Source organism: Eschrichtius robustus, chromosome 13 (genome assembly GCF_028021215.1).
Source record: "Eschrichtius robustus isolate mEscRob2 chromosome 13, mEscRob2.pri, whole genome shotgun sequence".
Lineage (NCBI taxonomy): Eukaryota > Metazoa > Chordata > Mammalia > Artiodactyla > Eschrichtiidae > Eschrichtius > Eschrichtius robustus.
The window spans coordinates 40,589,046-40,733,224 of record NC_090836.1 but is presented as its reverse complement, the minus strand read 5'-3'; the positions used below and the strand labels follow the sequence as shown (position 1 = coordinate 40,733,224).

Sequence of the window (144,179 nt, the reverse complement as noted above, 5' to 3'; positions counted from 1 at the left end):
TAAAGAACTAAAACAACAAAGTAAAAGGAAAAAAAAGCATAAGGAATACAGGATAAAGATAAAAGTAAAAATTAATGAACAAGGGAGTCAAGATAGCAGACTAGGAGGACACAGAATTCGCATCTCCACACAACTAAGGCACCTACCAGGCACCGGTGGGGGACCATAGACACCTAAGGAGACAGGAGGAACACCCAGCGACCAGTTGTTCCAATTATATTTTTATTTTTCCTATTATATTTTTTCTTTTTCTAATTTTATTTTGTTTTTTATTCTTTGATATTGTACTCCTTTTTTCTTTCTTCTTCTTCTTATTTTTTTTTTGCCATGCCACGCAGCTCGTGGGATCTTGGTTCCCAGGCCGGAGGTCGGGCCCGAGCTCCTGTGGCGGGAGCTCCGAGTCCAAACTGCTGGACTGACAGAGAAACTCAGACCCCAGGGAGTATTAATTGGAGTAAGGCCTCCTGGACGTCCTCATCTCACCACAAAGACCAGGCTCTAACCAACTGCATGCAAATTCCAGTGCTGGACACCTCAGGCCAAACAACCAGTAAGACAGGAATTCAGCCTCACCATCACAAAAAAACCCAAAAAACAAAAAACATGAAATGACAAAAAAAATATGTTACAGACGAAGGAGCAAGGTAAAAACCTACAAGATGAAATAAATGAAGATGAAATAGGCAACCTACCTGAAAAAGAATTCAGAGTAATAATAGTAAAGATGATCCAAAATCTTGGAAACAGAATGGAGAAAATACAAGAAACATTTAACAAGGATCCAGAAGAACTAAAGACCAAACAAACAGTGAGGAACAACACAATAACTGAAATTAAAAATACTCTAGAAGGAATCAATAGCAGAATAACTGAGGCAGAAGAATGGATAAGTGAGCTAGAAGATAAAATGGTGGAAATAACCGCCAGGGAGCAGAATAAAGAAAAAAGAATGAAAAGAATTGAGGACAGTCTCAGAGACCTGAGATCTGTCCCCTAAGGGACAACATTAAACACACCAACATTCAAAATATAGGGGTCCCAGAAGAAGAAGAGAAAAAGAAAGGGTCTGAGAAAATATTTGAAGAGATTATACTCAAAAACTTCCCTAACATGGGAAAGGAAATAGTCAATCAAATCCCGGAAGAGCAGAGAGTCCCATACAGGATAAACCCAAAGAGAAACACGCTGAGACACATATTAATCAAACTATCAAAAATTAAATACAAAGAAAAATATTAAAAGCAGCAAGGGAAAAAATACAAATAACATACAAGGGAACACCCATAAGGTTAACAGCTGACCTTTCAGCAGAAAATCTGCATGCCAGAAGGGAGTGGCAAGACATATTTAAACTGATGAAAGGGAAAAACCTACAGTGAAGATTATTCTACCCAGCAAGAATCTCATTCAGATTCGATGGAGAAATTAAAACCTTTACAGACAAGCAAAAGTTAAGAGAATTCAGCACCACAAAACCAGCTTTACAACAAATATTAAAGGAACTTTTCTAGGCAGGAAACACAAGAGAAGGAAAAGACCTACAAAAACAAACCTAAAACAATTAAGAAAATGGTAATAGGAACATGCATATCGATAATTGCCTTAAATGTAAACGGATTAACTGCTCCAACCAAAAGACATAAACTGGCTGAATGAATACAAAAACAAGACCCACATATATGCTGTCTACAAGAGACCCACTTCAAACCCAGGGACACATACAGACTGAAGGTGAGGGGATGGAAAAAGATATTCCATGCAAATGGAAATCAAAAGAAAGCTGGAGTAGGAATTCTCAAATCACACAAAATAGACTTTAAAACAAAGATTGTTACAAGAGACAAAGAAGGACATTACATAATGATCAAGGGATCAATCCAAGAAGAAGATATAACAATTGTAAATATTTATGCACCCAACATAGGAGCACCTCAGTACATAAGGCAAATGCTAATGGTCATAAAAGGGGAAATTGACAGTAACACAAACATAGGAGGGGACTTTAACACCCCACTTTCACCAATGGACAGGTCATCCAAAATGAAAATAACTAAGGAAACAGAAGCTTTAAGTGACACGTTAAACAAGATGGACTTAATTGATATTTATAGGCCATTCCATCCAAAAACAACAGAATACACTTTCTTCTCAAGTGCTCATGGAACGTTCTCCAGGATAGACCATATCTTGGGTCACAAATCAAGCCTTGGTAAATTTAAGGAAATTGAAATTGTATCAAGTACCTTTTCCTACCACAATGCTATGAGACTAGATATCAATTACAGGAAAAAGTCTGTAAAAAATACAAACAAATGGAGGCTAAACAATATGCTACTAAATAACCAAGAAATCACTGAAGAAATAAAAGAGGAAATCAAAAAATACCTAGAAACAAATGATGATGAAAACATGATGACCCAAACCTATAGGATGCAGCAAAAGCCGGTCTAAGAGGGAAGTTTATAGCAATACAATCCTACCTTAAGAAACAAGAAACATCTCAAATAAACAACCTAACCTTACACCTAAAGCAATTAGAGAAAGAAGAACAAAAAAACCCCAAAGTTAGCAGAAGGAAAGAAATCATAAAGATCAGATCAGAAATAAATGAAAAAGAAATGAAGGAAACAATAGCAAAGATCAGTAAAACTAAAAGCTGGATCTTTGAGAAGATAAGCAAAACTTAGAAACCATTAGCCAGACTCATCAAGAAAAAAAGGGAGAAGACTCAAATCAACAGAATTAGCAATGAAAAAGGAGAAGTAACAACTGACACTGCAGAAATACAAAGGATCATGAGAGATTACTACAAGCAACTATATGCCAATAAAGTGGACAACCCAGAAGAAATGGACAAATTCTTTGAAAAGCACAACCTTCCAAGACTGAACCAGGAAGAAATAGAAAATATGAACAGAACAATCACAAGCACTGAAATAGAAACTGTGATTTAAAATCTTCCAACAAACAGAAGCCCAGGACCAGATGGCTTCACAGGTGAATTCGATCAAACATTTAGAGAAGAGCTAACACCTATCCTTCTCAAACTATTCTAAAATATAGCAGAGGGAAGAACACTCCCAAACTCATTCTACGAGGCCACCATCACCCTAATACCAAAACCAAAGATTCACAAACAAAGAAAACTACAGGCCAATATCTGTGATGAACATAGATGCAAAAATCCTCAACAAAATACTAGCAAAAAGAATCCAACAGCACATTAAAAGGATCATAGACCATGATCAACTGGGGTTTATCCCAGGAATGCAAAGATTCTTCAATATATGCAAATCAATCAACGTGATACACCATATTAACAAATTGAAGGATAAAAACCATATGATCATCTCAATAGATGCAGAGAAAGCTTTCGACAAAATTCAACACCCATTTATGATAAAAGCCCTGCAGAAAGTAGGCATAGAGGGAACTTTCCTCAACATAATAAAGGCCATATATGACAAACCCACAGCCAACATCGTTCTCAATGGTGAAAAACTGAAACCATTTCCACTAAGATCAGGAACAAGACAAGGTTGCCCACTCTCACCACTATTATTCAACATAGTTTTGGAAGTTTTAGCCACAGCAATCAGAGAAGAAAAGAAATAAAAGGAATCCAAATCAGAAAAGAAGAAGTAAAAGTGTCACTGTTTGCAGATGACATGATGCTATACATAGAGAATCCTAAAGATGCTACCAGAAAACTACTAGAGCTAATCAATGAATTTGGTAGAGTAGCAGGATACAAAATTAATGCACAGAAATCTCTTGCATTCCTATACACTAATGATGAAAAATCTGAAAGAGAAATTAAGGAAACACACTCATTTACTAGTGCAACAAAAAGTATAAAATACCTAGGAATAAACCTACCTAAGGAGACAAAAGACCTGTATGCAGAAAACTATAAGACACTGATGAAAGAAATCAAAGATGATACAAACAGATGGAGAGATATACCATGTTCTTGGATTGGAAGAATCAATATTGTGAAAATGACTATACTACCCAAAGCAATCTACAGGTTCTATGCAATCCCGATCAAACTACCAATGGCATTTTCCACAGAACTATAATGAAAATTTTCACAATTTGTATGGAAACACAAAAGACCCCGAATAGCCAAAGCAATCTTGAGAAAGAAAAACGGAGCTGGAGGAATCAGGCTCCCTGACTTCAGACTATACTACAAGCTACAGTAATCAAGACAGTATGGTACTGGCACAAAATCAGAAATATAGTTCAATGGAACAGGATAGAAAACCCAGGGATAAACCCACGCACATATGGTCACGTTATCTTTGATAAAGGAGGCAAGCGTATACAGTGGAGAAAAAACACCATCTTCAATAAGTGGTGCTGGGAAAACTGGACAGCTACATGTAAAAGAATGAGATTAGAACACTTCCTAACACCATACACAAAAATAAACTCAAAATGGATTAAAGACTTAAATGTAAGGCCAGACACTCTAAAACTCTTAGAGAAAAACATAGGCAGAGCACTCTATGACATAAATCACAACAAGATCCTTTTTGAACCACCTTCTAGAGAAATGGAAATGAAAACAAAAATAAACAAATGGGACTTAATGAAACTTAACAGCTTTGTCACAGCAAAGGAAACCATAAACAAGATGAAAAGACAACCCTCAGAATAGGAGAAAATATTTGCAAATTAAGCAACTGACAAAGGATTAATGTCCAAAACATCCAAGCAGCTCATGCAGCTCAATATCAAAAAAAAAATTAACCCAATCCAAAATGGGCAGAAGACCTAAATACACATTTCTCCAAAGAAGATAATACAGATTGCCAACAAACACATGAAAAGATGCTCAACATCACTAATCATTAGAGAAATGAAAGTCAAAACTACAATGAGGTATCACCTCACACTGGTCAGAATGTCCATCATTAAAAAATCTACAAACAGTAAATGCTGGAGAGGGTGTGGAGAAAAGGGCACCCTCTTGCAGTGTTGGTGGGAATGTAAATTGATACAGCCACTATGGAGAGCAGTATGGAGGTCCCTTAAGAACTAAAAATAGAACTACCATACAACCCAGCAATCCCACTACTGGGCATATACCCTGAGAAAACCATAATTCAAAAAGAGTCATGTACCACAATGTTCATTGCAGCTCTAATTACAATAGCCAGGACATGGAAGCAACTTAAGTGTCCATTGACAGATGCATGGATAAAGAAGATGTGCCCCACATGAAAAATGGAATATTACTCAGCCATAAAAAGAAATGAAATCATGTTATTTGTAGTGAGGTGGGTGGATCTAGAGTCTGTCATACAAAGTGAAGTAAGTCAGAAAGAGAAAAACAAGTACCATATGCTAACACACATATATGGAATCTAAAAAAAAAAAAAGGTTCTGCTGAACCTAGGGCCAGGAAAGGAATAAAGACACTGATGCAGATAATGGACTTGAGGACACAGGGAGGGGGAAGGGTTACCTGCGACGAAGTGAGAGAGTAGTATTGACATATATATATTTAAAATAGAAAGCTAGTGGGAAGCAGCTGCATAGCACAGGGAGATCAGTTCAATGCGTTGTGACCACCTAGAGGGGTGGGAAAAGGAGGGTGGGAGGGAGACGCAAGAGGGAGGGGATATGGGGATATATGTATGCATATAGCTGATTCACTTTGTTATACGGCAGAAGCTAACACAACATTGTAAAGCAATTATACTCCAATAAAGATCTTAAAAAATAATTAATGAAGGAAGGAGAGATTGATCATGATGGCAGAGTAAGAGAGAATTCTAAAGGCAGCAAGAGAAAAACAACGTGTCATACACAAGAGAATCCCCATAAGGCTATCAGCTGATTTCTCTGCAAAAACTTTACAGGCCAGAAGGGAGTGGCATGATATATTCAAAGTGCTAAAAGGGGAAAACCTGGAACCTAGGATACTCTACCCAGCAAGATTATCATTTAGAATCAAAGGAGAGGTAAATAACTTTTCAGACGAGGAAAACTAAAAGAGTTCACCAATACTAAACCTACCCTCCAAAAAATGTTAAAAGATCTTCACTAGGTGGAAAAGAAGCAAAAATCTATAGGAAGGGGAAAATCACACTAGGAAAGGCAAATATATAGGAAGGACTGAGAATCAACTACTCAAATAAGCCAGTACAAGAATAAAAGACAAAAAAAATTGTAAAAGCAGCTATAACTACAATAAACAGTTAAGAGGTAAAGATAAAGATGTAAAATATGACATCAAAAACACAAAATGAGGACAAGGGGAGTAAAAATTGTAGATCATTTAGAGAGTGTTTGAACTTAAATGACTGCCAGTTTAAAACAAATAGATATAGTTATAGGTCAACATATATGAAGCCCATGGTAACCATAAATAAAAAACCTTTAAGAGATACACAAAAAGTAAAAAGAAAGGAACACAAGCATACTACTAAAGAAAATCATCAAACCACAAGGGAAGACACAAAAAGGAAGAGAAATGAACAGAGAAGAACTACAAAAACAACTGGAAAACACATAGTGAAAAGGCAATAGGTACAAAACTGACAATAATTACTTTAAATGTCAATGGACTAAATCCTCCAATCAAAGGACATAGAGTGGCTGATTGGATAACAACAACAACAACCATCTATATGCTGCCTATGAGAGATTCACTTCAGAACCAAAGACACACACAGATGGAAAGTGAGGAAAGTGAGGGTATGGAAAAAGATATCTCGCACAAATGGAAATGACAAGAAAGTGGTGATAGCAATACCCATATTAGACAAAACAGCCTTTAAAATAAAGGCTATAACAAAAGACAAAGAAGACTATTATACAATAATAAAGGGATCAAAGAAGAGGATATTACACTCATTAACATATACACACTCATACAGGAGCACCTAAATATATATAAAAAAATAGTAACAGACATAAAAGGAGAAACTGACAGTAATACAATAATAGTAGGAGACTTTAACCCCCCACTGGCATCAATGGACAGATCATCCAGACATAAAATCAGTAAGGCAACAGAGGTCCTAAATAACACAATAAACTGGTGGAATTATTTGATAATTCAGGACACTACATCCAAAAATAAGTAGAATACACATTCTTTTCAAGTGCACATGGAACATTCTCCAGGACAGATCACATACTAGTTCACAAAACAAGCCACAACAAATTTCTAAGAGGATAGAAATTATATCAAGCATCTTTTCCAACCACAATGGTATTAAACTAGAAATCAACTACAGAAAGAAAAATGGGAAAAGAACAAAAACGTGGAGACTAAACAACATGCTACTAAAAAACCAATGGGTCAATGACAAAATCAATAAGGAAATCAGAAAATACCTTGTGACAAATGAAAATAAAAACATAACTTTCCAAAATCTATGGGATGCACCGAGAGCATTTCTTAGATGGAGGTTCATAGCAATACAGACCTTCCTCAAGAAACAAGAAAAATCTGAAATAAACAACCTAACCTACCACCTGAAAGAATTAGAAAAATAAGAACAAATAAAGCCCAAAGTCAGAAGAAGGAAGGAAATAATAAGGATCAGGGAGGAAATAAATAAAATAGAGATTAAAATATAGAAAATATCAATGAAACCAAGAGCTGGATTTTTGAAAAGATAAACAAAATTGAGAAGCCTTTAGCTAGGCTCACCAAGAAGAAAAGAGAGATGACCCAAATAAACAAAATAAGAAATGAAAGGGGAAATTACAACCACTACCACAGAGACACAAAAAATTGTAAGAGAGTACCATGAACAGTTATATGCCAACAAATGGGATAATCTAGAAGAAATGGACAAATTTCTAGAAACATATAGGCTGCCAAGACCGAGTCATGAAGAAACAGGTAATTTGAACAGACCAATCACTAGAAGTGAAATTGAATCTTTAATTTAAAAAGCTCCCAGCAAACAAAAGCCCCAGACAGAATGGCTTCACAGGGAAATTCTACCAAACATATAAATAAGAACTTATACCTATCCTTCCCAAACTATTCCCAAAAATTGAAGAAGAGAGAACACTCCCAAATTCATTCTATTGGGCCATTACCCTGATACCAAAACCAGACAAAGACACTACCAAAAAAGAAAATTAGAGGCCAATATCTTTGATGAATATAGATGCAAAAATCCTCAACAAATTATTGATATTAGCAAACATAATCCAATGAAACATAAAAAGGATTCTACACCATGATCAAGTTGTGATACACCACATTAATAAAAGGAAAGACAAAAACCACATGATCATCTCAATAGATGCAGAAAAAGCTTTTGACAAAATTCAATATCCATTCATGATAAAAACTCTCAATGAAGTGAGTATAGAGGGAACATATGTCAACATAATAATGGCCATTTATGACAAACCCACAGCCAACATCATACTCAATGGTGAAAATCTGAAAGCCTTCTCACTAAATTCAGGAACAACACAAGGATGCCCACTCTCGATACCTTTATTTAACATAGTATTGGAAGCCCTAGCCACAACAATCAGATAAGAAAAAGAAATTAAAGGTATCCAAATTGGAATGGAAGAAGTACAACTATCCCTACTTGGGGATGACATGACACTCTGTATAGAGAATCCTAAAGTCTCCATGCAAAAACTATTAGAATTAATAAATGAATTCAGCAAGGTTGCAGGATACAGGATTAACATACAAAAATCGTGTTTCTTTACACTAATAATGAAATATCAGAAAGAGAAAGTAAAAAAAATAAATGCCATTTAAAACTGAAAAAAAAAAAATACCTAGGAATAAACTTCACCAAGGAAGTGAAATACTTACACACTGAAAACTATAAAACATTGATGAAGGAAACTGAAGATGATACAAAGAAACCGAAAGGTATCCTATGCTCTTGGATTGGGAGAATTAATATTATTAAAATGGCCATACTACCCAAAGTAGGATATAGATTTAATACAATTCCTATCAAAATACTCATGACATTTTTCACAGAACTAAATGAATAATCCAAAAATTCATATGGAATCATAAAAGACCCCAAATTGCCAAAACAATCCTGAGAAAAAAGAACAAAGCTGGTGGTATCATCCGAGTAGGCTTCAGACTATACTACAAAGCTATAGTAATAAAAACAGCATGTTATATCCTTATTAAAGTCTCCAGAAAGTGCAGCTCTGAAAAAAAAATAATAAAAATAAATAAAAACAGCATGGTATTGGCAGAAAAACAGACACATAGATCATTGGGACAGAAGAGAGGGCCCAGAAATAAACCCACACACTTACAGTCAATTAATCTATGATAAGGGAGACAAGACTATACAATGGAGAAAAGACAGTCTCTTCAACAGGTCATGCTGGGAAAACTGAACAGCCACATGTAGAACAATGAAAGTAGAACATTCCATTACAACATATACAAAAATAATCTTAAAACTTAAGGTCTAAATATAAGACATGAAACCATAAAAACCCTAGGAGAGAACATAGGCAAAATGCTAACATAAATCATAGCAATATTTTCTTGGATCATTCTTCTAAGGCAAAAGAAATGAAAGCAAATATAAGAAATAAAAGCAAAACTAAAAAAGTGGGACCTAATTAAACTTAAAAGCTTTTGCACAGCAAAGGAAACCATCAACAAAATGAAAAGACAACCTATGGAATGGGAGAAAATATTTGCAAATGATGTGACCGACAAAGGGTTAATATCCAAAATATACAAAGAGTTCATACACCCCAATATCAAGACAACAACAGCAACAATCCAATCAAAGAATGGGCAGTAGGCCTTCTTTTCCAAAGAAGATATACAGATGGCTAACAGGCACATGAAAAGATGCTCAACATCACAAATTATTAGAGAAATGCAAATCAAAACCACAATGAGGTATCACTTCACACCTGTCAGAAAGCCTATCCTCAAAAAGTCTACAAGTAACAACAGTTGGAGGGGATGTGGAGAAAATGGAACCCTCATATAATGTTGATAGGAATGTAAATTGGTGCATCCACTATAGAAAACAGTATGGAATTTCCTCAGAAACTAAAAATAGGACTACCATATGATCCAGCAATTCCATTCCAGGGTATATATCCAGAAAAAATGAAAACACTAATTTGAAAGTATACATGCACCCCAATGTTTATAGTAACATTATTTACAATAGCCAAGACATGGAAGCAACCAAAGTGCCCATCAACAGATGATTGGGGGAATTCCTTGGTGGTCCAGTGGTTAAGACTTTGTGCTTTCACTGCCCTGGGACTGGGTTCAACCTCTGGTTGGAGAGCTAAGATCCCACAAGCCACACAGCATGGCCAAAAAACAACGACAAAAACAGATGATTGGATTAAGTGGGGGGTGTGTGTGTGTGTATACATATACACACGTAGCGTGTATATATATACACACACACATAGATTCCACATATGTGATCTCACACAGTATTTTTCTTTCTCTGTCTGACTTATTTCACTAAGCATAATATTCTCTAGGTTCATCCATATTGCTGCCAATGGTAGAATTTCATTCTTCTTTATGACTCAGTAGTATTCCATTCCATATCTAATACCACATCTTCTTTATCCATTTGTCTGTTGATGGATACTTGAGTGACTTCCATACATTGGCTATTGTAAATAGTACTGCTATGAACATTGGGGTGTGTGTATATTTTTGAATTAGTATTTTCATTTTTTCCAGATATGTACCCAGAATTGGAATTGCTGGATCATATGGTAATTTTATTTTTAGTTTTTTGAGAAACCTTCACACCGTTTTCAAGAGTGGCTGCACCAGTTTACATTCCCACCAACAGTGTATCAGAGTTCCCTTTTCTCTACATCCTCACCAACATTTGTTATTTGTAGACTTTTAAAAATTGAAGTATAGTTGATTTACAATATTGTGTTAGTTTCAGGTATACAGCATAGTGATTCAGTATTTTTGCAGATTATATTCTATTATAGGTTATTACAGGATAATGGGTATAATTCCCTATGCTATAAAATATATCCTTGTTGCTTATCTATTTTATATATAGTAGTTTGTCCCTGTAAATCCCATACCCCAAATTTGTCTCTCCTCCTTCCCTTTCCCCTTTGATAACCACGTTTGTTTTCTATTTCTGTGAATCTGTTTCTGTTTTCCATATACACTCATTTGTATTATATTTTATATTCCACAGATAAGTGATTCATATAGTATTTATCTTTGACCTATTTCACTAAACATGATATTCTCTAGGTCCATCCATGTTGCTGCAAATGGCGGAATTTCATTTGGCTTTGTCGCTAATATTCCATTATATATACGTGTGTGTGTGTGTGTGTGTGTGTATGTGTGTGCAATTGCTAAGCCCATCTGAACAAGGCAAGGGAGGAAATTAGAACCTCCCCTCTGCCAGCAGAGGCATGCAAAATTAGTCTTATTGACATGGCCCACTCTGTCCTATGCTGTGCTGCTTATAAGTACTAGGTCTTGTTTGGATTCTCATTCTAACAAACCAACTATTAAAAAAAGAGTATACAAGACAAGAAGGAAATTTCAAACATGACTAGATAATTGATTCCACTTAGGAACTACTCTGAATAAACATTTTTCCAAAGAAAACATACTAACCTCTTCATTTCGTTGCATCCCACATTGGACTGGATCTTCCTAAATCCCTAGGGTTGGGTGTGATGGTGACACGCTCTAGGTAGGTTCTACCTCTGGGGATGGGGATTCTATGTCTGGCATAAGGGGACAAGAAACACAGAAATATCATGACCTTCCAAATATCATGTTCTTCCAAACAGCAGAATTGGGTGGGGAAAAAAAGATTCTGCCTGGGAAATCTGAAACTCACCCAGAAATTCCAGGGCCGTTTGCCAGTGGAGAAGTCTCCCTGAGGATCCTAGGACTGCTCTGATCTGCTTAAACTCCTGAGACCTGGTCAGACGAAGACAGACTTCAAAAATGGATTCTTTATCTGTTACAGTAAGTTTCCTATCAGTAGCCAGTGAGAAGCAACCTCTACCTCCCTGATGTTGAGAGCCTGTTGGATGTCCTGCTACATCAGTGTGCATGTGTGTGATGAGAGAGAGAGAGAGACAGCATGGAGAGTACCGTACTGTCAGAGGGAGTAGAGACTCAGAAGCTCACATTCTATAAATGAGCAGCTGGTTTACAGCAGAACTCACAGCACCTTCACTCTGGGCCTGATATCAGCACAGCCAATGTCCTCACCTGCGTATGCCAAAGCCAATGGAGAAGGTCAGTGAATGTATTCGCTTCTGAAAACTGACTCTGCTTCTGTTGGTATTCATCAGAGATGAACACTAAATGTCTCCCTCAGAAACCACCTGTGTTCAGATCACACCAGGGCTCAGCACACAGTGGCCATAGATGAGATGTCACAGATCTTGACTCAGTTAACCCCTTGCTCTGTTTCTCCCTCTCTAGATGCCTAGCTATGTCTGCTTTCCCAACTCTCTCCGGTTAGTTGCTTCTTCCTCTGTATCTCCCCTCCATGTTTCCATCAGCTCTCTGAGTCTGCCCACCTCTCCTTCCGGCTCTGGCTGAGGGGCAGATGGCTTGGATGAGAGGGCTGGTCTGGTTTTGAGGTGACTTATCTACAAGGCAGAAAGAGCCCAGAGACCCCAGTTCTTCTGAGTCACCTGGTTGAAGTGAGAGGGTTCCAAACTCCTAGATTAAGGGTTCGGTTCTATACCATCCAAGGACATGTACCATTATGCTTATGTGGCCCTCTCCATCTGTTTCCTATTTGGCTTTTCATCTTTCTGAGAGTTTTTTCTCTCTTTTTCTCCCTTTCTGTCTGCTTTCACCATGTCCTTCATCTCCTTCTCTCTCGATCCCCATCTTTAGTAATTTTTCCATTCTCTTTCAGCATGAGTAGCGGAAAGGGCACTGTCCCAGGACCAGAAATTTTCTTTTGGTATTCATATTTTATAGATAAATGGCCTTGATCCACAGGGGTTTTGAGTACTAAAAGGCCACAATTAGAGTCTTGCCTCTATCTCTCTCTAGCTACTTGACAAGTCAGGTCACTTACTCTCCTGAGGTTCCATTTCCCCACTTTAAAGTCCTGTTAGTGACACCTTTTTAGAGCATGAAGTTCCTCCCAGGTTGTTGTGAGGCATATGTGAGAGAATCCAAACCATGGAGAGTCACAGAAGTGGAAGGGATTGTTGCAATTATGCTTTCACAATCTTTTCTTGTCTTATTTCTAATTTTCACTTTATTCCCCAATTTGACTTCATCTTCTGTTTTCTGTCCATCCACCTTTTTTTCTTTTATCTGCCTCACAATGTATTTCTCTTCCTCCTTTCCCATTTGTGGTTTTCTCTCAGTTCATTTGCCTGCATGAATAGTTTTCTTGTTTATCTGTGCATTTTTCTTTCCTGCTCCTTTGAGAAAAGATGGCTGAGGGCTCTCAAAGAGGTTTGTGAATATATTACAAAATAAGGCAAATAATATGAAAATTTGGCTTTTCCCATTTTTTCTAAGATATACAACATAAATAAATTTAAAAGGAGGTAGGGCAAGGAGTCAAGATAGGACAGGAGTTTAATCTGATATACAAGAGAATTTCCTCATCCAGAACAGTGATTTTTTTAAAACCATAGTTTCTACCCAGGAATTTTCCATGGCAGTGGAATATTGGTTCAAGACCTTGAAAGATCTCTTCCAGCATATGAAGTGCAAAGAAGAAAAGAAGGGAGAACAAAAGTGAAGAAGGTAATCTATGTGTACTAAGCAATTACTGTTTGTCAGTCACATTGAGTATAGTATTTTCCTTATCAATTAATCTTTACACCAGTCGACAAAATGCTATTAGTAAGTTTATCTAATTCCAAACCCTAAGCTTTTTCTGTACATCTGCCATATATGTGTGTATTTCACATGTGGATGTTAGATTTCAAAAATGTAGCTATGTCACCCCTAAATACTATGTATGTCATTGACCAGATAACTCTCTAGTTCTTTCCAAGACTTTCAGATGTAACTGTCTAATCTCCCTATCTTTGTATTTCTGGTTCTTTTTACAATCAGTACAATTTTTCAAGACAGCATAAATGACACTGTAGTTACATTAACTGTGGCCCTAAAAATGCTGAAAAGAGCCAATCTACTGCTCAGTTTTGACCTCATCAATCACAAAGTACCTCTGTATAATTTCCAGCAACCTCATCTTGTGCAAATAGCCAAACCCTTAATATTCAGGGACTAATCATTCTAAAAGTGGATTAACTGGTCACCTTTTCATCTTGTTTTCCCTCTACCTTTTAGAGTGTTGGAAGGAGGGGTTTTTTTCATGGGTGGACTTTTTTCCAAATTATTTAAACCCCATTCCAGGGGTGGCTATTGTCAGGAGGTTTTATTTGATTTTTGCTTTATAGCTTAGATTGTGTCTCTGTAGAGGAAACTATGAACAACTATCAAGTGGAAAGGATAAGTGGATTTGAGATCCATCTAGAATTAAGAAAGTAGATTGAGAGAAAGATCTAAAATCACATCTCACTCATGGATGCCAGAAGTTTCCTTGTGAATGCAGCCTGTGCTTCCATCTTGTCCATAGTAGTAAAGATCTGTCATACCAAGCAAGGGCCCTCACAATGTCAATCAGACCAACATGAGATATGAAGCATAGTTCAGGGTCCCTCAATTGCAGAAATGTGGAGACTGCAGTGGATCTAACTATAAATCTAGAAGAGACAGAGTAAGGGGGATAAGCCACATTTACCTTGAAAAATGTCTAGATAACATAATAGAAAAGATTATAATTTAGCAAATTCGTAATATTTGTATGCTACATGGTAAAGAAAAGATTGAACATAAATCTTATTTTTTGCTGAGGCTATGACAACATAAATTGCTCTATAATAGTTGTAGGTTAGACCTAGCCAGGTATTTGATAGCAATATTCCTTTTAATTCTCATAAAAATCCCAGAAGCTATTTAGATATTAATTCCACCATAGCCTAAAGGGAGTAAACTAAGTGTCCTAATACCAATCCTCCTGTAAGCTTAATGATTAATTTTCACAATGACAGATTCACCTAAAATTCACATTTAATAAATTCATAACAGCTTGTATGTAGTTAAATGATCTCAGCTCTTTAAGAGTTTTCTATTTTTGCATCTGCTTAGGGGTCTGTATTTCTCTTAATTTTAACATCCAAGGAAATCATCGCAGAATATGATTGTCTGAAGTTCATATGTCTAGGAATTATTAAATTTGATAGATTTTGGTTAATAATACCGTGAGTTTAACCCTTCTAAATCCTTTTTGGTCCTTTGAGATGTGTATTTTTAGACACTTCAAGATTCTTTTAGCAAAGCCATTCCCACTTTATTTTCTTAGTTCCAATAGAATGGAAGCATCATGAGGACAATAATCTTGATCACTTGCTATTTCCCGAGTGTCTAAAACGGGGCCTGGCTCACAATAAGTTCTTAATAAATATTTGTTGAGTGAATGAATAAGTTAGATATTTATTAAGTTGTTTATTCCTTTTTAATATATCTAATATATTTTAATTACATACACATGTAACTATTTATTAACAAACTAGTTATACACAATATTTATTCAGTTTAAGAAGGGTATTTTAAACACTAAGAGTAAGAAGATGCAATGGGTAAATGAGAAGTGTGTTTATCTTTGGTGCACTTTATAAGTCATAGCGAAATAATATTATTATGCATAATATCACTTTATACCTTAAAAATGTGTATAAAGCAATATATAAAAGTACAAGGAACCACTTTTAACATTTTGGTGAACTTCCTTCGATCTTTTGTCAATGCAAAGGAAATTTCTTTTTAATTAATGCAGTCATGAGTATACCAAATATGTTGATTTATATTTTGCTTTTTGTTTCACTTAAAATTATAAGTATTTCAACATCATTACACAGAGTTGTAATGTAATTACAAAACATAATTTTAATGACTGCATATTTCATTACTTTAATTTTCTATGGTATAGTTAACCATTTCTCTATTATAGCTTGTTATTTTTTGCTGTTATAAATAATGCTATGATTTGCAATTTTGTGTATAAAGCTCTGGTAATTAATTTTTTGGAGTAAATTTTTTAAATAGTTGATCCTGTTCACATTTAGAAAACTTATTTAGCACTATGTGCCAGGCACTAGACCAAAAACTTCACATGTATTGATCCATTTAATCCTCATAATGATCCAATAGTGTAGGTACTGTCATTATAATTCTTATCTTAGAGATGAGGAAGCTGAGCCATGTTAATTTAAGTCACCTAAGTTTACGCAGTTGGTAAGTGTTGAAGCCAGAATTTTAATCCAGATAATTGGACTCTGGGGTCTGTATTATTAAAAAGACCTTACATTAAAAGGAATGAACATTTTTAAAGCTTTTGGTACATCTTGCCAAACTGCTTTCCAGCCAAGAATGGAATACCATTTAACCAGCACTGATGTTATAATTTTAAAATTTCTTTAATTTAATGGATCAGAAATGGTACCTAATTGTTTTAAAACTGTTGTTTGTTATTAATGAGTTTGAACACTTTTCGATGGTTTTCCACTTTTATGAATTATTAGTCCTTCTCTTTTTATCTCTTAAGATCTTGGTGTTTTGATAAGCTCTTTAAAAATAAATTTAATATATTATTGCCTGTTATATTTGCTTTTTTTGTTTTTGTTGTTCTACCAAAGTGTTCTGTTTGATTCTTCATGATTTTTTGTGTGACTTAGGAAAAGCCTGAATTCCTATAGGAGTCAGATACTGCAATTGAGTGACAATTAGGAGTCTTGGGACTGGGAAGGACTAGAGGCTTGTCCAAACAGGGAGACCATCACTGAACTCCACTAGTTGTTGATGAGAATAGGCACAGTGCAGCAAGATCTTCTGATTGTTTTTCCCTGAGAAGTTAGCATCTAGAGTTTTATGTGCGATGTCCTTCAGAGGGAAGCTGTGGCTTAATAAAACACATCTGTGTGAGCCAGAAGACTGATGGTTTATCACCTTTGGCACAGAAGTTCCCCTTCATTCAAAATTCAGTTCTATTTTCTTCCAGTTTTCTGTGAGCTTTTGAAATATATTCAAAATTTTATACAACTATAATTAAGTTGTGGTGTGAAGCTTAAAACAAACTAAAGAAAAGATTAATTTACATTTCTCAGTTCTGTTCCCTTGCCCTCAAGTTTCTCTCTTTTGTTATTCGAAAGCAGAAGGATCAATGAAGTAATGAAGAAATATTAAACATTATTATGGTGGTTTCTCTAATTTAAAGGAACAGTTGTCCCTTTTTCTCTATATGATGGACTTATATTGAATGTTCTCATTTCCTGATTAATAGAATATGTTTTTGTTTGTTTAAAATTAAGGCAGGAGGATACATAGATCAATTGGAATTTAAAACTCCTTGATATGCTCAAAAGAAAGCTAAATAGAAAGGGAGAAGTACACAAAGTAATGCAAATTTTTCAGATTAAAACAATCTATCTAATTATGTACTAAATATTGCAAATTTGATAAATATGAATTTCAGAGAGATTTCAGTTAGTGGGTTACATAGTTAGAAAGTGATCAACAAAAATCATGCTGTTTAAATATTCATTTATTTGTTCAAAAACCATTAATCGAGAGCTTACTTTGTGCTGGAGAACCAGTAGATATTTTTGTTCCACTATTATGAGTCTATAGTTATTTTTCTCTCACTATTTTGGCCCTGGGATTGATTTTATGTTAGTGAATAAAAGCATTTAAGTCAGAATTATACCAGCACCAATTAATTATTGACATGAATTACTCTTAATAATTCCATTAACCCAAATTAATTCCTTGATCAGTTTTCTAGTATGGTACTTAAAATATTTCCAATTTTGTCATGTGAATAAAAATACTGAAATTATTTTGATCCAGACTAATTCATTTATGTTTAACTTATCAACACAGTTCTATCAGTCTTTTGTCCAAATCAATTTTACCATAATAACTTCTGCTACTATGAGATTTGTTTTGTGGGCATTATTTTTATCCAGTCCCATTTTCCCAAGTCAAAATTTATAGATCTAAATCTTACCACATACAGTTTTACCCATTTTCAGTTTTATTTTATATTGATTATTTCTCTCAGTTATATTTGGTATTTATTTCTTAGCTAATCCATGATAAAATTGTTAAATATCTCAGTATCGGTCTATTGCCAGAATTGTCTGTTATAAAGCTAATTTAATTCTTCTGATTATTTTGGGACCCTTGTATAAACTGTTCACAACAATTGTGGCTGAAAGAGCAACTAATGGGATCAAAAAAGCTTACTTCTAAAAAAATTAAGTGATTTTTCACTAAAAGAAAGGTGGGGAGGAGATGATAGGTTTGGGGAAGGCTTCGCTGCGGAGGCAGTGTATGATTTGCATCACAAAAGATGAGAAAGAATTCACCAGATGCCAATAGGGGTGAAGGGCATTACATAGAAAACGACCAGTATGTGTAAAAGCGTGGAGTCAAGGAGTGGAGTGTGTGCATGGTAGGCACCAAATAAAAACTGAATGAATAAATAAATGGGTTTGTGTATGGTAAATAGTAAATGGAGTGTAGGGTGCATAAAACGGGTAGAGGAGGTTGAAATGAGAGAACGAAATGCTAATTGGGTATGAAGATGAGTGACGGAGAAGTGAAAGAGATCACTCCGTGTCCCACTTAAATTAGTGGCTGTATCTTTTTTTTAACATCTTTATTGGAGTATAATTGCTTTACAATGGTGTGTTAGTTTCTGCTTTATAACAAAGTGAATCAGCTATACATATACATATATCCCCATATCTCCTCCCTCTTGCGTCTCCCTCCCACCCTCAGTGGCTGAATCTTGATGCTATTAAATACAGAAGCAAACACAGAAGGAAGCACAGGCTCCAGTCCACTCTGCTTTTGCACCATTTTGACCCGAAATGAGACCTGATGCACTGGAATCTGTCTTTTTTTGCAAAGACCACAGAAAAGATCTCTCATTACTCCTTGGTCAGTCACTTTGATGCTTTCAAATTCCTCATTAAAATCAGTAAAATATTCCTTTAGTCTAACCTAATACTCTTGTTGTACTTACCTCCATTTCCTATTGCTCTGTCTTGCAAGAGTTGGAGAAGAGCTGGTCACCATATTTGCATAGGGGTATCTCCCAGAATGTTCCTTCTTAACCTCTTAAATCTTTCTTTTCAGTGTTCTTCTGATTCAACGCCCTCCATAATATATTCTTTTTCAAGGATGATCTGATCAGCCGGTTGGCCATCTTTTTCAAGGATGATCTGATCAGCCGGTTGGCCAAGGGTATTATATACATTGTATTTTTTTAATGCAAAGTTTATGCACTTCTTTAGTTCTTATACTTTCCTCCATGGCTCCAATCATGTCTTCTTTAGTTGTTTCTTTCCTTATTTCTGGAAACTTTAAAGGTAATGAGGAAATAAGGATAGCAAGGCATGGTAAAAGGGCCTGTGAATGTTTAGCCTAAGGAAAAAAGGCTAAAATGGTTAATCACTATACCCAAATCTCAAAGGGAATTCCCCCCTCATAATATTAGGGACTAATTTCAAAGAATGAAGCCTATAACTATAATGAAATATGGATTATAGCATATGTGTGTGTGCATAGTGTGCGTGTATTCCTGACTGAAATGGGACATTAATCAATTGTATAACGTACAGGAGGTAGTGACATCTCTGCCCTAGGCACCTTGGTATAGTGGAAAAGGTAGTCTAAGAACTTAAAAGGCCTGGTCTGAATCTCATTACTTTCATTTACTAGCTGTATGACCTTGGGCAAGTTACTTTAGCTCTCTGAGCTTCAGTTTTCCTCATCTGTACAATAGAGATAGTATCTACTTCATAGGTTTTTGTAAGAGTTAAATGAGATAATATAGGTGAATATGATTTGTAAGCTGTAAATTGCTGTAAATGAGTAAAGAAATTTTATCTGAGTAGACATTCATCTGGAATGATTTGAGAAATTTCATGTAAAGGATATAAGCTAACGGGGTACCATCTCTTCCAGAGAGGACCCCAACGTCAGATGTCCTCCCTGGGCCAGCTCATCCACAGCCTCCATGAGACTATCTTTCTTACCTGTTGAAGTGACTTGATGACAAACAGACCATTTCCAGCTATAGCAACAGAATGAGGTAAGACATGACTTCCATTTCCAGCTATAGCAACAGAATGAGGTAAGATTTTCGCATTTTATGTTTGTACCATAATATATATAACCAGTGGCCAATTGAGGGATAGTTAAGTTATTTCTAGAGCAAAGATGAACAGTGGGGTCATAAGTGTTTTCTGTAACATTATTCTATTCCCTCCTAAGTAGAAAATCTGGCCTCCCTATAGGTTGTGGCAGAAACATAAAGAGAGAGGAAGAAATTCACCCTAATCCTAAAATACCTTCTGCAAATAATTCTGCCCATTCCTTTTCATTCCGGTGGTATGCCGGACCCATTTGGTACCAGCTCTGAAGAGCCAAGTGTTAAATTTTGAGGAATTTCAAGAACTGGTTGTTAAACACAGACATTATAAACAAATTTTAATTAACTACTAAATATATTACAAAACAAAGGTAATACTCAAAATTCATCACTTCCTAAGTTTTTCACTACATCTTACTATTATCTATGCTCTCAAGGTTATATATTTACATCTATTGGATCTATATGGTTGGAAAACCATACAATAGTGACCTAATGTGCATCCCTTCCTAACTCCACGTTTAGTGGTATCACATTTCTAGTGAAATAGGTCATAGTGGGAGTATTTATACCATGGAGATTGGCAGATGCTACAAATCAGGTGACCCTATTGGAGCCATCTGTTAAACACGTACCAACTTACTACTCCTTTAATTCATTTGTCAAATGCTTTGGCTAGTAATTGTAGGGCATCCAAAAGCCTGAAGCTGTGGGGATAGTTGACAGTGCAGCTTGTGGAATCAGACTCCTCAGATTTGAATTCAAGCTTCACTACTTACTCCCTGTGTGACATTGGGCAAATTACTGACCTCTTCTGTGTATTTGTAAAATAAGGATAAAAGAAAGACTACCTTCTCCATGTATGGTTTTGAAGCTTTAAAAACTTACTACCTATAACACATCAGAACAAACAAGACGTAACACATAGTACATATCAATTATTTTACTTTAGATAAATTTTAAAATTATGACATGGAATCCTCTTTAAAGTACTATTTTATAATACTAAGAAATTTTAAAAATCAGGTGTCACTACTGAATTTTATCAAATGCCTTAATATCTCATTGATCAGAATTTTCTCACCTTTGACATATTACTATGGTAGTTACAGTACTAAAATTCTTAATATAAGCAGATCCTTAAATCACTGGAATGGATTTCACTTGGTCATGGTGCAGTATTCTTTGAATGCACTGATTAATTCCATTTACTAATAGTTAACTTTGCCTATTTCATCATTATTAATAAATTATCTTAGTTACAATTTTCTTTTGTGTACTTTTTTCAGGTTTTGGTATCAATGGTTTGATGACTTTGTAAAAGTAACCAGGGACCCATTATTTTTTCTGTCCTTATAAACAGTTTCAGTAGCCTTCACATATATCTGATTGCTGCAAGATTAGAAACAACTCACTTAGGGAGCTATCAGGGCCTGGAGCTATTTGGGGCATAGCTCTTTGTCAACTTTCTCTATTTTATCAATAGTAGTTCTCAAACTTGGCTACAACATTGGAATCACCTGGGAAGCTTTTAAAAACACTGAGGCCTGAGTCCCTCTCAGTACATTCTGTTTTAATTATGTCTGGTATGCAGCCTGGGCATGGGGACATTTTCTTCAAGTGACTATAATGTGAAGCCAAAGTTCAGAACTGCTGCGTTTCATTCAGGATGTTAATTTAATTTGGTTTCTGTATTTTCTTTAATGAATTTTAGTGATTGACATTTACCTAGAAAGTTATCTTTTCTTCCAGGCTTTCAAACAGATTGTCATAGTGTTTAGCAAAGTATTGTTGCATAATTATTTTTATTTCCTTTGTGGCTGTTATTATTTCAACTTTTCTGTTTATAATTTGTATATTTATGCTTTCTTCCTCCCATCTCATTTTTGTTGTTGTTATTACATAAATAATAGTTTGTCTATTTTATTGGTTTTTTTCAAAGGACCAATTCCTGAATTTTATTTATTAACTCTTTTTTTCTGTTTTGGTATTCAATAATTTCTCCTTTGATCTTTCCATATATTCCCTTTCTGGTCTTCCTTATGTTAATTTTGTTTATCTGCTTCTAATCTCTTGAGCTATTTCATTTCGTTTCATTTTATTTCATTTCATTTATCTCTATTTCTTTTTCTTAATACAAGTATTTCGGGCTATTAACTTTTCCTATAACAAATATCTGTGTATATATTTATTAATATATGCTACCTTTTATTATCATTTTTTAGATTGTCTGTAATTACTGTTTTGATTTCCTGTTTGATCTAAGAGTTGTTTTCAGAGGACTTTTTCTTTTCCAATTTTCAAGTAGGTGGGGTGTTTTTCATAATCATGTCTAGTTTTATTGCCACAAAATCCCTTCTGAATTAGTTAGACAATCCTTCTAAAACATCTGCTTGATCTTAATTGAACATGTGTAACACCAGGCACTTAAAAAGGAAAAGCAACTGGTATAAGTTTAATAAACAGAAAAACAAGTGGCACGAAAAAAATTCAGTGGTGAAATTTAAATATTCACATGGCCAGATCTTCCTACCTAACATATCTGGTACATTTGGGTTAATTTAAAAAAGTCACTCCCTCTCAGGGAAGGATTAGAAGAAAGGCACCACTTCCTCTGAATTCATACAGCCCCTCACCAGGGTGCACAGCATGGTAAGTTGAGCAAAGGCTGGACTTCAGCATCCACTCTTCCCTTCAGGAGCCTTTGTACAGTGCACAATGGTACAACACTCCTGGCAGCCCTGCTGATCAAAAGAATGTTATCTACAATTTATCAAAGCAATACATTCTAAATTTAAATATTCAGGACTTCCCTGGTGGCACAGTGGTTAAGAATCTGCCTGCCAATGCAGGGGACACGGGTTCAATCCCTGGTCCGGCAAGATCCCACTTGCTGCAGAGCAACTAAGCCTGTGTGCCACAGCTGCTGAGCCTGCACGCTAGAGCCGTGAGCCACAGATACTGAGCCCCCGCGCTACAAGTACTGAAGCCCGCATGTCCTAGAGCTTGCGCGCCACAACTACTTAGCCTGTGTGCTGCAACTACTGAAGCCCGCGTGCCTAGAGCCCGTGCTCCGCAACAAGATAAGCCACCGCAATGAGAAGCCCATGAAGGGCAGTGAAGAGTAGCCCCCACTCACCACAGCTAGAGAAAAGCCCATGCGCAGCAACGAAGACCCAACGCAGCCAAAAAAATAATTCTTTTTAATTTAAATATTCAGTAAGAGTTTACTTCTTTTCTTGAAGTAAAAAAATAATAAACAAACAACATTCCTTTTTTTTCCCACTTGGATTTGACAGGGTTTTTTTCATCTTCATTGAGGTATAATTGAAAAAAGTGTATGATATTTAAAGTGTGCAATGTGATGATAAACAATATTCCTAAGGAAATCCTCATACACAAGCTGATACCTGTGCTCTTTTTCTCTCATCAAGGGGAGAAAATAAATAGAATTTTAAAAAATCGCCTCTATATGGAAATTTAAGGATTTCAGTACCTAGTTTTAGTGTAGTGAATATGGTCTGAACTGTTTTGGATCTTTGGAATTCGTTTAAGATTTTTTTATACTCTAATATACCAATAATATGTTGCAAGTGTTCCATGACCCTTCAAAAAGGTATATTCCCTGTATGGAGGCAATGAAGTTTGAAATATATCTACTTATAAATGTGTGCTTTTTGGTTAATATTATCCATATTTTATATGGATTATCTATACTCTTACCCCCTGATCTAATGTCTTAAGATATAGTATAATCTCCATGAGGTCAGTGAGGAAGTTCTCATGCATGATTGAATATCCTTGGCACCTAGCTCAATGTCTGAATACAGTAGGCTTTCATTTATTAAATGAATAAAACATTTTTGACTGTAAAGTGGAGCGGAGTGCAATTGTTCCCAGTTCCCCCATTCAAATGAAGAATGAATTCTTATCCTTTTTTAGTTTCTCCCTATTCAACTTGTATTGCATCCCCCAACCTGGAATCAACTGTAAATACTGCATTTCTTCTTGAAAATATACTTTTCCCCCTCACTTAAGTTGCTATGGAAGGTTCTACTCAGGCTTTGTGTTGGTCTTAAAAGATTTTGATATATAAACATAGAAAAAAAGAAACTACTGAAAAGACATGAACTAAAATATAGATGTGGTTTCCCTCTGGTTGATTCTTTTTATTTATTTATTTTGCTTTTGCTTTTTGGTATTTTCCAGATGTTCTACAATGAGCAAGCATTAGTTTTATAGTTAAAAGAACAAAAAAAATTGTAATTAGAAATAACAGTCGTTTTCTTCTCTAATATTTCTACTCTTTGGCTTGAGTCCTACTCATTGAGGTTACACAGAAAAAGTAAATTCTCTCTTCTACATGAAAAACCTATCTACATTTAAAGGGACCTCTCAGAGTTTCCCTAAGTCTTCCCTTTAAAGTTTCCTTTAAAAGTTTGTCACGTGGTTCCTAGATCATTCACCATCTTTTTTGTCTCTGAACATAATCCCTTTGGTGGATAATCATTTAAAATAGAGGTCAGAACAGGATACAGTATTTCAGGTACAGCCTGATTCTCACAAAGAACAATAGAGTCTCCCTTGTTTCATATATGGTTCCATTATTGCTGCCTACAATAGTATTAGATTTTCAGTGCCCACGACACTGCTGACTCGCATAGAGTTTACTGAAATTCCCATCTTTTTCATGCATTTTCCCTTAATCTATTTTTATACAAGTGGGTAAAACCTATACACAACGATCTTATCTGTGCTTTATCTGTCCTCTTTTCTCAAGCAGGCCCCAGATGGTAGACACAAGGAATGAGAGCATAGTGACAGAGTTTATCCTCGTGGGCTTTGAGCAGAGCTCCCCTTCCACTCGGGCATTGCTCTTTGCCCTCTTCCTAGCCCTCTACAGCCTTGCCATGGCCATGAATGGCCTCATCATCTTCATCACCTGGACAGACCCCAGGCTCAACAGCCCTATGTACTTCTTCCTTGGCCACCTGTCCTTCCTGGATGTCTGCTTCATCACCACCACCATCCCACAGATGCTGATCCACCTGATGGTGAAGAACCATATTGTCTCCTTTGTCTCTTGCGTGACCCAGATGTACTTGGTCTTCTGTGTGGGTGTGGCTCAGTGCATCCTCTTGGCTTTCATGGCCTATGACCGTTATGTTGCTATCTGCCACCCACTTAGCTATGCCCAGATCATGAGCCAGCAGGTCTGTGTGAGGCTGGTGAGTACTGCCTGGTTCTTCGGGCTGATCAACGGCATCTTTCTTGAGTATATGTCATTCCGGAATCCCTTCTGCAGAGACAACCACATAGAAAACTTCTTCTGTGAGGCCCCCATAGTGATCACCCTCTCTTGTGGAGACCCCCAGTTTAGTCTGAGAGTCATCTTTGCCGATGCCATCGTGGTGCTGCTCAGCCCCATGGTGCTCATTGTCATCTCTTATGCCCGCATCCTGGCCTCCATCCTGGGCAGATCCTCCTCCTCTGGTTGGAGGAAGACCTGCTCTACTTGTGCCTCCCATCTGACTGTGGTCATTTTTCTCTACACCTCAGCCATGTTCTCTTACATGAACCCCCGCAGCACACACGGTCCTGACAAAGACAAGCCTTTCTCTCTCCTCTACACCATCATCGCCCCCATGTGCAACCCCATCATCTACAGTTTTCGAAATAAAGAAATGAAAGGGGCCGTGGTGAGGGCCCTTGGGAGGAGCAGCCTTTTCCAGGCAGAGTCTGTCTAGTGGGAAGACTCCTGGCGGGGCAGCTACTTCCCCTGACTTCCCCTCCCTCAGCTCACACAGGTAGGAGATTCACTAACTGACAGTCTCCAGGAAAGCATACTCATGGCTTCCTTTCTACTAGTATCAGAAGATACTGGAAGATCCTGTTGATGTCTAATAATGCTCATCTATCTGATTTCACTTCCACTGTAGATTGATACTTTCAAACTTCTCTTAGTTATACATTTTCATGATTGGAGGGGCAAGTGTAATGAAATGGAGAAGTGTATTCCAAAATTTGGGGAAAGGTAGTATGGTCCTCTAGAGAAAGTCAGTGAAGAGGATGACCAGTCCATTCTTCCCAGAGCAGTTCTTTCCAGGGCAAAGTCAATTGGTAGGAGACTTAGGATTGGGAAAGGAGCAGACTGATAGCCATGAGGGAAACAAAGGGATGTGTGGAAGATGGGAAAAAGGCAATGAGTGGGAGAAATATGCCATAAGGTGTGTGACACCATCCCTGTATGGTGGCCTCAAAATTCCCCATGAAATTTGTACCCCCATATAAGAACTGATTAATAGGATTACTTCTCAGAGGTAGCAAGAGGAGGAGCTGTATGCCAAATACATGTGGATTATTGATGGGGAGTAGGAAGGGCAGAAGCAAGAACAAAGTCTGAGGAGAGCACCCACTTCCCCAGGTTGTAAACTGGGGGTGGGAGCTATAGGTCAAAATCTCCTAGGGTCAGGGAAGGTTTGAGTGACATCTGCATTGTACAAGAATATAAAAAGTGCACTTTGACCTATTTGCACATTTATTTGCTTCTACTTGTAAATTTTGTCACCAGCCTGGGTGCAGTTTGTACAGTTTAAATGTATCCTTTTTTTTTTCATGAAGATTCCTTCCTATCTCTTGCTTTACCTATAATATACTATATTTCCTGAGACTCTACTCCCACCTCTACCTTCTTTCTTCTGCACCACTATTCCATTACCAAATGTCTAGAGCAGGGGTTCTAAGTGGGGATGATTTTCCCCCCAGGGGTATTTAGCAATATCTGAAGACATTTTTTGCTTGTCACTACTGGAGAAAGTATGCTGCTGGCATCTAGTAGGTAGAGGCCAAAGATGCTGCTGAACATTCTACAATACACAGGACAGCCCCTAAAATAAAGAATTGTGTGGCCCAAGATGTCAATAACGCCAAGGTTGAGTATTCCCGATCTAGAGATGAGGTATTAAAAGGGCAGAATCATAAAGACGAGAGTTATTGATCTGGGGAGTGAAGAGAGAGGAGGAAACCAAGGAGAATTTAGAACACAGAATTCTATCTGCAAAGTCATTTACTGCTGGACTGTGGGCAGGATTTCTGCTGGCACTGCCATGGCAATAGGCTATGTAAGTACTTGTAATAAAACCTTCCCTAAAACCTCTGTGTTTGTCTCTATTTGAGCTTACCCCTATCCATCCCCCCAAGTTTTTTCAAGTTATAGGAATTTCCTATTCAATCATGCCCTTCTGTCTATCGCTAGTGTGGACTCCTACTTAAATTCTGCCCTTTTCCTCTGTTACTTCCAACCAAACTTCATCCACCCAACATCCATCCTTTCCTTGTTCCCACCAATCTCACATTCTTGCCTAGCTCAGTCTTACCCTTCATCACCTCTGCTTGTTTGCAGTGGGGCTCTTACAAATGCCATTTAGTGCAACCTGTGGAAGCCATGTAACCTCTTATGGAAATACTCCCTAGAATTTCGACACTTTTCTCATCCCCTTTACCAATCTCCTTCTTTTATCAATGCTTATATTTCCCCACCCGTATGCTCCACCCATCCTGAAGGGTCTGCTCTACCTTTCATGTATGCTGGATTTTTTTTTTTTGCCCCTCTAGAACTAAATATACACCTTCTCCCCCTGGTCTGGGTCCTGGTAGAAAAACCTTTGTTGACTGCCTCATTACCTTCATTACCTTCTAGGCTCTGGTTGGGTTCAACTAATAAGAGTGTCTTAGTAGGATAGAGGAAGGCAGGAAGAGAGTGAGTGAGTGTGTTTACTTTCCTGTCTCCTTCCCTGATGTTCCAGAGCCCCTGTCAAGTGGCCTTGTTTTACAGCTCCCTTCCCTGTCCCCGGAAGGTAATACCTGCTCCCCCTCTTGAGAGCCCAGGATGTTTTACCACCCTTCTTTGACTCCCCTTAATCTTGTCCACATCCCCTCATTGGCCCTACTTAAGTATGCCAACTATTTCCTTCCACCACACCAACTGGCTCAGTAATAGGTACCAGGCATCTAGTATAAAAACAAATGGAAATTTTCTCAAAATAGACCATATGTTGGTCTATTTTGGTCTAAAGCAAATCTTAAAACATTTCAAAGATATGGAATCACACAGACCAAGATCACACAGACCACAGACCAAGATCTCTGATCATGTTACCGAAATGCAAGTCCGTGTGCCCGATGCACAGTGAGGCCAAACAATACCAAAACGCCAGAGTTTGGAACAGAGAAAGGTTTATTGCAGGGCCATGAAGGAGATGGGTGGCTCATGCCTTAAAACCCCCAAACTCCCTGAAAGCTTTCAGCAAAGCCCTTTTATAGGAAAGGTGAGGGAGGGGCGTTGTTAGTTGTTGCAAATGTCTTGGTGTCAGATCCTTTGTTCTTGAGGTCAGTCAAAGTCAGGTAATGATGTTCCTGTAAATCTCCACCAAACAAATGTTACTCTCTGTTCTGACAAGAAAGGGGGAGGTCCCAAGGCACAACTTTCACCCTTTGAGGTCCAGGCCTGGCTAAGAGAAGGGGGTCCTTGCGGGGGTGGGCGCGGGGGCGTTACCCTGCCCCAGAGCATTCGTCCAGCACCCAATCTGGGTCCTCCTGCCAGTGCCCAGGCCTGGCTGAAGAGGCAGATCTCAGTTGGTGGCTCCCTCAGGGCCAGGTCATACATCGCTGAGGGAGCCAGGAACCCAGGACCCAACTAGCCCTCACACTCCTCAGGCCACCTGAACGATGTGGCCATTAGGTTGCAGAGGCAGGGATGGGGGAAAGGTTCACTGCCTTCTCAGGGCCTGGGCCCGGCCAGTGGGTGGTCCTGGCAAGGGCTCTGGGGCCCTGCAGGACACACCCTCAGCCTGTTCCCTGGGCCCCCCAGCTCACCCGCCAGCCCAAGGCTGGGTGAGCTGAAGGGCCCCGGGGAGAAGACGGGGATCTGCCTCTTACCTCACTCTCCACCTGACGACAACCACCCCACCAACCGTTGGCTCAGTGCCCCTCTAATGGTCGCTCCTTGACAGTCGCTCGCTTGGGGGAGGGGCCCACTGCAGCGCCTACCAATGGTTAGACCAACGCTGCTCTAACCGTCCCACCCGGTAACCATTGCCTGGTAATGGGGTGAGGGGTAATGGTGCACAGCAATGGCCGAGTGCTAAGTGCTGTGCACTGCAGTGCTCTATTACAGTCATAATGCGGTTCACTTAGAAATCAGTATCAAAAAGATAACTGGAAAGAAACACATATGTTTGGAAATTAAGAAACATAATTCTATTTTACCTGCAAAGCAAAGAATGAATTATAAGTCTAGTCTAACCTGGAAAGAGTATAGGGCTTGGAACTTGTCACTTCCACCCTCATCAGTGAAAAAGAAAAAAAAAAAAAATGAACAAACTGAAAATCAACAACACTTCTTAGATCCATCAGAAAATTGAAGTCACAGGGCAAACCACCACCCCAAAAACTGGAAGACGGGTGAACACAGAGAATCACAGCTTCCTTAGGAACAGAAGCTGCAGCTAGAGCCTGGTCAGAACACTTAAAGGAAAATTGAGTAGGTACCGAAGACTGAGCATGGACTAGCTTCATAGAAAAAAACTCCTGGAGGCTCACCCTTAGGGAAGTCTTCATAGTTCCGTGAGTTTTATCTCCAGCATCCCCACCAGATTCTCATGATAAAGATCAGAAAAAAAAATCCTCTTATACTTCAGCAGTGGGAAAAGAAAATAACCATTCTGAAATAAGCCCAGAGAGCTCTGTTCTCCTTAACAGACTATCTTCATGGAAATCTATCATATGAGAACCTAACCAACCTGGGGAAGGATCCAAGAAAAAGAAAATCTGAGAAGCAATTGTGAAAGTCACAGCCCAAGGACACAGGCTCACTAGAAGACTGAGACCTAATCATAGGACCATAGAATCCCCCCACACCTTACCACCACCTCAGTAGGGCTGGAGGATTTCAAGGATTACAGCTGAAAGACCTGTGACCCTCAGTCCCTATTTAGGAAGGCGTCTCTAAGGAAATGAAAAGACAACAGGGGAGACAAAAACAAGGACAGCAGAGGAAATATTAGCCGCTGACACCACAGCTACAGCAAACATTAAACACCACCTAACACCTAACAAGATCAACATAAACCCCTCACTAAAGGCCTATTTACCTCAGTTCCTTTTACCTGATACCTTGTGTCTGGTTTTTAACAAAAGAGCCAATTATGATAAAAAATAGAAAATTTCACAAACCCCAAAATAGTGATGGATCTACATACAATTTTGTAGGATGTAGCTAGAGCAGCACTTTCTTTTATTAGAAAAAAAAGTTAAAATGTAATAAACTACCAATTTAATCACAGATTAATAGATTACACAGGAAAGCAGGAGAAAATGCATATGATTTGTTCAACCAATCCAAAGCTTGATTAAATTAATAGAGTTAGAAGGGATTGATAATTTGTGACTGACCAAAAATAAACAAACTTAAACTATACTAAGAATGAAAGGAGCACATGATTACAGATGTTGCAGACTGAATTATAAAATTGTCCTCTGCTTCTAATACAGATGGACTAGGTAATTTGGAACAACTATCTCACTAAGAACAATCAAAAGCTGGACACTTATTTAAAAAGATCTTCTTGAAGGCATTAAAGCACTAAAAATTCTGTGAAGACTTTCTGGGCCAAGATACAGGAACATTCAATGTGTGTTTACAGAACTGGTAAAGTGGGAGATATGTCATAAAGAAGATGAAAGAAAGAATGTTACAGCAATAACAATAATTTGAAGAGAAAATAGCCAAGAATTTTCCAAAGTCAAAAAAAAAAAATAAAAAACGACATCAGTCCACAGATCACAGAGGTCCTAAGTACCCCCAAAATATATTATTTATAAAAAGAAAAACACACCTGGTCACACCATTAAAACTTCTGAAAATGAAAGACAAAGAAAAAAGAACAATAGCCACCTAAATAAAAAGAGAGGTTCTTTTCAAAGGAATCACAATTAGACTGAAAGCTCTCTTCTCAACAATGAAAGTCAAGGTATAAAGTTTATCTCATATAAAACTACATCATAGCAGACTAGAGATAGTTGGAAGTCAAAACAAATGCTCCAGATGGTGGGGCAGAGAGCAAACATTCATGCTGTGAACCACCTATGGGGCCATGTGTCAAGGAACCGTGGGCAGCCTCTAGGAGCTGAGAGCAGTACCTGGCTTATGGCTAGTAAGTAGACAGGTACCTCAGTAGTACAACTTCAAAGAAATGGATTTTTCTAATAACCAGTGAGCATGGAAGAGGACCCTGAACCACAGATGAGAATCATAGCCTGGTTGACACCTTGATTTCAGCCTGGTGAGGTCCTGAGCAGAAGACCCAGCTAATCATACCCAGGCTCCTGACCCAAGGAAATTGTAAGGATAATAAGTTTGTTTTACTTTAAGCCACTGAACTTGTGGTAGTTTGTTACACAGCAATAGAAAACTAATACAAGTCTTTAAAATTCTAAGAGAATACTATGGAAAAATTTATGACATTAAATCTGCTAGCTTAGATGAATGGAAAATCACTAGAAAAATATTATTTTCCAAAACTGACAGAGGAAAAAATAGAAAACTTGAACACACCTATAGGCACGAATTTAAATCAGTAGTTAAAATTTTTTCTCTATAAAGAGCCAGACATATGCTTTTAAGGCAAATACTGCCAACAACAACAAAAAATTCTAATTTTAGATGGAGGTATTCCTTGTTTTATTGTGCTTCACAGATACTGCGATTTTTAATTAATTTTTATTGGAGTATAGTTGCTTTACAGTGTTGTGTTAGTTTCAGCTGTACAGCAAAGTGAAACAGTTATACATACACATATATCCACTCTTTTTTTCTTTTTAAAGAAGGCTGTTTTTAATGTAGGAATAAAACAAGCTTATAAGAAAGAAAATATAGCCATCACATTTTATAAGATCCACTTTAAATATTTATCTAATCATACCAGTGTAGCACAAAAAAATTTTTTTAATTAATTAATTTTATTTATTTTTGGCTAGGTTGGGTCTTCGTTGCTGCGTGCGGGCTTTCTCTAGTTGTGGTGAGCAGGGGCTACTCTTCGTTGCAGTGCACAGGCTTCTCATTGCAGTGGCTTTCTCTTGCAGATCACAGGCTCTAGGGTGCCTGGTATCCACTCTTTTTTAGATTCCCTTCCCATCTAGGTCACCACAGAGCACTGAGTAGAGTTTCCTGTACTATACAGTAGGTTCTCATTAGCTATCTATTTTATGTATAGTAGTGTATATATATCAATCCCAATCTCCCAATTGATATTGCGATTTTTATAAATTGAAAGTTTGTGGTAACTCTGCATTGAGCAAGTCTATCTGCACATTTTTTCCAATAGCATTTGCTTACTTTGTGTCTCTGTGTCACATTATGGTAATCCTTGCAATATTTAGTTAGTATTATATTTGTTATGGTGATCTGTGATCAGTGATCTTTGATGTTACTACCATGACTCTCTGAAGACTCGATGATGGTTAGCGTTTTTTAGCAATAAAGTTTATTTAATTGAATATGTACATTGTATTTTAGACATAATGTTATTGCACGCTTAATAGACTACAGAATAGTGTAAACATAACTTTTATATGCACTGGGAAACAAAACATTTGTGTGACTTGCTTTATTGCAATATTCGCTTTATTGTGGTAGTCTGGAATGGAACACGCAATATTATGGAGGTATGCCTGTATACTAGAAAAGATGGAAAGACCTCAAAAAAAAAAAATGAAAATAGAGCTACCAAATGACTCAGCAATTCCACTCTGGGATATATGTCCGAAAGACAAAGAAAACACTAATTCAAAACGATAGATGCATCTCAATGTTTATAGCATCATTATTTACAATAACCAAGATATGAAAGCAACCTAAGTGTCCATCAACAGATGAATGAATAAAGAAGATATGGTATATTTAAAAACAGTAGAATACTACTCAGGCATAAAAAAAATGAAATTTTGCTATTTGCAACAACATGGATGGACTTGAAGGGTATTATGCTAAGCGAAATAAGTTAGGCAGAGAAAAATATATATAGTCTGTGATATCACTTACACGTGGAATCTAAAAAATAAACTAGTGAATATAACAAAAAAAAAGAGGGAAGACCTCAACTTTTTAAATAACTTTGAAACCAAAACTTGACAAAGACAAAATAATCTAATCTCACTCATGAACAGAGTTGCAAAATTCCTAAACAGAATTGTCTCCTACAATGTGTTAAAAAGATAATACCTTATATCATGAACAAAATTGAGTCTGTCCCAGTACATTCAAAGTTTATTTAACATAAGAAAATGAATTAATATAAATCACTACATTAACAGACAAATGAAGAAAGACCACATGATAATCTTAGTAGATGCAGGAAAGGCATCGATTTTACTGAAAATTCACACCTGTTTATAATATTAAAAAAAAAAAAACTCAGCCAACCAGGAATAGATACGTACTTCCTTAAGCTATTAAAGTGATCATATACCAAATCTCTGCAAGCATCATCCTTAATAGTTAAACATTAAAATTACTTTCAGATTATAAACAAACCTAGGGTAACCATTATCCCTACTTTTATTCAAGATTGTATTGACAATCCTAGACAGTACAATAAAGCAAGGGAAGTAGATAAATGGTATAAGAACTAGCAATGAAAAACAAAAACTGTATTTAGGGATGGCGTGATTGTCTTCATAGAAAAACTAAAAGAAGGCAGAGATAATTTATTTAAATTATTAGAATTTAACAAGTTTACTAGATACAAAATCAATATGCAAAGATCAAATTGCATTTCTATATTCCAGCAAACAAAATAGAAAAATAAATTTTAAGACCATTTTAAATAATATCCAAAATGTAAAGTACATGGGAATAACCATAATGAAATAGGGCAATCCTTCATGGAAAGATGCATGTAAATTTATGGACTGTCACTAGGGAAAATCTAAATAAATGGAAATATATAGAGACTTAACACATAACATCGATAGATACACTCTTTGTCCTAATGACTCTTGAAGTTATACCACTTTTGGACTGCTCATTTTTGGTATAATTATTTTTTCACCCACATTTGAATTGCACATCATGTTTGAGTTGGAATTGTGTCAATAAATACTATGGACCAGTTGTGATAAGGAAGTGAGGAGACCAATGAGCTTCCTTCTTAGCATGCCAATGAATGATGTAGAAATAGGTGCTTTAAAAGAGCTTAACAAGTTCACTTTTTTTCAGACGTTTCTGAGTGGATATCTGAAGGATCATCAAAAATCTTTACTGCAGAGGTCAGTTTCCTGAAGCTTAACTTTTGTGCGTTATGCTTAAAAATTGCACTTTCCTCCAAACTCATTTATGTTACAAAAATACCCCAATTGTATTAGATTTCTCCAAGACCCACACTTGGAGATGGTGCTTGAGATATATGTTATAGGGTGAAGCTGGGGGTGAAACCATCCTACACAATTAGAATGAGTCAGGGTACAAGCAGCATAAACTTCAACTTTATAGGAATCCAAGTGTTCCAAAAGTAGTAAGAGGAGCTGCAGAGCAGGGGTCCCCAACACCCGGGCCACAGACCGGTACTGGTCCGTGGCCTGTTAGGAACCAGGCCGCACAGCAGGAGGCGAGCGGCGGGCGAGCGAGCAAAGCTCCATCTGTATTTACAGCAGCTCTACATCACTTGCATTACTCCCTGAGCGCCACCTCCTGTCAACATTATGGTGAGTTGTATAACTATTTCATTATATATTACAATGTAATAATAATAGAAATAAAGTGCACAATAAATGTAATGCGCTTGAGTCATCCCAAAACCATCCCCCACCCCAGTCCATGGAAAAATTGTCTTCCACAAAACCGGTCCCTGGTGCCAAAAATGTTGGAGACCGGTGCTGCAGAGGATTGAAGGAGTGAGAGAAGTTCTTGGAGTTATGCATAATCTAATTCAGTATCAGGCAGGATTTGGGGAGAACAGTGGGTGAATTAAGGGGAAGAAGGTTATTTGAGATTTGAAGAATAGAATTGTGATAATGAAAAGGTAGAGGATGGAGGTTAGGAGGGGAGCATGTTATCAAATATGTGTGCTCCACCAGGGAGCACTTTTGACTGTCTATCACCCTATCGGCAGCATTTAATAAGGTGACTGCTTCATTTGTGTGTTCAGCCAATATTTATTGTTGTGTTGAACATAGTATAATGATATGAAAAAATATTGAATTGGGGGCACAAGGAATGATATCTAAGTCATAAGAAACCCTAACTAGAAAATTAATTCAAAATAAAATTGCAAAATAGGTGGTCAAGAGTTAAAGGGCTCCAAGATTTGAAGCTAAGGACACAGGATAATGACACTTGCCAGGGCCCCTTAAATATCAGCTCGTCTTATAACTGGAACAGAACTTTCCTGGGAAACCCTGAGACCATTCTAGACCTTCCAGGCCACTTACCATGGACATAGTCTCATACCCTTGTGAGACCAGGGGTCCAGTTAAAATGGTAAGACTTCAAGATGAGATAGTTGGCCTTATTACGCTTGGCTCCCAACAGTAACCAGGTAGAAACTCATGCCTGCCTGAGTGTGTGTGTGTGTGCGCAAGGAGCCCATACTTCCTACCCTATAAATGAGCAGCTGGTTTGCAGCAGAACTCACTGCACCCTCACTCTATGCCTATTGATCCCTCCTCTGGGCCTGAGATCAGCACAGCCAATGTCATCAGCAGGGTGTGCCGAAGTCAATGCAGAAGGTCAGTAAATGTGTTCACTTCTCCAGTGAAAGCTGACCCTGACTCTGTTGGCATCCATCAGAGATAAACATCCCTGGGTTCCTCAGTGACCACCTGTGTTTAGATCACACCAGGACTCTGCACACAGTGGCCATGGAGGAGATGTCACAGATCTTGACTCCATTAACCTCCACCTTGCTCCTTTCTCCCTCTCTAGACACCTAACTGTCTCTGCTTTTCCAACTCTCTCCAGCTAGTCTGTTCTCTAGATCTCCCCTTCAAGTTTCCATCAGGCTCTCAGAGACTGCCCACCGGCCCTCCCAGCTCTGGCTGAGGGGCAGATGGCTTGGGTGTGTCTGACTGGGCCCTTCTGGTTAACAGTTCCCTTTTCTCCACACCCTCTCCAGCATTTATTGTTTGTAGATTTTTTGTTGATGACCATTCTGACTGGTGTGAGATGATATCTCATTGTAGTTTTGATTTGCATTTCTCTAATGATTAATGATTTTGAGCTTTCTTTCATGCTCATGACAGTGACAAAGGCCTGTCACCCATTGCTGCAGAGAAGGAGACAATCCTATCTCTAGGAGTACTTTTTTTCATTTCTTTCTTTTTCAACCTTCCTCTTCATGTTTGTGCATGTTGGCATTTTCTAGTTATCTAACATTTTTCTTTCTTATTCCCTGGAGAAAAGGAAGCTTAGAAGTGACTCTAGGATGATTCTCTTTCAGAGGTTGTGATACAGAGCTGAGGTCCATATTTTTTGCAGTGTTTTGAGGAGCAAGATTAAGAGAAAGTGGGACTTTAATATCAGGGGGAAAACCTGTGTTAAATGGAAAGACCCTCCTGACAGGGAGAAGCAGAAACCATTAAGACGGATTATAAACTGTGAATGAGATCTTCTCCTCTCTCCAGGTTTCTGCAGGGCCAGTTTGGCTTCCAGCTGGGACACTGGCCAAGTCTTTACAGTATTTCTTTCACAAGTGAAGTGAAACCACAGGGAGAGGGAGAGAAAACAGAAATCACAACTAATGTTTATTTATTGTCCAATCTGTACCAGCACTAATTATATCTTATTTTAATTAATCCTCATTTTATAGTAGAAAAAACTTGAGAATCAGCTAGCAAACTCCACATTATAGTAAGTGACAACGTCAAGGCTGAATTTCAGGTACGCCTGCCTCCAAAGTCCCTGTACTTTACCCCGTGCTTCACTGCCTCCTTATAAAGTGATGAGATCAGGTTTTTGTGTGTGTGTGTGTGTGTGTGTGTGTGTGTGTGTGTGTGTGTACCACATCTTGTCCATCCATTTATCTATTGATGGGCACTTAGGCTGCTTCCATATATTGGCTATTGTAGATAATACTGCAATGAACATAGGGGTTCATATATCTTTTCTAATTAGTGTTTTTATTTTCTTTGCATAAATACCCAGGAGTGGAATTGCTGGGTTGTATGGTAGTTCCATTTTCAGTTTTTTGAAGAACCTCCATACTGTTTTCCATAGTGGCTGTTCCAATTTACATTCCCACCAACAGTGTGTGAGGGTTCCCTTTTCTCCACATCTTCACCAGCATTTGTTATTTGTTCTCTTTTTGATAATTGCCATTCTGACAGGTATAAGGGTGATATCTCATTGTGGATTTGATTTTCTTTTCCCTGATGATTAGTGATGTTGAGGATCTTTTCATGTGCCTGTTGGCCAGCTGTATGTCTTCTTTGGAAAAATGTCTGTTCAGATTTTCTGCCCATTTTTTAATTGTCCCCAGATTTTTTTTTAACATCTGTATTGGAGTATAATTGCTTCACAATGGTGTGTTAGTCTCTGCTTTATAACAAAGTGAATCAGTTATACATATACATATGTCCCCATATCTCTTCCCTCTTGCATCTCCCTCCCTCCCACCCTCCCTATCCCACCCCTCTAGGTGGTCACAAAGCACCGAGCTGATCTCCCTGTGCTATGCGGCTGCTTCCCATTAGCTATCTATTTTACCTTTGGTAGTGTATATATGTCCATGCCACTCTCTCACTTTGTTCCAGCTTACCCTTCCCCCTCCCTGTATCCTCAAGTCCATTCTCTAGTAGGTCTGTGTCTTTATTCCCATCTTGCCCCTAGGTTCTTCAGAACTTTTTTTTTTTTTATTCCATATATGTGTGTCAGCATACGGTATTTGTTTTTCTCTTTCTGACTTACTTCACTCTGTATGACAGTCTCTAGGTCCATCCACCTCACTACAAATAACTCAGTTTCGTTTCTTTTTAGGGCTGAGTAGTATTCCATTGTATATATGTGCCACATCTTCTTTATCCATTCATCTGTCGATGGACCCTTAGGTTGCTTCCATGTCCTGGCTATTGTAATTAGAGCTGCAATGAACATTTTGGTACATGACTCTTTTTGAATTATGGTTTTCTCAGGGTATATGCCCAGTAGTGGGATTGCTGGATCATATGGTAGCTCTATTTTTAGCTTGTTAAGGAACCTCCATACTGTTCTCCATAGTGGTGGTATCAATTTACATTCCCACCAACAGTGCAAGAGGGTTCCCTTTTCTCCACACCCTCTCCAGCATTTATTGTTTGTAGATTTTTTGTTGATGGCAATTCTGACTGGTGTGAGATGATATCTCATTGTAGTTTTGATTTGCATTTCTCTAATGATTAATGATGTTGAGCATTCTTTCATGTGTTTCTTGGCAATCCGTATATCTTCTTAGGAGAAATGTCTATTTAGGACTTTTACCAATTTTTGGATTGGGTTGTTTGTTTTTTTGATATTGAGCTGCATGAACTGCTTGTAAATTTTGGAGATTAATCCTTTGTCCGTTGATTCGTTTGCAAATATTTTCTCCCATCTGAGGGTGGTCTTTTCGTCTTGTTTATGGTTTCCTTTGCTGTGCAAAAGCTTTTAAGTTTCATTAGGTCCCATTTGTATATTTTTGTTTTTAGTTCCATTTCTCTAGGAGGTGGTTCAAAAAGGATCTTGCTGTGATTTATGTCATAGAGTGTTCTGCCTATGTTTTCCTCTAAGAGTTTGAGAGTGTCTGACCTTACATTTAGGTCTTTAATCCATTTTGAGTTTATTTTTGTATATGGTGTTAGGGAGTGTTCTAATTTCATTCTTTTACATGTAGCTGTCCAGTTTTCCCAGCACCACTTATTGGAGATGCTGTCTTTTCTCCACTGTATATTCTTGCCTCCTTTATCAAAGATAAGGTGACCATACGTGCGTGGGTTTATCTCTGGGCTTTCTATCCTGTTCCATTGATCTATATTTCTGTTTTTGTGCCAGTACCATACTGTCTTGATTACTGTAGCTTTGTAGTATAGTCTGAAGGTAAGGAGCCTGATTCCTCCAGCTCTGTTTTTCGTTCTCAAGATTGCTTTGGCTATTTGGGGTCTTTTGTGTTTCCATACAAATTGTGAAATTTTTTGTTCTAGTTCTGTAAGAAATGCCAGTGGTAGTTTGATAGGGATTGCATTGAATCTGTAGATTGCTTTGGGTAGTATAGTCATTTTCACAATGTTGATTCTTCCAATCCAAGAACATGGTATATCTCTCCACCTATTTGTATCATCTTTAATTTCTTTCATCAGTGTCCTATAATTTTCTGCGTACAGGTCTTTTGTCTCCTTAGGTAGGTTTATTCCTAGATATTTTATTCTTTTTGTTGCAGTGGTAAATGGGAGTGTTTTCTTAATTTCACTTTCAGATTTTTCATCATTAGTGTATAGGAATGCAAGAGATTTCTGTGCATTAATTTTGTATCCTGCTATTTTACCAAATTCATTGATTAGCTCTAGTAGTTTTCTGGTAGCATCTTTAGGATTCTCTATGTATAGTATCATGTCATCTGCAAACAGTGACAGCTTTACTTCTTTTTTTCTGATTTGGATTCCTTTTATTTCTTTTTCTTCTCTGATTGCTGTGGCTAAAACTTCCAAAACTATGTTGATTAATAGTGGTGAGAGTGGGCAACCTTGTCTTGTTCCTGATCTTAGTGGAAATGGTTTCAGTGTTTCACCATTGAGGATGATGTTGGCTGTGGGTTTGTCATATATGGCCTTTATTATGTTGAGGAAAGTTCCCTCTATGCCTACTTTCTGCAGGGCTTTTATCATAAATGGGTGTTGAATTTTGTCGAAAGCTTTCTCTGCATCTACTGAGATGATCATATGGTTTTTCTCCTTCAATCTGTTAATATGGTGTATCACGTTGATTGATTTGCATATATTGAAGAATCCTTGCATTCCTGGAATAAACCCCACTTGATCATGGTGTATGATCCTTTTAATGTGCTGTTGGATTCTTTTTGCTAGTATTTTGTTGAGGATTTTTGCATCTATGTTCATCAGTGATATTGGCCTGTAGTTTTCTTTCTTTGTGACATTTTTGTCTGGTTTTGGTATAAGGGTGATGGTGACCTCGTAGAATGAGTTTGGGAGTGTTCCCCCCTCTGCTATATTTTGGAAGAGTTTGAGAAGGATAGGTGTTACCTCTTCTCTAAATGTTTGACAGAATTTGCCTGTGAAGCCATCTGGTCCTGGGCTTTTGTTTGTTAGAAGATTTTTAATCACAGTTTCTATTTCAGTGCTTGTGATTGGTCTGTTCATATTTTCTATTTCTTCCTGGTTCAGTCTCGGAAGGTTGTGCATTTCTAAGAATTTGTCCGTTTCTTCCAGGTTGTCCATTTTATTGGCATATAGTTGCTTGTAGTAATCTCTCATGATCCTTTGTATTTCTGCAGTGTCCGTTGTTGCTTCTCCTTTTTCATTGCTAATTCTATTGGTCTGAGTCCTCTCCCTTTTTTTCTTGATGAGTCTGGCTAATGGTTTATCAATTTCATTTATCTTCTCAAAGAACCAGCTTTTAGTTTTATTGATCTTTGCTATTGTTTCCTTCATTTCTTTTTCATTTATTTCTGATCTGATCTGTATGATTTCCTTCCTTCTGCTAACTTTGGGATTTTTTTGTTCTTCTTTCTCTAATTGCTTTAGGTGTAAGGTTAGGTTGTTTATTTGAGATGTTTCTTGTTTCTTGAGGTAGGATTGTATTGCTATAAACTTCCCTCTTAGAACTACTTTTGCTGCATCCCATAGGTTTTGGGTCATTGTGTTTTCATTGTCATTTGTTTCTAGGTGTTTTTTGATTTCCTCTTTGATTTCTTCATTGATCTCTTGGTTATTTAGTAGTGTATTGTTTAGCCTCCATGTGTTTGTATTTTTTACAGATTTTTTCCTGTAATTGATATCTAGTCTCATAGCATTGTGGTCGGAAAAGATACTTGATACGATTTCAATTTTCTTAAATTTACCAAGGCTTGATTTGTGACCCAAGATATGCTGTATCCTGGAGAATGTTCCATGAGCACTTGAGAAGAATGTGTATTCTGTTGTTTTTGGATGGAATGTCCTATAAATATCAATTAAGTCTATCTTGTTTAATGTATTATTTAAAGCTTGTGTTTCCTTATTTATTTTCATTTTGGATGATCTGTCGATTGGTGAAAGTGGGGTGTTAAAGTCCCCTACTATGGTTGTGTTACTGTCGATTTCCCCTTTTATGGCTGTTAGTATTTGCCTTGTGTATTGAGGTGCTCCTATGTTGGGGGCATAAATATTTACAATTGTTATATCTTCTTCTTGGATTGATCCCTTGATCATTATGTAATGTCCTTCTTTGTCTCTTGTAACAATCTTTGTTTTAAAGTCTATTTTGTCTGATATAAGAATTGCTACTCCAGCTTTCTTTTGATTTCAATTTGCATGGAATATCTTTTTCCATCCCCTCACTTTCAGTCTGTATGTGTCCCTAGGTCTGAAGTGGGTCTCTTGTAGACAGCATATATATGGGTCTTGTTTTTTTTTTTTGTTTGTTTTTTTTAACATCTTTATTGAAGTATAATTGCTTTACAATGGTGTGTTAGTTTCTGCTTTAAAACAAAGTGAATCAGTTATACATGTATATATGTTCCCATATCTCTTCCCTCTTGCATCTCCCTCCCTCCCACCCTCCCTATCCCACCCCTCTAGGTGGTCACAAAGCACCGAGCTGATCTCCCTGTGCTATGTGGCTGCTTCCCACTAGCTATCTATTTTACATTTGGTAGTGTATATATGTCCATGACACTCTCTCACCCTGTCACATCTTACCCCTCCCCCTCCCCATATCCTCAAATCCATTCTTTAGTAGGTCTGTGTCTTTATTCCCATCTTGCCACTAGGTTCTTCATGACCTTTTTTTTTTTTTCCTTAGATTCCATATATATGTGTTAGCATACTGTATTTGTTTTTCTCTTTCTGACTTACTTCACTCTGTATGACAGACTCTAACTCCATCCACCTCATTACAAATACCTCCATTTCATTTCTTTTTATGGCTGAGTAATATTCCATTGTACATATGTGCCACATCTTCTTTATCCATTCATCCGATGATGGACACTTTGGTTGCTTCCATGTCCTGGCTATTGTAAATAGAGCTGCAATGAACATTTTGGTACATGACGCTTTTTGAAGGGGTCTTGTTTTTGTATCCATTCAACCAGTCTATATCTTTTTGTTGAAGCATTTAATCCATTTACATTTAAGGTAATTATCAATATGTACATTCCTATTACCATTTCCTTAATTGTTTTGGGTTTGTTATTGTAGGTCTTTTCCTTCTCTTGTGTTTCCTGCCTAGAGAAATTCCTTTAGCGTTTGTTGTAAAGCTGGTTTGGTGGTGCTGAATTCTCTTAGCTTTTGCTTGTCTGTAAAGATTTTTTTTTTTTGAGAGGTAGAAATGGAACTTTTATTTATTTATTTATTTTTTAAACATCTTTATTGGAGTATAATTACTTTACAATGGTGTGTTAGTTTCTGCTTTATAACAAAGTGAATCAGTTATACGTATACATATGTTCCCATATCTCTTCCCTCTTGTGTCTCCCTCCCTCCCATCCTCCCTATCCCACCCCTCAAAGTGCTCACAAAGCACCGAGCTGATCTCCCTGTGCTATGTGGCTGCTTCCCACTAGCTATCTATTTTATGTTTGGTAGTGTATATATGTCCATGCCACTCTCTCACGTTGTCCAGCTTACCCTTCCCCCTCCCCATATCCTCAAGTCCATTCTCTAGTAGGTCTGTGTCTTTATTCCCGTCTTGCCCCTGGGTTCTTCATGACTTTTTTTTCTTTCTTAGATTCCATATATATGTGTTGGCATACGGTATTTGTTTTTCTCTTTCTGACTTACTTCACTCTGTATGACAGTCTCTAGGTCCATTCCCTTGTGTGTTATTTGTTGTTTTTCCCTTGCTGCTTTTAATATTTTTTCTTTGTATTTAATTTTTGATAGTTTGAATAATATGTGTCTTGGAGTGTTTCTCCTTGGATTTATCTTCTATGGCACTCTCTGTGCTTCCTGGACTTGATTAACTATTTCCTTTCCCATATTAGGGAAGTTTTCGACTATAATCTCTTCAAATTTTTTCTCAGTCCCTTTCTTTTTCTCTTCTTCTTCTGGGACCCCTATAATTCGAATGTTGGTGGGTTTAATGTTGTCCCAGAGTTCTCTGAGACTGTCCTCAATTCTTTTCATTCTTTTTTCTTTATTCTGCTCTGCAGTAGTTATTTCCACTATTTTACATTCCAGGTCACTTATCCGTTCTTCTGCCTCAGTTATTCTGCTATTGATCCCTTCTAGAGAATTTTTTATTTCATTTATTGTGTTGCTCATCACTGTTTGTTTGCTCTTTAGTTCTTCTAGGTCCTTGTTAAACGTTTCTTGTATTTTCTCCATTCTATTTCCTAGGTTTTGGATCATCTTTACTATCATTATTCTGAATTCTTTTTCAGGTAGACTGCCTATTTCCTCTTCATTTGTTAGGTCTGGTGGGTTTTTGCCTTGCTCCCTCATCTGCTGTGTGTTTCTCTGTCTTATTTTGTTTAACTTACTGTTTTGGAGGTCTCCTTTTCGCAGGCTGCATGTTGGTAGTTCCTGTTGTTTTTGGTGTCTGTCCCCAGTGGCTAAGGTTGGTTCAATGGGCTGTGTATGCTTCCTAGTGGAGGGGACTAGTTCCTGTGTTCTGGTGGATGAGGCTGGATCTTGTCTTTCTGGTGTGCAGGTCCACGTGTGGTGGTGTGTTTTGGGGTGTCTGTGGCCTTATTATGATTTTAGGCAGCCTCTCTGCTAATGGATGGGGTTGTGTTTCCTTTCTTGCCAGTTGTTTGGCATAGGGTGTCCAGCACTGTAACTTGCTTGTCGTTGAGTGGAGCTGGGTCTTGGTGTTGAGATGGAGATCTCTGGGAGATTTTTGTTGTTTGATATTACATGGAGCTGGGAGGTCTCTTGTGGACCAGTGTCCTGAACTTGGCTCTCCCACCTCAGAGACACAACCCTGATGTCTGGCTGGAACACCAAGAGCCTGTCATCCACACGGCTCAGAATAAAAGGGAGAAAAAAAAGAAAGAAAGAAAGAAGAAGATAAAATAAAATAAAGTAAAATAAAATAAAATAAAGTTTTTAAAATAAAAACTAATTATTAAAAAAAATTGTTTTAAGTAATAAAAAAAAAAGAAAGAAGAGAGCAACCAAACCAAAAAACAAATCCACCAATAATAAGTGCTAAAAACTATACTAAAAAAAAAAAAGGACAGACAGAACCCCAGGACAAATGGTAAAAACAAAGCTATACAGACAAAATCACACACAGAAGCATACACATACACACTCACAAAAAGAGAAAAAGGGGGAAATATATGTATATCGTTGTTGCCAAAGTCCACCTCCTCAATTTGGGATGATTCGTTGTCTATTCAGGTATTCCACAGATGCAGGGTACATCAAGTTGATTGTGGAGATTTAATCCGCTGCTCCTGAGGCTGCTGGGAGAGATTTCCCTTTCTCTTCTTTGTTCGCACAGCTCCTGAGGTTCAGCTTTGGATTTGGCCCCACCTCTGCATGTAGGTCACCTGAGGGTGTCTGTTCTTCGCTCAGACAGGATGCGGTTAAAGGAGAAGCTGATTCGGGGGCTCTGGCTCACTCAGGCTGGGGGGCGGGAGGGGTACAGAGTGCGGGGCGAGCCTGTGGCGGCAGAGGCCAGTGTGACGTTGCACCAGCCTGAGGCGTGCCGTGCGTTCTCCTGGGGAAGTTGTCCCTGGATCACGGGACCCTGGCAGTGGTGGCTGCACAGGCTCCCAGGAGGGGCGGTGTGGGTAGTGACCTGTGCTCGCACACAGGCTTCTTGGTAGCTGCAGCAGCAACCTTAGCGTCTCATGCCCGTCTCTGGGGTCCGCACTGATAGCCGCGGCTTGCGCCCATCTCTGGAGCTCCTTTAAGCAGTGCTCTTAATCCCCTCTCCTCACGCATCAGGAAACAAAGAGGCAAGAAAAAGTCTCTTGCCTCTTAGGCAGGTCCAGACTTTTTCCCAGACTCCCTCCCGGCTAGCTGTGGCGCACTAGTCCCCTTCAGGCTGTGTTCACGCAGCCAACCCCAGTCCTCTCCCTGGGATCCCACCGAAGACCGAGCCTCAGCTCCCAGCCCCCGCCCGCCGTGGCGGGTGAGCAGACAAGCCTCTCAGGCTGGTGAGTGCAGGTCGGCACCCATCGTCTGTGCAGGAATCTCTCTCCTTTGCCCTCCGCACCCCTGTTGCTGTGCTCTTCTCCGTGGCTCCGAAGCTCCCCCCTTTGCCACCCGCAGTCTAGCGAAAGGGCTTCATAGTGTGTGGAAACCTTTCCTCCTTCACAGCTCCCTCCCACTGGTGCAGGTCCCATCCCTATTCTTTTGTCTCTTTTTTTTCTTTTTTCTTTTGCCCTCCCAGGTACGTGGGGAGTTTCTTGCCTTTTGGAAGGTCTGAGGTCTTCTGCCAGTGGTCAGTAGGTGTTCTGTAGGAGTTGTTCCACATGTAGATGTATTTCTGATGTATTTGTGGGGAGGAAGGTGATCTCCTTGCCTTACTCTTCCGCCATCTTGAAGCTCCCCCAAAATCATGTTTTTTAATCTCTAAATATATCTGTTCACCTCTCAAAATCATTTATTTCTTAGTCTAAGAATCTTTCTGAGTTTCAGCTTTTTTCTCTTCTATTGTGTTGGTACACATCTCACTCTCTCCCTCTCCGTTTCCTTCTCCCTCTCTCTCATTATCCCTCACTTTTTCTCTCTCTTTATTCCCTTCTTGAAGCTAATTAGAGTCATTGCAAATTTTTTTTCACACACTTTAAGTACCAAAATAGCTGAGATTAACCAATGACATGGAATAGCTGAAGTTATCCAATCCACTGATGTTCAATAATTCTCCTTGATTACTAAGTTCTCCTCCTTGATTTATTTGGTTGTGCTGGGTCTTAGTTGCAGCAAGCAGGCTCCTTAGTTTCAGCTTGAGGGCTCCTTAATTGCGGCTTGCCAGCTCCTTAGTTGCAGCACGTGGGCTCCTTAGTTGCGGCAGGTGGGCTCCTTAGTTGTGGCTCATGGGCTCCTTAGTTGTGGCACATGAACCCCTAGTTGTGGCATGCACGTGGGATCCAGCTCCCTGACCAGGAATCGAACCCGGGCCCCCTGCATTGGGAGCATGGAGTCTTAACCACTGCACCACCAGGGAAGTCCCTCCTCCCAGATTTCTTATTAATACATCTTTGGACTTATACACAGGCTCTGAATATTCAGAGGAACATCATTATGGATACTTCTGTGTATCATTTCCTGTCTCTTTTCCTTGGTTATCTAGTTGTTTTACTCTTTGTTTAAGTCTCCATATTGAAGGTGACTGTGAGAAGGGAGAGGAGCAACAGATCTAGTCTGGTTTCATTACAGCTTCTACTGGAATAGTGAATTCACTTTAGGGGTCAGCTGGAGAATGAACAGGGATGATGGAAGGAGATCAAGTTTCAAGAGATGGAAGGAGGTACAATATGGAGTTAAAACCTCAGGTATAAAATGAAATTGAGGTTATTTTCAGTATTTCCATTATTTATGGTATCTCCCATTAGTGCAGATCTACATGAATGGTCTTCTGGGAGAATTTGTGACCTACATGGACCTTTGGACATCACAGGGATCTGGTCATCACAGGCATCTGAAATGCCCAGCTGTGGTGCATTTATAACACTTAGTCCTGGCCAGGCCATCATCAGGGCGTTCAGGTACTTCAGAGATCCTGTTTCAGAAAGAAATAGAGAAACTGAAGTGGATCCAGTAGCAAGGAGGAGGATGAAGCAAAAAGAAGGCAGAAGACTGAGAGAGACGAGAGAATTTAGAAGATTTCTACAATTTAACTCAATTGGATTAATCTCTGTTGCAAGCCGATTATTAGCAAGACACTATGAGGAGCAAAAAGAGTATTGTCCATCTTGCTTAAGAAAAGGGAAATGGGAATAAAGTTAATATAGAAAAGAGAGGAAACAGGTAGGCCTATAGAAATACTTCTAAGTAAATTCGTAAGACATTGGGATAGCTTGCTAAGTTGTAACAGAGTTACCAGCAGAGGCCTCCAGGGACTCACACTAACAATTAGTTGTCCTTCCTTAAAAGTCATTTACATCTGTCCTCAAAATATCTTTCCATCCATGGATCCATATGATTTTGTCTACACAACTTTGTTAAGTAATACGTGGCAAAATTTTATTTCCTATTATCTCCCAATATGATTCCTAAATTCCTCAAAGTTCATGTAGATGTGTTAGTGAAAATCATTGAGTTCCAAAGTTACATGTCACATTTTAAAACCTTTAAAAATGCCATAATTCCAGGGCATTCTGAATAATATGTGAAATCAGCAGGGAAAACAATTATTCTTTTCCGACCATTTAAGGATTTGGTAAGAGCCTGGCCTGTCTTTATAATGATGGGGTTAGTGCAATAGGATGCAGGGTCAGAGAGGCCTGGAGAACAAGGGATCTGGTCTCACAAGGTCTTTCTAATTTCTCTCTTTTTTGCTCCTAGTGAAAGGACCCACTGTAGTTTCCTCTCTTTCTGACATTCCTGCTGTGCGACAACTATTTGGTTCTCTTCCTGTGCACTTACCAAAATCTTCCAAACAGCCCTGCAATTGTGCATTCTCTCTGATCTCTGGTTGTGGACGACTGGGATCTCACTAACAAGGATCTCTGTAGATCCTGGTTGCCCTTCTATTTTAACAGGGCTAATTCAGGGCTCATCCCTCATTGATTTCTGGGGCTTATCATCATGTCTGCATTTTTAAATGATGAATGGCCCTATATTACATTTTTAAATCTGATTTCTAAATTCTCTTAGTTTTCCTATTTAGTAAAAAGTTATGTTCTCTCACTCTTAGTTAACAAAGAGAAATTGATTAGCCACTTTAGGGTGAACTATACATTCTCTGAGCTGGAATCAGATGGGTGGATGCCTTTGCCTTCTTCCTGCAGGTTGCCTGTTGATCTACTCCTATTTGATTAGGAGAATTTTCAGAGTTGGAAGAGGGAATACAAGCCTTATAAGTACTAAGAGCAGGCTTTTAGTTCCCAGCCTTGAGAAGCAAGGGCAATCTTCACTCAATCCTCAAATAAGCCCCAATTAGTTTACACTTTTTATTGTATGTATTTGATTTCAAAATTATTGCATATTGGCCATTATGGAATTTGGTACCTATAATCTATTCACACATTGTCAAATTGGGAGCAGGAATTTCTATCTTCTCTAATAAAGATTGAAGAGAAACTGCTTTATATCCACTAACAATTCAATTTACTAAAAGAACATCTTTTTATGGCTACTTTCTGCCTCTTAAAGTCTTTTCAAAATTTAGATGTAATTTCAGTTTTATACCTAATTTGAAACATTTTGGGCTTAACTCAGGTTCTCACTTGGAGTGATCATTTTTTCTTTTACAAAGATGCCTTTTTCCAGGAACAGCCTTTTTTAATCTGTCAGTCATTAGCAAATATTTTTTTTGCATCTGATATTTTTTCTTCTTGTGCACATTTTTTCCTGAGTATTTTATTATTTCATTATTTTTCAGATCTCCCAATATTTTATTGAAGCCCTATTAGAGCTCTTAACCATATCATATTATATTTAATTTGTAAAACATCCCTGCCCTCAACTGTACTGCATGCTCTGCCAGAACTTAACAGTATTTGAGAAACGCATTTTTAATATGCAGATTCAGTTTTTAAAAGGCTTTAGGAATTTGAGGATTACAGACATTTAAAAACATGAATGTCCTAATTAATATTTTTCACTTAATCAGTGACCTACAAAAGGGAACAGTAGATTAAAATTTGTTGAGCACTTTTCCTATTGTAGATATTGTTCTGTGTGGTTTACATGTATATTTTTATATAAATATATCTTTTGATTGAGTGAATAATTTCCTCCTAATCTTCACAACAACTACACAGACAAATATAGTTTTCTTCATTTTACAGATGACAAAACAGGTTTGTAGGAGTTGATTTTTAAGGTTTTGTCATGGACAACATTAAATAATGTAGAAAATTGGAGCTCAGATGGTCATTTACTCCACTATTCCTTCAACATACATATTCAATATATTGAACAACTACTATGTCTTAGGCAGTGTGCCAGGAGATAGGGATGTAAAATCTCTACAGTTAAGGAGCTCAGGAACAAGTGCAAGTTCAAATAGACTGACATGGGAAGAGTTACTGAAGATTTCACTATGGTTGCAAGACTTGAGATTGGTCTTGTAGAAGCAAGAGTTTGTGAAATGGAGAAAATATATAAAGACTGAATTCCAGAAAGAAGACTAGCTGGGACTTGGAGGCTTAGGAAACTACAGTGTATTTGGGAAACAAAAGTTGTAGCTGGGGTATAGGGTGTCTGTGGGAGAGTAGGGGAAGATAAAGAGTATTTATCAGCACTTAATAGCAATATAATACAGAGGTTAGAAAGAGGGGAGTGGGAAGTGACTTCATGGTTTTTGATTTAGGTTACTAAGGGTTCAATTAATACCGTTAACTAAGGAGGAGATTAATACAAAGAGACATCCATGCTCCTAGGTGCACTGATAACTGTGCAGACTGCTATCTGTCCTTAGTCTTTTACTAGACCAAATCTAAACCAGACTTGACACACTGAAACTTTTATAGAAATATTCTCAAAAACCTACAGAGCAGGAAATTACACCCCTTAGCTAGTCATATTATTGTTTAAAAGCACTTTTGGGACAGGAAGTTCCTCTAGCTACCATATCTGCATGCCCTAACCTTGAAAGAAATGGGAAACCACTGGCCACCATAGAGGGATTCCCCAGGATGAACTTCTTTAAGTGCCTTGAAGCTCCATTTTAGTGCTTTTTTCCTTCCATCACCTCCTCCCGCTTCTACTCCCAATTAAAAATATTAATATTCTCTCTGGGTAAGATCTGGTTACTCATATGGCCAGAGGCACTGCCTCCGTGGTGATTTAGAATGTCATTTTCTGAACTTATGTCATAAATATGCTATTTAATTACTCATCTTATTGCGCTCTCCTCACCACCCCAACTCAGTTCTCTATGCTCGTAGGTCATTTTAGTCTCCTTTTAATTGTGTAAGCAAGATTGCAGTATAGGTCTGGAGAATAGCAACAAGGAGGCTTCTCAGCTACTTTAGGCATTGTAGGCCTTAGGCTACCGAGTGGCCCAGGAAAAAAAGCTTACCAAGTGGTCCCCCTCAAACATGACAGCTAGGGTACCTCAACACATGGTTGGGAGCCAAAGTCCCAGCCAGTAACAAACTGTTTGCCTGCACTTCTTTAAGACATCTTAGAGGTAGCTATAGTCTCAAGAGGTTATTGACAGTGGAATTGGGTGCTCAGCCATCTCTCAATCACTCTGCACAGGAGACACTTTTTTTTTTTTTAATTATTTGCTTTATTTATTTATTTTAAAATCTTATTTATTTATTTATTTATTTATGGCTGTGTTGGGTCTTCATTTCTGTGCGAGGGCTTTCTGTAGTTGCGGCAAGTGGGGGCCACTCTTCATCGAGGTGCGCGGGCCTCTCACTATCGCGGCCTCTCTTGTTGCGGAGCACAGGCTCCAGACGCGCAGGCTCAGCAAATGCGGCTCACGGGCCTAGTCGCTCCGCGGCATGTGGGATCTTCCCAGACCAGGGCTCGAACCCGTGTCCCCTGCATTGGCAGGCAGATTCTCAACCACTGCGCCACCAGGGAAGCCCCAGGAGACACTTTTGAGGAAACAAACAGTTCTGTGAGATGAAAGAGTGCTTTCATGTTCAGTCTAAAGAAGAGAAGTCTATGGGACTTCAGTGACTTTAAATCTCTAAATCACAAGTTTTTTCACCCTTTGTGAGTTCCAGCTGCCTTTTAGAAGTTGATTAAGCAGTGGAGTTTCCAAGAAAATAGTTCTTACACACACAACATTTCCTATAACCTTTCAGAGATGCATGAATGGACATTCTGAAACATATCTATTGATTCCCTTGGGTCCATGAACCCAAGTATGAATATATCTACCATAAGGTTTTTCACCCAGAAAAATGATGCTTTTCTGCTTTAAGGTCATGAAATGAGTTTTTTTTTTTAAGTGAATGGTGTTTGTTTTTTTAACTTATTTGTTTCATTTATTTTATTTTTGGCTGCACTGGGTCTTTTTTGCTGTGCACGGGCTTTTCTCTAGCTGTGGCAAGTGGGGGCTACTCCTCATTGCGGTGTGCGGGCTTCTCATTGCGGTGGCCTCTCGTTGTGGAGCACGGGCTCTAGGTGCACAGGCTTCAGTAGTTGTGGCACACGGGCTCAGTAGTTGTGGCTTGTGGGCTCCAGAGCGCAGGCTCAGTAGTTGTGGTGCATGGGCTTAGTTGCTCCGTGGCATGTGGGATCTCCCCGGACCAGGGCTCAATCCTGTGTCCCCTGTATTGGCAGGCAGATTCTTAACCACTGCACCACCAGGGAAGCCCATGAAATGAGTATTTAATCCAAAAAGTAAAGAATTAGAGTATACAGAAAAGGAACCAGATTTCAAGCTGGTAAGATTTGAAATTACTAGAAGCCCGTTTTATTTAAAGCAGACCTGTAAGAGGATATTCAAGCCTCACAGAGGCTGAAACTTTCTAAGAGAAGAACTTACATGATTTTAAACGAGTCTGGTGAGTTCCCTTACAACATGAGTGAACTAACCTCATCCCTAAAACAAACGTACTCTACAGAATAAATAAGCAATACGATGCTAAGTATATTTTCTTTCCTGTGGTCATAGCATGCTAGGAAGGCAACAGAAACATAGTGGCTAACTGTTGAATTATTCAAAAGTGTCCTGGCCCCTTTGGTAAATATGACAGGAGTCAGAGTCTTACTTTATAATGAGACGTTTTCCCACCAGTCTAGTCTACAGTAGCACACTTTGTTCATTGTGCTCCTGTGGTCATGGAATGTAGACTTCTCTCAACTCACCAGCACTGTTCTTTGAGAATTCAGTATATGTGTATCAGCAGAATTCTTCCCTCTCAGGATCTGCCAGACATCATTGTGACTCACAGTTTCTTTTTTTATACCCAAAGCTCTATCATATTTCTTTGTTTACAAATTTATTTCCATGTATGTGATAATATTACTAATAATTGGGACTTTGATGGGTCCAGTAAATAACACTACTCCTCCCTTCACTTCTTAATCAACTGAGAAATAAGGTAGAGTCTGCAAATGGAGGGTAAAATATCAACTTTATTAATACCAATGCAGAAATTTGAGCAATTGGACTTCCTAATGCCAAAACACAGAGTTAAACAGACTTATTTCCCTGTAGCTGGCAGCTATAGGAACATTGCCTCCCCAAACAGCAGTAGGGCCTGCCCTTAAGAATGCCACTCACTCCCAAGGGGAAGGCCGGAGGAAAGAGACAGACACATGTGGTCGGTTTTCCTTCTAAAATCAGGTAACTGCCCCATCTCCCAGGAGATGGTGTGAATGAAGGAGAAGGGAAGGGTCAGGAGTATGGTGCTACTATAGTTCCTTTCACGTGGAAGGAAATATCAGGAATATAGAAGAAGTTATTCCCCACCCTACGCACCTCTAACCATATCTAACATTATATTCTCTTGCCCCGTTAAGTCTTTGGTTAACCAGGGGTGTGGTGTATCAAGACAGTCCTACTTCCACCTTCATGTGGCTGCTCCTCCAATACAAATCATTGCTCTGTTGAAAGGCTCTTGGAGCTTTTCAGCAGTTCTATTTTGCTTGCAGACAGTTCTAAAATGGATCAGAACAGTAAGTTAATTAAATCAAATCTGAAGTCAGTCTAGAACACAGCTGAAAATTCATTCCCTATTCTTTTCTGCTTACCAAAATGTGTTCAGCTACACCGTCCAACATAACAGAGGTTCTTCAATGAGATTAAATCACATCATTAAATTACAATAATAAATTTGAGGTTCAAATGTGATGATGGGTGTAAACTATTTTATAAACTATTGTTAATTTAAATGAGAGTACAGACCCTCCAGTCTTTAAATAAGAAACCCAAGGAGTCATGAGTGGTTATTTATTTTATCTCTATGCACTTGGCAAAAGAAAATCCCATGATCCTCTTCTGGTTTAACAAAGAAATCTCACAAGTATATGTACCTTTTAGACATCAGAGAGATATCAATCTAAATATTACTATAGCCATAATTAAGACCACCGATAAAAATTACATTTTAGATGTTCGAGGTTGGCTTACAGCACATAACAACAATATCTGATGTCCAGTCTTAGAAGATTCTTTGTCAGAAATAATATTTGCAAGTACTTGTTTTATGTTACAGAATAATATGAGCTTATTTGAAGCTAAAGGAGAATGAATGTCTTCTTATTTTCCTGCTGGTATTTCTTCAAATAACAGTTATGAGGGAATGTGATTTCAAATAAAGGTGCTAGAATTCAGTTAGTTATCACAGACAAAATTAAAAATCCTAAGAAAGTAAAAACATACACTATAAAAAAGTGAGGACAAAATAAGTTTATTAACAAATGGAATGTGTGAAATGTAAAGTTTCGCACATATTCTATAAAATGCAGTACACACATAACTTAGTAATATTTAAATAAACATTCATCACCTATGGTATAGATGACAAAGAACTAACAAGGTCATCAGACAAAACTTCTCTCCCAGAGTGACCCACCAGTTCAGACCATCCTCCGTGGAAAAATTCTTCAAACACCATGAGAGTTTCTCTGTTATTTGCCACAGTGATTCAGTGACAAACATCATTACCAGCCAAGCAACAGAATGAGGTAATATGTGATTTTCAGGATATTGTACCATTTAATTACACAAATGTTTGATTGGTTAACCCCTGATGGTAGTTAACAAGGCACTTGATGCCAAGTATCACCGAATATTCTTTCTGGCACAATGAACCACAAATAAGCATTTATACTGCTGTATAATACACTACTTTCCTAGTGATTCCATAGGTTGAACTTCAGCTTCTTCTTGGTCAAGTCCCAGCTGTCTGAAGTGTAGCTCATTTACCTCTGTTGCCCATACTCTGACCTCAGCTTCAACATATCCACTGGGCCCAGGATTCAAAGCCACATCTTGGATTAAACAGTTCTCTCTGTCCCTCCCTTTTCTCGTTCTGGGCCCCCAAGAGGAGAACTTCCAGGGTATCATTCCAAAGTAGAGATGATGGGAATGGCCTACTGCCCAAACAGTAGACGTGCCTAGACGTATCAGGAAACACCTAGAGGGAATGCAGAGCTGAAAAGAGTGACAGTAATGGCATAGGTATCTCCTAAAATTAAGAAAGGCAACATGAGAGATTTAAAGACATGGAGAACAGAAGGGAGTTCAGCCAAAGGTAGCTCAATGACAGATACCCACCACCAGAGATGAGAAAGGGAGAGGGAGAAGAAAAGAGTGAGAAATGCAAGTTAGTGGGGAAACCGGGGGAAAAACAACAGAGGGGGGAAATTGAGAGTGTGTAGAAAAGGGAGTGGAAGAGAAAATGAAGAAGAGTGGTTGGCAGAACTGAAAGTTAAGAAGGAATATACTGTCTATAAGCGTCTGAAAGTGGAAGGGATCTATCAAATATATACTAACTCCAAAATAAGACGAAAAGTAGGAGGGATTTAATATGAGCGTAATGACTTCCTAAAAGTTAAACAATGAGAAAAGAGCATGAGAATTCTGAATGCTTGTTCTTTGATTATAGAAAAAGAAAAAGATTTACTCCTATTAGTAAAGGGACAGATTGAAGTTGTCTGAAGGTCTATCCAGAAAGATTGAATTTGTGCCCTGCTCATAACTTCCCTTTTCTCACAGGGATGGTTGGATCCTTTTCACGCAATGATGCATAGATGTAGAGCCCTAAATTTCAACCCCAGCAGGAAAACTATCTCCTGTTAGGAAGCCTGCAAGTGCTCACAACCAGGCCCCATCTCCAGTATGCACAGCGTGGGTGGTTAATGCAGCAGCAGCAACCAATGGGAGAGTGAGTCTGGAAAGAGGTAGGATGACTGGGAAGAGTTAAGCGTGACGGTTTCCAGAGATATGAAAATCATTCTCACGTAAGGGACAATCCTGAGGGTTAGCATGTTTTTATTTTCTCTAAAAATTCAACCCACTCATTGTTTTAAATAGGTACAGTAAGACTGAGCATTTTTTTCTTCTAGAAAAATACACATTCAAATATCTTTCAAGTACATCCTCAATATGATCTTCTATAAACTAATAGCTACCATGCCCTCCCCTCAAACACTCCATTCCTCTGTTTGGCATGGGTTCTGAAAAACTATCTTGTTTATTCACTTCTGAATACATTTTGATTAAAGGCTAATCCTTCAACATAGAGGATCCTGGAGTGGATACTTTATTTGACTTGAGGCCTGATTAAACTGGAATAAAGTATAACCACCACTTCCTTAATTTTTGATACTGTGATTCCATGGATGCAGCCTATAGTGACCCTGGCATTTTCACTGCCCCATAACGTTGCCAATTAAATAATGTTTACTTAATACAAAACATTTACCACCACTCATCCTTATATTATATTATATTATATTATATTATATTATATTATATTATATTATATTATATCCATCTATGTTAGCTGGGTTTCTGTCCCCAAGTGAGTACCTTGCATTACCCTACAGCTGTCTCTCTTGTGCTTTTCCTGTCCTTCCTCCTCAAACAGGTCCAAGCCATAGGACCTAAGGAATGGCAGCATGGTGACAGAGTTTCTCCTCGTGGGCTTTGAGCAGAGCTCCCCTTCCACTCGGGCATTGCTCTTTGCCCTCTTCCTAGCCCTCTACAGCCTTGCCATGGCCATGAATGGCCTCATCATCTTCATCACCTGGACAGACCCCAGGCTCAACAGCCCTATGTACTTCTTCCTTGGCCACCTGTCCTTCCTGGATGTCTGCTTCATCACCACCACCATCCCACAGATGCTGATCCACCTGATGGTGAAGAACCATATTGTCTCCTTTGTCTCTTGCGTGACCCAGATGTACTTGGTCTTCTGTGTGGGTGTGGCTCAGTGCATCCTCTTGGCTTTCATGGCCTATGACCGTTATGTTGCTATCTGCCACCCACTTAGCTATGCCCAGATCATGAGCCAGCAGGTCTGTGTGAGGCTGGTGAGTACTGCCTGGTTCTTCGGGCTGATCAACGGCATCTTTCTTGAGTATATGTCATTCCGGAATCCCTTCTGCAGAGACAACCACATAGAAAACTTCTTCTGTGAGGCCCCCGTAGTGATCACCCTCTCTTGTGGAGACCCCCAGTTTAGTCTGAGGGTCATCTTTGCCGATGCCATCGTGGTGCTGCTCAGCCCCATGGTGCTCATTGTCATCTCTTATGCCCACATCCTGGCCTCCATCCTGGGCAGAGCCTCCTCCTCTGGTCTGGGGAAGACCTTCTCTACTTGTGCCTCCCATCTGACTGTGGTCATTTTTCTCTACACCTCAGCCATATTCTCTTACGTGAACCCCTGCAGCATACACGTTCCTGACAAAGACAAGCCTTTCTCTCTCCTCTACACCCTCATCGCCCCCATGTGCAACCCCATCATCTACAGTTTTCAAAATAAAGAAATGAAAGGGGCCATGGTGAGGGCCCTTGGGAGGAGCAGCCTTTCCCAGGCAGAGTCTGTCTAGTGGGAAGACTCCTGGAGGGGAAGCTCCCTCCTCCAGCCCTGACAGTTGGGTAACTCTCCAGTGCTGAAAGGCTCCAGGAAAGAGCATTCATAGCTTCCTTTGTACTAGCATCAGACCTGGAAGATCCTATTGATGTATAATGCTCATCTGTCTGATGTAACTTTAAGCACTGTTTTCTCTTGGAAACACAGAATTTGAGACTTTCCTGAGTGATTTTCTTCTAAGTTACCACAACAGGATCTATAAACACATAAGTGCACTTCTATTTCATTTTCTTTCTGTAGCACTTTTATATGTTCTTCCCAGCCTGAGTTCTGCATATATGTTTAGGAGTAAACTTTTTTCTCTTTCAACTTATCATTTTAATCTGTTTTTCTTTGTCACACTCCACTCTCACTTCCTGAATCTGCCCTCATCCACCCTGCTCCTATATGAGAAACAGTAGAGGAAGAAGTAAGAAAAAGGGAATTAGGGAGCAGTGTTGACATTAAGAAAAGTCAGTTAGAGAAAAGAAGAAAAAGAAAAACTAAGGATCAGCAGCCTGAGCTTCATCTTGTTTGCCTCCACTAGGCCACGAGGGAGAATTTGTGGTGGCATTAAATAATCAACACTGCATTCAATGTATGTTTATGCTTGTGTGTGTTGGGGAAGGGCAAGGGGGAGAGGCCAGGTGTCAAACCCCTTCTTCCTAAGTCCTCTAGTTTCTTAAGTACATGACTATTTGATATTTCCCTTCATATCCAACTAATAAGTACCTCTACCAAGCTTCTCAGACTACCAGTTTCCTTCCCTGTTACCCATACTCCTAGTTAACTCCCCTCTCCCTACTGCCTGTTTTTCTCAACCATCTTTCATTTCATTCCAATTCAGTCCTATTCCACCTTACCTCCTCATCATAAATGGGTCCACTTAATTCCCTGTACTTTAAGGAACATCTCTCCACACTACCTCCACCACTGCAGAAGGCTTTCTATTTGCAACGCTTCCACTCTGGCTTAGCTTCTCTTCTCAACAAAACCCAGTGTCCCTTGATAGGGCATTATATTCCCAGCTGTTCTCTTTTTTTGAAAATTACATCTTTCTCATGCTCCTTTTCATAATAGATAGGAAAGGAAAGGGCATAGGCCTGTGCTTTGTTTTCTGGTGCTACTTCCATAAGATGAACACACCTCACTTGGGATGCCCTCAAATAGATGTACTACCCTTTCCACATCCTGCACATCACATACTAACTACCCTGCAGTGAATTGAAGCAGTAGCTTCACTCCACAAAGCTCTACTCTTTTCAGTCCAAATTGGTGAATCTCTAGATAATAGGGGACATGTGAGAAGCACTTCTCAGACAGCAAGGAGTAAGAAATGAGACACCACTGTAATCAAGAAGAAACAATAAGCACAGAACCTAAACATTTACATTATCAAAGAAAGACTACACGAAGGCAAAGTTAAGCAGGCAAGAAAGACTTTATTTAAGGCTACTGCAAGAGGTAGGAGACTGAATTCAACTCTGCTGAAACAAGTGGCTGGAGAGTTTTGTTTTTTTTTTTTAAACATCTTTATTGAAGTATAATTGCCTTACAATGGTGTGTTAGCTTCTGCTTTATAACAAAGTGAATCAGTTATACATATACAATATGTTCCCATATCTCTTCCCTCTTGCATCTCCCTCCCTCCCACCCTCCCCATCCCACCCCCTAGGTGGTCACAAAGCACCGAGCTGATCTCCCTGTGCTATGCGGCTGCTTCCCACTAGCTATCTATTTTACATTTGGTAGTGTATATATGTCCATGACACTCTCTTACCCTGTCACATCTCACCCCACCCCCTCCCCATATCCTCAAGTCCATTCTCTAGTAGGTCTGTGTCTTTATTCCCGTCTTGCCACTAGGTTCTTCATGGCCTTTTTTTTTTTTTCCCTAGATTCCATATATATGTGTTAGCATACTGTATTTGTTTTTCTCTTTCTGACTTACTTCACTCTGTATGACAGACTCTAACTCCATCCACCTCATTACAAATACCTCCATTTCATTTCTTTTTATGGCTGAGTAATATTCCATTGCATATATGTGCCACATCTTCTTTATCCATTCATCTGTCGATGGACATTTAGGTTGCTTCCATGTCCTGGCTATTGTAAATAGAGCTGCAATGAACATTTTGGTACATGACTCTTTTTGAACTATGGCTGGAGAGTTTTTAAGAGCTGCAGTAGGGAGATCTTCGGCCTCCTGTGGGTGGTAATTGTTCTTACCCAAAGGAAAAGTAAGTTTACATGCTGTAGTTTACAATTTGGAGCAAGGCACCCACTAAAGTTGGGCTCCGACCCTCCCACAAAGACTAGGAAACAGGGGTGCTATCTTCCTTGAGGATTACACTTCAAAGGGATGGCTCTTGAGAAAGACATTCCCTGGGTCTTAAAACTGGCAAGAGGCTTTTAGGGAGATTTCTATACATTTCAAAGGGGCAGAGAAAGAATTTGTAATTGCAAGTTTCTAAAGTAAATGCGCTGAGAAAAAAGAGATCAGGAGACAATAGTCAACAAGAAACTTGCCCTAAGTGTAGTCAAGGGAAAGGGAAATGTTAAGGCTTTCCTGGTCACCATGGAGAACAAAGAAGTGCTTATTCTTGCCTCAGGATTTCAGCTCCTTCTCCAAGTTTGAAAATTCCTGTCTCAAGCAGCCTTTAAGAGTAAAAAGAAAAAGTGAAGGAAAGAAAAAAAGAAGAAAGGAAAAAAGCGAAGAGAGGAAAGTGTGCTTTTTACAAAGTTTTCTGAGAAATAATGTAACATTTTCCCAGCACTGTTTATGCTGATGCTATAAACAAAACACAGTTCCAGCTTTTAAGCTCTAACAGGGCAGATAAGAACAAATAATGGTAATACAATGGGCAAACTTAATAACAAGCCTATACAAAGTACACTGGGATGACAGATAATAACAGAGTACAATGTACAAAGTACATTGGGATGACAGATAATAACAGCGTTCACAACTATTAAGCACTTAGGTTCTAACAACGTTACATCTAAACCTCACAAAACCCTTGAAGTAATACTACTGCCTCCATTTTGAGAAGCAAAACTGAGGCTCAAGGAGGTTAAGTAATCTGCTCAAAATCACAGCGCATTTCAAATGGCATAGCCGCAATACTAACTGGGCACCACTTCCTGAGCCTGCACTCCTTAAGAGGTAATAGAATAACTATCCTGAAGAATGGGCAGGCTTTATACTGAGGTGATATTAGATCTAAGCCTTAAAGAATAAGTAGTGAATTAAAAGGTAGAAAATGGGGCAGGGTGCGGCGTTGGCAGGGACTAGTGATTCCAGGCAAGAGGAACTGCGTGATTCGTCATAAAAATGTTGCGTTCAACGTGGATGGAGACGGGCAAGTTTGGCCAGGAATGCTGGAAAACCAGGCTGAGTGACCTAGAACTGTCTTCTCAAGGCCACGCACTTTCTGGTTCAAGGTCCGGCTCCCAGGAGCCACGGGCGCCAGACGGGAACCGACGCATGGTGGGGCTGTAGCGCTAAAGATACACCGCCCTGGCCGTGTATCCCTGGCAGCCTCTGCCTTGGTCCCTGGGGGCACAAGAAGAGCCCACAGGGACAGCGAAAACTCCTGTAAATGCATTAACTAGAAGCCATCCTGAAATGCGCGTCATCTCACGATGTAAAGTCACTGGTCACCAGACCGCGCGACCAGGCTGTAGGGTTACCACAGCCCGGCCGAAGGGCCGAAAATGTGGGAAGAAAACCCAGAAATTCTACCGAGAGTCCCGACTCAGCCCGACCTCAGCTGTGGTCCGGCCCTGCGCTCCTCCCATCTAAATCCGGCGCCACGTTAACCAGCCCGGTTTGGCGCCGCACCACTAAACAACCCAAGAGGCCTCGGGGCCCTGACCTGATTGCAGCTGGCACAGGAGGTGGGCGTGGTCCGCCCCAAGAACCTGAGGCCAATCAGCCTTCCCCAGCCTCTCGGATCGCCTCTATGGCAACCAATGAGCGCCTTCTCCTTGGCTACCCTTCCCGGGCAGGAGAGCCCTAACCAGACCAGTCTGGGAGACACCAGCTATTCTGGGAGACTCTGCAGACGTCCGCCCCAGCTGGTGATGCGGGCCTCGGGCTTGGGATGTCCTCCCAGCCGAGTGCAGTTGTTGAAATGCCGCGCCCCTTCGGCGGACGGTGGGGTGGGATGGGATGGGGGCGGAGCAGGGCTGGGGGCAGGACTGAGCGAAGATCTTTGCCCATCACGTGCAGTCACCCTAGCTCCCAGCCTTGTCCGCGGATCTGTATTCTAGTTCTTTCCAGGTGATAACCCCCCTTTCAGCGAGTTGCGTAATATTGGGCTCCTCTTCCCTCTTTAGGCAAAGGCAGTGTCCTCTGAGCTTCCTTGCCTCCCTTTCCAGTTACCGACTCCAGGAAGCCTTCCTTGATCCCTCGCTCCTTCTGGGTTCACTGGACTTTCTTTAACCCTTCATCACCTGTGCGTTTTCCTAACACTGTACTGTTACTTTTCTGTCTTCCCCACTAGTCTGTGGTTCGAGTCCTTAGCACGTTGCCTGACTATAGGTGGTGCTATAGCGCTGTTTCCTCAATGAAATCTTAAGCAGAATCCTGTTGTATTAACCAAATAAAAGCAAAGCTGTTCTGATAGGAGTGGAGAGGGAGTGTCCAGAGTCCTGGACCTCCAAGGAAGCCCCTGAGGCCCCATAATTAGTGACTTCAGCTGAAGTAATCAGTTTAATATATATAGCTTACCGAGGACATGAAAATTAAACATATCTAGAGCCTCTAGGAACACCCTTAAAAATCTCATTTTGGGGTTTCAAATCTGATTACACGTGTTTATTTTTATTTTCCAGTCTAACGACCTAGATAGCTGTTTCTTTCTTCTGTTTAATTCCTTACCCTCTTCACCCAGCTCTGGGCTTTGAGGCTAACCTGTATGGACCACATCAACAGATTCCCTTACTTCCCTGGCTTTCTATTAGGTTCAGCCAGTGAGTAGCATAGGCAGAATATCAGAGGGAAGTAGGAGTGTGAGGTTGGGTATTTAATCCTCTGTTTCCCTACGAGGGTTGTGGACTCACTTGAGTCCCCTTGCTAAGATCTCACTCCTGCCATGTGACCCCCTCTACCTATCTCTCTGTTTCTAAGTTTGAACCACCATCTCCCATTACCTCTTCAGGCTCAGCCCCTCTAATACTAGATTCTGGGAACTGCCCACTGCCCTTGTGATTTCCCTACACCATGCCCACATCTTTGCAAATAAATCTTTATTAAACTTCCTTAAATTATTGTGATTTGAATGTGCCATCTGTTTCCTGGGTATGCCCTTATACAAGACCATTCTCTTTTACTGAGGTAATGGAAACAGTTATCTCACATGCAAACATTTGAAGGCTACATGATGTATTAGAAAGAGCATGCGCTTTGAAGTTGGAGAAACCTGAGTCTCCTGTCATTCAATCATTCATTCATTTGGCAGATACTGCAGAGTCCTGTCAGTTGTGGTAGAGATTTTAGAGAGTATCTGCTATGCACACAGCCCATTCCCTAAGAACCCTCTTCTCCTCCCATAAGGGTGAACCTGGCAATCAAGTTAGTAAGTGCCATGGGACACCACCCTCCACCATCAGCACAATCAGTGCAGCAAAGCTAGATGGATTAAGTCCTCTTTCACAGGAGTTTGGAATTGGTATGCAGTGGGTATAATCAGTTCAGGGCTGGAACAGGCAGACACCCAACCTATGGAGCAATTGTCTTCTGCCATGTACCTGAAGAAACAAAGAAAGTTAGCAGGGAGAATAGGTTGAAGTCAGAGGAGAGGGAAGCAGAGATGAAACACCATGTCTCTAAAGAAAGAGCCCAAGATAATGACTGCCCTGGTTTTAGTCAGCCTTGGAGGCCCACCTGCATTCTTGCTCTTGGGTTTTGTGAGATAACCTTGCATGCTTATAATAAGCTCCTTTTTTTTCCCCCCTCAAAACTAATACAGATGGGTTCCTGTTTCTTGCAACCAAAAAAGTCTTAGCTGAGGCAGTATCTACCGCAATGTGATTATAAGGACTAAATGAGATAAAGTATTTCAAACATCTAAATCAGTGCCTCCAAATATGTTACTTTCTCCCTTCCAGCTGTAAATGGCACCCATGTGCTCTGAGCATCAGACTTCTCTGTTCTTTGTACTTCTTATTTGGAGTGACAAGCCCATTTCGCTGTCAGTATTTTTGCAAGATTTTCTTCATTCCTGCTTTTCCTCTTCCAGTTGCCATTCTGTTCATGGTCCAAGTGCTGATATATTTGTGTTTGTGTTTTGCTATGTTTTGTTTTGAAGTTTTTGTTCCTCAATGGATGGAATCAATCATAATCCTCAGTTCACGAGACACCATCATTGGTCCCTGCAAGGAAAGGCTCTCTTGTTTTATGTCTTTATTTATTGCTTTATTCTATCTTTATACCCTGTATCTTCACTCCCTCCACCCCCCAAAATAGGCAGTTTTCTAGCGTGTATATTTCTGTTTAAATGTGTCTTCAGAAAATAGTTATCATTTTGTAGGCATTTATTTTTAAATGTACTCCAAAGCTACTGTTACATGTCTCATTCTGTGTCTTACTTTTTTCACTGAGCACTGCTTTTCATCTCCATCCACATTGCCAGATGCTAACATTTAATCTGTTGCTTCACTTTGTTGCCTGCTGTTCCATGGTGTGCACGCTTCACTCACAGTGTTGCATCTGTCCACTCCTCCACTGATGAACACCCACATTGCCCCCAACTCCATACCACTACAAGTAACCCTGCAAAGAACATCCTCCTAGTAGTCCCTTGCTGGACTTGTAAAGAATTTGTTTTATATTTCGTAGGGGAGGAATTCGTGGGCTATAGGGTATGAATCTATTTAATGTATCCAAGTTTTGCCAGATTGCTTTCCAGAAGTGGTGAAACTAGTCTTGCAGCAGTGCAAGTTTCTACATTTCCACATTCCTGACAACATTAGTAATTGTCTAGATTTCTAATTTTTTCTGTTTTTATAGATATAAACTGATCTCATTGTTGGTTTAATTTGCATTTGATTAATAATGGTTCTGATCAAATTTCCATATCCATATTAGTTTTTTCTATTCTGTACATTGCCTATTGATATTATTTGTACCCTTTTTTTCTATTGGGTTGCTGTCTTTTTCCTGCTCATTTGCAGAAGTTCCATGTATATTTTAGAATGATATTACATCCTTGTCAGTTTTAGACAAATATTTTCTTCATTCTGCCATCTGCCTATTAACTTCCATGGTGCTGTTTATAGAACATAAATCTTTAACTGTTTTGTAATCGAATTCCTCAGTTTTTGCCATATGGTTTACGCTTTTGAAAGTGTTGAAATGTGTGGACTACTCTCTTAGTTATGCCTACTCTCAGCCTGGCATCTCTAAATCTGAGTTCACTGGAGTGGTCCCTGTAGTCATTGCATCTACTCCTCTTCATTGGACTCCAAAGTATTTGCACTGACTGAGTTTCATTCTTAAGAGAATCACATCTTCCTTGAGCCTGTTCCTCCATAGAATCTCAGGCTATGAAACTCATATCTTTTATCTATTTGAAGTCAATTTTCCCATAATCCTGGACACACATCTCACTTTATCTCCTTGGCTGTCAGGGAGAACCAAATCGCCATAGTTACTGTCTTTCAAGATTTTCCTCACTCCCATTCCACTAGTCAATTCCATCTTTGTTGGTCAAAATTAGACCCAGAGTTGCAATCTCTACTCTGCCAACCTCTTCCTTATGAAGGTTGAGACTACACTAAATCAACATTCTCCTCACTTCTGGAACTTGGCTTTGTGCCATTTCATGATTTGTCCTGGGATCTGTAATAGAGTTTATCTGTTTTGGCAGACTCTAGCACATTTTTACAATGATATTACTTATTTTCCTCTCCTTTATCCTCACCTAAATAATTCCTTTCTTGTTTCCACTCTCAAGGTTATAAAATCCCATAAAAGACTCTATCTTCGTGATGTAAAGTACTACTCTGACTTTCCTCCTATCATTTTCTTTTGTTTTTATTCCTCCCCCTTACTTCCTTGTGTCTCTTTTCTTGTTTCCTTCTTTCCCTCCTTGCCCTTTTTCTTCCTCCTTTCCTTTCTGAATTTTACAAATACTGAGGGCCAGGGCAGGCTTTCTGTAGATCAGAGCTAAGAAGCTGCTTCTATCCCAGAAGCAAATTCCCCACAAACAGGTGGTGTGTGTCACATGACTGGCAATTCCTTTCCAGTTGCACATCAGAACCCAGTTCTGTTTCTTTGGAACAACGTACTCCACCTTTTTTCACTGCCATGGTCCAGGCATGAGTCCCATCCTACCAAGTTTCTTTATATATGTGACATTTTATTTTCCTCATTGTGTAAAAACTCAAGTTCTATTTTATATTACCTGTACTTTGTGCACTGGTGTAGAGGCCATAACTACTTTTTTTTTTCCCCAACCCTTTTCTACTTACTTTTTCCAGAGAATTATGGGATGCCACTTCGGCTACTGCTTTTCTTCCAGTGTCATATCTGATATCCTCTGTGGTATAAAATTTTGTGAGCACTTTTTTTCACTGTTGTCCTCTCCATTTTTATCTTGTCATCCCACCCTCCAACTGACTCCCAACACCACACACACACACACACACACACACACCATTCCCATTTTCAAATTGAAGTTCTCTTAATTCAGTTAACATTGCTCACAGAAAACATTCCCTTCAATCTTCTGAGAAGCACTGTGTTCCAGTTCAAGAACATATCATTCCCCCATCATTAGACTGTGAGCAACATAAGGTCAGGTACCATGACTTCTTGGAGTCTGCCCCAGAGCCTACCACCTTCCATGAGACATGGTAAGCAGCAGTTGGTACATACTTCCTGGTAGATTGAGTCAGTCATGGGTCTCTTCTTGGATGTCTTTTTCCATCATCCTTATAAGAATTATTCACCTACTCTAAAAGGAATTTTCAATTTCCCTTTTTATTCCCAAAGCAGAATCCAAGCCGCCATAAGCTTCCCTTAGCATATTGTAATTACTTATAACAGAGTAAGATGCAGAACCATTTAATGAGAAAAAAACAAAAAACCCCTGATTTTTATTTCAAATGAACAGGATTCTAGTCCTAATGCTGTCATTGACTATGCAAGCTTGCACATGTCATTCCATCTATTACTTTATTTATAAGCAATGACATAATGTTTATTCACTGTAAACCCTCTTAAAAGGAGACCGTACATTTTTTTTTAAGTACTTGAGGTAGAAATAAGGTAAATTTCCCTGACCCAGGGGTCTAAATGTGAGATGAACTATTTGATAAGGAAAAGAATTTGCTTGAATTTGCTTTCTTCAATATTCTGAAGAAATATTAGTCCTGGTCGTTGTCTGAACGTCTTTCTTGACCTCTCACTGGCAAGATCAAAAAAAGTCCCCGTTTTAAAACTTTCAGCATAGGTGGTGTGGTCTGGAAGAAATTCCCAGAGATAATAGTCACCCTCTCTTTCAAGAAATGCTGCTTCACTAACACTCAAAATGGCCCAGAGAATATAAATGCATGAAAAGTACAGGCATCAACAACTCTGAGTCAAAAAGTGACTCAGAAGTGTCAGACTCAGTATGAAGAAATTATAATAATACTATAATGACTTTCAGTTATGTTTGTGTGCATTGTAGTGATATAAAAAAGTTCATTTTCTAAATAATTCTAAATAAGCTCTTTAAATAAGAATGAAATTTTAAAATATGTGATAAGAAAGCATGGTGATAGTTGAATTGGCAGTATTTTTTCTTTCTTAATGGTACCTAAAATAATGACGTGCCACACAATTGATAGTGCCTTAAAGTCAATAAAATAAGATAAATATTTCAGAGACTATAAAAATGAGAAAGCAGTTCCAGCTCAAGATATTCATAATCTGGAAGGGGGAATACAAGCATAAAGAATAGTAGAAGTGAGGGAAAATACACTAATTGTCCCCCAAAGAGTTACAAACAAAAAGATTTGGATATTTAAGGGAGGAAGAGATCACATTAGGAAAGGTTCCATGGAGGAAGTAGCCTTTGAGAAGGGCCTCGAAAAACTGATAGGATTCCAACTGGCAGAGATGGAACAGAGTAAGAATAATAGAGAGCAAGAAATCAGCTGCAGGAAAATGGGCATTTCTAGAGAATGGTGAATAGCATATTTTGATTCAAGGGTTTGTTAACCTTTTCTGGCTTTAAGAATTTTATGAAAACTATGAACCCAATTCCTAGAAATAAAAGCACAAATTTCATAATCAAAAGGTTTTTTGCATACTGTTTCTGGGGATTTCCCATTTACGGGTAGCATAAGAGAGAGGAGGGGAAAGCAGCCTTGCAGGACACCCCATGAGAAGCTGGTGCAGGTGACCAAGGCAACAGAAGTCCCTTTTCTGAAGGAGAAATTTGGATCTGACTGCATTTGGGAAGAATGGCTAAGAGAAGTTGTAGCAAGGGCCAGGGGGACACATCCAGTCCACTCATCCAGAGATTAAAAGAGCTGAGATACACTTGAGAATCATTTCTAGCTGATTGGATGATATAGGCTTCCAACTGATGGTATGATGGCTAAAAAATGTACCTGGGAAATGAAATGTATGGGTTTAAAAGTATGCCAGGGCCTTACTGGGGGGAGCTTGACTACCGCCACTGTATTTTATGCTTAATTCGAGAAGTAATGGGACATGATGCAGATTTCTGAGGAGAATGAATGTTCACAGCTGTGGTTTAGGAAAATCAATCTTCAGGATTATAGGTGTGTGAGAGGCCAGGGGAGACCATTTAGGAGTTCATTGCAGTTAGTTTTTATATCCTTCAAATACATTCTATTTATTCGGTTCCCCTTCTGTCCTGGCCACCCACTATTTGGCAGAGCCAGGCCTTTAGTAAGCATTTGGTGGTGCTTGCTGAATTGAAAACCACAAATTTACTTTGTGAAGGTCCCCTTGCAACTTTGTAATGGTCCCCTCACCAGGTGGCACCATTACAGCATTACTTACAGAGCAGACTTCCTTCTATATGCACAGTGCTTCCAAGCAGAAAGGCTGTGTTTCTTTGAGGGAATTCACCTTCTGGGGACAATCTAGAGGTGTGGGGTTGGGGAGGGGGGTGGAGGGAATGGTAGCTGGGATTAAAGATTCAAGAATATTCTTTTTTGTATTGTACATCAACTATCCCTCAACTTTTAAAAATATTCCTTTTGTACTTCTGTATATCATTTCTTATTGTAGCTGAGATTCTTGGCTGAATTTCTATTCCTAGGCATATAAATGGAGAAAGATGCTTAGGAAAACCTGCCTTTTCAAAGATGCAAGCAGTTTTCCATCTTGCAAGGAGTATTAGACTCAAGTATATCTGGGGAAGAACTGTCCCTTAGTTTTGGGAATACTTCTAGGTGAGCCATTTCATTATACATATCAAGCAAAGACCATACTCTGGTGATACTGAAGCCACATAAAACTGCATATTTAGGTTGTAGGCCAGTTTGCATCTCTTAGAGAAATAACTATTTCTCTAGAACAGATTTTAGTTGTACCACACTAAAGTTGTAGCTTATTTCTATGAAGTTGTATGTTTTCATTTTGAGATTTAGAGCTAACCCTGAGAGATTTCCCAATGAGAGATAGGAGTGCCAGAAACAGAAAGAGTTGTGATGACTTACATGCAGCATTGCGCTGGGCTCAGACATAAAGTGCAGCACAAAGCTATGGGGGGAGGGGGTGGGAACCATCACCTCACTGCCACACATCAGCAGTGCTCTGACAAACTCCCAAGTACTGGAAGACTTGGATATAATGGTAGACAAGATCCTTAATGCATTCTAATGGGTATCAATATAATTTGAATTTGTTGAATAAGTGGTGAGTAATCAGGTTTATGCAAAGATTTCAATTCAGTGTAGGAAATACTCTGGAGGCCCCAGGATGCAAGGGTGTATCAGTTCAGGCAGGGTCATTTCTTCTTTGTTACTTTTTGAATTTAAAAGTCTCATTATCTTTTAGCTCAGTGATTCTTACCTTTTTACTTAATTCTTACCTTTTAGAATTAAGTTAAAACAATAGATCTTCTCTCTAGAGAATATACATACACGATTTTGCATTCAATTTCAAGGGGCTATGGCCCCCTGAAATTCATAGTGACCCCATCCATGAGTCCCAGGTTAGAAATCTCACCTGAAACTCACTCATCAGAAGCATTACAAAGGAGAAATGCCAGAGGAGAGTGGGGAATCTGGAGAAAGGAGGAGGTGGGAGAGAAACCTGTGCTGTATCCCTCTGAAATGCTGATGCAGGTCACTAAAGAAAGCTGAAAAATTGCTTTATCTGGGGAGATTTTTATCTATCTGGACTTGGAAGGAATAGCTAGAGAAATTCCAAGGGCCCTGGGCTAAAGGACTGATGACCATTTAGGATGGTAGGCATAGGAAGAGGAACTGAATTGGCATCAAGGGTTAAAAACCTCAACCAGACATTTCTACAGGTGCTAAAGAGCTAAGCTGCCTTGAGATTCATGTCACTCTCTGCGGAATCTGAGCTACAGGGAACAGGAAAGAGGCACAAGAATGGAGCTGCGTCAGGGAATATCTGGGGACATCAGCTTCTTCCTCTCAAGAAGCGAGTCCAGAAGACCATCTTCTCTGTGCCATTATTGAATTATCACCCACTAGACTCTGAGAAGGGTCACTAACCAAAACCTGATCTGCAATTACTTGTTCCAACTGAGAAGATGAAAAGTGAGTAAAACTAACATTTCTTCCTGTTCAGGACTCTTAGACTCTTGATTGGGGAAGTAAGGGATTTCCTTCTCTGAAGAAGAAATAATAGAGCAATTAGCGGAGTGGTTCCCATCTAGGGTTCTTTAAGTCAGAAGATCTGGATTAAGTCCTGGTTCTGCCAAGTACTAGCTGTATGACCTTGACCAAGTCTTGGAGACTGTTTTTGGAACTGTTAAGTGAAAATAATAATAGTGCCTGCTTCATAAGGTTGTTGGGAGATAAAATTGGGCACAGTGTCTGGCACACAGTAAGTGCTCAATAAATGATAGCTATCATTGTTGTTATTGGTGCAGAATGCTGGAACTGTAACAGGAAACTATCTTCCAGCCCTCAGGGACACTTCCCCACTAATATACTTTCGCTGCCCTCTCTAGGGCCCTGGCACATATTCCCCAACCACTGCACAACTCAAAGCTTCCTCTGGTCATCCTATGTGTACAGAGCTGGCTTTAAGTCCTTTTTGACCCATAACTACATGACATTTATGAAGAAAGTCCATGTCAGCTTGGGAATCTCATCATCCCCTTGACTATCTTGAATGAGAAGAGTTTTAGGTAGGGAAGGATTATACTAAACAGGAGCTTCTAGAACCTTCCCTAAGTAATTGTATTTTCCCAGAGGAGCCAGTCACCACCATCACCCCCTATCCCAAGAGGACTATAAGAAAAAACTAACATTTGCACAAGACTTCCCAAGGATCTTAGATATTTTTCTCCTCAACAATTTTTGTCCCCATTTTACACAGGCAGAAACTAAGCCTCAAGCAAGGAAGCAAGTCTCAAACACTCATTTACTGTTGGAACTGAGATTCAATGCCAGTGCTCTTTCCATCTCTCTGCAACAACCAGCAGCAAGAACACACACAAATACATAACACACATACATACATACGCAGATATGCAGGTGCAAGTGCACACACACACACACAGAACCCCAGCTCATTCTTCTCCCAAATTTTGTTTGGAGCAGCCTGGAAAATCTCCAGTGCCCAAGGGAGCAGGCTAGAGCTGATGTCAATCTAAGCTCCCGGGGGAGCACCTTACCGGAGCACCTTACCGGCATTCTCCACAAGAGGCCTGAGGCAGTTTTTGTGGTTTCCTTTGTGATATGTCACTCTACTGCCAGAGATTCCGGGCAATCCCTCCTGAACAATACCCCTTCCCTAACCCTCCCATGGAACAAGTGTCATGCCTACCATTCCAGGACTCAGATTTGGAAATCATCTCCCAGGAGCCAGGTGCTTCACTGAAAAGAAGTCTCCTGCACATCTGGAGTTCTAGCTACTAAAAACCCTTGTTAGTTTGGGAGTCTCAACACGTACCCTCTCCAGCTTGAGGTGAAGGTCCAGGTCGGAAATGACAGCAGGTAGAGTTGGCAACACATGTCCCAATCAGGGCAGGGACAGTCAACTCCTTGGAACCAGAGGCAAGAAGAGAGGAGGAAAGGCATGGTCCCTGTAGTTGCCGCTAAGCCTGTGTCCATGCAGTGGGTCCAGAAGCCCCACCCTGACATCGCCCTAGTACCAGTCAGCAAGGAGGGGAGATGACGCCTCTTTATTAAGGTTAACACCAAGGAAAGCACTGAGCAGGGATACACGGAGGAGGAGAAAGGGCACATAAAGTCACCACTTGAGGAAGGAACCTCAGGGCAGCCACATGCTCCGTGCCCTGGTTGTCGGGGTGAAAGAGGAGAGGAGAGGGGAAAGCGCCGTGAGAGCCTGGGCCTCACAGAAGGGTCTGAAGCTCCCTGAACCTAACACCAGAGCCACAAGCCCTGCCCCTCAGGGCTCACACACTACTACACAGGTAGGCACACATAACGCACACAAGACATTATGGAGGCAGCACCAAGAGGCAGCGGGCAGGGAAGTGTTGACAGGAAAAGAAAACTGAAGTTAAGCAGGTATAGCCAGGAGAGAGACAGTTTTTGGCTGCGGCCCCCAAGAGTCCCTCAGTGTCCCCTAAGTCTGGGCTGTTGCTGAGCATCCCCAAGTCTCTGCCTGTGAACTGGGCTCTTTGTTCTCTAAGCCTCAGTGAGTGGATAAAACAATCCCAGATGAAGTCAGTGACAAGGCAGGATCCACTCTGCATGCAAAATCCTAGAGGCTGAGCTATTATGTCTTCATGCACATTGATAGCCAGCTCCTCCCAGCCCAGAGGCCCTTGGAACCCCATTCACCCAGATTCCTAGGGCTGCAGTTCCCTCCTGAAGCTTCTTTTACCAATCAGCAGCCGCAGAGATCTGTGAGGGGGAGAGGCTTCTGCAGAACGCTGAATAACTTGGATTTCATCAGAAGGGTAAATTTTCTGTTAGCCAGAACAGAATACCCCCAACTCCTTAATTTCTAGGTAAATTGTTAGAGATTATTTGCCAGAGTCCTAGATAAGTCCTTTTTCAGAATAGAAAAAGCAGAATTTTATTTACACAATTCAGGGGTTCTCCTGTTGGCTGGAGAGGGGGAAAGGGCAGGGTAGGGGATTGGATGGGGGTCCAGAGATGGGCGCTTCCTCTCCCGCAACCTCACCTTTCCGCAGTTTGCTACGTCTCGCTTGGTTAGGCAGAAAGAATTCTTGATGCTCCCAAAGTCCTTCACCCTATAAATGCTTCCTCGAGGGAGTCTCTTCCGCCTGACCCGCAAGAATAGCGGTCGGAGTGAAGCATGCTGCACCGCGCGGTTCAGTCCTCTCGCGTCATGCGCTCGGAAACCCAAAGCCAGCCCGGGAAAGTAGTGCCCCCTCAGAGTCCCCTCACAGAGAGGCCTCTCCCTCCAGCTGCAGCAGGGTAATGTCGGGCAGATCGAGGGGCTCCACAAGTGGCCCGTCCCCCACAAGGAGGCCAGCACAGGGGCTCTCGGGGCGCTCACAGTGACTAGTGGGTGTGGCGGAGCTGGGCATCTTCTCTTCTGAATCGTCGTCCTCCTCGTCCTCAGGATCGCGACCCAGCAAACCGCTGTCCCCGATCCCAAGCGAAGGGGTCTCCGGCTCTTGGGGGGCGCCCGGGAAGCTCCCCTTGCCGCCGACCACGCCCAGGCCACCCTGGCGGGGCGCGGTGGTCATAATCCGGCACATGGAGACGATGGCCCGCTGGTTGGCGCACACGTCGTCCGAGAGCACCTGGATGTGCGAGGCCTGCTCGTCCAGGGCCCCACGCATGGCCCTCACGTCCTCAAACAGGGCCTGCAGCTGGGCCTTGAGGTGCTCCATCAGCTCCTTCATGCCGCCGTTGTACTCCCCGGAGATCACGTTCCCCACGGCCGGCACCGTGGACACCTCCAGAGGTGCCGGCATGTCGCCGCCGTCCTTCGTCATGATCTCCAGCAGACCGTCCTCCATTGAATGGCAGAAGCGGGCGGTGGCGGCTCCGGGTCCGGTCCAGCCCGGCCTCGAGGTGGGGGGAAGGTACGGGGAGGGGGAGAGGTGCCCGGAGGAGCTGGGAGGAGCGGCGGTAAGAGGAGGCTCCCGAGAGGGGCGGGGAGCCGACGTGAGGAGGTGAGTCTCGGGCGGAGGGTGCGGGCAGGATCGGGAGGCCGGGAAGAGCCTGCGGGACGAGGATCGCGCTACAGTCCCAGGGCCGGCGTCTCTCCGGCTCGCCACGGGGCGAAAGCGCCCTGCCCTACCTAGCCTCCTGAATTGCACCCGTGTCAGCTCCGCCCTCTGGGCGCCAAGAGCGGCAAGTGCCTGCGGGTTCCCTGGGTCACAGAAGCGCTCGCACAGGCGCTCAGGTCGAGGCAGAGGCCAGTAGCGGGTCGAGCTCGGGACTCCCCTCGGCCATTAACGGGCAGCGCCAGCGAGTGTGGTTGGAAGTGAAACGGGCGGGTCTCCCAGCCGAGCCGCGGATGCTCCTCTGTTTCCAAGGCGACGCACGGCCCTTAAATGACGTGTGTCTCCATGGCAACCAGGAAGTGGAGAAGAAAAGGGAGGATGGTTGGGAAGCTGCAGTGGGGCTCTGGAGTCTGAGCTAGCGGGCGGAGCGGGAGGGGAGGGGACGCTGCAGTGGCCTCAGCTGAAAGAGCGTGTGGCTGCAATGTTTAATAGGGAAGCATGAGAGAGCAGTTTGCTGCATAAATCCCCAGGTCGGGGAGACATCGTCCCTCCCCTAGCCTGGGTGGTAGACACTGAGCGCGACTGCCTTGGAAGGAATTTCACCCGCCCGAAATCCTTTCTCTGAGGATGACGTTAGAGCCGGTCCTGCTTCTCTGTCCTCCAGCAGGGAAGCAGAGCGGGTAGCGAGGCCGACCCTATTACCCAGACTAGAGCTGGGGCGCGGTGGCGCCCTGGAGCCGGCCCCGCCCGGCCTTAGAGGTGCAGAGGCGCGGGAGGGCACTACGGAGGTTTCCGCCACTCCCTTCTGCTTCTGCAGTAAATCAGCCCTCGTTGTAGGTAAGGTAGTACAGGAGCCGAGAAAAGATGGGATTCCCTCCCATATGAGACCCAGCACGGTGAGGCAAAGCGCTTCAGTTTTGAGAAAGAAAGCTCCGTAAGAACAGAGATTTTTGTCTCCTCCGTGTCCTCCAGCACGGAATCCCCAGCACCTAAAATAGAACCTGGCGCGTAGTAAGTAAATGCTCAGTACGTTTGTTGAATGAATAATTTAACAAGAACCACTGGGTCCCATTCCCTCATCCATTACTCTCCAGCTCACAGGTAGTGGATTTTAGGAGACCTGAATTCAGTTTTGTTTCTTCCATTTATTAGTTCAGAGACCCTGAATAAATCATTATCCTGATCTGTTAGGGGATTGGACTGGGTAATATTGGGTAATATTATTTCTAACTCTGAATAACACTGCATCAGCTCACAGTTGAAAGGGCGAACTGTCGACAATGTGTGGAAGGGATGGGGAGGAGGGATTATGTAAGGGTAATTCCCCCTCAGCAGGCCCACCACCCAGGTACAGACATACACTGAGTGTCTCAACCTTTGTGACAATGCCTTTCCCTTTTTGAGGAGCGGAGTCAGGAGGACTCCTGGGAAAGGGAAAGGAGGAGGAGGAAGAAAAATTGAATTTAATACATTTACAGATGACTTCAGATTGCAAAGCAAACAATACCTGGGCAGCAGCATATTAACTAATAATGACCTTAGTAAATTGGAGAAGCCAAGTGTTCAGAAACCAAAATGAAGTTCACAAGAAGAAGTAAATCTGGGGAAGAGAAAAGCTGTATCATTTCAAGATGGGGAAGAGCTAGGTATGGGTGTTTCGTATACTAGTGGTTCAGTGATAGCAAATGTGTTACCTTGAGGTTTCCCTGCTTGCATACTGGGGAGTGGGGCTGGCCCAGAGAAAATTTCTGGCACTAAAAAATTCTTTGGCTTATTCCTTGTCTTACTGCTATTAAAATAGAAACAAGTGGGGAAATATCCTAAACAGCAAAATGTTTAATCAAAGGCAGTGTTGATACAATAAAGTATTATGCAGCCATTAGAAATTTGATTTCCCAAAACAAATATATGGAGAAATTTTAAAAACCTATTGTATTTTCTATGATTCAATCCTATTTGCTTGCTCATTCCATCCTTCCTCCTTTCCACAGACTTGTGACTCTCACCTCAGTTATCACTCCCACCTCCACCATGTGTCCCACAGGTTATTCCTAAGGCTCAGGAGAAGACAGAAATGCTTTTCCTTGGTTTCCCTAAGCACAGCCAAAGTGCGCTGGTATTCACGAAAAGACTTTACCAAAAAGGAGCTGTAGGAAAACTAGAAACAGACAAGACACACCAAAAACAGCGGAGCTTACACAGTATAAGTTTATAGCAAGCATATTCTCAGGGCTTATGGATTCAACCCTGCTGTTCTTCTTTCCCTGGAGACTTTTGCTATAGTCAGAAAAGACTGGCATGATTTTCAGATTTTTTGCCTGGGTCTGTTACTTCACATCTCTTGACCAGCACTTCACATGGATGATTTCACCTTGCCAGCTCCCTCACTCCTCAGATAGGCCCCTGCCTTCTACCTACAAGAACTGACCCTGTTCCCAACACAGGGCCTCCCATCTTAGCCTTACCCTTACATTAAACATAGCCCCCATACAGTAGCAGCTGGGTTATGCCATCATACAAGGCCCTTTGCCACTGTTGTTGTGGATACCATGTATGTCAAGGCTTTCAGCATAAGATTATATCATGCTCCCCAGAGACGCTGGCATGAGGTCTGCTGAGAGTACAGGGGGTCTGAGCCTAGAGGGAGGGGAAATTATTGGAGAAGCACGAAAGAATATGGGAAACAGTGCAGAGATCAAGGGGTGTGGCTGATCCAGTCAAGTTCCAAGTCAGACATTGGAGAGCCAAGGGTAGGTGGGATCTGGGGTGCGGACTAGTGCCAAGACTTGAAAATACAAGGAGACAATTGGCGCCTCAGATTCAGAACCAGATAATTTTAGGAATTCTGTGTGAAATTGAGACAAGGGGAAATAGGAGAGGTCTAGTCTCAGAAAAGTAAGGGGGACAGATGCAGAGAGTGGAGCAGAGCCTCAGTCAGCTGTTTGGGTTACAGTGCTGGGCCCTCTGGAAGCCAGGGCCCTGGGGTTTGTTAATTGGGTCCGTCCCCAAGCTGAATGGGTAGGTACTCTGGCCATATCACTAGAGTATTCGGACACAGCAAGAAAAAATAAGCCCTATGCACTCCTCTTCTGCTTCCTGCCTTTTTCTTTTCCTCTGGGAATCACCTTAGCTGTTCTATTCCTTCATCCCAATCTCATCAGCTCATGGGGGGAAGAGACTCCGTGCTGCATAGATAAAGGTCTCTATCAGGTACACCTAGTTCCAAACCTCAAATTGTCACTAAAATTGTGATTCTTAGTAGTCTCTGCCATTTTCCTCTGTCTCGTGTCTAGTTTATCTCCAGTGTCTATTTTATACAGCTGGTGTACTTTTTGCACTATAAATCCAGCAATTGTAATAAAGATGCTCGCTTGACTCAGATCTAGAATGATGGTCAAAATCAAGGAACAGCTGACTGCTGCACCATAGGTCCGCAATCCCAGACAGTACTCCCCAAATGTAAATTTTATGAAGCTGAGCTGCCTTGTGGCCCATCTCAGCATGATATCACATTCAAAAGAAACACATCTAAGAACAAAAAAGAATTAAAAAGCCATTGAGATTTTTATTATGTCTCTGGAAAAACTCTAAAGGGGTTTACATTCTTAGCACAGAGCAAAACATCTTAAACTTCTCTTCCCTCCTTCTCTATTCATCTCGCTCATGTGACCATAGCTGTTGCTGCCCTTCTCTCTCCTCTCTCCCCCAACACCCCCAAACTTTCTCTCAAGCCTGGCCCTTGCTTCTTCACTCCCCCACCCCCTTTACTTCTTGAGTGTATTCTTTTTCTCTTCTACAAGAAGAAACTCCTTGTCCTTGTTTCAGCTCCTTTGATTCTGTTCCTCAGTTCCCTGATCTGCACAGGTACCAGGAGCCCCAGCTGGCAGTGACAGGGGTCTCCTTCCAAGAGGGTAAGAAAGACTGAGAGGCTGAGAATACTCACATTATTGTGGATTTTGTCTGTCACATAGACTAAATTTTCTCATCATGAGAGGGTGGGTGGCCTGATGTTACAGCCAACCTGCTTTGCTCATCTCCTCCACACTTGTACAGAGAAATGGGCATGGCCATTTGCAAAGATCCGAAATCCATATAAGCCTCTGACTGGAGAGGGGGTCCAACTGTTCACACACTCAGGAGTCTCTACTGTCACAGATATGGTCATGAGGTGAGACACACACACACACACACACACACACACACACACACACACACACACACACACACACACACACACACACCCCTCACTTAAGCCCAGAGCTGGGCTTTCAGTTGCTTGCTTTGTGCCTTCAACCTAATTTTAGGAATCCTAAAGGCCACCCCTCCCCATTTCTTTTTCACTCATATTAACTTTACTCAGAGCAAGAATACCAGGGGACCTTCCGACTTTTCATGCAGTCTGCACTTCCACTGAAAATAGCCTGTCATTTCAATTAAACCTGCTTTGCTTGTTTTCACACTACTTCCCCTTTCTTCATTGCCCACTGCAACAGTTTTTCTTGTATCAACACTTGCAAAGTGTTTTTCCCCTTTCAGTGCATGTTTAGTCATTTATCCTGTGCCACTCTGGACATGACTAGTTCTTGTCCAAGTGTCGCTGGGCAGTTGGCCATAGACACAGACATTCCAAGCTCTGGAGCCACCCATGACCTCTGGTGCAGGGCCTGGTGCACCCTCCTCATGCATCCTCTCCATATATTTTTCTGCCCCCAGAAAGTTGCCAATAGCTCAGGGCCTGCTTTGTCCCCAAGTCAGGATCCCCATCAGGCATGGATAATGCTGCACCACCTGAGAAGACCCACAATTTCTGGTGCCATGGGGCAATTTTGCTTGGCAAATTGCCTCTCCCAGAGTATCAGTCAAATTTGGAGGAAATTATGTCCAAGTATCTGGGCAGGGTATGGACTGTGGTATGCCTGCCTCAGACTTCTCTTCCGTTTAAAAGAATTTTTAGAAATTTAGTTCCTTAATACTGACTTATGCAAATTTCTAGGCCCCTTCTCACCTGTCATATCTTAAGGAAGTCTGTGGACAATATATAAAAAATTTTTCAGGTCTCACTCTTACTAATGCCTCCACTTATGCTCTCTCCAGACTTCTCAAAGGCCCTAAAAATACTATCAAAAGTGGTTCCTACCACTTCCCTTTTGCTATGAGGTGGTATTCCAAGGGCCAACAAGGCACTGTCAGCTGCCCTAGTAGAGCAACCACTGTGAGGGTGCACTATGGTTCTATTCAACACACACAACTACACTAGTATTCATGATTATGTCGTGAACAGGGTCCCCCAAAAGTAATCCACATCTTCAAAGGACTGCAAAGGTGCTGCATCTTAGGCAGAAGTGAGGAGGAGGGCCCTTTCTCCAACTTTTTCACCAAGACCCTGAAGCCCCTGTTTTAAGAAGTCTTACATGAAAGCAGCTCCATCTTCTGTGGTCAACTACACATTCACAGTTTATAGACACAATGCCTGCTTTATTTGTTTTAAGGCACTAGGATCCCCTTCACTCTGGAATACTCTAGTCCCTCTACTTTGCTTTATACATCTCCACAGCCATTACCATCTGTGATACTGTATTTTTACTTGTTTGTTTATTCATTTATGTATTTATTTATTGTCTTTCACCTCCAACTAGGTGTAAGATCCATTATGGCAGAGGTTTGGTTTTGTTCACTGCAATATCTCCAGCGCTAGAATAGTGCCTGGCACCTGGGAGATGCTCAATAAATATATGTTGAATAGATGAATGAATGAAGCCTGAATCCATACCTAGAAAAAGAAACATCTCCCTTAGGGACACATAGCCTGCAGAGCTCCAACTCTGCCTTATCTTAGGGAGCAGGTTATCTTTGGTTTTAGCCATCTACTTTGATGATCTATGGCTTATGTTCACACAGTTAAATGGCCCATTTACTGGCTTTCCTTGTACGAAGGAATACTTAACTGTAAGACACATGGAAGTCCCCACCTCTTGCAAGATAAAGAAGTGCTTGTAGCTTTGAAATAAGAATTATCACCTAGCCACCCACTGGAACCCCCAGCAGCACATTCCACCATCAAAGTGTCAAAGAATGGGGCCAAGTTTTAGTCAAACTTCAAGGTCAGAGGACTGCATGCTCTCCCCTCCCCTCAAATGTTTGAGAATGGGATGATGCCAAGCCTATATCCCCATCCTGTATGTCACAGAGAAGAACTCCTGATTTATACTCTTATTCTACTAGAGACAGGCTCAGAAAAAGTACCCTGCTACTGGTTATAAGATTGGTAGCTAACTGAGAAGGGGTATTATGAAGAGAAAGGTTACTGTGCTGTAAAGCTAGGGTTTCTCTTCCCTTTGAGTTCCTGAGCTGATAGGCTAGTAATTTAGTGTAATGTTAGCCCAGGGTACTTTATACTATAATAAAATTGGGGCCTTTTTGTCCTCTGCTTATGCCTTCCCTACTTCTGTTCTATGACCAAACCAAAACAAACAAACAAAAACTCTCCACATTGATCAAATATATAACAAAGGAGATATAAAGATCAGTTTTTCCAGGATAGTAAAATCAAATTAAAAACCAAACATCAAACCTGGATGAGAAAAACAGTATTCCAGGAATTGAGGTTAGTTTTAAACAACCTTAGTAGGACAATTTCAATAAGAACTTGCTGAATTGGGCGATTGGGATTGACATGTATGCACTGATATGTATAAAATTGATGAAAAAAAAAAAGAACTTGCTATTCTCAGCAGTGTTATCTGGGTCTCCAAGAAGCAGAGGGCAATTTCACTGGTAATTGCCCGGATAAAATGCATTAAACTGGGACTCAGTTCCCCTCAGAGGGTGATCCTGAGTCACATACCCAATCTCCTATTCATCCTAGCTCATCCATCACCATATCACACATCCTTCCAGTTTTCATGTATTATTAAAAATCAGTTCCCTCTTACCAAGGACATTAGTGGCTTTTGCTGCTCAGCAGAACAATGAGTACCGTCCAAGACACTTGCAGGTGTGAAAGACAATAAACTGCTCACAATTTTACATTACTAGAACATGAAATCACTGGTGTTTCAATTGTAATGAGATCTCTGGGACGTAAGCCCTCTCTGCTTCATACTTGTGGATTTTTATTGGTGTTTCAGGGATATTCTTTTCATAAAAAAGAGTGATTGAGGAGACAAGTTCAATGCAGATGGAGATGGAGCATGGAGATGATACCAGGGCTATAATTTGAGTCTAAAGTCTAAGGGAAGAAAGGAAATAATCAACAGAGGTAAGAGAGAAGGAAAAGCTAGAAGGAGATTCTCCATAGATTTTAAACTCTGAAACAAACCAGCACAGAGGGTAGAGGACAGCATCATACCCTGATTCCACTATGAGGACAAGAGGCAGGATGAAGCATTTAAGTAAGATTTCTTAAAGGACTTCTTGAGAGTGCTGGATCCGTGAGAGGAAGGAGCTTGCCTTTCCTTTCCAGGAGGACTTGAAAACTGGGAGAGTCTTACTTGTCTGAGTTTAGCTTGGAAAGAAGTAGATTTATTTACCCTTGAGACTAGCTCTGTGATATTTTGGCACCCCACTGCCCGCATTTGAAGCACAGACCCAAAGCTGAAAGAGTCCTGAAGCAATTGTGTATTTTTCAAAATAGGAAGATTTACAGTAATCTCTGATCCCATAGACCATTCTCTAATCCATTCCCTTCTCCCTTTTCTATAGGCAATGCCATCCTTCAGGCCCTGGTTATCTCATGCCTGGAGGATTGGGACAGTTCCACTTTCAGCCTTTCCTCTGCCCCTCCCCTCTCTCCTCCCTGTAAATCCCTCTCCTCACAGCATTTAGAAGAATCTACTTAAAATTCACATTTAAGCCTTCTCACAAACCAGCTTAAAATATTCCAAAGGCTTCCCATAGCTTCCAGCTTCATTTTTTCCCACCTCTTTCTGCCTCACTGTTTGCCTTCTAGATGCACATACACCCAGCACACTTTCATGCCTCCCCACCTTTAGTCATGCTGTTCTCTAAGTTTTCTCACCTTTTTCTCCCTTTTCTTTTTTAAAAATATATTTATTTATAAAAGTTTCAATAACTACATACCAAAATAAATATGAATAATGCTTCTTTTCTTTTTTTTTAATTTTTAAATTTTATTGTATTGATTTTTTTATACAGCAGGTTCTTATTAGTCACCAATTTTATACACATCAGTGTATACATGTCAATCCCAATCGCCCAGTTCATCACACCACCACCCCCACCCCCCCGCAGCTTTCCCCCCTTGGTGTCCATACGTTTGTTCTCTGCATCTGTGTCTCAATTTCTGCCCTGCAAACCGGTTCATCTGTACCATTTTTCTAGGTTTCACATATATGTGTTAATATACAATATTTGTTTTTCTCTTTCTGACTTACTTCACTCTGTATGACAGTCTCTAGATCCATCCACGTCTCAACTAATGACCCAATTTCATTCCTTTTTATGGCTGAGTAATATTCCATTGCATATATGTACCACATCTTCTTTATCCATTCGTCTGTTGACGGGCATTTAGGTTGCTTCCATGACCTGGCTATTGTAAATAGTGCTGCAATGAACATTGGGGTGCATGTGTCTTTTTGAATTATGGTTTTCTGTGGGTATATACCCAGTAGTGGGATTACTGGATCATATGGTAATTCTATTTTTAGTTTTTTAAGGAACCTCGATACTGTCCTCCATAGTGGCTGTATCAGTTTACATTCCCACCAACAGTGCAAGAGGGTTCCCTTTTCTCCACACCCTCTCCAGCATTTGTTGTTTGTAGATTTTCTGATGATGCCCATTCTAACTTGTGTGAGGTGATACCTCATTGTAGTTTTGACTTGCATGTCTCTAATAATTAGTGATGTTGAGCAGCTTTTCATGTGCTTCTTGGCCATCTGTATGTCTTCTTTGGAGAAATGTCTATTTAGGTCTTCTGCCCATTATTTGATTGGGTTGTTTGTTCTTTTAATATTGAGCTGCATGAGCTGTTTATATATTTTGGAGATTAATCCTTTGTCCGTTGATTCATTTGCAAATATTTTCTCCCATTCTGAGGGTTGTCTTTTCATCTTGTTTATGGTTTCCTTTGCTGTGCAAAAGCTTTTAAGTTTCATTAGGTCCCATTTGTTTATTTTTGCTTTTATTTCCATTACTCTAGGAGGTGGATCAAAAAAGATCTTGCTGTGATTTATGTCATAGAGTGTTCTTCCTATGTTTTCCTCTAAGAGTTTTATAGTGCCTGGTCTTACATTTAGGTCTCTAATCCATTTTGAGTTTATTTTTCTGTATGGTGTTAGGGAGTGTTCTAATTTCATTCTTTTACATGTAGCTGTCCAATTTTCCCAGCATCACTTATTGAAGAGACTGTCTTTTCTCCATTGTATATCCTTGCCTCCTTTGTCATAGATTAGTTGACCATAGGTGCGTGGGTTTATCTCTGGGCTTTCTATCTTGTTCCATTGATCTATGTTTCTGTTTTTGTGCCAGTACCATATTGTCTTGATTACTGTAGCTTTGTAGTATAGTCTGACGTCAGGGAGTCTGATTCCTCCAGCTCCGTTATTTTCCATCAAGACTGCTTTGGCTATTCGGGGTCTTTTGTGTCTCCATACAAATTTTAAGATTTTTTTGTTCTAGTTGTCTGAAAAATGCCATTGGTAATTTGATAGGGATTGCATGGAATCTGTAGATTGCTTTGAGTAGTATAGTCATTTTCACAATATTAATTCTTCCAATCCAAGAACATGGTGTATCTCTCCATCTGTTGCTATCATCTTTAATTTCTTTCATCAATGTCTTATAGTTTTCTGCATACAGGTCTTTTGTCTCCCTAGGTAGGTTTATTCCTAGGTATTTTATTCTTTTTGTTGCAATGGTAAATGGGAGTGTTTCCGTAATTTCTCTGTCACATTTTTCATCATTAGTGTATAGGAATGCAAGAGACTTCTGTGCATTAATTTTGTATCCTGCAACTTTACCAAATTCATTGATTAGCTCTAGTAGTTTTCTGGTAGCATCTTTAGGATTCTCTATGTATAGTATCATGTCATCTGCAAACAGTGACAGTTTTACTTCTTTTCCAATTTGTATTCCTTTTATTTCTTTTTCTTCTCTGATTGCCGTGGCTAGGACTTCCAAAACTATGTTGAATAATAGTGGTGAGAGTGGACATCCTTGTCTTGTTCCTGATCTTAGAGGAAATGCTTTCAGTTTTTCACCATTGAGAATGATGTTTGCTGTGGGTTTGTTGTATATGGCCTTTATTATGTTGAGGTAGGTTCCCTCTATGCCCACTTTCTGGAGAGTTTTTATCAGAAATGGGTGTTGAATTTTGTCAAAAGCTTTTTCTGCATCTATTGAGATGATCATATGGTTTTTATTCTTCAATTTGTTAATATGGTGTATCACATTGATTGATTTGCGTATATTGAAGAATCCTTGCATCCCTGGGATAAATCCCACTTGATCATGGTGTATGATCCTTTCAATGTGTTGTTGAATTCTGTTTGCTTGTATTTTGTTGAGGATTTTTGCATCTCTGTTCATCAGTGATATTGGCCTGTAGTTTTCTTTCTTCGTGACATTTTTGTCTGGTTTTGGTATCAGGGTGATGGTGGCCTCATAGAATGAGTTTGGGAGTGTTCCTTCCTCTGCAATTTTTTGGAAGAGTTTGAGAAGGATGGGTGTTAGCTCTTCTCTAAATGTTTGATAGAATTCACCTGTGAAGCCATCTGGTCCTGGACTTTTGTTTGTTGGAAGATTTTTAATCACAGTTTCAATTTCATTACTTGTGATTGGTCTGTTCATATTTTCTATTTCTTCCTGATTCAGTCTTGGAAGGTTATACCTTTCTAAGAATTTGTCCATTTCTTCCAGGTTGTCCATTTAATGGCATAGAGTTGCTTGTAGTAGTCTCTTAGGATGCTTTGTATTTCTGCGGTGTCTGTTGTAACTTCTCCTTTTTCATTTCTGATTTTATTGATTTGAGTCCTCTCCCTCTTTTTCTTCATGAGTCTGGCTAATGGTTTATCAATTTTGTTTATCTTCTCAAAGAACCAGCTTTTAGTTTTATTGATCTTTGCTATTGTTTTCTTTGTTTCTATTTCATTTATTTCTGCTCTGATCTTTATGATTTCTTTCCTTCTGCTGGCTTTGGGTTTTGTTTGTTCTTCTTTCTCTAGTTGCTTTAGGTGTAAGGTTAGATTGTTTATTTGAGATTTTTCTTGTTTCTTGAGGTAGGCTTGTATAGCTATAAACTTCCCTCTTAGAACTGCTTCTGTTGCATCCCATAGGTTTTGGATCGTCGTGTTTTCATTGTCATTTGTCTCTAGGTACTTTTTGATTTCCTCTTTGATTTCTTCAGTGATCTCTTGGTTATTTAGTAATGTATTGTTTAGCCTCCATGTGTTTGTGTTTTTTACGTTTTTTTCCCTGTAATTCATTTCTAATCTCATAGCGTTGTGGTCAGAAAAGATGCTTGATATGATTTCAATTTCCTTAAATTTACTGAGGCTTGATTTGTGACCCAAGATGTGATCTATCCTGGAGAATGTTCCATGCGCACTTGAGAAGAAAGTGTAATCTGCTGTTTTTGGATGGAATGTCCTATAAATATCAATTAAATCTATCTGGTCTATTGTGTCTTTTAAAGCTTCTGTTTCCTTATTTATTTTCATTTTGGATGATCTGTCCATTGGTGTAAGTGAGGTGTTAGAGTCCCCCACTATTATTGTGTTACTGTCAATTTCCTCTTTTATAGCTGTTTGCAGTTGCCTTATGTATTGAGGTGCTCCTATGTTGGGTGCATATATATTTATAATTGTTATACCTTCTTCTTGGATTGATCCCTTGATCATTATGTAGTGTCCTTCCTTGTCTCTTGTAACATTCTTTATTTTAAAGTCTATTTTATCTGATATGAGTATTGCCACTCCAGCTTTCATTTGGTTTCCATTTGCATAGAATATCTTTTTCCATCCCCTCACTTTCAGTCTCTGTGTGTCCCTAGGTCTGCAGTGGGTCTCTTGTAGACAGCATATATATGGGTCTTGTTTTTGTATCCATTCAGCAAGCCTGTGTCTTTTGGTTGGAGCATTTAATCCATTCACGTTTAAGGTAATAATCAATATGTAGGTTCCTACGACCATTTTCTTAATCGTTTTGGGGTTTTTTTTTTTTTGTAGGTCCTTTTCTTCTCTTGTGTTTCCCACTTAGAGAAGTTCCTTTAGCATTTGTTGTAAAGGTGGTTTGGTGGTGCTGAATTCTCTTAGCTTTTGCTTGTCTGTAAAGCTTTTGATTTCTCCATCGAATCTGAATGAGGTCCTTGCCGGGTAGAGTAATCTTGGTTGTAGGTTCTTCCCTTTCATCACTTTAAGTATATCATGCCACTCCCTTCTGGCTTGTAGAGTTTCTGCTGAGAAATCAGCTGTTAACCTTATGGGAGTTCCCTTGTATGTTGCTATTTGTCGTTTTTCCTTTGCTGCTTTCAATTATTTTTCTTTGTCTTTAATTTTTACCAATTTGATTACTGTGTGTCTCAGCGTGTTTCTCCTTGGGTTTATCCTGTATGGGACTTGCTGCACTTCCTGGACTTGGGTGGCTATTTCCTTTCCCATGTTAGGGAAGTTTTCGACTATAATCTCTTCAAATATTTTCTCTGGTCCTTTCTCTCTCTCTTCTCCTTCTGGGACCCCTATAATGTGAATGTTGTTGCGTTTAATGTTGTCCCAGAGGTCTCTTAGGCTGTCTTCATTTCTTTTCATTCTTTTTTCTTTATTCTGTTCCGCAGCAGTGAATTCCACCATTCTGTCTTCCAGGTCACTTATCTGTTCTTCTGCCTCAGTTATTCTGCTATTGATTCTTTCTAGTGTAGTTTTCATTTCAGTTATTGTATTGTTCATCTCTGTTTGTTTGTTCTTTATTTCTTCTTGGTCTTTGTTAAACATTTCTTGCATCTTCTCGATCTTTGCCTCCATTCTTTTTCCGAGGTCCTGGATCATCTTCACTATCATTATTCTGAATTCTTTTTCTGGAAGATTGCCTATCTCCACTTCATTTAGTTTTTTTTCTGGGCTTTTATCTTGTTCCTTCATCTGGTACATAGCCCTCTGCCTTTTCATTTTGTCTATCTTTCTGTGAATGTGGTTTTTATTCCACGGGCTGCAGGATTGTAGTTCTTCTTGCTTCTGCTGTCTGCCCTCTCTCCCTTTCCTTTTCTTGGACCTTTGTTAACTGTGAAATAGAGGACAAATACATAAAAGTAAATAAACATACATGTACAATTTAATGAATAATCACTCTACCCAGATCAAGAAACAGAGTACTGCAATCATCTTTCCTCCCCTCCCCAATGTCCCTCACTGCTATGCTGGAGTCAAAACTCCCTCCCTCCTGTGGGTAACCACTGCCTTGATTGCCATGATGATAATTGTCTTGTTTTTCTTTATATTTTATCATATATTTATACAGTGCTGAAAATGTAGTGTTATTTTGCCTGTTTTTGAACATTATATGGATAGAATCACAATGAATTCGTTCATTTGAACTTTATATGAATGGAACCATACAATTTATCATTTTGTGTCTTGCTTCTTTTTCACAACATTATATTTGTAAAAGTCATCAGTGTTTTGAGGATACCTGTGTGTTGTTTATATTTATTTTTCTACTGTATTCCATTGCATGAATATACTGCAACGTATTTGCCTGTATTCTACTGCTGTATTCTACTGTTGATGGACCTTTCAGTTGTTTTAAAATTTAGGATATTACTATTGTTACTAATGCTCTAGTACATATCTTTTGTTGCACATAACGAGTTTTTCTAAAGTTTATACATACAGATGGACTTGCTGAATCATAAGGTATGAGCTTGAGCTCTATTAGAAAAGATCAACTTATTTTCAAAAGTGGTTGTAATGATTTACACTCCACCAGCAGGGTAAAAGTTCTCATGACTCCACATTCTCTCCAACATTTGGTATAGTCAGACTTTTAATTATAAATTTCTCTCTGATATAGTAATCCCAAGTGTCTAGACTGTGCCTGGCTTATAGTATGCATGCATTAAATATTTGTTGAATAAACTAATATTTCTTAATTTCCAAACGTGGGAGTTTTCTAATTATCTTTTTGTTATTAAAACTTAAATCCATTGTAGTTGAAGAACACTTCCTGTTCAATATCAACCTTTGGAAATTTGTTGAAATTTTTCTAATAGACAAGGTGTTTGCAATTGTTATGTATATGCATCATGGAAAAATATGTGTTTTGCTTTTGTTGGATGCAAGGTTTAGAGACACCCATTAGCACAAAATTTAAAACAAATTTATAAATTGTTTATTAAAAATTTTTATATCCTAAGTGATTTTTTTCTATACGTATTACAAATTACTAAGAAGAGGTTTTTATAATCTTCCACTATGTTTGTGAATTTATTCTTCTGATAAATTTTTTGTAGTTCTGATAATTTTTGCTTTATATATTCTAGTGCTATGTTATAATTTAAATTTTTGAATTGACATATTTTCCTGGTGAATTGAATGGTTTTCATTATTGGGCAGTGTTTTTGTTCACTGATAATGCTTTTTGCCTTAAAGTCAATTTTGACTGATGTTAATATAGCTACACCAGCTTTCTTTTGAATGGGGTGCATATCTCCTTTTCCATTTCTCTACTTTCAACTTCCTAAGTTTTAAGTGTATTTCTGACAGATAGCATATAGTCACATTTTGTTTTGTTTTGCTTTTTTTCCATTTTGGCAGCCTTTTATCTAGTGCATTTAATGCAGTTATATTTAATATTAATAATTTGGATTTAAACCAGATTTGTGGACTTATCTATTTCTCATTTCTATTAGGTTTTGCCTCCTATATTTTGGAGGATCTTTTATTATATATGTTACAATTTAGGATTGTTATGTCCTTTTGCTGAATTGACCACTTTATCATTATGAAATGGCCTTTCTTTATTCCTAGTAATATCCATTGCTGTAATATTTACTTAGTCTGATATTCATGGAGCCATTTCAGCTTTCTTAAGTGTTTGCATGGTATATATTTTCTATTTTTTTCTTTTGTCATATCTGTGCCTTTACATTTCAAGTAGGTTTCCTATAGACAGAATGTACTTGAGTCTTACTTTTTATGTAACCTGACCATCTCTACCCTTTAATTGGGATGTCATTTATACTTATTATAATTATTAATAAGACTGGATTTCCATCTATCATCTTGCTATTTTGTTTGTATATGTCTCATCTGTTCTTTGTTTCTTTTTTCTTATTTCCATTCCAATGTTTAGACTAAGTGAATTTTAAAATGATTTTTTTACCTTGGCTTTTGGCATTTTAGTTCTTCCTCCTCTTTTCTCTTTGTTTTGTTTTGTTTTTATTGCTTTAGAGCCGTTCTTTCCAACAGAATTTTCTGTGAAGATGGAGTTCTATGTCTGCATTGTCCGGTATGGTAACCACTAGCCACATATGACTATTTAAGACTTGAAATATAGCTAGTATGACTAAGGAACTGAATTTTTAATTTTTTTCTAATTTAAATTTTAATAGCCACATATGGTGAGTGGCTACTGTATTGGACAGTGCAGTTCAAGAGTTTACAATATACACCCTTATCTTGTCACAGTGCAAGAAACTTACAAAGACATACTTTCATTTCCTCCCTTATGTCCTTTGTGGTTTTGTTATCACACTTATTACTTCTACATAAGCTAAAATCCCAAATGCACTTTAATTATTTTTACTTTAATCATTTATCTTTTTAAGAGATAAAATTTGAGAAAAATATTTTACCAAGTATTTATCATTTTTTGTACTCTCTATTCCTTTGTGTTGATCCAAATTTTTCATGTTGTTTTTTTCTGCCTGAAGAACTTCCTTTAACATTTCATCTTTTGTTTGTTTAAAATGGTCTTTAGTTGAGGTCTATCCCAATGAGGCTTTTTCTGTAAACCTACATCATTGGAAACGCCTCACGGAGTAACTGTGGTTTCCTTTACTCATAGAACTACCTGTTAGATCAGTGGGGAAGAACTACAAGACAGAGCTGCCAACTAAACTATGAAAAACCTAACAGTCAAACTTTTTTTTAATCTTCAGTATTTGCATATCCCAACGATCTCTATGTACTGTTCTAGGGTGTGATGGTTTAGGAGTGAATACGATTTGAACCTAATACATTTTTAGAGGGTGTCAAATTCAGAAACAGGCAGATCCATCTCCTGACCCTAAACATGGTCCTAAAGTAAATTGCTTGAGGAAATTGGATCCCAAAGATTACAAGTGGGGAATTTTGAAGTATGTCCATATTCCACTGGAGATCAAAGAAGCCCAACTAAAAGAATTGTGGGCTGACTCACATGACAAATTCTTTTTGAAAAGGCTATTTTATCTTGAAGATTATGAGTTTGGAGGAACTAAGGTGATTGGCAGTGGAAAGAATCAGAACATGTGAAATTCCTTAAAAATTTATTGACAAATAATTTTGCCTATGTTACACAAAATAGAATAAAAAACCCTTTACACTTTGTACAGGAAAAAAAATGGTCTTTATTTCATCTTTATGTGTGACAGGTATTTTTGCTGCGTAAAAAATTCTAGGTCAACCTTGTCTTCTGCCTTGCTTAGCCGTTATAAGAAATCAGCTGTCATTATTTTCTTTGTTTTTCTGTAGTGGGGGATGGCAAACTTTCCTGTAAAGGTTCAGGTAGTCTTTTAGGTTTTGCAAGGCATATAGTCTCCATTGAAACTACTCAACTCTGCCAAGGTGGCACAGAAGCAGCCATAGCAAATACATAAATGAATGCATGTGCTGTATTCCAACTAAACTTTAGTTACAGAAACAAGAGGTGAGCCAGATTTGACCCATAGCCATAGTTTGCCAATCCCTGCTCTATATGTAACTTGTCTTTTTTATCTAGCTGCTTTTAGAATATTTTCTTTATCCTTGGTTTTTAGAAGTTTGATTATTATGTGCCTTGGCATGGTTTTCTTTAAGCTTATTATGCCTGGATTTCATTGAGCTTTCAAACTTGGAATTTTTAGCCATTATTTCTTTAAATATTCGTATAGCCCCCAGTTCTTCTGAAACTTCAGTTACATGTATGTTAAACTGCTTGATATGTCTCACAGATCACTTTTACTCTGATCCTTTCTTTTTCAGTCTTTTTTTTCCTCTGCTTCATTTTGAATAGTTTCTATCTCTGTCTTCAAGCTCTCTAATCTTTTCTTCTATAGTCTATAATTTGCTATATTTCTCCTGTGAAAATTTTAAATTTTATTCATTTTTAAATTTTGATAATCCTCATTTTTTTCAATATTAAACTTTAAAATTTGTGCCAAATTGTCAGTCTTACTTTGACTCACAATAATATTATACATATGTAAACTCAGCACAATTACAAAATAAAGTTGTTTACTTAAACAATATAGTTCTCCTCTAATAAAAATATCTTTAAATAAAAGGTCTGACTTCAAACTTTCATTGCTATTTCACTCTTTGGCCTCCATTGTCCAGAAACAGGCACATTTCAACTCATTTCTTTAATGGATATTTTGCAACAAGTTTCTGAATTTTTCCAATTCTTTCATATTTGTATAAATTCTTTCAAATACATTAAACAGTGATACTATTTCTTGCCTGTTTGGATGGATTTCATATGTGGACCCACTTTCTGGTTTATTTGCTATCAATTTCTCTGAAAACAAGACCTTCAAAGCAGTGACCAAACCCTGAGTCTGAATGTTTTCCACAGTCGACATTTAAAACAAACAACGTAATCCATAATTTTGGGAACATTTCTATAATGCAGCCTAAAGTGTGCCTGTTTTTTTTTAATCCTAAGGGGAAAAAATGAATTCCATAAAGATGCAAAAGAAGAAAATTTGACTTTATGAAACATTTCCAAGAGTAATTTTTGAATCTTGTTTTATGAACCTTAAACTTCATTTTCAGTGAATAGCTGGAAATCTGGGTGCCCAGAGAATGGTAGCACTTTAGATAAAGTCCTTAATTCTTTTAAGTAGAGAAAATACGTGTTCTTAGGCCTTCTTGGATATTCCCCTTCAGTCAAAATTCCATCAAACCCACTGGTGAAATTCTGTAATGTGTGTCCCCTTTCTTTTCCAAATAGGTATCTTGTAAAAGCTCTCTCACACTCAAACACACATTATTGCTTGCATGTAATCCAGATATGTCTGTAGTATGTCACTTCTTTTACACAGAGACCTTCTAGCCATCTGTGAAAAGTGTTCTCTTCACATTTCCCTTGACTAGAAGCCAAAATATTTAAATGTCTTTTATTGTCTGTGACTTGAAATAATTTTCTTCATAGATAATGATATTCCCTATCTTCCAAGCATCTGGTCCATTCTAACTATGTAATGCTTAGGATTAAGAACAATCTACATATTCATTGCCAGGGTACTATATGTCCTCACCTTCACAGAGGTTGTCTAAGGAATCATCGTACTTGGCCCACTGAAGAACAGTCTTCTGTGTTTCCTCATTTAGAGAGTCTTTCCAAACTCCATGTCACTGAGCTTGTTCATATTCTTCAGTGAGCTTATTGGCTTCTTCAGAATACCTGTATCTTGTGGATTTGATTTAAATTTAATTAAAACACTAAATTTTTAACATATTTAATTTTACATTTTTATTACTTCTTACACTGAACTTATTTGCTTTATCCTATAACATACACAAAACAGTTTCACAATACCAGTATTAGTACTAACAATAAAACTACAAAATGAAGTTTTAAGAGTTCTTTGCAGTTTGTTTTGTTCTTACAATGTATCCCACTAAAGAAGGACAAAGTCCTGTGTTCAGAAGTCATTTGAAATAAATCTTTCTTTTTGGTTATGTTACCGATATCATACACATTTAGGTTTATTTTGTTTGTTTTCAATTTTAGGGCTTGTCCTTTTTTTCTTTTTGGTTTAATTTATTTTTTGAATATGTAAAATAATTACTTGATTCTAAAGTCAAAAATAAACTCAGAGGAGTCTCCCTTCCACTCCTAACCCCGATCCCAGTTCCCCCTCCTCGCCTTCTATAAATAACCATTTTCATTAGTTTCTGGATTATCTTTCTAATGCTTCATTTTGTTCAAAGGGTAACTATCATATAACTTGTTCTGCACCTTTCCTCACACAATGTGACAATTATTCTATAGCAACATATAAAAATATTCTTCGTTATGTTTATAGCTTCATAGTATTCCATTATGTGTCATAGTTTAACTATTCAACTCCCCACTGTTGATAGTATTTGGGACATTTCTAGGTTTTTTGCCATTAAAAATAATGCCACACACATATATACAATGGAATATTACTCAGCCATAAAAAGAAACGAAATTGAGTTATTTGTAGTGAGGTGGATAGACCTAGAGTCTGTCATACAGAGTGAAGTAAATCAGAAAGAGAAAAACAAATATCGTATGCTAACACATATATATGGAATCTGAAAAAAAAAAAAAAAAAGGTCATGAAGAACCTAGGGGCAAGACGGGAATAAAGACACAGACCTACTAGAGAATGGACTTGAGGATACGGGGAGGGGGAAGGGTAAGCTGGGACAACGTGAGAGAGTGGCATGGACATATATACACTACCAAACGTAAAATAGATAGCTAGTGGGAAGCAGCCGCATAGCACAGGGAGATCAGCTCTGTGCTTTGTGACTACCTAGAAGGGTGGGATAGGGAGGGTGGGAGGGAGGGAGACGCAAGAGGGAAGAGATATGGGGACATATATATATATGTATAACTGATTCACTTTGTTGTAGAGCGGAAGCTGGCGCACCATTGTGAAGCAATTATACTCCAATAAAGATGTTAAAAAAAAAATAATGCCACAATGACTAAACTTGTGCACATATTATTTCAAGTTTGTGCAGTGTATTTTGGGTATAGATTTCTAGAAAATGTGATTGCTGGGTTAAAGGGTGAATGCATCTATTTGTAATTTTGCTAGATAATACAAAATTCCCTATAAAATAGGTAACTAATAAGGATCTACTGTATAGTACAGGGAACTCTACTCAATACTCTGTAATGACCTATATGGAAAAGAATTTGAACAAAAAAAGAGTGGACATATGTATATGTAGAAATGATTCACTTTGCTATACAGCAGAAACTAACACAACATTGTAACTCAGCTATACGCCAATAAAAAATTAATTCAAAAAATACAAAATTCCCCTCCTTAAGGGCTGTATCATTCTACATTTCCACCAGTAGCATATCAATGTCTCTTTCCCTAGAGCTTTGGCAACAAATTGTTCTCTCAAACTACTGGATTTTTGCCAGCACAGCAAGGAATTCTATCTCAGTGTAATGTAATTTGCTTTTCTTTCTTGAGTGAGTTAAGTGTGTTTCACTATTTTAAGGGCCACTTGCATGAATCTTTTAAAACTATCTGTCCATGTCTTGTGCTCATTTTTCTACTGGGCTTACGTCTTTTTATTTCTGGAAGATCTTTATATATTAGGGAGATTAACTTTTTCCTGTGATAGAGTTGTTAATATTTTGTCCAGTGAATTCTTTGTCTTTGGTCTTACAGTATTTGGGCCATGTAATTTTAAAAAATTATATGTAATAGAATTTATCAGTCTTTTATTGATTCTAGATTTTGAATCATATAAATGCTTTCCCCACTACCCCCATGGGAATACTACAGAAATCTACACATGTTTTTTTCTATAACTTGTATGGTTTCCATTTTTGTTATGTTTAATTAACTGATCCATTTGGAGTTTATCTAGGTGTGCAGTATAAGCTATAGATACAAGTTTATCTTTTTCCAAATGATGCCTAGTTGTCTCAACAGCATTTATTTGAGTCCATTTTTTCATTATTTTGAAACGTCCTTATCATTAATAAATTTCTTCATGTATTGGATTGACTTTATATTATGTTCCACTAGTGTCTGTCTGTTCATGTACCAATTCTACACCATTTTAATTATGAAGGCTTTATAGTACTTTAAATGTCTAGTAAGACTGGCCCCTCCTCATTGCTCTTCTATTTGGGGTTTCCCTGGAAGTTCTTGTTTATTTTTTCCATATGAGCATAAGAATCAACTTGTCTAACTAAAAAACAAACAAAAATCTTGTTGAATTTTTTATTAGAATTATATTAAATTTACAAATTCACTTAAGGTATGTCTTTCATTTGTTCAAGTCCACTTTTGTGTCTTTGGGTAATATTATAAAATTTTTCTCATAGATTTTTACATATTTCTTCTTAATCCTAGGAGTTTTATAATTATGGTTGCTATTAAATGGGATGTGGGTGTTCTCTATGTTATCTTCTCACTGGTTCTTCCTTGTTTCTATGAAGCCTACTGACTTCTGCAAATTGCTTTTATATCCTGCTGCCTTACTGAATCATCTTTTTGTATGCAGTAGTTTTTCCATTGATTTACTTTCATTTTCTAGACTCACCATCAGATTATCTACAATTCTCATACATTTAATTCTTTCTTTGTAACAATGCTGTGGCAAATACGTCCAACAACATATTAGCTGTTACAGTAGTAGTGGATAGCCTCGTTTTGTTTTAGATATTAGTAGGGATGCCGCTGGTGCTTTCCCATGAAAATAGTAAGATAGATGTTGGTAAGCAAGATACTTTGTGACATTAAGAAAATAGTCTTTTATTCCTCTTTTGAAAGTTATTTTTACTAGGAATACATCTTGAATTTTCTCAAATATTTTTCCAGCACTATGGAGATAATTGCAAGATCTTTTCTTCTTATATATAGTAACATTATTAAATATATTAATGTATATTCTAACATTGAACCATCTTTGTATACCTGAAGCAGTTGACACTTGGTCATGACATTTCATGCTGTTTGATTCCATTTACTAATGTTTTATTTAAGATATTTGCATTGATATTCATACATGAGATTGGTCTGTAGTGTTCCCTTTTGTGCAATCTTTATCCGATTCCGGTTTCAGTGTTATACTTATTTCTTTAAAGAATTTTTGAAGTTGTCTTTCTTCTGTGTTTTGGAATAGAATTGAGATTATAAGTCTTTAACTCAAAGATACAGAAAACAAATCAGTGAGGAGAGGGAAGGGGGTAGAGACAAATAGGGGTAAGAGATCAAGAGGCATAAACTACTATGCATAAAATAAATAAGCTATAAGGATATATTGTACAGCACAGGGAATATAGCCAATATTTTATAATCACTTTAAGTGGAGTATAATCTATGAAAATACTGAATCACTGTGTTGTACACCTGAAACTCATATAATATTGTAAATCAACTATTCTTCAATTTGAAATAAAATAAAATAGATTATAGGTCTTTAAAGAATCCCATTTGAAACCACCTTGGGTATTTTTAGGGAGATTTTTTAAAAATATTCTATCCAGTATTTTAATTGTTTTCAGAAGAATGACTGGTCTAAATAAGTTATTACTTCTTTTCCTGAGGAAAAACTCCCACCTTTCTTTACCTTATTTACTCCTTCTAATCTTTCAAGACTTTGTTCAGTTATCATCTCCTCTGAAAAGTCTCTGAAACCCCCAGGTTGTGCTAAGCTGCCTCTTTTCTGGGCTCCTTCTGGCCATTGTTCATTCTTGCATAGCTACATTATATTGAAGTAATCTATTAATGGTATCCTTACTCTGCCCCTTCTATAATCCATTCTTCAACAGAAAGTCAAAGTAATCCTTTAAAAACACAGTTGTGATCATGTCACTTGCATAAAACCTATCGATAGCTTCCTATTCTTTTGGGATAAAGTTTAGAATCCTTCACATGGCCCCCAAGACACTGCCTGATCTGAAGCATCCTTACCTTTCTGGCCTCAACTTGTGTCCCAGCCTCCTTATTCTGACCTCTTTCTCTTCTTCCAACTTCCTAAACTTTCCTTCTTGAAGTCTTTCAATACTCTTTTCCACTTGCTTGAAGACCCACTCCCTTCACTTCCTCCACACCTTTGATCTGGCTATATCCATGTATCTTCCAGGTCTCAGGGAAGTTTTCCCTGAACTCCCAGTCCGATTGAGGTCTTCTTTGAAAAGTCATATTATCCTCCACACTTTTCCTTTATGTAACTTATCACTATTGTGATTATTTAGGCATTCAGGTGATCCTTTAATGTTCATTTCTCACACTAACCTATAATTTCCCTGGAGACAGGGACCGTGCTGATCTTATTTTCAGCTGGATCATAACAAACAGCAAAATAATAGGATTAAATAAGTATTTGTTGAATGAATGGATGAATGAAGGAAGGAAGGGAAAAAACCCTAATTATTGAACTCTGAGCAAGAAACCTGAAGGAACAAATGCTCTATTTCCCCTCCAGGGGGAGACATACTCCTACTAGAAGTAGCACAGGCCTAGGAGAGCACAAAATTATGAGATCAACCAAAACTTGCTTCTCAAGTCCCTAAAATTGATCCAAAGAATCCAATCATTTCCTTGCTAGTAGGACTCTTCAGATCAGTCTGAACCACCCACTGGAACCAGGCAAGTGGGCATTTCCTCTGTTAATTTCCCTCCCCTGAACAATCTTAAAAACTCTCCTGCTAGAGTTTGTCTACTCCAGTCTTGGTTTGCTAGCAAATAACTGCCCACAGTCTTGAAAAAAATAGTATCATGTATATGTAATTTAAATATTATCATTAAAATTGTTATTTGTATTTTTACTGTAACTTTTTTTCAAACTCCCTCAGATAGTCTTTCTTTATAAAGTCTCAAGATTAGCAAAATTATTCTGATAGTAGAAAATACTGGTAACCTGTAGGGCCAAAAAATAATAAAATACTGATGAAAAGCTAACTGAAAAAAAACAATGATTCATAAATTTCCCCAAGCCTTGGGGAAATTTAAAGGGAAAAAGAGCAGAGTTTGAATACTGAGAGCATGTCTGCCTCTGAGCAATTCTGAAAGAAATGCTTGTTTAATCTTGATAACATGTCTTGGGAGACTACCCCTGCTGCACATTAATACTGTTCTTTTCTTCACTGAACTACTTTCTCTAGGACAAGGTTTAAGTGTATAAAAAGTTTCATGAGGTTTGCATTATATTTCCCTGAACATTTTTTTTTCTTTTCCTTTGCTCTATTTCCAAAGCCCTCTTTCAACTTTCCTTGTAAATGTGCCACTGACTTTTTTCTCAATATCAGGGACCAGTACATAGAGGCATTCTGCTATCCCTGTCTTTGAGAAGTCAGTTCACCATAGTTCAATTCAGTTCGCATTTATCCAATACCTACTGTGTGTTTGGGACTGTGCTATGGGGAGAGGTGAGTGCAGGAAATCTAAGTGCCTGCCTTAGCTTGCAGTGTAACTGAGAGGCCCAGACATTTGGTAACCTCCTTGAACAAATACATAGATGACACAGATAAGAACCAACATTTATATAGTTTAGAAAACCACTTTTCACAAATATGATCTAAGTTTTATGAAATTAACTGTTGGGGGTAGGTGTTGCTACTCTCATCCTGTTGTAAAGTCATCAGTAAACTAAGATAATGTAACTTGCTCAGACAAGTAAGGTAACTAGAACAACTATCAGAACTGGAACCTTGGTCCCTATGGTGTTTTCATGGATATTTCATTGTTTCTAAATTAAGGAATACACTACAAGTGATAATCCTAAAAATTAAAGAAATTCAAAATAGAAAGAGAAAATGCACCATTACACTAATGAAAGAAAGTTATTTTTCCCAACCAGTCTGACACTTGGATATTATATTTTCACTCTACGTTGTTAATTTTGACAGCTTTCCTTCACTCTTAGGGTATCTCAAACTTCCTTTTGGTTCTTTTCATTTTCTTTGGTGATGGGGGAAGAGCTTCTTTGGAAGGAATCACTTCTTCTTACTTAAGTCACCTTTCTCTAGGAAAGGTGTGAGGAAAACTTTTTCATCAACATTAGTCAAGCAGCCCCTGAAGAAGGACGAGGCTGTTTAGTCAGAAGAGTAACTGATGAGTTCTAGACAGAAGCCAGAAAACTTGTGCTTCGTGTTACCACTTAAGAGAGGTTGCAGGGCAGAATTCCTCTCCTCCAGGAATTGTCATTCTAGAGGACTGCATTCAAAATCAGGAAACGGTTTGGAGCCAACTGGTGAAAAAAGGAGTTTTTCACTCCAAAAAGGAGTTGTACAAAAGCCCACGGCTGTTAGGTTGCTGCAGCGCTCAAGGAGAAAGACACCCAGATCTGTAAACTGGGACAGCTCGCTGGCATCTATCCATGGAGACTGGATACTGATATATGTTGAACAGTGATAGTAGCGTTCATTACAAGCAAAACATTATTATCAAATTTCTAGTTCCAGTTTATGCCAAGGTGTGAAAATAGGAACACTAGTTGTACTGTCAATCAACACCATCTCATGAACAGTTCTTCAAAACAGAACTAGAACTGGCAAGGGAGAGAAGAAAAAATAAAAGTCTTATGAGAGACACAACATATTAAAAAAAAAAAGTCAAACTCAGGGAATAACTTGTAATCAAAGCATGAAGATCATAAATAAGCTGAAATATATAGAGATGGTGTTGGGATGTTGAATGGAAGATTCATGGGATATGATCAAAATACCACTTTACTTTCTGGCTTTTACCGTCTTTTAAAAATATTTATTAAGAGGGGATAATTCATGCCCCTGAATGGAAAATTGGGCAGATTCTCTGACTTTTTGGTTTATTCTTTGATAATGGACAGTATTTTAAGTAACAGTCATTTTAAGTCAAAAAAAGAGTCTTGATTTAGTAATTAGAATGTTTCCAGTCCAAGATGGTAATCAAATACTTCAGGCTTCATTCTAAGGTGCCAGTCTAAGCCCTCTCCTCCCCTCCCCCACGAGGGGAGGGTTGGTAGCTGCCTCCTGTGGCTGGTGGCTGCTGCCTTCAGCTTTCTCCTCGGCTTACCACTAGCTAACTGCTGTTTGATCTCCTGTGTAAAAGTGGGAGGAGGCAGGACAGCCAAGGGGATAGGACGGTTCTGTTTTGATAGGATGGGTCCGTACTACCTGGGTCTGGTAGATGGTTACTCTTTTTCTTGTAAGGTGCTTTTAGAGGTTCTTTGGAGATTCCCATCATCAGAGACCTCTCACTTGAGTCCCTTTGGCCTAGACAGACACAGGTGGTTGCCTGCAACAGCCTCTGTGGGATCTAGGATTCCTGCGTTCATCTCTAGCTTCTGGTCACTGGGTCCCTCTACACCTCTAGACAAGTCTTTTGAATAGACCAAAAGCAACCTCATGCTGACTGTCCTCTACGTGGCCCACGTTGAGTCCAGGAAAACGTTTCACATTTGTCATCCCTACCGAATCTGGGTGTGCTGGTGGATCCCAGTGCAGCCACCTCTGCTTTATGGTCACTGCCTTCTTTTATTTATATGCAAGAGTCAGTGCAATCCTCTGTGTTTTACAACTATGGGAATAAATTTCCAAGCCCTCTGGTCCCACAGAGCCCCTCTTTAGGCTTGAGAAGGATGCAGCACCAGCACTGCCTCTCCCTCTGGGTGGGAAGGGAGCGGGATCTCAACAAAACACATTTCTCCACAAGAAACCTCTTCACAGACCCTCTCTCTCTACACTCTCTTGATCTCACCATGAAGTAGAACTGTTCTTCAACATCAGCTTGGTACAGTAAAATTTTGTTGAAATAGTGATCTTTAACTGCAATTGACTGCAAATCTGTCTCCCAATCCTTAATAATAAGGAAATGTACTAAGCATCCTTAATTTACAAGATGCTGGGAGGAGGCTCAGTGAACTTTTCCAGTTCGCCATTCCCTCACTGACATACAAGAACTGTCTGGGCCCTGCTTTACTCTCAAACTGGTTAAATTCTGTTGCTCAGAGCAAGCTTTGCGCAGGGGGTGCTGGGAAACTCTTGGTTAAACGGGCTGCGTGCGGGGTAGATCACGGCTCTTAACAGTCTGCCTGTGTGGGCTGCTTTACTCTTTGCATGCACCACTACGTGCTGCTGGCTTTGAAATGTTTATGCTTTGCATGGAAAAATCATCACTCGCAGGTGTCAGCATCTCTCTGGTTGGGAAAGGTTAATGTCAGCATGTACATATTTTTTCAGCCCTCAACATTTGGGCTAGTACTCCTCGTGAGTGCTTGTTTATCTTTGATATATCAAGTTTCCTTTGAGGGAGGGTGGACAATATCCAGAAGGGTTCCGAGGAGCATCGATGCGTTCCAATGTTATGAAAAATGCTGGAAGTCTCTTTTATTTGCCAAAGACACTTCTTACTAACAGTTTATTCTCCCAACTAACCGCATCAGTGTCGCGAGTTTGGGAATAATCTGGGAATTGGCTGTTCAGGTCCGGTATCAGATGGAGACAGTGGGAGGCAGCGGAGGGCTCGGATGAACTCATTGCTTCACGCAGGCACAGCCCCACGGAGTTGGTCGAACAGCCAGCGGGGAGTGAGCTCTTTGCCCACCACCGCCACGGACCTAGCGCCGGGCCAGCAACCGATAGCGCCACATTGCGCCTGCGCAAACCCTGTGGCGGGGCTAGATAGCAAAGCGGTTAACTAAGCCTTGGTTGGACCAAGGCGGCTTCACAAGTCTGCGCAGGCGCGTTCCGCCTTCGGACACCGGTCGCTGCGCAGGCGCCCATTCTAGTCACCCATCCTGTAAACAGAGGGGCCCCCGGGAGACAACTTCTGCTTCCGGGTCATGTCTTGACAGCGGCTTTCACCACCCAGGTCAGCCCCGCAGTTCGGTGAGTGTTGCCCCGCTGCAGAAATGTCTGCAGCCTGGTTCCCTAATCCGGGGCAGCACGCCCAGTAACGCTTCCTCCACTCCCAGCTCGGGGTCCGCCAGCCCTCGAGGCTGGGACCTCGTTCCGGGCCTTGCGGAGATCGGGGCAGGGGTTGGTCCGCCTCAGGGGCTCCCCTGCCAGATTTCGCGACCCCGTTTCAATACCGGCCCCGGGAGACCTGCTGGAATTGCTGCGGTCTCTGAGGAGCCCGTGCGGAAAGTGACACCACGTGTCTTCGCATTTCGTGCAGTTGTCCACCGCCCCCCTAGATTCGGCGAGACCAAGCTGCCGCGAGTCCTCCCCCAAGCAGGTGCGGTGGGGCGGGGCCCGGGCCCCGCCTTGGTGGGCGGAAGCCTGGCCTCACTAGCACCAGAGCTCTGGAACGTCACCTCTCTCCTACTTTGCTTCTAGCTTCGCAATAAAAACAAAAAACAAAAACCTTGGGGTTGTCTCTGGATCCGAAGTGAAAGAAAACGGGAGAGAGAGGACTTTCAGCACCAGGAGAGGAAAGGGGAGACTTGGGGTCAAACCGTGTATAGGCTGCTGCCCGGAGATACGTCGAGTTTAGATTTCGTTGACCCTCCGTGACAGTGACAGTGTTGTCTGTGTGCCCCGAAGTTTCACTCTTCAGCACGAGCTTCGAGGCGGCAGCAGCAGAGGACCAGTGGTCATATTCTGAGTTAGGAGTTCTTAGCGTGGAGCCCAAGGGCGCTCCGAAAATGATTGCAGGGTCTAGTTTTTTCAGATTATCACGACCCAGAAATGGTTAACAGAACCACTTCGGTGTAAGCCTTCCACTTTGGACGCTCTGTTTTCTGCCCCCGTTCTTGAAATCAATGACTCAAATGCAGCTATGCCTTTTTCCCCTTTTTCCCCTTTTTCCTTGCAACAAAGAAGTGTAAGATACAGACCCTTTGTCTCTGAGGAGTTTCGTGGCTGTTGGAGAGATTAAAACGTATGCCAAGTCTAAACTATCTAGAAAATTTCAGGGAGGCATATAAACAAGTGTGTAAGCCTACTTATTCTTAATAAAGTAGGGGAGAATACCCAATTTGAATCATTGATACCTATGAATTGAATATTTTTAACTTGCATTCCATTAATTAGTACTGTATATATTTTAAACAGATAAATGGCTACTGAGTAGCAAAATGGAAGCTATTAGAGTTTATAGTATATTACATAATGTATAAGGGGATAGTCCTTCACAAAAGGCAAAAATTACATAGTATGAAATGACCAAAATAATTTTTGGATTTTTCCCTTAGTAGTCATCATATGCATAAGATGTTTAATTACTGCAAGTCTTGGATTTTTTTAGGATCCAAAGTAATAAGCTTTACACGGGTTCAACAGATATTTATTGAGAACCTGCCATGTGCCAGGCACTATTAAAAATAACACTATATTTACCACCAAGGAGCTTATAGTTTGATAAGAACATGGATTCCTAAACAGTTATACCTAGAGAGCCGTACAGCATGCCATGTTATCTCTACAGTTTGATATATGCTTTTTCATAGAAATACTCCACATTCTTTGCTGTAATCTTAAATGTTCCCCAACTGATACATGGCTCTCATACAGCCAAAACTTATCATAGTTGAATTTAAGTATATTGCATTATTTTCTTCTTCCAACGCCGAATTCAAGTCTGCTTCTCAGTTGTCACAAATGGCCAATTTTTAAATTTTTAAATTCATTTTTCACTATGCTTGTTTTCATACAACTGCAAGCATATGTCATTGGTGTGAACTTAGAATTTTTTTTCTAATTTTATATAGATGACCCCAGAGTAATTATACTTTGGCGTTCCTTCCTTATTTTAGAATATTACCTCAAAAACTTCCTATTTTTTTCTTTGCTGAAGACATTTTAAACTGTTTCACAGATGCCTTGTCATTTGTATTTGTTCCATCTCTTCTCACAAGTAGCAATCACTCCCATACCCTTTAGTCAGTCAATCAACCAGTATTTATTAAATACCTACTTTTTGTAAGACTCTGTGGCTGGCCTTATATGGGCCGAAAAAGTAGAAGACAAGGACCTTGCCTTCCAACTGATTACAGTTTAGATGGAAAGACAATATGACCGTAACTATACTGCAAGGCCAAATGTAACAAGTAACCTAAAGGGGGTGCTGATAATAAAGACCACGTAATTCAGAGGAGGAAAAGAATGTTTTATGGCATCTTTAGCCTTTAGAAGAATCCCCTTCCTTGCCTAGTCTTTTTTAAACCACGCAGAGCTCCATGGGGAGCTTGGAGCCTCTTGGGGAAATCTTGTGCTAGACTAGGTCAGAGAGTAGAACTGAGGTTTCAAGGGTCAGAACATTTGCATCCAGGTTTACCCAGCTCCTTCAGCAACTATTACAATCTATTTCTTATGATTAAGAAAAAATGATATTAATGAATGAATCATTGATCTATTTGAAATCTGGTTTTAGTAGTGGGAAGGCCTCAGAGAACCTCTAACCCTAAGGACAGGTGTGCTCAGTGAGACTGTGTATGCCTAAAACATCTTTGTTTCAGGCAGTTTGGAGCATGTGAACGTACTCTGAGCCTTGATGAGTTCCAGTATGTGGTATATTATGCAGAGCATTCAGAGCAAATACTCTCTCTCAGAGCGCTTAATCCGAACAATCGCTGCCATTCGTTCCTTCCCACATGACAATGTAGAGGACCTCATCAGAGGGGTGAGTGTGCTGTGTTGATGCAAGAGTCCTTGGGGAGGTGAAGTGGGAAAGCTCCCGGGGAATCCTAATGGATGACAGATTTGCAGCTCTGACTCAGCACAAGATCACAGGGAGTCGTCTAAAATGTATTAACTTGACCATTAAAATATATTTAGCCTATGTTTTGCTTCTCTTCCCTTCTGCCTTTCACTTTGCGCGTATGATATTTTTCTTCAGGAATTATGTTCTAGATAAACCTAGTCCCTTGTTCTCTATAAAATCTCCGTCTGCATATGGTGCATATGGGACCCAGCAAGCTCAAAGTCTTCAACACATGCTGTACTAAGGGAGGAAGGAGGCAAGCAAAGCATAAGCAGCTTTCAAATCCTTGTGTTTTGTAATAATTACATGGAGTGATATCATTGGCCTTCTGTCTTACCAACAGCCACCACTTACAGTTCCACAGAGAAGATCAACCCCTAAAATGCATGGTAATTTTTGACTTAAGAAGACTCCTTAACTATCTGATGTCTAGCCACTACTATTCAGTAATTCTGCTGAATGACTAGTATCCTAGAAAGGCTTTGATGCCTTTGTCTGTGTATTATTCCTGTTGAAGAGAAGTTACAGGGTAATTTTTCTGGTCACTAGAGAATGCATCTAGATGGTTACTTCTGTACATTCTTTTTAACAACTTTAGTGTCCTTATTTACAGTCTAGAGCCCTGTAGCTGCTTCAGAGTTGTGTGGCACAGCTGTGAGAAGAAAAAGTCATACAGCATTAGCTTGTTCTCAGCAAAAGTGGTATCAGAAGACTCAGCAGTAGAAAGTTTGTCACGTTCTAATTCTAGCTCTGCTGCTGAGTCATTCTGTGACTTTGGTCTGCTGTGCTATCTCCATCTTCTTTACCAGATTTGAAATAGAAGTACCAGTGGGCACTAGGTGTCAGAGAATGCTGATACTAATAGGCTACTTTGAAGATGTTTATAAACAAAGAGACAACATTAAGATGACCTTAATATTAGTGATGGTCATCTGTCAGTTGGCAAAAGAGCATGCCAGTTCTCCTGGCTTCAGTCTGAAAGACTCCCTTTCCTGACTTTTTCAGAGCATGGTAGCCATAGAAAGTTGATTGCTTTTCCAACCTTCTTGCCTGATGATAAGGTTCCACTGCTTTTACATATAAGGTTATGTCCTCAGTGATGTGCAAATGACCATCTGGCAGTCTAGCTTGTGGAGAAACTTAATGACTTGATCTAAGGAATTGACAGTTCCTTTCGTTCATCTTCAGTGTATTCTCTTGGTTTGGATATTGGCATTATAATATCATTTAATGAATAGGAATAGAAACTGGGGCTGGTAGTATGTTTACAGTACAGAGTTAGAACCCTTTTCCCCCCGGCCCTTGTTCTGAGTCTTGTCCTGCGTGGTGAGCCAGAGCTGAGCACACTGATTGAAGTTTCCTTCTGCCCATAGGGAGCAGATGTGAACTGTACCCATGGCACGCTGAAGCCCCTGCACTGTGCCTGCATGGTGTCCGATGCGGACTGTGTGGAGTTACTGCTGGAGAAGGGAGCTGAGGTAACGTTTTTAACACTGTCACATCAGTGATTCACTAAAACTTGAGCATCACACTTTCTTAAAATTTCTTGTCTCTTCTCCCATTTCTTCCCACCTTCTAGCTCCCGGTAACACTGGCATGGCCAATATTAAAACAAAATGTAATGGTAAATCATCCGAAGTATTTCATTCCTTTGCCTTTCTTTCTTACACTGTCCATGACTCCAGGAAGAGGGAATTTTTATCTCCCCTTAATCTCTCAGCCTTCCTTCTAGGGTTGTTTATATTTCCATTTAATCCTCTCATTGCCTGTTGACTCTCCAGGCCCCTCAACCCTGATTCAATGTAAACCACTTGAGACCTGCTACTGGATGTACACTTCTAATACCTCTGTCACTGGAGAATAGATCACTAGGCAGTCCCTTCCCCAGGATTGAGCTGCCTGTGCTCTTTCTGCCCACTGATTTTTATCTGTCTTAGCATATCTTGTTCCTATTTTCTTTCAAATGTACCTTAACATAAAAAAACATAGATTACTTTTTATTGGCAGTAGCAAGAAGCAGCATAGTATAATGAATGATTAAAAGAACAGAGTCTGGAGCCATACTTCATGAATTTGAATTCCAGCTCTGTCACTTTCAGCTGTGTGACCTTGAACAAGTTACTTAACCTTTCTTTGCCTCAGTTTCCCCATCTGTAAAATGAGGATGATAGTGGTGTCTTCTTCATAAGGTTGTAAACTGTTTAGAGCACTGGCATGTAGTAATTACTAAGTAAGTGCCTATTAAATAAATCAATCAGCAGTTTCGACAGCTTTTGAGGCATCTTCAAGGTGCACACGCTGCGGCACTCATTTGAATCGGACATGCCATGAAGCTGGTGTGCGGGCCCCAGACACACTGGTCGGTAAGCCTGCTGCAGCCCCCAGCGTCCTCACCTCCACACCGCCATGTTGTTCTCTACTTGTCATTAACTATCCCGTAACTATTATGAGTGACCCTGAAGTGAAAACCAGTGATTAATGTCAATGATAAAAGTGAAACTACCCCGGGGGGCAGTGGGGGAGGCAGTTTTTAGCTAAGTAGAAGGTTGAACTCAGTTAAATATCGCAGGGGTTTTTTTTTTTAGTGCCTTTCATGGGAGAAGATAATTCGCTATTTAAACCTGGGATCTGAAGTCTTCGTAGCCTTCAAAAATTATAGGTGATGCTGAGTTTTAGCAAGCCAGCTGCTCTTCCAGCACTGGAAGATCTGTGTTCTTTCCTCCACATGCTTTCCTCCAGGCTCTCTTGTGACCTCACAGCATATGTTTGCAGGGGGCTGACTTGGATGAACAATCTGAGCTTCTCCGTATGGTTAAAGAACACAGCAGAGCTACATGGGCAGAATCTTGACCTCATTACTTTTCAGTCTGGTTGCCGTTAGCCACGGGATACAGAGTGAGTCAGGATAAGTAAAATAATCCAAAACCTTTTCTCTGGCCAGTATATTCAAGCTGCTTTCCAATAAACGTCTTTCGGAGTAGTTACGAGGACTTAGACTTCATCTTCTCTTTCTTTCCCCTTACTCTGTGGTAGAAGTCCTAGTGAATAGTAAATAAGAACGTGGAAGCAAAATCCTAGATAATGCAGGCCAGCTAATCAGCGGACATAATAGTGTCGGTTGTCTGGGGACAGCTGTTTTCCTATTTGCTCCTCAGCTCCTGTCATAGCTCCATCCTGATCACCATGACTCCCTGGGAATTGCTTGTTGACCCTCATGTTCAGAACGTTACATAGCAAAGGTAGTGGATAGACACATGCAAGCGTCTTTGCCCGCCTGTCGTCCTCTCAGTCGTCTATACGCTGTAATGTAGTTGCTCCCCCTTTACAGGTGAATGCCCTGGATGGTTATAACCGAACAGCCCTCCACTATGCAGCCGAGAAAGATGAGGCTTGTGTGGAGGTCCTGTTGGAATATGGTGCAAACCCCAATGCACTGGACGGCAACCGAGACACCCCACTCCACTGGGCAGCCTTTAAGAACAATGCCGAGTGTGTGCGGGCCCTCCTAGAGAGCGGGGCCTCTGTCAACGCCCTGGATTACAACAATGACACCCCGCTCAGCTGGGCTGCCATGAAGGGAAATCTGGAGAGTGTCAGCATCCTTCTTGATTATGGTGCAGAGGTCAGAGTCATCAACCTAAAAGGCCAGACGCCCATCTCCCGCCTGGTGGCTCTGCTAGTCAGGGGACTTGGAACAGAGAAAGAGGACTCTTGCTTTGAGCTCCTCCACAGAGCTGTGGGACACTTTGAATTAAGGAAAAATGGCACCATGCCACGAGAAGTGGCCAAAGACCAGCAGCTATGTGAAAAACTGACTGTTCTGTGCTCAGCCCCAGGGACCCTCAAAACCCTCTCTCGCTATGCTGTGCGCCGGAGCCTGGGACTCCAGTATCTGCCGGATGCGGTGAAGGGCCTTCCGCTGCCAGCTTCTCTGAAGGAATACGTGTTACTCGTAGAATAGCCCAGAGGAGACGAGTGCGCCGTCAGGCAGGCAGCCCTGGGTGAGGTTTTGCCCCGCAGCACCGTCTCTGTCTTGGAAAACAGGAGAAGCAGTTGCTCCTGCTCTGTGGTTTCTGTTTCGAGGCAACATGTCACAGCAGTAACGTCCACATCACCTCCCCTCCCCGAACCAAGCAACCAAAACGTCCCTCACTTTTGTTTCTGTTTCTTGCTTACCTGGCCTTTCATATTGCACCCTGAAAAGGAAGAGGTCTCCCCGACCCTCCCTTTAGGGAAAAAGTCAACAGTGAGACTAAATTTCTCTCGGAAGATGAAGCGTATTTATAGAACATGTGTTTGGTTTTCCTTTGGGGACCTGATTAACGTTTTCAGAAGAATCCCTCTTAGCAACATTTTAATTGATCTGTGAAGAAGTTTAAGAAAATTCCAGCTAACAATTGCAGCCCCAAAATGAAGATACTACAGCCTCAGATGGTGTGCAGGTTCAGAATTGGGCTGGATGATATCCCTAGAATCATCCTGGGGCATTCAGAAGGGACTGGCCCCCTTTCTCACCATCGAAGGGAAGGGCAGCCTTTGCTCCTTTTCCATGGGTGTGCCCAAGGGTTACAGTGGTTCAGCAATATTATTTTAGAAAGACTGTCGTGCTGCTTTCCATACAGTAGAAGGGATAGGAGGTTCTAAGCAGTCCTAAGAACTAACAGTCCTCAGAACTTTTCTTCTAATGCAGTTCTTTCTCCTCCTGACAGCCAGTTTGCTCTAGTGGGCTTGACAGGCACCTGCCGCACCGTAGGCAAAGGTGTTTGCTCGAGCACAGGAGGACATGGGCTGGGCTGCCTTTTCTCTCTGGTCTTCTTCATTCACTCTGCTAAGAGTTTGGAATTTGTTTTGTTTTGTTTTGTTTTGTTTTCAGGTGTTTTGGAAACTTTACTTTTTACTGATCTATACTAGACATTGGTGGAGGGGGTGGAGAGTTGAGGAGTGGGGGAGGAGCATTATAAGAGCTTCCTCTGAGATGACCCACCTACCCAAAAAAGATCTGTTTTAGTGAACAATACTTAGTTTACAGTACTCTCCCTTTTCATGTTCCTAAACTAGATCAAGTTGTTATTGATCCTAGATGACCTTATGCAAATGTGAAAAACTTTTTTTTTAACCGATTGGGAACTATAAATAAAATTGAACAGAATCTGCTGACACAGCTAATTTGAAAAAGTTTGTCTGCTTTTGTCCTTTTGCTGTTGGTGTTTTTTGCTCACTTAAAAAAAAAAAAAAAGAAATAAACAGTTCTAAAAGCAAGTTTGGCAATTTCTACCGTTCCTACTTTTCTGCACATTATTTAATTACCATGAGCCCCAGTGTCCTCATCTCTGAAATGGGGCTGTCACCACCACCTGCATTGGCTGTTCTGAAGAATCAGTGATGACAGTGCTTGATATTTATTAATTTTTCTTCCCCTTAAAGAACTGTACAAAGAGCATTTGGCTGCTTTAATGCTGGGCTCTGACAAGACTTCTCGGTCATTTTTTTTGTTTGTTTTATAAATTTATTTATTTTATTTATTTTTGGCTGCATTGGGTCTTTGTTGCTGCGTGCGTGCTTTCTCTAGTTGTGGCGAGCGGGGGCTACTCTTCATTGCAGTGTGCAGGCTTCTCATTGCGGTAGTTTCTCTTGTTGTGGAGCACGGGCTCTAGGCACGCGGGCTTTAGTAGTTGTGGCACGCGGGCTCAGTAGTTGTGGCCCACGGGCTTAGTTGCTCCGTGGCATGTGGGATCTTCCTGGCCCAGGGCTCGAACCCATGTCCCCTGCATTGGCAGGCGGGTTCTTAACCACTGCACCACCAGGGAAGCCCTCGGTCATTTTTTAGAACTGTTTTTAGGGTATAGCAGTTATACTCTGGACAGCCAGCAAAAGTGAAGTACTACAGATAATCCTTTCCTCCATCCCTTGTAAAACCTCAAACCTCCTTCCTGCTTCAGCAAGCAAGCGAGGAAACTGTGTAGGTTGGGAGGAATATGTATGCTTGTGCCAACAGCCAGGATCTGATTATTGGAGACTAATCTCAAGCCTGGCATTGACAGGGCAGCATCCTATCAACTGGGGGAACAGTCTGTAGTCCCAATCCTAAGAACCAACTGTATTACATGGATACTTGCTAATGAGGAAGTATGGGACAGAAAACAAACTGAGCTGAGTAAGAACTGACAATTTTCCTAAGCAGTATTTCAACCAATCCACCAAACTAGGTCCGGGACTGGGTGTCTCTATTTCCCAGGCATTCAAGATGTACATGTCTCCCCACTGATGGTGTCTGGCTTTCATCGAGGAAGGAGCACAGGGGAAAAGTTGAGAAGGAAGAACCCTGGATTGTCAGAGGAAGAGTAGAGATTGGGGGATGGCTGGAAAATAGCAACGCTGGGTAATGGGTAGATGATCAAGAGGTGAAACACAACTTCATGTTTAAGGAAGACGGGAGCATCCTGTTGGCTGCAGAGGATGCAGGAGGACTAGTTGCGGGATGAGGATAAGGACAGTGTCCTATGTCTTAGGACCCTGTGTACAGAGTCAAGAGATGTCCAAGAACACAGAGAAGTACATGGGGTTAGCGCATGGGCTGCATTTTCCTAGGTGTCCGCTGGGCAGAGTCTGGTGCTTGAGGCTGATAGGAATGCACTTGTGACGATGATAACAGGAGAAGCAAAAGCACAGTGACCAGTTGGCATTTATTAGTGTAGTTATGGTTTGTCACTGTCGTAAATGTAGTAGAGGAACCAAGACTTTGTTATCACAAAGAAATAAATAAAGCTTATTTTTAGGAGAATTCTAACCGAGTAACTGAAATCGAGCAGTAGCACTAGAGGAGCCCAGCCTCGTGTGACACATGAAGCCGGGGCAGAAGTCAGGATAAATTCTACCTACAAGGAGCTTACGCTTACTGCCCCCTGCCCCAGCTCCCTGGCCAGAGCTGACCATGGCTGCAGTTACAGAATAAAAGGAAACCTAATTGAAAATGAGCTGAGCTGAAACACTTGAGAATGCATGGACTTGGATCTGTCGGGGTGAGCTGACCATGATCAGACGATCCGTTCCTCTCACTGCAAAGAGGTTTAGACGTTAGCTTCCCCGGACCGCTTCCGACTGACGTGCTCAAAGTGGGCGTGCTCTGAGGTATCCAAGTCAATCTCATACTTGGCTAGGATTTTGAGGATGGGCCTCAGCTTCAGCCACCACTGTTCCTTGGGGATGCGGTGCCTACAGAGGAACGAGGTAGATGATGATTTAATCTTTAGCACCCCAATCAACTTCTATCAAAGGCTATGGGAAGAAGTTGAGCAGAAGAGGCTGGATTTGGGGCCTGGGCATCAGATCTGAAGTAGGTACGACTACAGGTGTTACTCGTAAAAGAAAAGGACTGAGGAGAGTGAGCAGCTTGGGAAGGGTAGATCTCGAAATTACCGGGGAGGGAACCACCGCAGGAAGTAGAGGTACTCACTCAAAATCTGTCTGTTCCTTCAGCTCAGTCACGGGTTGAAAGACCAGGGCCCTCTTACGCATCCCCAGAACACAGCCCGAGTCTGGGGTATTGGCAAAGATCCGCCCTGCAACAGGGATGGTCAGTTAGCTTCTATACTGGGAACCAGCTTCTAGGAAGAGGGCAACCCTGTTACCCCACCTACCATTACGGTAACTCTCTTTGATTTTCCCAGACATCCAGTTCATAGCCTTTGCACCCATCTTAGTGGCAAAATTCCTGTCAAATGGAGTTGGGCTCCCACCCTGGAAAAAGAATCATAAAAATTACACGGGGAAGGGCTCTAATGAAGTGGAAAAGATATGGGAATACACAGAGAAAAGTTTATAACCAGAAATAGGAATCCAGAAGTCTAACTATGAAAGGAAATCCTGAAACAGGGCCGGGAACCAGGGCAAGCTGGCCTAGTGTATTTGGCTGTTTATCAGACTTCAGAGTAACTAATTAGTACAGGCGGATGACTGGTCTCACAGTCGCCTCTTCCAGCTCCATAGCTGCATGACCCTGTTCATTTCCGTCTAGTCTTACTGGCCATTCAGTCAATTCCCTGCCCCTCAATAGCTTAGCAGCTTCTGTCAGTCACCATCATCAATGACACAAGTGTTCCTTGTGACCCAATTTGGATGCTCTTGGTAGCACCTCAGAATAATATAAAACATGGTGCAGAGTTTCTCTGAACAAAGCAGAAGTGGGAAAATGGGAAGGAAGGAAAAACAGAAAATAGGTCTTCATACTTTATCCAATAGTACCCCATTCCTGCAGGAGCTGCTAAGCCCATTCAAACTGAGATAATGTGAATTCATCTGTGGATATAGAAAGGTCAAAGGTCAATGCTTAAGAGGCATCTGCGGGGACATTTGGGATGGGATAGGCCTCAGACCACTAGTATCATCTGTGAGTGAGGCCTGCCTTGGGTGGGGATTGAATGTGGGTGATAGAAAGGGATTCCTTTCTCCTTGAAACTCCAGTTAGTAGAGACGGAGCCCAACCCTAGCAAGGTGCCTGTACTCGTCTCACAGGTTCCCCACAAAAGGCAGCACGCTGTGGTGGCGAAAGCACTGGACCAGCTCATTTTGACCTCATTCTAGCTTGACTAGTGGCCCTGGAAAAAGCATTTCTCCTCTGTGAGCCTCATTTTCTTCATCTGAAGCAGTGGTTCTCAACTGGAGACAATTCGGCCCCCCAGGGGACATACAGTAATGTCTAGAGACATTTTTTCAGTCGTACAAGTGGGGAGGCTGTGCTACTGGCATCTAGTGAGTAAGAGTAGAGGGATGCCGCTAAGTAAGCAATCCTACACCACACAGAACCACCACAAAGAATTCTCCAGCTCAAAATGGCAAGAGTGCCACGGTTGAGAAACCCTGCCCTAAATAAAGAGGATGAACCACAGAATGTCTAAGGCCATTTCCAAGGTAAAGATTTCTGATTCTGTGATTGTAAAAGCCTGCAGGCCCACGCTCTGGGGCAGCCCCAGTAGCCTCCAGCGGGTCAGAGGCTACTGGGAGATTCAGTGACTGTTGGGGGTTATTTATGGCTGTCTGGTGACGGGCATGGCGTGTCTTCCGCACCTGCTGCATGTGACCAAGCACATTCTTCCTGCTGTCGAAGATGCCCTTCCCCTCCTCAGAGTACAAGTTGAAGATGAAGTCAGTGGTATAGTTCTCATTGCACTTCTCATTCCTGTAGGAGAGACCGAAGCCTGTGCCGGGCATTGTCCCCCTCCCTCCACCCTCCTTCTGCCTTGGTCAGCTTTGCCCCTCCTGGTTGCATCTCCCCCCGCGGTCCAGGCGCTCTCCATTTGTATCCAGACTCCTCAGGGTGTCCCAGCCACAGATGCAGTCTGACTAGGCCCAAAGCCTGACTATTGCTTCTCTTCACTTAGGAGCAAACCGGGGATGAGGTACCTTAACACCAGTCCCCTCTTCACAGTTGTTTTCATCTTTTGTACCAGATGTTCCACGTTCACCTGAAAATGAAACAGAAAATCCAAAGCCCGGCTGAGAGTGGATCCGGCTGGGCAGGCTCATAGATCCCTTCTTCCCCGCCAGGCGTCTGCAGGAGGGAGAGGGACATGAAGAGGGCTATTTACAGCCCAGGGCCTGAACCGTGCCTAAGCCCTTTAAGAAGGTCAGTGCAGACTGAAATTAAGACTCCAGATGCGACAGGCAGAACAGGCAGAGGGAAAGTTGGACAAAGCGTGGCAACTGTCAGTTTTCGGCCCCTTCAGGGGTTTCCAGTTCTCCCTCCCTCGAGGGCTGACCCTGCTCTCCGTGTAGGTCTCTAAACAGGTTGCGTCCGGGTTGCATCCGTCCGTGTACAGCAGTGATTCACCCAGAAGCAGTCCCTTCATTGGGCTTTGAGTTGGGGGTGAAGGAGAGAAAAGGTCACCCTCCACTGCAGGCAGGGGTTGGCTGGGCCCTTGGATTAGGGAGTTCCCTCAGCCTGCGGCCCTCCACTTTGCGGCTCTTTTTCCCTCCAGTGAACGGGGATCTTGGAAAATGAGGATCATAAAGGTATGCCCTCAAATAATGGAATGAGGACCCCGGTTTGGTAGCAAGGGAAAGCTGGTGGGGGGTAGGGGGGTGGGCGTGTGACTTTCTCAATCAGTTAAACCGCCTACTCAAAGTTTAGAAAGGTTTTGTAACCTCACTAAACCTTTCTGATCTGTAATATGGAGATAATAGCTCCCTTGCATGTCTGTTATGAAAATAAAATGCAAAACCGCACGTAAAGTGCTTAGCTGCATACCACCCTTCAAACAAATGCTCCAGCAACAGGAGCGGCAGCCACGTACGGGAGGTTACACCAGAGAATGCCCGCCCGGTGCTCCTTCTAGGACTCCACACACAGACCACACATCAGCTCTGTCCTCGCCTTGGGCTCTCACAGCTTAGGTCGCTGTGGGGACAGTGGGGAGAGACTGGGGCGGGGAGAGGGGCTCTGGGTAGCCATCTACCTGCAGGTCTCGAATGGTGAAGGACTCCTCAAAAATATAGGCAGCATCGGCCCCGGCTGCCAGGCCCGCCATGGTGGCCAGGTACCCGCAATAGCCACCCATAGTTTCAATGATAAACACCCGGCGCTTGGTGCCTGCCGCTGACTGCTTGATGCGGTCACAGGTCTGCAAAGACAACAGGTCATAGAAAGACACGGTCAGGGGTGTGATTCTTGTCACTTCGCCGGCCCCTGCCATCACCCAACTCTGAAGCGACATCCTCCCCAGGCCAGCGGGGCCCCTACGCCTCATCGAGCGCTTGCCTTCCGGGACGGCAGGCACGTCTGCTAAGCAGAGTGTGGAGCTCCTGCCCTGGAAGGAAGCTGTCCCTACCCCTCCTGTTGCTCGGAGTAGGGGAACTAGGCTGTAGGACCTCAGAAAGGAAAAATCATTTGATATGCAGAGTACAGACGCCTTTCTAGGTGAGAGGACTCACAAGGCGTGGAGGATGGACACCATATGTACGGTTAAAGGCAGTGTGTATAAATGCCGGGGCTTGAAGAAGCATTCTCCTAACACTGCCACTTGGTTGGTGCAAAACAAGTGGCTCACTTTCTACGCCCAGACTCGGTCCAAGGATTACAGTCCTGGCCAGAGGCTGGGAAGCAGTGGTGGCCCTCACCATGCAGATGGTGTTGAGAGCCGTGTCGGTCCCCACGCTGAAGTCCGAGCCGGGCACGTTGTTGGAGACCGTGGCAGGGATGACCACAAACGGGATGCAGAGCTCGTCATAGTGCTTCCTGCCCTCCATCAGCTCTAGGCCCCCCGTGTAAGCCTGAGAAGACGAGAGCAGCAGGGGCGGGAATGAGGGGAGAGGGAAGGCGGGGGCGGGGTGGGGGGTAGGAAGAAAGGGGGGGGCACTCACCTCAAAGCCCCCGATGAGGACAAGGCCCTGAATGTTGAACTTGGTGATGTTGGCACTGATCTGTTCGAAGCTCTTCTTGGGTAGAGTTCTAGTTGATTGGGGCAGGGGGAGGGGAATAGGATTTGGGGAAGAGAGCAAAATTGAAGGAGAGAAACGCTAGAGTTAGAAGGCACTTTGTTTATAGTTTCTTAACTTGTGCCCCCTTCCCTACCCCACTTTCTCATCCCCGTCCGAGGATACACGCTGGGGCTCTAAGTTGCCAGAGCTGCCAAGAGATGTCTGGATTGGCACGTCTGCCCTCATGAGGCAACTGTGAGCCTGGGGGGAGCGGACCCAGAGACAGCACTGGTCAGGCAGACCCTGACCGGATGAACTGACGCCCGCGTGCCAAGGCCCACCTTTCAGGGCAACTAGGAGGAAGTGCTCCTGTAATGCACTGACCTTTTAGTTCCAAGTTTAGAACCACCTTGGCCAGTCCAGCCCCCAACATAGCTCCAGCCAGCCTCCTCGATCTGCAGGGAAAGGTCGCACAGGTCCGCCTCGTGGCCTGACACAACTCCGTCAGCTCTGACCCCGCCCCGACACCCACCTGCCCGGACAGAGGAACGCCAGGCACCAGCTTTTCCCACCTCACTCAACTTCCTCCCCTTTCTGCTCGTTCACAAATCTTAAGCGCCTTAGATTACGCCAGGCCCTGTGCTGAACTCTGGGACAGAGAATTAAATCAGTCACGTTGTTTGCAAAGGGTTCCTTTCAGTGGCTCCTGCCTGTTCCCACTGCCCTAAAATTAAATACAGTAGTCCCCCTTTATCTGTGATTCCACTTTCCAAGCTTTCAGTTACCTGCGGTCAATCTCAGTCCAAAAATATTAAATGGAAAATTCCAGAAATAAACAATTCACAGCTTTTAAATTGCATGCTCTTCTGAGTGGCGTGATGAAATCTTGCACCATCCCACCCAAGACGTGGGTCATCCCTTTGCCCGGTGTGTCCACGATGTATACGCCACCCGCCCGTTAGTACAGAAAAAACACATAGTATACAGCTGACCCCGAACAGCAAGGAGGTCGGGTGCCAACCCTCTGCGCAGTCAAAAGTACATGTGTAACTTGACAGTCAGCTCTCACATCCACCGCTCTGCATTCATGGATCCAACCAACCCCGGATCATATAGTACTGCAGTATTTGCTACTGAAAAGTTCTGGGGACTTCCCTGGCGGTCCAGTGGTTAGGACTCGGTGCTCTCACTGCACTGCTCCTTGGCCCCAAAGTAAGTGCCCTCCTTCCTTGTATCCCTGTACCTGACCCTTGGCCAGGCCCTCGAAGCCGTCGTGTACAACCAGCACTCGGTTGCCCTGGATGAGACCGATTCTCACGGTGGAGCGGACGGCGGCATTCATGCCTGCGGCCGGGGCCCCCACATTCATCACGGCCACTGTGTAAGAGGCACTCTGGAGAAGGAAGCAGAGGGGGAAAGGGGAAAGAGGGGACAGCAGGGGGAGGGGAACAGGTCAGTAAGGGGAGCTACACTCTGAGTCCCTTATGGTCCTGACAGCACACCCCTCCCCCAGGGAACGCCAGCACAGCCTGTCCCCTTCCCCATAGGAGGGAAGCAGATGTCTTCATCACAGATCAATAAATAAAGCTGTGCTCCCTGATCCCAGGTATCACTGCAAAATGAATAGGAGACCCTCCAGAGCAGTGTTTCCCAATGTGGGATCCTTGGACCACCTGCTGTATCAGATCCACCCAGGGAGCTTGTTAAATCTGCATATTCCTGACACTACCCCCGATCTGAATCCCCTCTGAGGGAGGGGAATATGCATGTTTAATAAGCAACCCAGGTAATTCTGGTATATGGTAAATATTAAGAACCACTACGCCAATGGAAGAGGTGGCTCAAATACACTTAGATGTGATTATTCCAGATTTGCCCAGAGAAAATAATACATGAGCCTTCTTTCCCATTCCTTGCATGCTATCTTGTCAGCCCTAAACTGGATGTGGGTCTTGGCTTAGAGACCTTCAGGGCACTCTAAGAACATGGGCTTATATCTGGGGTGACTGAGAGAAAATTATCTTAGTGGGGTCTAGGACTCAGCACTGAAGATTACAGGCGGGCAAAGAAGTAGGTTGTGTGGATTGAGGGTAGCACTTCATAATGGGAGAATAAGGGGAGAGAGCAACTTGCCAGTACCTTAGATACTGGGGGTCTGACATGAGCCAGAAGCTTGTATACCTCCCAGTTGTTCATGAAGCTCCTAAAAAAGTACAGAGAGAGAGAGAGAGAGAGAGGGAGGGAGGGAGGGAGGGAGGGAGAGAGGGGCGGTGTCTCCAGGCCATTCCCCGAGGCCAGCAGCCAAGGGGATCTGGTCTGAAGTTTTGCTCCCAGCGTGAAGTTCCACAGGGCAAACCTCTAAGGACATAACTGGGCCCCAAGCAGGGACTGGGCGGGGCTGCAAAGAGGCCACTAACTCACCAAACACTCCCTGAGCACTCTTCCGCCCTCGCCTAGAGAAACTTATGATCTAGCTGGGTCCACATATAGAAATAACAGACTATGAAAGGCTAAGGCCAGGGAGAGAATCCCTGGGGTGAACTGAGACACCTGGTCATCTCACAACTAATTCTCAGAAGAAACTGTTGCAGAGACAATAAGAAGAGGAAAAAGCAGAAGCTCCTATTTTGGGTCTGGAGCTACGTCGATTTTTGGCTTCATTCTGGCATCTGATTTCTGTAGCTAGTGAGCTCCTGGTCATTTCCTCACCGGCCTCTCAGCTTCAAGGCTTCATCAAATCTCCTCTCATCCATGGCCTTGGTCACGTCTTTGGTCTGAGGGAGGAGCACGGCAACAGTCAGACTCCAGGGCAGGGTTCTGCAGCACTGGATTCCCATCCCACACTGAGACCCTGCCCATCTCTGGGCTTGTGATTGGATCCTGCCCATCCTGTACCCCACCTTTTCTATGCCCCCCAAACTTTCATAGAAGAGGTATCTTTGTTTTTCCTTAATTTTCTGAGTAATGAGCAGCAAAAGAACAGGGCTGATTCTATGCTCTATTTATTTGAAGACGGGCAGAGTGGAGGAGGACACCCAGATAAGACAGCATCCTCCTCCATTCCACAGCCAGGGCCCCAGCCTCAGAAGAGCCTCTAAACTAATGACTAAATGAAGACGATCCTGCAGGTAACCAGTTAGGAGGAAAGGCTGATCCCTGCCATGTGCTTCCCAACTATTGCTTTCTGCTCTGCGAGCCAGGGCTTCAGCTTGGGGCTTTTAGAGATACGGTTCCAGGCAAGGCTGGAGCTTGTCTGGGCTGTAAGTCATTAGGACTCCCAAGTCTCAGAGAGAAGCAGCCAGGAGACGGAGAGCCAGCCCTGAGAATCAACCGGACACCTGAGCTCCCAGCCTCAGCGTCTGCCCTGTGGTATCAGAGGAGCGATTCCTCCATAACTAGAGCCACCGCTTCCTGAGCACTCAGCATCTTCCAGACCATTTACATGTCTTCTCTCCAGTCCTTATACTCACCCTCGAGGTGAGCGTTTCTTAGTAACCTCATGTTGGTTCAGAGAAACATGTTCAAGGGAGAAATCAGAGAGAGGGATAAGCTACCCAGCCAGACCTTAATAGTATTCCCCTGCTTTTAATAAGTTTGGAGAGAGATTGCATGGGTCTCATTACTAGGTAGGATGTAGAGCTTCGCGTCTTCTTTAGCAACATCTGGCGGATGGGAAAACTGAGGCTTAGTTAGAGAGGTGACAGCTCCTGCACAAAGCCCATCGTGTGCCTTCCCCACGCGTCCCTTCCTGTGCTGCGCCACCTCTCCGCCTGCTCCCGCCCTGGTAGCCTCAGAAGCTGCTCTCTTCCCCCATTAGCTCGAGCTCAGAGACGGGTTTGGGGCCGGCAGGAAGGCAGGCCGGGGTCAGTACTCACCACCTGGACACACTCCATGAGGGGCAGGCGCACAGCCTGGTTACCAGAGAGGCTCACCACACAGGCTGGGGTGTCCGGGGTCCCCTCCAAAAGAGCCATCACTGCCTCCACACCCATCCTGCTGCCCTGCAGGGAGCAGAGACAGTCTGGTTCAAGCCTCCCCATCTAGTCTTGGCCTGGAGAACCTGGGCATTCAAGGCCCTTTCCAAATCACGAGTTGAGTTCCGCATTTAAGGACTGTGGCCAAGAACTCACTGGGCTTTACCTCCCGACCCAGATGTTGTCTAAAGCTTGATGACTCTTCATCCTTTTGCCACCAGAACCCCAAGGATTCTACCTGGTTCCAGAGAAACATATCCACTACAGTAATCAAGGGGATTACTGGGGCTGAATAATATTCCCTTCCTGATGAAAGTAGGATAAGAGGGTACAAACTGAGTATCTGAGGTTAGATCTTAATACTTTCATTCATGCTCAAAGCTCTAAGATATCAGACCTTAGGGGAGCATATCGTTTCCCATCATTTTCTGCAATAAAAGAGAACTCTTGAGCACATGGGAATGGGTCAAGGGCCACTGCAGTCCAGAGTCTGGTGGCAGGGTGGCATGAGCAACAGTTGAAGCCCCTGTGCTGGTGAAGCACTGTCCTGCTGGGAAAGGACAGCAGGTTGAGGGTTCCACGGTGTGAGGGCCCCAGAGCCCCATGACTTACCAGGATTCTGTCAAAGGCCGACGGTGTCCCACCCCGCTGCACATGCCCCAAGACGGTGACCCGGGTATCATATCCCAGACGCTTGACCACCAGCTGAAGGGATCAAGAGAGGGACAGAGAGAGATACAGAGTCAAGGACCTAGACTTAAAGTCAAGGTCCCTAAACAAGCAGGGACCTAGATAAACCAAGGATGACTTAGCCTCTTATCTTGTAATGATTCCTAGGTGGGAGGAAACCAGGGGGCAGGAAACCTGGGGAGAGATGTGCAGGACTAAGGGGAGACTCAGAAACCACCAGGGAATGGGGCCAGGGTGGGTAAGGTGTCAAGGCCTCTCTGGCTCCATTCATACGAACATTTCTGATGTCTTCTGAGCTGATTGGTTTCCCATTCTTGTCAATCGCACCCTCAGCCACAATGATGATGTTGAGACGAGAACCACGGTTCCTTGTCTGGTCAAGAACAAAGGAAAACATGGTCAGTGTTATGAAACTGAGGGGCAGGAAAGGGGCCAGCAGCAGAACAGGGCGAGGGATTTTCAAAGGGCGAAGTAAAGCGCCGGTACCTCGCTGAGCCGGCGGCAGAGGTGCTCCTCCCAGTCATCATCTGGCGGACACTCAGGAATAAAAACCCAGTCGGCCCCACAGGAGAGAGAGGTGACAAGGGCCAGGTATCTGAGACGAGAGCCAGAAGCGTCACGCCAGGAGCTACACTCCACAAACAGCCTCTCCCGTTCCTGACAACCCCTAGTCCCGCAGCCGGTGAAAGGTCTGAGGAGCCGCCGTTTCATTCTTGGGGCGAGGGGACAAGCCCCACTGGTTCAGCCAATCAGCGAGATTCTGTCCCTGAAGAGCCCCTTCTATCCACGCTCACCTGCCACAGCGGCTCCCCATCTCAGAGCACCGTCTGCTCTTTCACCCGTGCACGTGTGGGATGTAAGGGAGGTTGGCTGGAGACGGGGAAAGGCAGCCACCCCAAGTGTGTACACCTCCAAGGTGCCACCGCTGGGAGGCCTCCCCGGACTCCCCGGGGAAGAGGAAAGGGCTACTGCCTGGTCCAAGGCATAAACGAGGCAAGGTGGGGGATCTTACCCGCAGTGCCGGCCCATCACTTCTAACACAAATGTCCTCTGGTGGCTGTAAGAGACAGACATAGGGCTTACACAGTCCAAGTGGCCCTATGGCCAGGACCAAGCCCCCACCCACACTGAGGCCAAGGAAGCGCTCGGCGAGATGCATTTATGCTGTGGGCTTTCCAGCAGGTCTCCTGAGACACCTGGAAGACCCAGGGGAAACACTTTAGCCACAGGGTGTCCCAGGCCTGAGAAAACACCACAGAACAAGGTGTCAGTACTGAGGCTCTGTGCCTGGGAAGGAGGGGGCCTGGGAAGGGAAGGAGCGAAGGGAAAAGAAGCGGAGGGAGGATTCCACTAACCTCGAATCCTCCAGGATCAACCTGCAGGAGACTGTCACCCGCCCCCGCCCTCCCATTCTCCTGCACTGCTTCCCGAGTCCCTGCCCTTCTGAGCAGTGGCGTAATGGCCGCTACAATCTCTAGGACACGGTTGGAGAGGTTTGGGGCTCCCTGGATTTGTCTCAGTCTGTAGACAAATCATTTAGACCAATCATTTTTAATCATTTAGGAGACCCCACAGGTATTAAAGACCTCAGAGCGACACATTTGGACAGTGGGTAGATAGCGGCCAGAGGCAAGTCTTATGGCATTTATAGAGCAGTGCAATTCAGTGCTCTAGGGATAATTTTTAGTTAAAAACAATGTTCTAGTCCCAGAAAACTGGTCACTGTAGTCACCATAGCTCAAGCACTTTCATCTTCTCTAGTCCCCAGCTGGTTGGTCTGTCCCAGCGCCGTCCTCCCACGCCTCCTCCCACTGGGCCCTTACCTCTGAGCGGTAGTGGTGATGGCATCTACAATCTCTATGATCCGGTGCAGGGCAGAGTCAGTGCCGATGGTCATGTCAGTGCCGCAAAAGTCGTTGTCAATTGATCCAACCAGACCGACAATGTTCAGGTACCTGGACTTGGCAGCCTCCTCCACTGTGATCTTACCTGACAAGGGGAAGCAAAGCAGGAGGCACTGGGTGAGGTCCCTGGCATGCTAGGGAGCAGGTGACTGGAGAGGGAAGGGGCTGCAGCCAATGGCAGTTGTTGACAATGGCAGACAAAAGAGGGCAAAGACGGCCCTCTGTGTCTGGGCAACAGTTTTCTTCCATGGGAGGGAAAGGCGGGTGTGTGTGCACGTACGCAGAAACCACACTCACGAGAGCAACGTCTCACCTGATTTCTGGAGGTCGCTCAACAAGTCACTCCACTCAGAGCGGAAGGTGTCAGCCCCGGTGAGGCTGCCGTCACCCCCAATGACGCACAGGTTGGTGATCCCGCGCTTCACCAGGTTGTGGGCAGCTCGGAGCCGGCCCTCTCGTTCCCGAAAGTCCTTGCACCGGGCGCTTCCAATCACCGTGCCTCCCTTTGGGGAAGAGGTGGGAGTCAGCTCCCCAGGTGACATGGCCAAATTTGGGCTCAACATGCTAAGATTCCCCTATCCCAACACTGCGATGGGCTGGCATCACCACGTGGCTCCCTAGGAAGTTCCCTGACATGCTGAAGAGTCACTGGCCCCTTCTTTTGTGTGTGTGTGTGGTTTTAAAGTTTTATTCTTCATGAAAAGGATTAATGAAGTTCACATGAGTTTCAAATTCCAGAGTCACGAATACTGATGTTTAACTCTGTTGTCAGAGGGTACATAATTATACAAGCTTAGCCATTAATAGAAGACATGCGAGTCTTGATTGCCTTAGACACGTTTCTATTTCATTTGCCTAACTCCTTTGACTGCATTCAAGATTGTTCACTTTATCTTAATTTTCAGCTTGATTTGCATGGGCCTACCCATAGCTTTCCCTGTTTTTAACCTCCTTGTAGTTCACTGAGTTGGTTTTTGTTTTGTTTTGTTTTGTTTCTGGCCCCTTCTAAAGGAAGGCGAGATGGTGCTGGCTGAAGTATCACAGGGTCATTCCCATGTTCTGCTACACTTCTTAGAAGACTGCTAAGATGGGCCCATTCCACTGAAGGCTTTGTCACTGTGACTGTCCTAAAGAGAACTAGGAATACACACATATCTGTAGGCATCTGAAATAACCTCCATCTTTCTCATCTTAGACGTGTAAGAAGCAGCAGCAGTGACTTCAACAGGGACAAGGCACCGCTAATCCTTTCCCCTTTGCGCCTGGGGATCTGTGTGCTAGTGGGAGGAACCACAAGACCCAGGCATTCACAGGAAAAACAGCTCTGAATATGGAGAGCCCTAAATCCCCAGGAGCTTGTAGATACCCCAAGAGAGGAAAGTACACTTAGGGTTTTCACAAATCATATGCACTCCCGGCATCCATGACTTCGGGGATATTGATGGAGAATTATGGCTCATTCTCAGACCAATTTATGGAGGCACCATTGCCTGTATAAAACCTTCACAAAGTGCTGCTCATTACATTTCTTCCCAGGGATTTTTTTTTTTAGGGCATTGAGGTAAAGAATGAGGATACAAATGTAATGTGCAGATTTTTCAGTAAATCAGAAGATGAGTATAGAATGACATAGAGAAAGTAGCAAAAAGGGCTGTGGATACAATCGAAATCATCTTAGATTTTTCTTTAAACTCTAAAACGCTCTCTCGGTTCCTTCCTTCCTTAAAAGGTCTGGTATCAGGACACCTCATCGTCATCACATGAGGACTGGCAAACTTCAGCTCTACTCTGGCTCTGGCTCCAGTCCTCTGGTGAGGTTATTTTCAGGGCCTGACCTTCCCTGTGACCCCAGAGCAGGACCTGTTACGTGCCAGTTCCTCAAGTCTTGCCTATGACCTTTCTATAAAAAGCAAAGTGTCCTGTGATCACACACCCAATCCTCCATCCCGCCCCAAGAAACCAGGGTGATGTTTTCAAATGTAAAGAGTAAAGGACAAACATAGCCCCTCTCTGGTCACAGAATCCCTTCTCATCAAACCACATGGCAGGGAATTCAGGAAACCATGAGCCCCAATCCAAGTGGGGGTGAGACAAGGACAGGACAAACACGGGACAGGAATCCTCTGGAACATACCAGCTGAAGCATCATCGAAACACTCTCCCAGGTGGCTTCCCTGATGTTATCTCCACCATCCACCAGGCCTTGATAACCCTGTGGGGTACATTACACCCATTCAGCCTCTGCTAGGCTTCCCCCAAACTCCCAGGATTAAGACAGAGTCCCTGGGAAGAGGTTCTCTGAGAATCAAGTCACCCATCCCGCCTCCCATTACTGACGCCTGGGTGCTCCTGAGAATAACACAGTCCAAGGAAGGAGACGTCAGCTTTTTCAATACCCTCTTCTAGTTTCTCTCATTCTCTAAACATCAGAATGCCCTTCCTAATATTTGATCTTGATTCCTCTTATTTTTGGTTCATCCCATTTCCTCCCAGGGGAACTAGATGACAGATGGTTTTGATAACCAACAATGGAGGAAAAAAAGAAGGGTATGTTGGAAGGAGGAAGGGAGATAAATGTGACTTGAAAAGATAAGAGACTATAACGTTTGAGAGAAGAAAGGCAGACAGACCTTATGGAAAGAAGAGTGGACAAAGGATGAGAGGAAAAGGAGAGGAGGGAACCAAAGAGGACTTAGAACCTCAGAAAGTAAGGCAAACTGCAGAAACACAGTGGGACTCTAGGGCTCTGTCCCTCCTAGGGCTCTGTCTCTGGATGTATTGAATTTGCTATGACATACTAACTCATTTCACCTTCTCTTCTCTTGGGGGAGGTAAAGGGAAGACAGAGCTACTTCTTACTTTAAATCGAACAGGCAACACGAGGACCCAGCCTGCAGATCCCTGGGACCCACCGTCATTACTGGAGCCCCGAGTGGGGAGGGGTGACTTGTGAAGACAGGGAACCAAGACTAACCAGACACAGCAACGTAACTGGGAGGTAAGGAAAGAGAGTGGGGAGGGGGAGCAGAAACCAGAGAAAGAATAATGGGGAGCAGAGCAGAGAACCAACCTCATGGACAAAGAAGACACGGGCACCAGTATAGATGCCAACTCGAACCACAGCCCTGACAGCAGCATTCATACCTGCAAGGAGGAAAGAGTCAGAGAGAGGTTATCCTAAGAAAAGCGGCCCTGGACTCTAAGATCTGAGACAGTCCTTTTCGAAGGCTTTTCTCTGAATCTAGAATCCTCTCATCCAATTCTTCTGGCCTCCCCACTAACACTGAATTACTTCATTCAATGTTAATATAGCACAAGTTACCTCCACTCCTCTTCCCTCACCCCAAAACCCCATCTTTCCTAAGACCTTTCCTTGCCAGGGCAATCTGGGGAATAATAATCTTGAATGCTTATTGTGGGGTTAGATGCTGCTAGATGCTTGTCAATTGCCAACTCATTTAATCCTATCCACAGCTCTGGAGTTGCCTCCATTTTACAGATTTGGAAACTGAAGTTCAAAGAGGTCGAGGTCACAGAACTAGGACGAGCTCAGCTTTTAATCCAAATCCTAAATGTCTAAACCAACACTGCTGACCTCCATGCTAATCCCAATGGCTGTACGAGGCTTTTCCTTGCCTTCTGCATTGAATCTAGGTCTCCAGCTTGTATAGGCTTTTCAGGACAAAGACATGGCTCTCTGGGGCTCAGTGGCCTGACCATTCACAAGCTGTTCTTGAGCACAACAATTACTGGCTGGCAGATTCTCCCAGTCTACACACACACACAGCTTTTTAGTGTCATTGAGTTGGTGTATGTTCCGGTGTGCACCACACACTGAGATTCTCTGGCTCCCAAACTACCAGAAGAGGTTGTGACCAAGTGTGCAGACAGAATTCGTGGAGACTCTGTGCTCTCCTTCTCCCGCGCTGATCTTCTCCTGTGACCCTGTGTGTAACATGCGTATGAGGAACTTACAAATCACGCTGCCAATTATTCTGTTTCCACTGGGAGAAACAATTAGGGCTGAAACAGAGAGGAGAGCCTTTCCTCCTTTTCCCATGTGAGTACTATCCTTCTCCTAGTAGCTACTCAATGACAAGAACTCTCTCCCAAGAGTATGGGAAGGAGCTGACCTGTCTCAACACACAACACATGGTTGTGAAGACCTCCACAGCAGAGACAATGCCGCTGCTGGCTGTGCTCAGCACAGCCTCACTGGTGAGACATTCCTGGGTCTTGATCCTGGTAACGCTGTCTTACCTTGTAACGTGAGGAGGTGATGCTGCGATGGGTCAGCTTCTCGCGAACCACTCTAATCACCATCCCTCAGACACCCCTGTATACATTACACATTTTTGTTTCAATCTCAAATCTATTCATATGGTCCTTAACCCTGCCTGGGGAAACATCATACACCAGTGAGCACTAGAGAAGTCAGTAACTGGAAAAATCTGCAGCAGCAGACTAAAATCCATAACAAACTATTGCATTATCCAAAGCTATCTGGAATGGAATAGAATCAAAAAGATTCTATTGGGTTTGTTTGTTTGCAGGCTGACAAAGGTTGGTATTACGTGGCGACAAGCTCCAAATTAAATTGAAGGTTCATTCACTTACTGAACAAATATTTATTAAATACCTCTCATGTTCCTGACACTATGTAGGCACTGGGGATGCATCACGGAATGATAGAGAGTCTGGGGATACAAAGATAAAGGACTCAGGAATGGTCCTCAAGACTTGGGAAGAATTATAGTGTTATTCTAAATTGGATCCATATGGAGGGGATTTGTACAAAGTGCAGGGGGGACAAGGAAAAGGAACATCTACGCTGCCAGGAGGAAGCCAGGGAAGGTGATACAGAAAAGACAGCATTTGTCCTGAGGCCTAAAGGATAATTTCCTTTCAAATCTTTTTGCTAGGTGGATGAATTTGGGGAGTGTTATAGACAGGAGAAATAGCACAAATAAAGGTGAGGGTCAAGAAATAACCTTAGGAAATTCAGTATTATACAGAATAAAATGTAAAATGATGGCGAGATGAAGCTACACAGATGGGCAGGCACCTGCGTGCCCAGTGAGGAAGTCTGGCTTTTATTCTGAAGGCCAGGGCTTGACTGGGGATCCATGGGTGATAGTTTCAGGGAATCCATGAACCCCATGAAACTATATGAAAAGCTTTGTGGGCACGGGCATTTCTTTTGGGAGAAGGTCCACAACTTTCATTTGATTCTTTTTTTTTTTTTGGCCGCACCGCACGGCATGCGGGATCCTAGTACCCCGCCGGACCTGGGATCAAACCTGCAGCCCCTGCAGTAGAAGCGTGGAGTCTTAACCACTGGACCACCACGGAAGTCCCTCACTTGATTCTTAAAGGGGTCTGTAACCTTAAAAAAAAAGTTGCAAGCAAGAGAGAATCTTTGAAGAACTTTGAGAGCAGTGGGACATGATGAGATTTAGGTATCAGAAACATCACTCTGGCAGCAACGTGAAAGACAGACTGAAAGAAGTGACACTAGGGTTAGATGGCAGCCTAGACAAAAACGATGAGGGCCTAGACTGGGAGAATGGCATTTAGGACAAAACAGAGATACTGGACAAGAGACGCCTAGGAAACAGAAGCAACAGGACTTCCATCTAATCGGCCATGTGATTAGATTTCAAGGTGTTGGAGAGGAAGGAGGAGATGTCCTGTGACTGGCTTAGGCCACGGGGAAAACGGTGGTGCAGTTAACTGAGCAGAGGCGGGTTTTGGTTCGGGAAGGTAGGGGTGGGGGTGATATATTTATATTTGGATCTATTGAGTTTGAAGTTCTTGTGGAACATCGATGTGGACTTGGAAGAGACTGTTTCAAGAAAATATGTAAAATTAGAAGGGAAAAGGGCAAGGAATGGAACCCTGAGGAAAACCAACATTGAAGGAATGGGCAGAGAAAGAGGAGTTCCATGATGAAAACTAACACTAACACTAACTAACACTAAACTAAAACTAAAACTAACATGATGAGAACTAACAGGGGTTCCATGATGAAAACTTACTAGCGAGAAAGGCAAGAGGAGAACCAGGACTTAGCAATGTCTTGGAAGCCAAAGGAGACAGTTTCAAGAAGTGGGAACATTGCCAAATGCTTCTGATAATTGATCTAAGGTGAGGACTAGAAGGTTGGGCTTGCCAACAGGAGGTCATTGGTGAGCACTGATGTCAAAACTTACTCACCTCATACAGAGTGAAGTAAGTCAGAAAGAGAAAAACAGATACCGTATGCTAACACATATATATGGAATCTTAAAAAAGAAAAAAAAAAGGTTCTGAAGAACCTAGGGGCAGGACAGGACGAAAGACACAGACGTAGAGAATGGACTTAAGGACACGGGGAGGGGGAAGGATTAGCTGGAATGAAGTGAGAGAGTGGCATGGACATATATACACTACCAAATGTAAAACAGATAGCTAGTGGGAAGCAGCTGCATAGCACAGGGAGATCAGCTCAGTGCTTTGTGACCACCTAGAGGGGTGGGATAGGGAGGGTGGGAGGGAGACGCAAGCGGGAGGAGATATGGGGATATATGTATATGTATAGCTGATTCACTTTGTTATAAAGCAGAAACTAACACACCATTGTAAAGCAATTATACTCCAATAAAGATGTTTAAAAAAAAAACAACAAAACTTACTTATGACATCACTAAGGCAAAGTCCCATGAAGTCTAGAAGTCTAATTGAAGGACTTAAACGAATCAAACGAATCAAAACAAAAATCTGTAAAGGAAGGGGGCTTCTCAGAAGCTTTAGGAAAAGCCTGTGTGTATGAAAAACTACAAGGTTAGAGTCAACACAAAGCCATCAGTGCTTTAGGAAAGATGAATAAACTCAACTTAAAAAGATCAGAACAGATATGAAACTATTGTTTGTTTATTTATTTTCTAGACTTTCACAAGGCCTATGGGATTCTCTTTTGGATACCTGGAGTCCCGGAATATAAATCTGTAATCTTAAGAAGTAAGGAAAAAACCTTCTGAAACATATAGGCTGGAATGCTGTTTCCTGCTCCCAGAGGTGAGCAAGGGTAGGGGAGAAAACATTTAAGGAAAACAAATCACTTAAAAGGTTTTAAGTGTAAAGCAAACAACAGATGGTGGACAGGAAATATCCAAATCCATTGGGCAGAAGAAAAATCCCATAAGAAGATTCTCTTTTCTCCTCCCTCTGCCTTCTCACTTCAACCGTATCAACCTCCAGAGGTCATCCTTCCTGCCTCTGAATTGGATATCTGAGTGTTTCCCTAGAAATCAAGTTTTAGGACCCCTTTTGTGCCTCTGTGCCTGTGTCTCAAACCCCGAGTTCCCTAGAAATCACAGACTGGGCTGTATAGATAGCTTACACTAAAAAGTCCCAGCAATTCTTTGGGCTCTCCTACTGGCCTCTTCATCACTGGCCTCTTCTGGTCCCAGGCCAGTCCTTGGCTGCTCCATATTGCCCTAAATAACCCTCTGTGAGCAGCTGTCTGACTTATTAGAAGCAAGATGAAGGATAAGATTACAGGCACCATCCAGGGGGTACTCTGGGTACAGCCAGGAGGGGCTCTGGAGAACATCAGAAGCACATATTTTGGAGTCTCCAATTACAGCCTGTTGGGAAGAGGCTTTAGGGAGAACTATGGGTGATAGGTCTCTATGACATGAGATAGAAGAAGAAACAATGTATGACTTGGTCACTACCTTTTTGCTAAAAAGTTTCTTTCTACCCTAACTGAACATTAAATAAGAAATAAAGGACATGAGGAGCAAATGTTTGTTAGATGTGAATTATACTTTCTGATGGATATGCAATTAAAAATTGTAAATCCTACAACAGCAATCCAGAGAGGGAATAGAATCCTGTTCCTATGAACTTTTAAAAATAGGATAAACATGCATTTGGAATGGACTGCCTGTCTGAAGACAGAGGGATAGAGTAGATGACTGAGGTCCTCTCCAGCAGAATATGCCGATTTCATAAGGCCAAACGTAGCATGGTTTTAAGAGGACTGGGACCACTTCTGGGCTGGAAAGCGAGTTAGGATTTGGTATCTAATCAGCCCAGTTTCTGAGTTCAGGATGTCTGATTCCTGGCCACTCTTCTACTTTAAGAGGTTACTAGCCTTGCTAAGTTCAGGGAATGACAGAGCTGAGGCCCCTCTTGATCTTACAGAGCCCAACCTCACTTTCCCATGTGGCCCACAGCCTCTAGGGAAAAACCTTTCTGTGCCCTTTCCCTGTGAGAACTAGGGCCCCTCAAACCTATCTCCGGGAAGGTCACTTCTGCATTTGAGCTGCTCTTTCAGTTGGGACCTCTCAGCTCTACTTGGAGTTTTCTGTTTTGCTTCCTTCCTCCCTAGAATTCCATCCTCTACAACTCTCAGTCCCTACTGACATGCACCTGTGACGTTATGGGGATTCACAGTGGGGTGTTTCCCTGGGTACACTGTGCCTGTCACAGAATCCCATAGGCATTGGTCCAGTTGGGCCCTCCAGAAATGAGCTTATCAATAACCCCTGCCTCCACAGAAGATGATCCTTCCCTTAAAGTGGATGATGGGCATCTCTAGAATAAGAGGGTCTCTCTGCTCAGGATCAGAAGCTGGGAGGGCTCTGCTGCTCTTGGACCCACGTTAAATCTTAGATCTTTTTTTTTTTTTTAACCTCCTTCCCTCTCCAGGAAGCTCTACTTTTTCATAAATACATAACTCTGTGTGCTTCATCCGGATTTTTTAGCAGGCTCTCACTTCCCCTAATCTGACAATCCAATTCCACAGGCCATCCTACCAAGGTTTTAGGATCAACACTCAGAGTTCCTGTTGAAGAACTCATTACTGGCACGGGATTCTTTCCAGGAGAGGAGAGAGAAGCAACAGAAACCAGGTCAGCAGTCTCCACAGCCTCAAGGAGGGCTCTGCATTCCTAATCTGGCTACTCTTCCTAAACTCAGGCCTCTGTGCCCTCCTTCCTCTGTTTCCTCATTATAGCGTTCTCCTGGTCATAATACATATCACAATTATAAACATTAGTTTAAAATATACTTAAAGTCTAGCTTAACTAATATACTAATAAGAAGGATCATAAGAGCAAAGATGATGTGTGACTTTTCCACTGATGTAGCCTTAGTGCCTACCATCCTGTTTGGCACACAGCAGATGCTCAACAATTCACTTTTTATTTAATTAGTAATGCATTTATTGCATCACGCACTATTCTAAGCACTTTACTTAAATGAAGAGTTCAGTTTCTTGAAATCTATCTTTCTCATGAAGTTTTCCCTGGTTAATCCAACCAACGCCTATCATTTCATTACGTAAGTGGATTCTACTTGGTTAAGACACACGTGATTATTTTTATTTATGTGCCTTATGTAAGAATTCTAGTAATGTATGATATCTTTCCTCATTAAAGTTCCCAAAGGAAATCAACTTCTCCACAACACACAGACAGGGCGCTATACAAAGTGGGTGCTTGACACAAAGTCTAGGAAAGCCTAGGGAGGGTGGTGCAGAGGGAAGGGGAGGCTAGCTGAGATCCCCTTCTTTCTCTCTTTTCCTCATCACAGTCTCCATGTCCTAGTGTCCCTTTCAAAGAAATTCTGCCTCTCTTCAACGTATCACAAATTACGATATACAAGAACGTACATCAAAGAGGGAAAACAGTAAAAATAAATAAATAAATAATAAATTGAAAAAAAAAGAAAAAAACACCACATCCCCTATCTGCCACTTCATCTTTCCATATACCTGATATTTCCTAGGTTTCTTGGACTCAACCCAGAGATGGGTTCTCTCTGGCTTTGCTTTCTGCCCCACCCCGTTGGATATGTACTGATTAACTGCTGCTGTTCCCGTTTGTTCAAGGGTTAAAGGAATGGAAGGGGAGGAGAGGCCAGAGAATGACAGAATGACGCAGAAGTGTGCCTAGTAGAAGGAACTGTGCTGTAAGAGTGAGGCACCTGACCCTGGTCAGTGCAGGAGCTCTGCAGACATCAGAACTGGTACCTGAAGATTCACTAGGGCCCACCAAATACCAATGCCAAATCTCCTCCTTTCCCCATCATTTCCAACATACTTGAAGTGAATCCACCTACTGCCCCCTCAACAATTTTATCTCTTTAGTCTATTTCTTTCCAATGTTGCTTCAGAAAACACCAGTTTTCCAGGTACCAAAGGACCAAATGGTCCCAAATCTTCAGAGAAACTTGGAAAGAAGATTTATGGAGACTTAAGTGAATAAAAGTAGAGCAAATGAAATCCAAAAGCACTTGTGGACTTAGACCTAACAGAGTTTTAGGGAAGCCCAAGATTCCAGTGTGAATCTACAGCAGGAGGATCTTAAGGAGGATAGCTCTGTTCTACGGGCTAGGGAAGTGAGAAAATTCAAGGCAGCCTCCAAGCCATGGCTTTTGTCTCTCCCCAAGCTGGGCCCTCCTCCTTACCTTGGGCATCGCCACCGGAGGTTAACACGGCGATGGCTTTGCCAACCCCCAGGGTTTTGGCTTCATGGTGCTCTTCATGGGTCATGATCCACTCTAGAATTCAAGAGAATGGCCAGTTAAGACACAGCTGGATCAAGGTGCTATGAGCTCAGGGGATGGCTCTGTTAGACTGGCTAGAGCCACCTCAGTCAGGCTCTCCCACTACACTGAGTCTGAGCTTTGCAGCCTGGGATCTTTGGACTTCCTCCAGAAGAAAGCCACACCCCACAGAGTGACAAGCTGAAATGTCACAGAAATCAAGCCCAAGACTGCAAAAATCCTCTCTAATCCCTCCCACCCCAATTGGAGCCTATTTGGAGAATGAGCTAAGGTCAAGGAGAAGGGTGGGTGACTGAACAGAAATGAGAAAGGAAAAAGTTAAGTTAGCCTCAAAGATTCCTCCCTTTTAATGAAGGGAAGGGCTGTTGCAGAAGATAGGAATCAGATGAGGCTTGGGGCACTGAAAACTAGCAAAGTGGAAGCAGAAAAGCAAGGGTAGGTTGGGTTATGGTGAAGATTAGGGTTGGGTGTTACGGAATTGGGCTAAGTTAGAACAGGAGTTTGAGGTTATAGAGGCACACTGGAGCTCGGGCAAAATAATGGTTCAGGCTCAGGAATGGTTAGGGACTTTCTCTGGCTTTTCCCATCCCTCTCAGGGTCTCTGCCTCCTGAGCACCTCTTGATCCTTTATCTTCAGGCCTTGCTCCTCACACTAAATACCATCAAATGGGAAGAGTAACACAAAATCAGTGCCACATATACACAGATATGTACACATGACATGTGAATACCTTCCTATTTTTTGTCTTTAGGGCTTATCTCTCTCAACGGAAAACAAAGGACATACTTTTGTATCCATAAAAATGCCAATGGAATCATCACTCTCCCAGTTATCTGGCTAAAATCTGTTATTTTTTAAATTTATCTCCTCTTTACTCTCAGAATCAAAACGGTTACCAAACCCTATCATTCTTCCTTCTTATTATCTTCCCTTATCCTTCTCTTCCTTTCTGTCCTCATTGCCTCTTTCCACCTGAATTGCTTACTACAACAGCTGGTCCCCCTCTGCTTGTGCTTCCCTTCTCCACTCTATTTGAGACAGAAAATAAACCTCCATGGGAAGGTCATAGGCCCCTGAGGCCTCAGTGAAGGGAGGATTCATTCACACAAACAGCAGCTGATGACCTTTAAATACAGCTCATGTTTCTGCTGTGAACCCAGGGCAATCAGGGTAGCTGCTGATAAAGACATAGGTCACATCCACATACAGATCCACACACATGCCAATCAAATACATGCAATGAGACACTCATGAAGAAAAACAAACAGAAACATACATAGTGCTGTTAACAAACACAGATTCACAGACATGCTACATATAATCAGTGCTGACAGATAAACCCAAACTCTTTGGGTTGGCATTCAAACTTCCATGATCTAACTCTTGCCTAGAGTTTCAACCTTTGCTCCCATGAATTCTCTGCTCCATGATCACCTGAACATTTCTTTGTTCCTCCCCACTTTTGTGCCTGTGCACACTGCATCACTTGTCTGGAAGGCCACCCTGGTTCTTTCCACAGATCAATATCCTACTCCATTATTTACGGCCCGTCCTAGTCACATCCCTGTTAAACCTATGAAGCCCTCACTGATTACCACAGGTCAAGGAGGGCTTCTTACTGGACCTCCTCTAATCACATATTGTCTGAAACCAGATCATTCACTTAGCACTTAATTACTACTTTATGTGATAGTTTAATTGCTTCTTACGTACTGAAAAGGTTGGACTAGATAAGGAGTCAGCAAACTACAGCCCACGGGCCAAATCAAGCCCTTCTAACGTTTTTGTATGGCAGCAAACTAAGAAAAGTTTTTACATTTCTCTAAGAAAAGTTTTTACATTTTAAGTGGTTGAAAAAACAATTCCATGACATGTGAAAATGATATGAAATCCAGATTTCAGTGCTCATACCACTAACATTCTTTTGCATATTATCTATGGCTGCTTTTGTGCAGAAGAGATTATTGTGACGGAGACCCGATAGCCTGCAAAGCCTGAAACATTTACTATCTGGCCTTTAAGAGAAAAAGTCTGCAGACACCTGGACTAATGATTGCTAAAGTCATTTCCCCAACTAGACTGAAAACTCCTCGGGGGTGGGGGGGGGGGGGTTGGTGGGTCATGTTCATTTTTTAAACTCTCCCGTGGCCTACCAAAGCCTACAGAAGTCTATGCACATAACAACAGGAGTTCAATAAACTCTTATCAAAAGCATTAGTGAACTGACAAACAACAGGAAATGCACACAAATATAGAAAAATTTAAAAATATGCTTGGATACAGATGTACCTCTATATTCCCTCTACTTCTAACACATACAGATACAAATAGGACTTAAGAAAGCAGATAGTGACAGTGAGAGGAATACAAACACACATAGATAGAAACACTCTCCTATTTAACCAGAGTGTTCCTGTGCAAATTTCTGCAGTTCTCAAAAAAAAAGAAAGACTAAGTGGTTGCAAATAGGAAGGCAAAATTTTGGAAAGAAAAGAACAAAAACATATGAGTACTATGCTGATCCCTTTTTCCCTGAGTTTTTTTTCTTCTCAGTCACTCTGGGAGCTCATCACTGGCAGAAACCCATACAGGGATCTTCCACCCACAGAGGCTTCAGTGAGGGAGAGAATTCATCATAAACGGGGAAGGTTAGGAGTGCTGACCGGCAAAATACAGCTCAAATTCTTCTTCTGCTTCTCTAAAATTGTTATAGAGGCACCAGTCACAGATATGCAAGCAGATTCGTGAATAAACAGATCAACAGTGACACACACGTAGAAACAGACATGTTAGAAACCTATATATAAAATCACAGGTGCGGAGATAAGCACGCGGGAGGGAGAAATACTGGAGAGGCAGCATCCTAGGTGCACTGATTTGAACTGGATGAGTGCCAGGGTAGGAGTCGGGCGGCCGAGGGCCACTAGGTCCGAACACCACCCACCCATCCGTGATTTCCAGGCAAAGGGGCAGTGCGTGCAAGCCGAGCGAAGGGGCTAGGATTCTTCACCCATCCCCCGCCTCAGCTCCTGCTTCTGATGCCATGCCACCTCTTTTTCTCCCTTCTGCTCCTTTCTGTTCTCCCCACCGCCTCCTCCCAGCACGTTCATTCCCACCTCGCTCTCAGCTTTCCCCTCGCTCTTTACCCAAGGGCCCCTCTTGCCTTACAGTCTTAGCTCTCCTCCGCCCGGTCTTCCTTGCAGATTGTCCTTGGGGAAGGGGGGAGGGGAGCGTGGCGAACACGGGGAGGAGCCAGGTGGAGGCAACAGGGGAGGGGAAAGAGGAGAGCCTTTCCAGCCTCCACTAAGCTGATGCTGGCCCGGAGGCTCCGCCTCCTCCTGGTAGCTTTTCTCCTCCTCTTCCCCCTCCCGCTAAGAACACAGCTCAAATGTGACACCGGCTTAGTCTCTTCACTCCGCAGAGGGTTCTGGAGTCCCTGCATCTATCTCGGGAGCCATCAGCTCCTGTGTACAGTGGGAATCAGAATTATTTAGTTGCTTCCCTTGTTGTCATCAGAGACACTTTTTTTCCGAGCGGAGGCTGCCTGAGACTCCTTGCATTCAAACATCCTCCGCAACTAATAATAAGCCTCCCTCTCTGGCCCTATCCATTGTCTCCCACCTCTATCACTCTTTGAGCAAACATTTATTGGAAGTCTGTGTGCCAGGTTTTGTATTAGGTTCTGAGAGATGAAACGACAAGTGAAACAGAATCCTTGCCCTTGAGGAACATTGATCACTGGTATTTTCTATGGAGGGACCTCAAAAACTCCTTTTACATTTACCTACCTTTCTCAGAGAAAATACGGAGAAGCTACCTAGGAATGAGAGTACTAAGAGGCAAGACCCCTGCCTTGATAGCCTCATTCTCAAGCCTGCACTAGAAGGGGGTGCAGGATTCTGATAGTGAAGCAAGCATATCTGTTGGGCTACAAAGCAAACAGAATCCATTCTGGGAACATAGGTCCGGTACTACCACAGCAAGAGGTGCAACCTTTACTCAGATCCTCTTTACTCTTTCCACTGCTCCACCCATGCCTTGTTTCAATGCCTCTCCACAGTCATCTCTCGTCTCCTTGCTGTTTCTACTGCCCTTCCTCTTGCTTTCTTTCGTCTCTGCACCTGCACATTCTACAAACAATAAGAATGCAAGTGACTAGGAGATAAAACCATGTGACTACACAAAATTAACTTTTGTACTGCAAATGATACCATCAAGAAAGTGAAAAGACAACCCATGGAATGGGAGAAAATATTTGCAAATCATATATCTGATAAAGGACCAGGTATCGAGAATATGTAGCTCTGGCAACCCAACAATAAAAAGATAACCGAATTTAAAAATGGACAAAAGATCTGAACAGATACCTCACCAAAGAAGACAGAAGATGGCAAATAAGCATATAAAATGATGCTCAACATCATATGTCATTAGGAACCACAAATTAAAACAGAGATACCACTACAATCTATTAGAATGAAAAAAAAACAAAAACTGACAATACCAAATACTGACAAGAATGTGGAGCAACAAGAACTCTCATTCTTTGTTGGTGCAAATGCAAAATGGTACAGTCACTTTAAAAGATAATTTGGCAGTTTCTTACAAAGCTAAATATAGTATTGCCATATGATCCAGCAATCACATTCCTAAATATTTACACAAATGAGTTGAAAACTACATCCATACAAAAACCTGCACATGAGTGTTTACAGCAGCTTTATTCATAATTGCCAGAAACTGGAAGCAACCAAAATGCCCCTCAAAAGGTGAATGGATAATCAAACTGTGGTACATCCATACAGTGGAATATTGCAATTAAAAAAAAAAAAAATGACCCATCAAGCCAAGAAAAGACATGGAGGAAGCTTAAATACAAATTGCTTAGTGAAAGAATCCAGTCTGAAAAGGCTACGTACTGTATGATTCCAACTGTATGACATTCTGGAAAAAGTGAAACTATAAAGACAGTGAAAAGATCAATGGTTGCCAAGGGCTCAGAGTAGAGATGGAGCAATAGATAGGCAGAACACAAGGGATTTTTAGGGCAGTGAAATTATTCTGTGTGATGCTCTAATGGAGGATACATGACATTATGCATTTGTCAATAGTTATAGAACTGTACAACACAAAGAGTAAACCCTAGTGTAAACTATGGACTTTAGTCAATTATAATGTATCAATATTGGTTCAACAATTGTAACAAATATACCACACCACTGCAAGATGTTAATAATAGGGGAAACTGAGCAGAAAACAGAGAGGATATATGGAAACTCTGTGCAATCTGCTCAATTTTCTGTAAGCCTAAAGCTTCTCTAACAAATAAAGTCTATTAATTTCAAAAATATATCCTGTTCAATGAAATATCAAATAAAATTGTGATATTAAAAAATATGGGCAAGGGTTTGAAAAGACATTTATCTAAAGAAAATATACAAATAACCAATAAGTACATGAAAGGACACTTTCTTTTTTTGAAGATTATTATTAATTCAATTTCTTTAATAGATATAGGCATATTCAAATCATCTGTTTCTCCTTGTGTGAATTTTGGCAGATTGCGTCTTTCAAGGCATTGGTCCTTTCCATCTAGGTTATCAAATTTGTAGGCATAGAGTTGTTCATAGTATTCCTTTATTATCCTTTTAATTTCCATGGGATCTGTAGTGATGTCCCCTCTTTCATTTTGCGTATTAGTAATCTGTGTCCTCTTTCTTTTCTTCTTAGTTCCCCTAGCTAGGGATTTATTAACGTTATTGATCTTTTCAAAGAACCAGCTTTTGGTTTCATTAATTTTCTCTGTTGATTTCTTGTTTTCAATTTTATTGACTTCTGCTCTAATTCTTTTTTTTTTTTTTTTTTCCTGCTTACTTTGGATTTAATTTACTCTTCACCTGTAGTTTCCTAAGATGGAAACTTAGGGAACTATAAGAGATTTAGATCATCTTCTTTTCTGATATATACATTCAAGGCTATAAATTTCCCTCTAAGCACTGCTTTCTCTGTATCCAACGAATTTTAATAAGTTGTGTTTTTCATTTAGTTCAAAATATATTTAAATTTCCTTGAGATTTTTTCTTTGACTCATGCGTTATTTAGAAGTATGTTGTTTAATCTCCAAGTATTGGGGGATTTTCCAGTTATCTTTCTGTTATTGATTTCTAGTTTAATTCCACTGTGGTCTGAGACCAGCCATCGTATAATTTCTGTTCTTTTAAATTAGTTAAGATGTTTTTTATAGCCCAGAATGTGGTCTAGCTTGGTAAATATGTTATCATGTATGCATGAATGTATGAATGAATATGTATGGGTGAATCATGTGACCCTGAGAAAAATTTACATTCGGCTGTTGTTGGGTGAATTGTTTTTTACGCTTTTTTCCTGGTAATTGATTTCTAATCTCATAGCATTGTGGTTGGAAAAGATGCTTGATACGATTCCAATTTTCTTAAATCTACCAAGGCTTGATTTGTGACCCAAGATGTGATCTATCCTGGAGAATGTTCCGTGTACACTTGAGAAGAAACTGTAATCTGCAGTTTTCAGATGGAATGTCCTATAAATATCAATTAAATCTATCTGGTCTATTTTGTCATTTAAAGCTTGTGTTTCCTTATTAATTTTCTGTCTGGATGATCTGTCCATTGGTTAAAGTCCCCCACTATTATTGTTACTGTCAATTTCCTCTTTTATAGCTGTTAGCATTTGCCTTATGTATTGATGTGCTCCTATGTTGGTGCATATATATTTATAATTGTTATATCTTCTTCTTGGATTGATCCCGTGATCATTATGTAGTGGCCTTCCTTGTCTCTTGTAACATTCTTTGTTTTAAAGTCTATTTTATCTGTATGGGTCCCTAGGTCTGCAGTGGGTCTCTTGTAGACAGCATATATATAGGTCTTGTTTTTGTATCCATTCAGTAAGCCTGTGTCTTTTGGTTGGAGCATTTAATTCATTCACATTTAAGGTAATTATCGATATGTATGTTCCTATTACCATTTTCTTAATTGTTTTGGGTTTGTTTTTTTTTTTTTTTTTTTCTGCCCCTCCTTGCGTCTCGTTGGGTTTGTTTTTGTAGGTCCTTTTCTTCTCTTGTGTTTCCCACTTAGAGAAGTTCCTTTAGCGTTTGTGGTAGAGCTGGTTTGGTGGTGGTGAATTCTCTTAGCTTTTGGTTGCTTGTAAAGTTTTTGATTTCTCCGTCGAATCTGAATGAGACCCTTGCCGGGTAGAGTAATCTTGGTTGTAGGTTCTTCACTTTCATCACTTTAAATATATCGTGCCACTCCCTTCTGGCTTGTAGAGTTTCTGCTGAGAAATCAGCTGTTAACCTTATGGGAGTTCCCTTGTATATTATTTTTCCCTTGTTGCTTTTAATAATTTTTGTCTTTAATTTTTGTCAATTTGATTACTATGTGTCTCGGAGCGTTTCTCCTTGGGTTTATCCTGCCTGGGACTCTCTGCACTTCCTGGATTTGGGTGGTTATTTACTTTCCCATGTTAGGGAAGTTTTCGACTATAACCTCTTCAAATATTTTCTCGGGTCCTTTCTCTCTCTCTTCTCTTTCTGGGACCCCTATAATGCGAATGTTGGTGTGTCTAATGTTGTCCCAGAGGTCTCTTAGGCTGTTTTCATTTTTTTTTCTTTATTCTCTTCCACAGCAGTGAATTCCACCATTCTGTCTTCCAGGTCACTTATCCGTTCTTCTGCCTCAGTTATTCTGCTATTGATTCCTTCTAGTGTATTTTTCATTTCAGTTATTGTATTATTCATCTCTGTTTGTTTGTTCTTTAATTCTTCTAGGTGTTTGTTCTTTAATTCTTCTAGGTCCTTGTTAAACATTTCTTGCATCTTCTCGATCTTTGCCTCCATTCTTTTTCCAAGGTCCTGGATCATCTTCCCTATCATTATTCTGAATTCTTTTTCTGGAAGGTTGCCTATCTCCACTACATTTAGTTGTTTTTCTGGGGTTTTATCTTGTTCCTCCATCTGGTACATAGTCCTCTGCCTTTTCAGTTTATCTGTCTTTCTGTGAATGTGGTTTTCGTTCCATAGGCTGCAGGATTGTAGTTCTTCTTGCTTCTGCTGTCTGCCCTCTGGTGGATGAGGCTATCTCAGAGGCTTGTGCAACCTTCCTGATGGGAGGGACTGGTGGTGTGTAGAGCTGGGTGTTGCTCTGGTGGGCAAAGCTCAGTAAAACTTTAATCTGCTTGTCTGCTAATAGGTGGGGCTGAGTTCCCTCCCTGTTGGTTGTTTGGCCTGAGGCAACCCAGCACTGGAGACTATAGGCTTTTTTGGTGGGGCTATCCAGGAGGGCTCATGCCAAGGAGTACTTCTCAGAAATTCTGCTGCCAGTGTCCCTGTCCCTGTGGTGAGCCACAGCCACCCCCCCACCTCTGCAGGAGACCCTCCAACACTACCAGGTAGGTCTGGTTCAGTCTCCTGGGGGGGGGGTGTCACTGCTCCTTCCCCCTGGGTCCTGGTGCACACGCTACTTTGTGTGTGCCCTCCACGAATGGAGTCTCTCTTTCCCCCAGTCCTGTCGAAGTCCTGCAATCAAATACCTCTAGACTTCAAAGTCTGATTCTCTGGGAATTCCTCCTCCCGTTGCCAGACCCCCAGGTTGGGAAGCCTGATGTGGCGCTCAGAACATTTACTCCAGTGGTGGACTTCTGTGGTATAATTGTTCTCCAGTTTGTGAGTCACTCACCCAGCAGTTATAGGATTTGATTTTATTGTGACTATGCGCCTCCTACCATCTCATTGTGGCTTCTCCTTTGTCTTTGGATGTGGGGTATCTTTTTTGGTGAGTCCCAGTATATTCCTATCGACTGTTCAGCAGTTAGTTGTGATTCTGGTGTCTCATAAGAGGGAGTGAGTGCATGTCCTCTACTCCGCCATCTTGAACCAATCTCTGGATGAATTGTTGATGTCAATAATATTCAGTTCATTGGTGGCATTGAGTTTAACTATGTCCGTACTTATTTTCTGTATGCTATGTCTGTCCACTCCTGAAAAATGCTGAAGTCTCCATTTCTGATAGTCAATTCTTCTATTTCTCCTTTTAGTTCTATCAGTTTTTGCCTCATGTACTTTGATGCTGTGTGTTAGGCACATAGACATTAAGAATTATTATATCTTCTTGGAGAATTGAGCCCTTCATCATTATGTAATACCCTTTTTCAATGCTGATAACTTTTCTTTGAAGTCTGCTCTGTCTAAAATTAAAATTATCCTGCTTTCTTTGATTAGTGTTAGCATGGGATATTTTTCTCCATCCATTTACTTTTTATCTATAGATATCTTTATATTTAAAGTGGGTTTTTTCGTAGGCAACACATAGTTGGGTCATGTCTTCAGGTCAACTCTGACAATCTGTCTTTTAATTGGTACATTTAGACCACTGACATTCAAAATGAGTATTGTATTAATATCTACCATATTCATTACCATTTTCTATTTGTTGTCCTGTTCTTTGTTCCTATTTTTGTCTTCCACTCTTTTTCTGCCTTTTGTGGTTTTACCTGAGTATTTTATGTGACTCTATTTTCTCTCCTTTCTTAGCATATCAGTAATACCTTATCACTTCTTTTAGTGATTGCCCTAGAGTTTGCAATATACATTTGCAACTAATCCAAGTTTCAAGTAACACTATTTCTGAAGATTTCCATCTCTCTGCTTACATTGCTTGTCTGTTCTTACATGCTATCTATTTTATCCATCAGAACCCTTAGCACATTAATCATAGGTGTTCAAAATTTCTGGTCTGATAATTCCAACATCTCTGCCACGTTTGGTTCTGATGTTTGCTCTGTCTCTTCAAATTGTGGGGTTTTTTTTGCCTTTTTATATGCCTTATAACTTTTTCTTGGCAGCCAGACATGACATACTAGATAAAAGAAAGTGCTGTAAATAGGCCTTAATGATGTGGTCTTAAATATGGGGGGAGGGAAAGCATTCTACAGTCCTATGGTTAGATTTCATTCTTTTACAGTGCCTATGCCTCTGGACTATGAATTTCACAAGTGTTTCTTGCATTTTTTTTCTCCCCACCCCCCCTTAGGTGGGATAGGACAGCTAGAGTGGGCTGGAGTTGGGTATTTCCCTTCCTCAGGTCAGTTAGACTCTGATAACTTACCCCAGTAAGTTAGGCTCTGGTTAACTAGTTTCTCCTGAAGGCAGGCCTTGTTAAGAAGAATAAAGTGCTCTTGTAACAGGCAGGAACAAATCTGACTCCATATTGGATCTATTTCTTTTACTTTAACCTTTGTAGTCTATGCCTTTTGCTACAAGTCAGTCACTAACGGGATGTTGCCTATAAGCTTAAATTATACATAATGGTCCATCTCTGGGAACCCTGCCTCCCATGTAATGAACGTTAAGCTAACATACCTTTGTTTACCTCACAGGAAACCTTCTGACCAGGTCCACCTGTGAATGGCTGCAGGGAGGAAGAAATGAACACATGTAGGAACCAGGACTTTACCCTCCTTTTAGTATAAAAGAAGCCTGAATTCTAACACAGGGAAAATGGTTTTTGGGGACACTAATCTACCATCTTCTCAGTCTGCTGGCTTTCCAAATAAAGCTGCTATTCCTTGCCCCAACAACTCGTCTCTCAATTTACTGGCTTGTCGTGAGGCAAGCAGTACAAGCTTGGACTTGGTAGCACTCTGGTTTAGTTCAAAATGGTTCCTCTTCTCCTCTCCCTGCTGGAAGCCCAAGGAGATTTTTCTCTGATATTTACTGTAGGAATCTGGTCAAACTCCTGGAAGTAAATCTCACAATATTGTGAGGGTCCCCCTTTGATTGGATCCCCCTATAGTTTTTAACTCCCAGAACTGTGTGCACTGAGCCTCCAGCAATTTGTCAATTACAGTTCAGGCTTTCCTACCCCTTCACTGGTTCCGGAGGAGGTTTCCACTCCTGGGTCTCTGCTCCAGTAAGCTGTGATAAACTGTATTCACCTGTTTGTCTCTCCAGTTTTGGGGTCAACAGTTTGCCCTTTGTCCTCCCCTCTCTTACAGATTCAAGAAGAGTTGTTGGTTTTTCAGTCTTTTTACTATTACTTGCTGTTAGCATGGAGTGTGACTTCCAAGCGCCTTACATGGGGAACTGGAAGATAGAAGCCCAAATTATACATATTAAATGGGTGAATTTTATGATATGTGAATTACATCTCAATAAATATGTATTTAAAATTTGAAAAAGGAGAGGCTGGAAAAGCTCCCCATACATTCTGGGGTTTTTAACTCCAAAAATTAATCTAAAGGCTGAAATTTAAAAATCAATCCACCCCTTCCCCTTTCTACCCACTACCGATTCCTATATCTTCATTGAAAGTGTTCTTAATGAATTACTGCATTAATGAGTCTACCTTAATTAGGTAAAGACAAGGAAATGTCATTCACTCATAGCCTTATCCCAAGATACTTGATCCTTTAGATCCCTTTTTCTGTCCAGGGATCAATCATCCCTAGGAGTTCCTAGAAAACTATATGAGCACAATTCAAAGAAATATCATATCAAAAGGCACCTAGGGAACCTTCAGGTCAGTTGGAGGTTGGAATCACAGAAAGTACTTAGGCCTTGCCTATGGTCATCCTGGTGTAATCCCCAAATTTGAAGATGTTACTCTCTGAGAGCTAAATTAGTAAAAATCCAACCCAAAATA

At 41.3% G+C, this 144,179-nt stretch overlaps 5 protein-coding genes, 1 non-coding gene and 1 pseudogene across 10 annotated transcripts; 4 read left to right on the top strand and 3 right to left on the bottom strand.

Annotated features, from left to right (window-relative positions):
* The first annotated feature begins 25,018 nt into the window (after positions 1-25,018).
* On the top strand, positions 25,019-25,975 carry LOC137775783 (olfactory receptor 10AD1-like). The gene has a single exon (XM_068561936.1). The coding sequence runs from the start codon at positions 25,019-25,021 to the stop codon at positions 25,973-25,975; it is 957 nt and encodes a 318-aa protein (XP_068418037.1).
* Positions 25,976-28,955: 2,980 nt separating this feature from the next.
* On the top strand, positions 28,956-57,041 carry LOC137775782 (olfactory receptor 10AD1-like). The gene is made up of 2 exons (XM_068561935.1): positions 28,956-29,120; positions 56,091-57,041. Exons 1-2 carry the CDS (start codon positions 28,956-28,958, stop codon positions 57,039-57,041), a joined length of 1,116 nt encoding a protein of 371 aa, XP_068418036.1.
* Positions 57,042-72,521: 15,480 nt separating this feature from the next.
* CCDC184 (coiled-coil domain containing 184) lies at positions 72,522-73,200 on the bottom strand. The gene has a single exon (XM_068561874.1). It carries the CDS (start codon positions 73,198-73,200, stop codon positions 72,616-72,618), a length of 585 nt encoding a protein of 194 aa, XP_068417975.1. The 3' UTR covers positions 72,522-72,615.
* A 16,142-nt stretch (positions 73,201-89,342) lies between these two features.
* LOC137775990 (small nucleolar RNA SNORA18) lies at positions 89,343-89,471 on the top strand. The gene has a single exon (XR_011076115.1). It is a non-coding gene; the product is annotated as a small nucleolar RNA SNORA18 (small nucleolar RNA).
* Positions 89,472-90,967: 1,496 nt separating this feature from the next.
* LOC137775781 (ERO1-like protein alpha) lies at positions 90,968-94,824 on the bottom strand (annotated as a pseudogene).
* A 6,232-nt stretch (positions 94,825-101,056) lies between these two features.
* ASB8 (ankyrin repeat and SOCS box containing 8) lies at positions 101,057-109,141 on the top strand. Of its 5 annotated transcripts, none has more exons than XM_068561554.1 (4): positions 101,057-101,148; positions 104,307-104,352; positions 105,337-105,441; positions 107,292-109,141. In XM_068561554.1, the coding sequence occupies exons 2-4, from the start codon at positions 104,350-104,352 to the stop codon at positions 107,922-107,924; spliced, it is 741 nt and encodes a 246-aa protein (XP_068417655.1). In that variant the 5' UTR covers positions 101,057-101,148; positions 104,307-104,349; the 3' UTR covers positions 107,925-109,141. The 5 variants fall into 5 exon arrangements, with proteins under 5 accessions (XP_068417655.1, XP_068417654.1, XP_068417653.1 ...); XM_068561553.1 differs by lacking the exon at positions 104,307-104,352 and adding an exon at positions 103,723-103,882; XM_068561552.1 differs by lacking the exon at positions 104,307-104,352 and adding an exon at positions 103,719-103,882.
* Positions 109,142-110,627: 1,486 nt separating this feature from the next.
* On the bottom strand, positions 110,628-135,746 carry PFKM (phosphofructokinase, muscle). Its single transcript, XM_068559953.1, has 23 exons — positions 135,670-135,746; positions 132,402-132,494; positions 125,014-125,087; positions 124,078-124,155; positions 122,257-122,446; positions 121,863-122,028; positions 121,052-121,096; positions 120,526-120,634; positions 120,317-120,412; positions 119,962-120,054; positions 119,251-119,376; positions 118,085-118,149; positions 117,515-117,578; positions 116,619-116,768; positions 115,760-115,830; positions 115,319-115,406; positions 115,076-115,228; positions 114,415-114,579; positions 113,363-113,424; positions 113,027-113,138; positions 111,601-111,700; positions 111,417-111,522; positions 110,628-111,175 (listed from the first exon to the last, which is right to left on the bottom strand). Exons 2-23 carry the CDS (start codon positions 132,484-132,486, stop codon positions 111,031-111,033), a joined length of 2,343 nt encoding a protein of 780 aa, XP_068416054.1. The 5' UTR covers positions 132,487-132,494; positions 135,670-135,746; the 3' UTR covers positions 110,628-111,030.
* Positions 135,747-144,179: the final 8,433 nt, after the last annotated feature.

Bases quoted from the DNA above. Each gene is read 5' to 3' on its own strand.
- CCDC184 (XM_068561874.1), bottom strand. From the start codon at position 73,200: ATGGAGGACGGTCTGCTGGAGATCATGACGAAGGACGGCGGCGACATG.
- ASB8 (XM_068561553.1), top strand. From the start codon at position 103,754: ATGAGTTCCAGTATGTGGTATATTATGCAGAGCATTCAGAGCAAATAC. The intron at 103,883-105,336 runs GTGAGTGTGCTG...TTCTGCCCATAG, and splicing joins TAGAGGACCTCATCAGAGGG to GGAGCAGATGTGAACTGTAC. The intron at 105,442-107,291 runs GTAACGTTTTTA...CCCCCTTTACAG, and splicing joins TGCTGGAGAAGGGAGCTGAG to GTGAATGCCCTGGATGGTTA.
- PFKM (XM_068559953.1), bottom strand. From the start codon at position 132,486: ATGACCCATGAAGAGCACCATGAAGCCAAAACCCTGGGGGTTGGCAAA. The intron at 125,088-132,401 runs GTAAGGAGGAGG...TCCTCCTTGCAG, and splicing joins CTCCGGTGGCGATGCCCAAG to GTATGAATGCTGCTGTCAGG. The intron at 122,447-124,077 runs GTATGTTCCAGA...TCTTCCCCAAAG, and splicing joins TTTCGATGATGCTTCAGCTG to GGAGGCACGGTGATTGGAAG.
- LOC137775782 (XM_068561935.1), top strand. From the start codon at position 28,956: ATGTGGCCATTAGGTTGCAGAGGCAGGGATGGGGGAAAGGTTCACTGC. The intron at 29,121-56,090 runs GTGAGCTGAAGG...TCCAAGCCATAG, and splicing joins ACCCGCCAGCCCAAGGCTGG to GACCTAAGGAATGGCAGCAT.
- LOC137775783 (XM_068561936.1), top strand. From the start codon at position 25,019: ATGGTAGACACAAGGAATGAGAGCATAGTGACAGAGTTTATCCTCGTG.